This window comes from Carassius gibelio, chromosome A19 (genome assembly GCF_023724105.1).
Source record: "Carassius gibelio isolate Cgi1373 ecotype wild population from Czech Republic chromosome A19, carGib1.2-hapl.c, whole genome shotgun sequence".
NCBI lineage: Eukaryota > Metazoa > Chordata > Actinopteri > Cypriniformes > Cyprinidae > Carassius > Carassius gibelio.
In genome coordinates, this window is record NC_068389.1 from 22,402,998 (window position 1) to 22,511,722 (window position 108,725).

Below are 108,725 nucleotides of genomic sequence, written 5' to 3' on the forward strand. Positions count from 1 at the left end.
TGCAGCTCATCTCCAATCACTACACCTGGCCTCACTCCTCATTCCCACGCCTCTCGGCCCCGCCCCACTCGCCACATTCTCTAAATGTACATTCTAAGGAGAACACGATGAGTTGCATTATCATCACTTCAAAGTTTGATAATACAACTTACAATTTCTCTATTACTTTTAATTACATTTAAAAACAAAAAGACTTTTAACTGGATTATAGAAATAACTGTTATGTACCATCTGATTCTGATCACACTGAACAAAAGTTGTTTTCTCCCTCATTATTTTTGTCTTGCTTTCAGTGAATATTAAATAAATAAATACATCAAAATGCAAAAATGACACTGTGGCGAGTGGGGCGGGGCCGAGAGGCGTGGGAACGAGGAGTGAGGCCAGGTGTAGTGATTGGAGATGAGCTGCACCTGCGCCCCACCGCCAGTATCGAGTCCCACGTAGGAGATGGAAGGATATAAAACTGGAGCGACGACCGTTCCCGCCTCCTTATTCCGGATGATTAGGAAGTTCATATCGTTACAGTGGTGCCGAAACCCGGAAGAAGGAGGCGGGAACCGGCGCACAATCAAAAGACACTTTAATATTCAAAAATAAACAAAACAGCACGTCAGCCCCTCATGGCGACTGACGCGCACAAATAAAAGCCAAAACATAAAATAATGTCCCAGGCCTGGTCCTCTCTCGTCCTTCACTATAGTCGCTCCAGTTTTATATCCTTCCATCTACTACGTGGGACTAGATACTGGCGGTGGGGCGCAGGTGTAGCTCATCTCCAATCACTACACCTGGCCTCACTCCTCGTTCCCACGCCTCTCGGCCCCGCCCCACTCGCCACAGACACATCATATGCCTTGTGGTCGAATCAAGCAAATTTATGATTAAAAAGGTCAAATATAAACAGATATTTGTTTTTGTTTCAAACATAAACTCAATTTTATTCAGATTCAAGACTTCATATGTCTACTGTGCATCTCAATTAAATATATTTTGATTTAAGGATGCTTAGGTATATTTGTACTGGAAGAAAAGACCAAAGGACTGACAAACTGACAAAGATATTATTATTTTGTATTTTTTTTTGCAGTGCATGCCACATTTACTACTAAGACTTTATGAATTTAAGATTTTCTACTCTAATTTAAGACCTTTTAATTTGTGGAAGGGCAAATGAAGACATTTAAAGAGCCACAGAAACCCTGCTGTCATGATAAAAAGAAAAAAGACGTTACACAAGATGTGGCATTTGCACATCTTTGTTGAGAGTTGTATACACTTTGACAAGTCATACAGTGAGGCCTAAAATGTATGATCAGACAGAACACCTGGAAATGAAAAAAATAAATAGTTATTAATTTTGAAAAATATATAAATTTTTAATCTCCAGAGTTCACATTTCTTTGTTAGTTTGTCCATTATAGCCAAACTTTAGTACTTCCCTAAATACGCCCTACACCATTTGAAAAGAAGTTATCTGTACACATGCTACTGTGACCTGTGACATTGGTAAACGATCAAACATGACAGGCAGGTTGAGGTGATTTGAATCATGTCAACCATAACAGCAGTTCAGCATAAAAGGATCTCTAATGTTCCAGTAAGGAATCTTTATTGACTGCCAGACAACCGTAACAGTCTCTGAACACAACCTACCCAGGACTGTATCCACCTTATAGCCTGCCCCACATCCTGCCAACACTACGTGCTCACCATGTGCACAAAAAATGTCCCGTGGGACTAATTTCACCAGCTATTTTGTCTACATCTGGCTTTTTTCACCACCACAGCCATCAAAGGATGTCCTTCATGTTCAAGTCAGAAGGAACAATGTTCTCTCTCTCTCTCTCTCTCTCTCACACACACACACACACACACACACGCAACTGGTTTTGTTTGCCTCTTCAAAGTCACAGTCACTCTCTCTCTTCATTTGGAACAGTAATGAAAGTGCTAAATTGGGATAAAATTTTTGAATTTCATCCACAGAACAGTCTGTGATGTCGTTGTCCAGGGCACACGCGGCAGGGCGTCTCTCCGGGATGCAAACTAATGACTGTCTTACTGCAATCAATTAAACCGCTGCTTTACCTAAAAGCTCCAGGGGTGCCGGCCCGATTGTAGTTAGCCAGAAAATTTCCTGAACATCTCCAGCCCTCAAGGATAAGAATTACACTGCCTGTGACTCTCTGTGTGTGTGCTAGGATGAGGGCTGGGGAGTTACTAACCAAAAACAACAACGTTACTAACTTAAAGGGACAGTCAACCCAGTAAATAATATTCTGTTATGGTTTACTCGCCTTCATGTAATTCCAAACTTGTATGCCTTTCTTGATAATATAGCGATGTATGAAGCACAGCTCACACAGACACAGCTTTCTGTTGGTCTTTCAAGAACAAATTTTGTGCTCCAGTTACAGAAAACACTGAGGAAATCAATTCTAGATTGTGAATATTGTTCAGTTTTTTTGCACAGACCAATTGTTTTACTTCATAAGACCTCAAAACATCATAAGGAACCATGGGTATTTTTGTTTTGTTTTGTTTTATGCATTTTATGAATCACCAAGGACCACGGTTTCAGCAAAAAATATTAACAGCAAATGTACATTTTTGGGTGAACTATGAACAGGGTAGGACAAAATATTTCTAATTGCTGAAATATATTTTTATTTGTTTTAATTTATTATCATAATCATAAACATTGGCTTGCAGCACAATCTTTTGTTGTTTGTTATTATCTATAGCAGCTAATGAATGGGGAGTCTCGCACATAAAAACAGAAAGAAAAAAAAACAGAAAAAAGCTTACTACCACGTTGCAAAATGAGGTGGATATTTTCGGTAGTTTTTCTAAATGTCAATGCAACTATACTTTAAATGATGACTATATTTTAGCTTGACAAGCTGCAGTTTTGAAGTAGCTCCCCAACACTGGTTCGCATGTGTGCTTAGAGAGCAAAATGTGGACACAACATGTTTACAGGGGTATGTGGGTTTCCAGAGGCTTGTGTGTGTGTGTGTTCACTGGGGTGTGTTCATGTTTGTGTGTTTACAGCGGTGTGTGTGAGCATGTGGGTGTGTTCATGTTTGTGTGTTTACAGCGGTGTGTGTGAGCGTGTGGGTGTGGATCTTTGTGTAAATTCAGCCCCGGCTGAGCGCAGTACAGATGCAGAAACGAAAATAGCAGATTACAACTAAATATAGGGTAAAAGATGGAGAGAGAGAAGGAGAGCAGGGTGAAAGCAGAATAGAAGAGGGATGGAGAGGGAAGAAGGGATGACTAAAAAAGAACAAGACACTGAAGAATGGTAACATTAGGAAACCCAAAGGGATGAAAAGGATTAACAGCAGAACGAGGATTAACAGACATTAAAGGGATAGAAAATGAAGAAGAATGACAAGATGAAATGAGACAGAAAGGGTCAAATGAATTCTTAAGTAAAAAACAAACAAAATGGGCATTAACATTTACTGAGAAGGACCGTCAGATTAAGAGAGTGATGACAAGCACTAAAAAAGATCGAAGTTTACAAGAGGCAGTGCAGTGCAAGAGCGTCCTTTTGATGGATTTTTTTCTGAGTGTGCAAGAGATGTTACTTTTAAAAAACTAATTTGTCACGAATCAAAACCTGATATAATGTTTTAGAATCTTATTCTTTTAAAAATGCATGCTTTGTGGAGCAAGTGGAGGTGTTGAGTAGACTGGTGTTGAACTTCTCTCTAATTTAAGGCCACATGACAATGTATAGTGCAAAGATTATGGCCTGTATAATGAACATATAGCTTAGGAACCACTGCCCTTTATAATTTTTTTTTTTTACAAACCTCATATACTTGTGTATTTTTGGCTCAAGGAAACCAAATCCTATTTAAAGCTTCTGTAAACAGAACTGGGACTGGGGTACAACTGCAAAAATATGTATATATATCTCTAATTTTTTTTTTTTTTTTTGACATTTTCTGAAGAAATTGTACTGTAAGAGCTGCCCTTATAACTGATTTTAAAGGGGGGGGGGGGGAAATGCTATTTCATGCATACTGAGTTTTTTACACTGTTAAAGAGTTGGATTCCCATGATAAACATGGACAAAGTTTCAAAAATTAAGTTGTACGTTTGAAGGAGTATTTCTGTTCCAAAAATACTCCTTCCGGTTTGTCACAAGTTTCGGAAAGTTTTTTTCGAGTATGGCTCTGTGTGACGTTAGATGGAGCGGAATTTCCTTATATGGGTGCTAAGGGCGCGTCTGCCGGAAGAGCGCGCGCTCCCGTATAGCAGAGCAGAGAGAGGCTGTGCACAGACAATCACTCATCACAGCGAGAGCGTCGCGAAATGTCACAAAAGGAGTGTGTTTTTGGTTGCCAGGGCAAGACAACCCTGCACAGATTACCAAAAGAGAAACAGCATTAAGGGACCAGTGGATGGAGTTTATTTTTACAGAGCATCAACGGAGCTGTGCAAGTGTTTGTGTTTGTTCCCCTGCATTTCGAAGATGCTTGTTTTACAAACAAGGCCCAGGTTGACGCTGGATTTGCACATCGTTTATTTCTTAAGGATAATGCAATCCCAACGAAAAAGGGTCACGATCGTGTGTTGGAACCGCAGGCGGTGAGTAAAACTGCTTCAAATATCTCTGTGTTATTAACTTAGCTATCAGCACGTAAGCACATCAAGTAAACAACATGCGATGTTGTTATCAAACTGCACGAGTAAAACTGCTTCAAATATCTCTGTGTTGTTTACTTAGCTATCAGCGCGTAAGCACATCAAGTAAACAACATGCGATGTTGTTATCAAACTGCCCTTTCCACATGTACAGCTTAAAAAAAAAAAAAAAAAGACGACAAAGTGGAACTTAGTCATTTTCCAAAACCGCTAAGCAAATATATACAGTTTCAGTACATACCACATAGAGAAGCCTTTGCTGATGCTGCTCTTGTTAAATTTCAGCCTCTGGATCTGTGTCACAGCTTCCAGACGCGCTCAACACAAAATCCTACTGGTGCTCGTGATTCTTTAGCTCCGCCCACACGTCACGCCTCTAGGCGCTCGTGTTTTTCCGGGAAAAATCGGTACAGACTATCTTTCTCTTATGAATATAATAAAACTAAAGACTTTTTGGAGTTATGAAGGATGCAGTACTACTCTATAGGTACTCAAGATTAACAGGATATTGAGTGAAAACGAGCATTTCACCCCCCCTTTAATGAAACCTCTGTCTCTCCTTATAAAAAATCAAAGTAATCAAAGCTTTAAAGGTAAAAGATTTTGGAAAATGAAACCATATGAATGAATCAGTTTAAATATGGTAAACACAGAAGCTCAAATGTTTGCAGCATATATGATGTGCTTTATATGTAATGCGTGCCAATCATCATTAATATCTGAATAAAAAGCTAAATTAAATTGCTTATTGTATAAAATGAACAATTCTCTTTACAAGACTTAGGGTTTATTTACATGACCATGATGTGCTACAAAACAGAAAAGATTTACTTGTTGTGTGATCAGAATGACTTTAAGTTTAGTAGTGTATGATTCCCAGTTGTTTAGTGTATGGTGGCCAGTTTTTCCTCTGTGACTACTCACAAAGTCAGTAGTGTATAATGTCCAGCGTTTTAAAATCTGTTCAGACTTTAAAAGTCCAAAAGTTGTAAATAGAAGATTCGCTGCCTTTTTCTTGCTGTAAATTTAGCTCAGTCTCTCATCATAAGAGGTTATTTCTTTTGTTTCTCATGGTTGTCAGCTTGCTGGGCCATGCGATTCACAGGGGCCTGGCTTGGCCTCAAATTAGCGCTTGCTGAAAAACCCTTGAGGAACCAGGAGCTTCATGCTACTCCCGCTCATGCACGCTGACACTTTCCCCACCTCCAGCCATGCCGCTTTTCAAAAACAAAGACTCTAATTGTGGGATGCATTCTGACCCGTTTGTGTGCCAGCATCAAATCAACCTCATACTGGCCAGCAGCGATTCTGGACTTTGTGACTTGAATTGATGCAGTTTGCGGTATGGCCAAGAAACTGAGGAGTACCCTAAATAAGTCAGAACCGAGTTCCGCCTCAGATAAAGTTTTGGATCATGTTTAATCTGTTTAGTTTATGAGGACTATGTGCACGAACAGTCCAGGAAATAAATACATATGCACAGCTTCCAAAAGTATGAGACCACCAATGAATGTCATTTTTGCAAAAGCTGATGATTATGTTCTCCATCATGATTTGAGAATGATCCAAAAACATCTGCAAGTGTCTGCAAAAGAGGGTTAATTTCTTGTTCATTGTCACATTTTTTCTGTTTTTCTTCAAAATCCTTAAAACAAATCATAGATTTTTAAATTGGTCTCACTGTGATCACACTACTACGTAATATCATTAGAAGTGAAATACTAAAGCCCCTTTCACACTGCACATCGGACCCGTCATATTGCCGGAACATTGCCGGGTCGCCTTCTGTGTGAAAACAACCACGTCCCGGGATTTATTCCCTCGGGGACCTAGTAACATTGCGGGGTTCGACCCGGGACGAGCGCTGTGTGAACAAAAGCCAGATCTAATTCCGTGTCTAAGTGATGACGCGCGTTATCGCGCAACTCTTTTACCGGCTGTTTTGAAGGAAGATCAACGAAACGAAAAAATATGTGCAAACTGTAATGAAAGCAGAGATCAGTTAGTTCCTCACTTTCCGCGCTGACGCAGAGATTGTTTTCTTGCTTCAGTGAAAGTATAACGTGCCTAACGTTTTCGACTCGTACATTACACGTCACGCCCTGATGTCACGTGTCGTTACGGGACCTTTACGGGTTGTGTGTGAAAGCACGCACATATCCCGGGTCATCACTGGCAGTGTGAAAGTGCAAAATAAGCAACCCGGCAACAATTGCAGGAACACTTTACCCCTGTATTTGCCGGAATGGCAGTGTGAAAGGGGCTAAAGTGTAAAAAAAATATTCTTCAGAGAAAGTTCCAGTAAGATTATCTCACATGCTCAATGTTATTTGTCCTTTTAGACCTTTTGTTATATGCCTTTATTATCCAACACCCTGACTGTCTGACTGATCTTGCAACACAGGCCCAAACCTGCTGGCCAGAAACGATTCTCTGAGTGTGTGTTCAGTTCAGTCTTAACTGCACTGCGACACTTTCCTGATAAGCCTTTGTGTTTTTATCCTGCCAGTCGGCTCTGGTTTGGCATTTCTTTTCTTTTGTTAACTTACTTTATAAGAATCGCTAAGTAGTTCATGCTACTGAATGGGAGATATTTCACCTTCCAGAATAGAAGACATCGTAATCCCTTTCTCAGTTTCACTCTGGTCACATAATCATGATGGAAAGAAAGCTTCCCATGAGCCATCTGAAATATGACAACAACAAAGAAAGAATAAGGTTCCTCTTCACTTAAAATATTCATGGGTCTGCATCTCTCACCTCTGAGCTGTGGGGGAAGGTGAAGATGCACAAATAGATGAAAATAATGACAGATATTTAATCACTTTGTATATAGGAACAGTTTGTGATATTCGGTGTCCAACAGTTTCAAACAATACCTATTCAAAAAAATAGTATATATATATATATATAGAGAGAGAGAGAGAGAGAGAGAGAGAGTGAGAGAGAGAGAGAGAGAGAGAGAGAGAGAGAGAGAGAGAGAGAGATTTTCAGTGTGGTCTCAGACTTTTGGATGCCACTGTATATTTGACATTGTGTCTGTGAATGCTTACCAAGTATGAAATATATGTCAATAACCAACTTACATAAATGTAAAGAAGATTTTTGCGGTGGGTCACGCAGTCATCTGCTATCTACAGCAAATAGATACATGGAAATTGTATCAAGCAGCTGATGCTTGTTGAGTTGGTGTGTACTCTTAAGCTTATTGCGTAATACACATTACTGATAAGCATTTGAACAGCGGTTTATATAACAGCTGTTACCAAAGGCCTTTGAGTAGGATGGCATATGATATGGCGCCCCCTGTGGGCAAAAAACTGACCTGTGATTTAAGCAGTAAACACACTGGGAACATAACGCACCACTGAAACACACCAGCTCTGCCTCAGTATTACGTGTTAAAACATTTGATACAATAGATTATTGTACAGAAACCACATACGTTAACCTATTTGAAAGTTTAATCTCAACTTTGAAAGTCAGAAACTCTCATATCCTTTAAGAAATAGCTTCCCTCCCAATAACATAAGCCTAATAAAGAATTAATCTGCATGGATTTTTCCACAGGAGAATGTGGGAGGAATTTTATGACCAACTCTTTCAAGAACATCAATGTTCGTACTGTATAATACAGATCTATTCCACCACACTTGGGCTTAAATGGTAGATTTCACCAGAACATTTGCATTTAAAGGTGCACCCATTCATTATTTCCTAATTTTTATATGAAAGAAATCCTAAAAGCAAAAATGCATGGTGCCGAACAAGACAATTGCCATAATGGCCTTTGCTAGAGCGATGGATGTTGAATGGTGTTACATACAGGTTAAGACACATATTCTCATACGATCCTCATTCAATGGAAGAATTTGAGTTGTTGTTTTTTTTGTCTCTTTTATCATCTGATAGAAGCAAATCACAGTATCAGATTAAGTCAGATTAAGTAATAGCTCACATCTTCGACAAACTGCTGAGTTTGAAAAAAACCTCAGGTGACCTAAACTACTCCTAACGAGAAGATCACGAGAAATCACTACACATGATTGAGCTTTAACAAATAGCAAGTCTACTGTATGATCAATTTATGATAAGTTTGTTGCTGAAATGTTTGCTGATTAAACTGGAAAATAAATGTAGCTAGATCTAAATTTCGAAAATGTAAATTTATAAATGATCATTTGAAATTATTTGCATTACGAAGAGTGCTGTACATATACATTTGACCTGACTTCTATTAATTTCCAGATTTAAAGCCTGGGAGCTCAAAAAGAGCACAATTTTAACAGAATTCACCTTTTTAATCTCATCATAGACATTTACTTTGAAAGCCAAAAAGAACTTACAAGACTCGTTCAACATAATGTTGCACCTAAGACTCATTCCTCAAATCACCCATCATCACACTTCCAGTAAAAAAAAAAAAAAAATACAGATTGTTTTTACAAGGAAACATCTGAGTGTAATTTGATGACCTGAATACATTTCTATGAAGTTCTGAGGAAACGAGAGAGAGAGAGAAAATAAAGGAAACAGCAGGAGGGTGATAAAAAAGATTTCGAGTTGATGAGAAAAAGAAGACAAACGGATCAGGATGCAACAGAGGGAAGGAAAGAGATAGAGAGATGTAGAGAGACAGATCATGAGATCCGGCAAGCTTTTGGGCTGCATCTGTATCTCTGATGAGGAATCACACACACACACACAAACACACAAGTTTGTTTTAGTGAAAACCCATAGGTGTAATGGTTTTTATACTGTAGATTCTATCGCTCTTCACCAACCCTACACCTAACCCTCACAGGAAACTTTGTGCATTTTTACTTTCTCAAAAAAACTCATTCTGCATGATTTATAAGTGTTTTGAAAAATGGGGACATGGGTTATGTCCTCATAAGTCACCCTCTCCTTGTAATACCTGTGTCATACCCATGTCATTATACAGAGTTGTGTCCTGATATGTCACAAAAACAAGAGCACACACACACACACACACACACAAAATAGAAATAAGCTGAAATAAGGCATTTCTTTACATTTTCATATAAAAAAAACAAACATATTTATAATATTGATCAAATAACTAAAATAATTATAATAATAAAAAAACTTTTAAGAACGTTGACTAAATATCTTTTATGATTATTCCATATGACAAATTATCATAATTCTAGAACTAATTAAAAAGCACCACCACTTTGGTCCATATGACTGAAATACTATATTCCAAGTGTTCTGAAGTTATGATAACTTTGTTCAAATAATCAATTGATTGAAAATCTTTCCATCCGTAGAAACTTTTTAGAATATTTTGGGTGACTTGTTTCTTTAAGGATGATTTGATTTACAAGATGATCACAACTTCTACCAGACAGACCACAAATCAGACCAGTACCGTAGCGTAACTCTAGAAGTGGTCCACATTGTGTTCCTCAAGTGGTGCTCTCAGGCATTGATCTGGGAGGGGTGTCATCTTTAAGCTTATAATGACTGAGGCAGGGAGGAGCACTGGAACACCTGATCCTGATCTGTGGTTTGGAGCCAAGTGTCAGCCCGAGGGAATTTAATACTGACACTTTCAGACAGAGTGATCTAGGAGAGACAGAATGGGGTTTATCTTCACCTCAGGAACATGCCATTCAAACAGATTTACACCTTACATCTTCAATAAGTGATTTCTATTCTCACAAAGAACTATCAGAAAATGTGTTCAGTATAAATGCCTTCATGAGTTTACTAGTCATTAGCATGCAATATGAACACTTTGATACTTGTGGTAACCTCTTGCTACAAAAAATGAGACCAGACACGATTAGCTAAGACTCTGAGTCAGGCTTAGCTCTTTCTGATTACAACAATAGGACAATAATGGAGGGAAACAGCTGTGAAAAAACAACTAACAGGCTGCCTTTAAGGACAACTCTTGTAGCAATAATCAAACAACGATACAGATCAACCCTTTGTTCCCTAAACCTTGTCTGACTGAAAATGGCAAAGCAAAATTAGCATTATGGATTCGTCTTAGTTAACTACAAATTAGTGCCCATATTGCGCACTATCATTGTGGTACCATGTCATTAGCATTTAACATGAACTGACAAACACAGCATTGCCAAAATCCATATGGACAAAATCTGGCAGCTATTTTAGTGTAATTAGGGCTGCTGCTCCAAACTGGAACTTAATCCATATCTAAATGAACAACAGGATCCATTGGTGGTTGCACCATCTGCCCAAGTGATACATTCTGCAGCAAGCAATGTAATGGTGATATTGTCCCATTAAATGTCAGACATAAGTAGTATTATTGCTGTTAATAGTACAAGATAATTTGAAGTTGAAGGCCGCAGATGAACCTGACACCCTCTGGTGGTGCATCACGGACTAATGAAGCTCTCTGAGCCCGGGACAGATGTCCGGCCAAAGACTGAGATCATCAACTCATTCACGGCTGCTGATTACACAACCAGACTTTAGTTTCAGGAGCGAAGTTTTGAAGGGTATTGAAATCCATTATTGAAAGTTAATAGTAAACCAAACTGAAAGGCTCAAAAAACTAAAATTCTGTCACTATTGACTTATTATTGACCCTCATGTTGTTCCAGAGCCATTTGCTGTTGTTCCTGTGGACCAAGAAATGAGAATTTAGAAGAATCTTCACACAGTTCTTTAAAAAAATAAAAAATAAAAATAAAATAAAAAAATAAAAAAATAAAAAAGCTGCAAACAGCGATGACGGGCACCCTGGTGGCATCAAGACAACAGTGCATGCATTTACAGTAACCCTTTAGTTTTAAGGGGTACAGAAATGAAAGGGTTACAGTATAACATGTTACACTGGCACACACTTATAAAAATAATTGTAGAAAAATTTGGTAATTTTCATGTTAACATTAATTACATTAGTTAACATGGACAGTATAACATTTATTAATGTAAGGGTGTATTCACACCAGGAAAGTGTAAAAAAAATAAAATAAAACACAAAAAAAGAAAGAAAGAAACAAATAAAGAAAGAGAGAAAGAAAACACAACCAAAGTGGTCCACCATATTAATGAGTCAAAGTGATTTGAAGTCATGAAGTACAGACTGAAATTTAGTCTGGGAAAATCATTCCCTCTTCAACTTATCCTTTCATATATTGTTACTTTTTATTATTTTCTGTTTAATGAATTCCTGTTAACTCTGCAAGACAAACATCGACAGAGATGACACCACATTCTGGGAGGTGGAGGAGTAGCATATGTGTCACCTGAAGGAAGTCAGCTGTGAGCTCCTTTTTTTAGACGTGTTGCCTAAGGCAGATCCACACTGATTGTGAATACACAACATTCTACACACTTTTGTGTAAGTATTTTACCTACTGTATCAATAATAATGCAGTACTCCTCACCTTAACACATTTTACCATGATTTCACCTCAACCTCGGCGCCAAGTAATGCTATCACACAGATTCTGTCTGGTCATGCCAGTGGCGAGGCCAGACATTTTAAACTGAATGGACCTGGGAAAAACCTATTTTCGACTATTGTAGCACTTATTGTAATGCATGCAGGATTTTTCTTCTTTCCTCATTTAATTGGGTGGGGCCAGCCATCAATCTGAGCCAGTGCCACCCTAGTCCTTATGTAGCCTTGCCACTGAGTCATGCTTACAGGCCTCAGAATAGCATCTCATTACCATTACAGCTGTTACTGTGATGGACAAATTGGATCATCCACACAAATACAAAGCCAATAATGTTTTTTATGAAATGTGCAACCATGTTATTAGTTAGAATGGTTAATTGCACAATTACTATATGCAGTTAAGTTGAATTGAATCAAAACTGGCATGTTTGATGTGAGATTTAATCTGGCTTACCCTTGATCACCCTTGAATCCCGAGGGCATTGATTATCATTGCTTGTACGTGGAGTGTCCTTGGAACTAAACAACACTCAAGAGACAGAGCAAGACATAACGAAAAAAGAAGGAATAAAAGACAGACAGATGTGTGCAAACACGTTTTGCTGTGAGGCATTTTCTCCTTTAGATTTTCGAAATTGAGAAGAACGACTGCATCTTCCCAGGACTGTCAATGGAGTGTTTTATGTTGTGTTTGTGAATATGTGTGTATGAGTATGTGTGTATTCTATAATGATGGGCACCTTGAAGGTTTTGATATGCGTGTTATAAGAGAAGAAGTGTACATAGGTGCAGGAGTTTCTGAGGTCATATTCTCATCACTGCAGGAACATTTTACCTGAGGAGACAGACGTGTGTTTGGTCTAGCTGAATGTGAATGAGTACGTCATCCACGGGTGTGAAACAGAGCAGATAAAACAACAGAGACGAACACAGAAGCGCAGAACACAGATGGAGAGACAGATGTACCTTCTAGAAACAGACTCAGTCATGAGGACTACATATGTACATGCTACATAATTACTTTGAACATTATATATATATATATATATATATAATGTTCAAATGTTTATATTTATATTTATATTTATACACACACACACATACACACAGAGCCCTACAGTATATATTATATTATATCATACTGGTAACACTTTACAATAAGGTTCCATTAGTTCATTGTTAATGCACTAACATTAACTAACAATGAGCAGTACATTGGTTAAAGTATTTACCAACATCTGTTAATGTCAATTAATAAAAATACAACTGCTTATTGTAAACACATAACAGCATGTTACCTCAGGTACATTAAATAATATTCACGTATACAACCTTTGATTTTTAAGTATTAATAAATGTTTAAATTTAAATTTACAAAGATTAATAAATGCTTTAGAATTTAGTATTTTTCATTGTTTGTTCGTGTTAACTAATGGAACCTTATTGTAAAGTGTTACACCATTATATTACAGCTAAATATATAACATTTTTATGTTATTAGAATATCTTATAGCAGTCGCTATAAAACTGTGCATTATATATTTTCAGAGTACTGTGGAAAAAAAGGAGTGGCTATAAACAGCATTGCAAAAAATCTCTAAAAGCACAAACAAAATATTTGTTCTTCACATGGATGAGTCAGTGCAAACTCATTTACACAAAACATTATGAGAATCATGTCATGGCGATTATGATTCTGAAGTTCTATGAAGGCAACCTGCAGACAATAAAAATAACAGTAAGACTGTTTAAATAAGAATGGTTTATTCAGTTTCATTCTGGTAATTGTCGTTCAGGGTTCGTTTACATGTTTGTTATCACTGTAAGGTAAACACGATTGGTACTGTTGTTTCCAACAATGATAAATGCTTTCGTTCCTGCCCGCCCTATTCCTACAAATGTGTATCTAAATGCATATGAAAATGCCAAAACGCGCACTTTCATATGATCCCCTGTAAAGTGCACACTCATAAGACACAAACGCAGAAACATTTAGATAGACATTCACTCTTGATATTGTCTGCAGCGGTCTGAGGAATGCTTATTCATCAAACTCATTCATTACTGCACTGAAGCCCCGCCCTTTCAAGAAACCCCTCCCTAAAAGCCATCCCATCCCCGCCCACCAATATAGATTACAACAATCTCACACTGTCCTATAATAATGACTCTCCTTATGAAGATAATGCACCTATTTCAACTTAGACCAATGGATGAGATGCCCCTTACCTTTTGTTTTGTATTCTATTCTATTAAAAAAAAAAAAAAAACCTAGCTATGTGTACTGTGCTAGAATAACTGAGACTTGTCATGGCACTTGTATACTGCTGTTGTTCTCTCGTTGGTCGGATTGCTTCTATTGTTCTCATTTGTAATTCGCTTTGGATAAAAGCGTCTGCTAAATAATTACATTTAAATGTAAATTAAAGATTTTTTCTGCAACTATGAGTTGTGACTCAATTTGCTGGCACATAAACAGAAATAAAAGCAAACAAAAACAAACTAAATAATTTGGCATGAGCAAAGATGAGGAAAGATCCCTCAAAAAAGCCGACAAAACTCACAAAGTTTCAAAAAAGGATCAAATGATCAATAAATAAGTCAATAAATTAAGTATATAAAGTAACATACTCAAAGAGCAGTTAAATATCTATCGTACAGTAAAAACAAATTCTGCATTGCAATTCTTCGATATAAAACAGCGAATTGCAGTTTATGACTCGACTGCTCTTACAAAAATGGCCACTATGCTAATCAGTGGCACAGGCCAATCCAGTACCTTCTCATGATTGCACGTACATACTATAGCAAATAAAAGTCTATTAGCTACCCTTATCTGGTCCGTCTCGATTCTCTTTTGTTATGTGCACTGCTATGATGACCATACACTTTTGGTTACACAATGAACAAAAGTGATGGTTTCTGAACCATAATCTTCCTCTAGTTTCCCATTACAGCTCACAAATGAGACTCCATCCCAGCAACTAGCAGAAACATCAGCTGTGCCTTTCAGTGAACGATTCATAAGCCTAACACCTGAACTTAGTGACTGGCAAATGAGTTTTACTGATTTCTGCTGCAACACTATCAATGACTGACACATGTTGCAGTCACATAGGTGTGGGTTGTGACAGAATGTTAAGACAGGATCAAAGGTCTCCAAAACTCTTCAAGTCCCTCAACTGAGGTCCAGCGGTCAAATCACTGAGCACAATCATGCTTGTCATATCCATTTGAGCTCATGTCAATCTCAAAATGTCCACCTCGAGAGCTGCCCCAGTCTGGACGGGTTCACTGAAGATGAGAACAGACGTACCTAGAGGTAGAGACCTCACTGTCAAACCGGATTTGTTTTTGTTTTTCTCTGCAAGTATGTTTGAGGAGAGTGGACCTTCCATCACAAAGGCAAATACGATGCATTTCATCCTTAATCGTAAGGTCCAAAATTGTGGAGACAAAGGCCACTATTTGGGTGCGGTAGATCTACATTTAGCTCCCACGTTCAGGGCTCAACTAGTGGTTAATCTGTTCTGATTGGATAGTCTCCCACACAGGTTGAACAAAAGGCGATCTTTTTTCGGAGAGCTCGGGACTACTGGCTCAGAAATGTCAGAGAGAGGGAGAGACGGTTGCTAGGACACGAGGAGAGCAGCGAGGAGAAGCGTCGCCACAGTGATTAACAGTCGGTCTCCAGACGGACTGCTGCCACTGACGCTCTTCTCCAGTTTAGGGATCTCAGGGTTAAACTCGTCTGAGAGAGAGAAAGAGAGATCAAAGAAAGAAGGAAAGAAGTTAGTGAGCATCTAAAGACTGAATAAAAAGTATGATGGTTTTCACCAAAACATGAAGCATTGATAATAAGGAGAAATGTTTCTTGAGCATCAAGTCAGCAGATTAGACTGATTTCTTAAGGATCGTGTGACATTGAACTCTGGACTCCAAATTTTTGAACACTAGTATATAAAATATACTAATAAAATATACTGATTTTATTTCTTATTTAAAACTTTCTCATAATTACTGCTTATAAAACTGAAACTGACAGCATTCCATTGTTTGATAAGACTACAGAAATATATAACACAAAATGTCCAAACACTGTGACATCATATAGATGTATATACCCATATAAATTCTCCCTGAGCTAACTTAAGCTTTTTATTTCTGTTTCTGTCACGTTAGGCTAATCCTATCAGCAGGGTATTCAAGAAAAGGATTGTAAATTATTGAAAAAAGAGAGGGGGGATGAGAATGTGATAGGAAAATTACACTAGACTGGAGCTGAACCTGCACACCTCACATAAGCACCATGGTTCAGTGTCAAGAACAAATGCATTTACCATTAAGCAACTGCAACCAAACTAAAGTTAGACTTAAAGTTAGATGCTTATATAGACACTAAATTATCACCTACTAAACATCAGCAAATGACAAAAGGTACATCAACTGTAATGGTTTTCCCACAGCCTTCTCCAAATATAAGGAAGATTAAACCATCCATTCATTTGCTGTATTATTACTGGCCCCAAAGCTCTATAACATTCTACAAGGGTTATTGATGATGGAAATAATCACTTAGAAAGAGAGAGAGAGACAGGGGAAAGGGGAAATAAAGGCAGCAGAGAGGAGGAGAGATAGCGAGAGAGAAATCTTGTCTAAAACAGGAGATATAATTGTAGAGAGAAGATTGGGAAGGATATCAGACAGAATTAAACAAAGAAAATGTGATATTTCTTATCTGTAGCAGCCACGCTGTATGTTGATAAAAAACGTTTGTTGGGTTAGAGGTTAAACACACTTCTGTGATAGCAGACGTGATTGAACATACACACAGCTCAAAGGATGTTTCAGGAGAGCCGTGTCAACACATCATGCAAAAGTCTGGAATTTGTTATTATTGATGCTCACAGGTAAAAATCCAACAGGACTGGTTCTGCTCTCTGTGTGACAAAGTAGGAAGTGTTCCTGGATCAACATCTTTTGTTGAGCCTGGAATAACATTACTGTCAAACAAATATAGTCTTATACCTTAGTGACTCTAAATTAGTTTTGCTTAAGGACACAGATTTGACTTTGGACAACAAGTGCTGATCCAGCACTGTACCAGAATTGTCTAGAGTGAATGGTGCCCCTATATAAAGGAATGTCCTGGCCAGGATTGCTAAAATGTCTAAAAAGTCTGATTTTGACTGTTTTCCTATTGCTTTTATACTTACTAAAGGTAATGACTGAAAAGTACTTAAAATAGCATTGGCATTGTACATGATAAAGGCATGCAAGAAGGTGGGATCTAAAGAGAACGGTCACAGCAATGCAAACACATAGACTGTAGAGTGCACGTCAATAGGGAAACAAAACCAAAACCCAGACATTTTGGGCAATTTAGAAATCCTGACCAGGATTTATCCAGGAAAAAGAGGCTATATGGTCAACCAACAATTGGCCAATCATTTGTAAATATGTCTACAGTAGCCTATTAGTCAAATGAAGAGGGAAAAAGTCAAATATTGCTTTAGCTTTCAGCTGTTTTTTTTTTTTTGGGGGGGGGGGGGGGCTTAAATATATATATATATTTTTTTAACTAGCCTACAAAAAATTCTTATGCGTTGCAATCCTTTCATTTGTAATATTTGGCATTTTTGTGTGCTGCTGTGCATCCCTGTGTTTAATAAGCAGCGTGTACGTGCGTTGTGGACCCGCCTATACTAACACACTCTTTAAATAACAAAGAAAAAACATTGCACCAGACCTTAGTCCAGGTCTATGGGCAGTCTATTTTCAGCTCCTTAAAATAGCAATGCGCCAGCAATGCGCCTGAACACACCTCTATTTTAAAACAGCATGTCCATGGGCGCACAAATGAGCGCAAATGCATTTGCTAATTAAACAACATGGCTCTGGACGGGAAAATGCGAATGCCGCCGGACTGAAACTAGCAAACACACTTGCGCTGCACCTTACATCGCATTGCACAGAGTGCATTACAGGGCCCCTAATGTGTACTAGTATGCACAGACCTAAACAGAACGAATGTTTTAATGCAGCATCAGCACAAATGATGGTATTATGGAGCTGTTGACATAAAATAAAATAAAACGTACTTTTCAAGACAGCTGCACTTGGATTGACATGTTAGCAATGTGTTTTTTTATTGAATATGGTTTGGGAAAGCTAACTGGATGCTGACAGCTTTAGAAGTAGGAGGATCTGGGTACAAATAGAGGGTTCATTTGTTCATGTGGTGTATGAGTGTCATAAATGGATACAAGAATCAGTTTCCATTTTACTGCCATCTACTCACACACACACACACGCACAAATACACAAACAGACCTACTGCTGGAGTGCTTTTGGATGCCGAGGGCGGTGTAAAGTGCCAGCTATTTGTTTTGTTATGTGTTTTAGCAAGGGCACGTGGGTGATCCTTCCTGTGATCCTGATGTGAACTTGGGTTTCTGGGTATTTGCTGGACATTCGTTTCAGATGCATTTACAGCTCGATTTCTCAGAATAAAACTAACATTTGAGTGAGCATGAGAAGGCAAAAATAGAGAGAATGAATAAATGCATTCATTTGTTTGTTTTAGGCCGTCCCCTGGTTACAGGACATTCCTATCTGGCCAAATGGTTATTCTGGTTTCATGAGGAATTTCAGATGCTTACGAGACAGATTAAAATGGGAAACAGATATATTTCTGAGAGCAGATAAACATTTGTGTTACATACTTTTATAAAGCCAATGTGTGTGCAGGTTTCCCGTGTTTATGAGTGTATGTGTTCACTCACCAATGTCATGCAGTTTGGGTCTGGCAGTGTAGTCAGGTGGACTCTGGTCTGAGTCATCATCTGCATTAGAGACTGTAGAAGAGAAAACACAAGATCTTTCAGCATACAGTGGCCCCAAAAGACTATTCGTACACTTAAAGCATAGTACACCCAAAAATGAAAATTAGATGAATTTTGCACAAAAAAAAAAAAAAAAAAAAAAACAGCATGTCAAAAGCTGATTTTGTGTAATAAATAAATACAATTCAATGATTATGAACATTTGCGAAACTCATATAGGAAAAATAAGGGTAAATAATAATTTTCAACTTTAAGTCTATACATTCTTTGCATTTATAGTATTTTTATACTATATATATATATATATATATATATATATAAATGCTGCTATGGAATAGCATGCTTATGTTTATTGCAAAAATGCATATATTTATTAGTTTAATATAGAGTTTATATTAGCTCAATTGGTAGATCATTGCATAGCAAGTGCAATGTTGGGGGTTCGATTCCCCGGGAACACGATAGGTAAAAATTGATAGCCTGAATGCACTGTAAGTCACTATGGATAAAAGCGTCTGCTAAATGCATAAATAAATTAAATGAATAAAATTGAATTTCTTGCTATCCCTTATTTAAACACAACGCGTTCAAACTTAAAAAGATAGTTATGTACAGTATGTTTACAAAGCATTTACAAAAATATACACACATATATAACTGAGATATATCAGTGATTAATGCAATTAAAGAGCTGCGTAAGTTACGCTATCAAAGAAAGAGAAAGCAAAGAGAAGAGACAAGAGAAAGTGAAAGAGAGAGCAGGGGATGAGAGGACCTCTCCACACATGGCTCTGATCAAAGAGGCCACAGAACGTGTTCAAGCATTCATAGTTTGCTCCCACACAAACACACATTAAACCTATCATCATGACCTCTTCTTGTGGTTTGCATGCTTTTTGTGTGTGTGTGATGATGCTCACCTGTAGAACAGCAGACAAACACCCGCAGTCTTAAACAGCTGTGTCCATGGTGATGGATTGGTGTAGCTGCAATAACACATGACAGCACAAACATTAACCTACTGCCACCTACTGGACAATAACACGCACTGACATCACTTTAAGGATCTTAATGTGATGCTCCTTTACTACTTCAATGAACACTATGCATCATATACAGTTTGCAAACTGCTTATTAGTTCTCAATAGTGTGAAACAGTGGATTATACAATATTAATAATTAAAAAATAGTTTTTTTTTTTTTGTTGTAAAAACAGCTTAACAAGCACGTAGCATTGTGGGATACAGTAAAATTGTCTGTGCAGTTATAATACATTGTTTTTAAATTAAGATAAAACCATCACAAAATAAATAACATTGATCAAAACAGATACGGTGAACGTTTACTAAATTATCAATTTCTACAAGCTGCAGATACCATTTGCGATTGATGAACCGGCCCTAAATGAACTCCCCTGAGCTCAGACACAGATAACGTTTCTTGTTTTCAGGTTGATAAACATATGGGCCACGATGTCATAGAAATGTTTGAGTGTGATGCCATTTTTCAATACCAAATAGTTGTCATACTATCGCTAATAACCTGCCTACAGACTGCACTAATGAAGACGACTATTAGCATTAGCTGGGACATGCATCAGAAAATCATCATTAGCAGTGCTCTATTAACACTCGGTTTACAGCCTGCATTAAAAAGTTTTCAATCAAAATGGGTGCGCTCTAATTGGTAGTGATTGACCCGAATGCCAGAGAGACTGATGATCGGCGGCCGCCCGTAACGTCCATATCTCAATAACAAGCTCCTTTGGATGGTGAAGCTGTCACTATTTGACCAAACAAGGCAGTTTTGAGAGCAAATGGACTGCTGGGAAACATGCATTTGAGCCTGTCCTTGGGAGCTTTCTTTTATTCTCAGCTGTGATTTGGAAAAATGAATGAAACATGGTTGTATTTGAAATAACTTGCTGCCTTGCTTTTAAACTACCGCTTCATAACAATAAAGCCCTTTAAAGATGACCATCGCTTTTGCAAATTGTTTTCTTCACAAGTTTCTTGTGTGTTAACCGCATCTGTATGACTTATCTGTAACCCTCATGCCGAAAGTTCTCACTCTTTTTATTTCCTACTTTAAAAACTCAGGAAGGGTCATGATTGGCTCACCAGTACAATCGCCATATCACGAAAGGGAGGATCCTGCCAAGGCACTTCTGTTAACAATGTCTGCTTGAACAAAGCACTAAACCTCCATCTGCTCACCAGTATGCCTTTCTCTGTGTAATAACCTTTTCTGTCAGTGGAGTTTAGATAAAGTTAGCTTACTGCAACCTGGAACTTGCCAGCTAAAGAGCACTTTAAAGGAGTGTTATGTTAAATGCAAGTTGGACAGAATCAGTGGCATGCTGGCATGCTGTCAATAACCACAGACATAGTTTTGACTTGCACCTGAGTTTGTTGACAGAAATCCATTTGTAATTGTGCAACGTTTGCCCCAGATACTTCCATTGCTAGCTTGTTTTTACAAACTGAGGAGCATTTTCTGAGGTAGTGTGCCGCCAGCTTTTCTATTCACATGTTCTTATGCAAATATTGCAATGCTGCATTAGAAGTTGTGACTTGAAACATTAAGATTCGATTCTATCAGCAGAATTTGAACACAAATGTACACACTAAGTTGAGTATAATGTTTATTTAGTGAGATAACAATACTCATAAACTACAACTGAAACACAATTACTGAATAAATTAAAGAATGTGTGTCAATAACTAAAGTGTGACTTTGATTTAGTCATGTGACTGATTAATTCACTCAGATAAGTATTACTGTATAATTCACTTAGGCTAGAATCACCTTCCAGAATGTTCTAGCACGTTATTATTTAAGGCATTAAGCATCTGCCAAAAGATTGCTAGCAAAAATGTAATTCTTCAAAGCATGGTTTATTATGTTTAATGAAGTGGTTTCCCCACTGGCTCCAATTTACATTTCTATTTTGAGGTAATTTCCCCAAAAGGGAATTTTTTTCTTCTCTTGAAGGCAATGGATAAGCTAATTGGAAAAATGTTTGTTTTGCAAAATTTCCTTTCTTTTTCTTTTTTTAGCACAAATTCAGTTTTTGCCTTGGATGGACAGATAGGTACTAATATTTTTAATTGAGCTCAATTTGAATTTGAAGTAACTAAAACTAAAGCCATAATAATATTTTTGTTTCTCAAAAACAAAAACAAACAACAACAACAACAACAAAACATTAACTGAAATAAACTAAAACAAAATTACTTTTACTTCACTTATTTATTTTACTTCAGCTACTTGTCAAAGCAACATTCATGTCAATCTACCATAACAATAATGAACAAAGTTACTAAATGTTTATTAAATGTTTATCAAATTAAAATAAAAACAGAAAGTACAAAAATAGAAACTAATTCTAAATAAATAAATATATATATATATTTATTTATATATATTTATTCTAAATAAATATATATATATATATATATATATATATATATATATATATAAACTATAAAAGTAAAAGTGTAAGATAACACATACCAGCCTCTATGAGTCAACCCATTTCATGTCAAATAAAAGCTTTTATTTGGTAACTGATGTATGTTTTAAATATTGTTTTAATTGTTATTGTTATTATTATTCCCCTTCCTAATCAATATAACTTTAATACATCAGTGTACTTACAATTTTTGAGGTTTGTGATTCTGATGCTTTATAGATAAAACCAAACAACTAAACAGATGAAAAGAAAATAACAAAATAACAAAAATATCATTAGAAAGCAACCAATACTCACATATATAGTAGTACTCATGACCCACGTTGAATTCATAGCCCAGCGAGAAGGCGCTGTAACGCTGGAATTTCTCTGAGAACTTAATGGGAGCGTGGGGGGCGTGCGGCCGGTTGCACTCCCAGCGTTTGAAGCCCATCTGTGGGTCACAGGTGCGGTAGCCTCGGTAACTGACCATGTAGAGAACGTACTGCTCGGCCACACCGCGCTCTAGCGCCCCCCGCTGGCTCTGGTTGTAGTGTGGACAGTAAATGTCCAGGTAGTCGTTGACACTGACCTGTACAGTGTAGCCCTCTCTCCGCAAGCTGAAAGAAAGACAGAGGAAGGAATGGGAAAAAGAGAAACAAACAAAATATTATTATAAGATTACAGTGTTTTTGTTTATCGGATGGCATCAGTGTCATATGCTTTAGATTTCCCTATGGGCAGACAGGAAAAAGGAAGAAAAATGGAAGATCTCATTGACCTTTTAAAACGTGTAAGTCCTGCTTGAACGGAAAAGCAGTTATATTTCAATGCTTTTCCACAGCACATTAAACCAGATCATTTTTCATGCTTAATGCGTGTGAGACACTGATCAAACAACAGGGGGCAGTATATCATTTTACAGCAGCTCTTCTAATTTGACTGTCTCAACACAAGCTCTAACAGAAGAAAAAAAAACGTACTAATACACACACTTGCACGCTTCTAGGTCAGGTCCCACAGGAGATTATTATTCAATTACAAAATGAGGATCAGAAATGTCACCCATTCCTCTTCCGCTAACCCTTCTCCTCAGTTTCTGTCTTTCTTCACACTTCATTTCTCTTTTCTACACACTTTCTGTACTACTACATATGCAAGCTGTTTTTGTTATTTTTTGCTTTCTAAAATGCGCATCAGTCACGTGTCCGCTTTACAGCTTCACTCCTCCTTTTTTACTCACCGTATCTGCTTTTTTTTTTTTTGCTACAGCTTTTTTCCTGTATTTTAATCAGTGTCTTTCTTAGCCTTTTATTAATACACAACAGATGGCAATCACATCTTTGATTAGGGCTTTCTCTCTCTCTCTCTCGCTCACACACATGCAGACTGAATGAAAGATTTTTGTTATGCAGTGTGTTTTGTGGAGGGACGCTTCAAAGCTGCTATATTTAGGGAGAGGGAGATGGAGCAGGCAAGGAGAGGAAAAGAGAAAGATAAAGGGAGAAGATGAAAGAGTGAGGAAAGATGAAATGAAAGTGCAGGAAAACAAAGGATGATATGGGTACAGATAGGCACAGAATTGGGACGCTGATGTACTTGACACTGCTGAAGATGATGATTTTGAGGGGTGTGAGTTTGTTGTCAGGTTTTTACACTGCAGGGACCAAAATGTCCCCAAAAGATGAGTAAAAACTAAAATAACTAAAATAAGAATTAAGCAATACAAAGCATGACATATTGCATACAAATCAGCGCGAGAGCTTTCCAATATGCACGCCATATATCCAAGAGAGCACCTGTCAATCAAAAGCTCACTATCCAATCAGAGCAGATCATTGTTAACCCCGCCCCCACGAGAGGTTTGTGTCAAAACACCAAACGAAAAAACTGCGAAACATAAGAGAAATCTGTGGCAATGCATTCAGAATCCACGATTAGCGCGAAAACAAATCTTTGAAGAACATTAACAAAGAATGAAGCATATTTGAAAAGCCTGTTGAATTTGTGCGACTGAGTTCATTTTTCTTCTTTTGTAATGGCATAGTTTTGATAGTTTCTGAAAAAGTTACGTTCAGTTTTATAGTTAAGTTCATTTTTTTAAGCAAATATAATTCCATAGGTGAGCAGATTTCTGGGTGAACTATCCCTTGAAATGTGTTTGTGATGTAGCATTCACTACATTAAAAGTAACCTACAGTAATGTGCATGTGTCTTCCTGAACAAGTGCAATATGTTACAGTATTTTTGTGTCACATCACCATGTGTTTATGCTCTTTAGTGTACATGCTCTATAGATAAAGTGTTACGCAACTGTGTCTGCCCCATGACACCCACAGACGAGAGAGAGAGAGAGAGAGAGAGAGAGAGAGAGAGAGAGAGAGAGAGAGAGAGAGATGGAGCGCTCCCCAGGGACGTGCACATGTATTGAAGTGTGAAAACGGAGTAATGGTTTTCCCTCTTCTTCTCTTTTCTCACTTTCCCATTTTGCTGTCTCATCATCATTCTCTTTTCAGTGGGAAGGAAAACCTTGTTAGAAGGCAAAGCAGGAGGGAGGGAGAGATAGAGAAAGTGATATGAATTAAAGTGATAGATAGAAGCAACATTTCCAGCTAATAATCATTTCAGAATACAATGAACAGCCTTCAGGGCCAAAGTCTTCACACTAACCATTAAAGAAAATCTTCAATTCACACACTTTATTCACTGAGACATGTATCTGATATATTCCAGTGATACCACTATCTTTTTTTTCATCCATCCATGTTTTATCCTTTTTTAAAATAATTTTACTTTTCGTTGTTTTCCGACATATTCCTTTTGATAAAATGAAATAAAAATTCCTGATCTTTTTTTCTCTCCCTCTCTCTTTTTTATTTATTTAAAAGATGACATACAGACATGCGTAGAAGTACAAATCTGGTCCCTTATTGTTGATATTTTTTACTCAGCTGTCTGTTAGTTAAATTACACTGCAGTACACTTGCCTGACAAACAAGTACCACATACTATTACATGCTATACAGCTATCAATTCCAGTACATACATATTTCATACAGCTGAATGATTAGCACCTTCCCAACCTTTAAAAATGCATTCACCACATCTAACAGCCTTTTAACAGCTCTATAAAAGTTGATAACGCCCAGATATCCATCCTGAACTATTTTGTTTAGTCCACGCCAGGCTCCACGCGTCATTATATGTTTTTATCACACAACTGCAGCTCTGTGAACAGTTTGCTTCTGAGCTTTAAACATTGCTAAAATGGTATCTGACGCAGTCTTGGCTGGCTATTATTGTGATGGATTCCCAGTAAAAGGTTAAAGCTATAACACAGAAAATTCACTCCCGGGGGCAATCCGCGAATGATTCACATGGGTAGATAGAGAGACAACGTGAGAGAGACAGTGAGATAGAGAACGAGAGGGAGATTCTCAAGTATCTACTGTACATAATCTAAAGAATCCAAAAAAAGACACCTCTTCAGTGATAATGGTTGAAACTTGAGAACTGCCTGCTAAAATGCTTTGGGTATAAAGCCAAACACTCTGTTCAAATTTACTTTAAACTGCACCTAAATGTGTTTCAAAGTGTTGGCGTTCACACCTACAGCGATTTGCAGCAACAAAGTGGCCCTTGGTCATTCATTTTCAATGAGAGCTGGTGATTTGAAAGATAAAAGCATTGTCAATTCAGTGTGGCTGAGTATAACTGAACAGTGTTTAAGTAGTGATGCTATACAGTTACTACCAATGGCAAAAAAATACTTCAGCATCAATAGCCGTGTTTCCACTATCGAGCTAGGACCGGGCGTGCTAGTGCGTGCCAGGGCCAGTCGCGTTTCCACTGTCACTTCCGGGGCTTGATCGTGCCTCGCCGGGGCTTCCTCGGGGCCAACGGCCAGGTTTTTTCGGCCCGACAAAATCCTTGGGCCAAAGCGGGCCAGCTGGGGCTAGAGGAGGGATTACGAACAAAGGCGGAGTTTCTCCGTGTCTGGAGAGCGTCAGCGCGGATCATTTCAGAAAGATAACAACTTTAACACCAGCATTAAAGACTTTTTAAAATCAGTTGAGCTCAAAACTCACTCTTAGTCAGCAGCGAGTGTTTGAAATAACTTGATCCGATGTGGATTATAATCACTAAACAAGGCAGAAATATTTATAAGCGATGTAAAAGACTATGCACGATAAACATTAACATTACCATGGTAAATATGACCGCTTGGAGAAATCAGACGTCAGCTTCTTATTCTCTATCACAATTGTGTATTTATTAAGTAACATTTTATCTGTCGTCTTGTTTCGTGAGTTTAGCTCCACGTTACATATCATCAAAATATAATAATGATTTTTGTTCGGGAGCTTTTATAAAAATAGAGAGTATGTGCTGTGGATCATTTCAGAAAGATAGCCGCGATAACGCCAGCATTAAACGCTTTATTTAAATAAGTTGAGCTCAAAACTCACTTTCAGTCAGCACCGAGTGTTTGAAATAACTTGATCCAATGTGGATTATAATCACCATACAGGGCAGAAATATTTATAAGCGATGTAAAAGACTATGCACGCTGGGCATTAACATTAAACATGGTAAATATGACCGCTTGAAGAAATCAGACGTCAGCTTCTTATTCTCTATCACAATCGTGTATTTATTTAGTAACTTATATTATCTAGGCCTATCACAAGCCTCGTCTCGAGAGTTTAGCTCATGTTGCCTATTATAAAAATATAATAATGTTTTTGTTCGGGATCCTTTATAAAAATAAAGATATAATTCATTCTTAATGTGACGTATAGGCCACTGTGACTACAAATGAACAGAAACAGACTCACTGAATAAGCAGGCTATTTTCATAAGCGTTAAAAATAAATAAATAAAATAGAAAGTGTATTTATGTGTGATTAATTTTGAGTCTTGATAAATTAAATCAATATGATCACTGTATCACTTATTCTATAGTTAAAACATACATGCTTTTGAATTTGAATATATAACAAAGCATGCAAACAAATGGCCGCTTTTATCATGTTCGTTTTGTGATCGCGCATGTTCCAGTGACTTATTTCTTAGTTTTCTGATAACTTCTCTAGTGAAATAATGAGGTTGCATGACGTTGTTCTGAGAGGCGTGTTTTAGTGACGAGCAGCGGAGCTTCAAGCTCCCCTGTGGAAACCCTGCGCTACTCTGGCCTCGGTGCTACTGGCCCCGCCCGGCCCGCTTTAAGCCCTGGCTCGCACTGGCCCGACAGTGGAAATGCGGCTAATGGGAGACCAATGCACAAAGGTACATCAGAAAAAGTAGTTGAGTGTAGACAAAAATTGAGACATTAAACGTAATTCCGAGCAATTAGACAACCAATATTTGTATCAATATTTACAGTTTTCTACTAAATCAGTTCTTTAATATCAGGTCTACCAATATATGGCACCTTCTGGTGGGTCTCTGAAGAACAGTGTCTAATAATGCCATAAAACAGATGAGCATTCAACAGGAAACAATAGAAAGAAGGTAAAGTTTATTTAATACATTTTAATTTCATATATTGTTTGCATAGTCAAGCTAAAGCTAACACCGTTCCGGCTCTCTTTACCCAGCATTTTCCTCGCTAATGTGCGGTCACTGGTGAACAAAAGGGATCAGTTACGACTCCGCATCACCCACAGTAAGAGACTTCTGGACTGCAATGTCATGGTTTTCACAGAAACATGGTTACACAGCGACGTACCCAACAATGCTATTGAGCTAGCCGGATGCTACACGTTCCGGGCAGATAGAACAGCAGATGACTCCGGCAAGACAAGAGGTGGTGGATTGTGCATTCATGTCAACAAAGCTTGGTGTACGAACACTGTCATTGACAGTGCTCAGCTAACCTAGAGTTTCTCATGGTTAAATGTAGACCTTTTTATCTGCCATTGGAGTTCACTTCCACCATAATAACCGCAGTCTATATTCCACCGGATGCTAATGCCAAGCTTGCTTTGAACGAACTTCATGCAACCATTAGTAAACAACTGACTGCTTACCTGGGGGCTGCTTTTATTGTCGCGGGTGATTTTAATCACTGCAAATTAAAAACAGTACTCCCCAAATTTCACCAGCATGTTTCCTGCCACACCCAAGAGGGTCTGGCTGCAGACTTGCACTTGCACTCTCAGACTTGCATTCTCAGACTTGCACTCTCAGACACTTGCACTTCCGCTAGTGACGTCACTTGCACTTTTTTTTTTTTTTTACTTTTTGTTTGAATTTCCCAACATTTTATAACAGTAGCCAGGTGGCGAAGACAAGAAAAAAATAAACAAATTTACAATGTCACTTGCAATCGCTACTTGCACTCTCTGCTACCTTGCAATTGACACAAATCTTGCTTGTTGCCAATGGAGACAAGAAGCTGTGGTGGTAAATAAACGTAACGCGCAAAGTTTCGCGCTAAGCATTTTTCCATATAGAATAAACTGTCTACAACTTGTTTATATCACTGTCTTTGTCCATTAAGCTACATTATGTGTTTTATTTATAATGCTTTTCTATAGGAGGAAAACGTTTAATGTACAATTTAATGCACTGCGTTCTGTACTCGTCTGCTTGCCTGTACGGAGCTGATCCTTTTAAAATCACTTAATGCATTTCATAATGCACGTTCATATTTGCTGGTCTGTATATACGTTGAGTCAACAACAAGACATATAGGCTATGCATGCTGAATTGTCTTTATCATCTTAGTCAATTATTAGGCCACATTAAGCATTCGCATTGTGTTCATAGCCATCTGCTTGCCTTGTTGTACATTAAATAATAACTATATATCGAATTTCCCAACATTCCTATATACATATGTGTATATCGAATTTGGTCTTTTAATTGAACTTAACGTATCCTAATATATTATGCCATATTAAGTGTTTGTTTTTTTCTACAGGAGGAAAACGCTTAACAAAAGACTTTGTGTATAGTTGTGCAAGTAGCGATTGCAAGTGACATTGCAATTTAGTTTCTTTTTTCTTTTCTTCACCACCTGGCTACTGTTGTAAAATGTTGAAAGATTCAAACAAAAAGTTATCAATTATTAGAAAAAAAAATAATAATAAAGACTGCAAGTGACGTCGCTAGAGTGTCTGAGAGTGCAAGTCTGAGAATGTAAGTCTGAAATTGCAAGTGCAAGTCTGCAGCCAGACCCTTCTCGCCACACCAGAGGAGACAAAACTTTGGATCATGTTTATACAAACATTAATTGAGCTTACATCGCGACCCCCCTCCCCCACCTCAGACAGTCTGATCATCTTTCTTTGTTTCTCACCCCTAAGTATTCACCCCTCATCAACTGTGTGAAGCCATCAGTGCGGACCATCAAAGTGTGACCAACTGGAGCAGACTCTTTACTTCAAGACAGGTTTCAACACACTGACTGGAGTATGTTTGCTTCACAGGCTGCCTGTGGCTCTCACACGAAGATTGATATCTACACCTCCTCTGTACTGGATCACAGCAACTCTACCATTGACAGTGTAACAACAGAAAAACAGATAACAACATACCCTAATCAGAAGCCATGGATGAACAAGGAGGTGCGACTTCTGCTGAAAGCCCACAACACTGCCTTCAGGTCAGACGACGCTCAGGCCTACAGTAAATCCAGGGCTAACCTGAAAAGGGGCATCAAAAAGGCCAAGTACTGCCACAAGCTGAAGGTAGAGGAACACTTTTCCAACTCTGACCCCCGACGCATGTGGCAGGGCCTCCAGATCATCAGTGACTACAAGTCAAGCAACTCCACTCCAAGAGTCACGGACGTCTCCTTCCTTAACGAGCTAAATGACTTTTATGCTCGCTTCAACAGCGACAGCAAGGAGACGGCCACCAAAATCTCAGCCTCAGCTGACCACCAACCTCTAAAACTCACCTCCACAGATGTCCACACTGCACTGAGCCGGATCAACGCACGCAAGGCTGCTGGCCCTGATCGCATTCCTGGACGTGTGCTTAGGGGATGTGCAGAACAGCTTGCAGGGGTCTTCACAGACATTTTCAACCTGTCCCTCACCCAAGCAACTGTGCCAACATGTTTTAAGTCCACATCCATTGTGCCAGTACCGTAACACTCCTCCCCAACGTGCTTCAATGACTACCGCCCCGTAGCACTCACACCCATCATTATGAAGTGCTTCGAGCGACTGGTCCTAGCACACCTCAAAGACTGCCTCCCACCCACACTGGACCCACACCAATTTGCCTACTGCAGAAATATGAGCACAGAGGATGCAGTATGCACAGTGCTGCACTCTGCAATCACACACCTGGACCATAACAACACGTATGTTAGGATGTTGTTTGTTGACTTCAGTTCAGCATTTAACACCATCATTCCCTCCAAGCTGACCACAAAACTTGGAGACCTGGACATTAACACCTCCCTCTGCAACTGGATTATGGACTTTCTGACCAACAGGCCTCAGCATGTTCGGTCAGACCACACCCACTCCACCACCATCACACTTAACACTGGCGTACCACAGGGCTGTGTGCTGAGCCCATTCCTTTATTCCCTTTACACCCACGACTGGAAGCCTGTGCATGGATCCAACTCCATCATTAAGTTTGCAGACGACACCACGGTGATTGGCCTCATCACAGACAACGATGAGACTGCCTACAGGGAAGAGGTACAGCACCTGGCCACATAGTGCGCTGACAATAATCTGCTCCTTAACACCAATAAGACCAAGGACCTCATTGTGGACTTCAGGAAGAAGAAAGGAAGCACTCCTGACCCCATCCACAATAACGGGATGGTTGTTGAAAGTGTCTCCAGCTTCAAGTTCCTGGGAACCATCATCTCGGAGGACCTGTCCTGGGCCACAAACACCTCCAGCCAGGTCAAGAAGGCTCAGCAGCGCCTTTTCTTCCTCAGGACACTGAAGAAGAACCAGCTGTCTTGAACCATCCTGGTGAACTTTTACCGGTGTGCGATCGAGAGCATCCTGACCAGTTGCATCACAGTCTGGTATGGGAACTTTTCAGTGGTTGACCGCAAGGCACTGCAGAGGGTGGTGAAAACTGCCCAACGAATCACAGGGACACCACTTCCTGCTCTTCCAGAGGACATCCAGAGGAAACGCTGTCTACGTCGAGCTCGCAGCATTCTCAAGGACTCCTCTCACCCTGACCATGGACTGTTTAACCTCCTGCCCTCCGGGAGGCGCTTCAGGAGCCTCCGGACAAAGACAACAAGATTCAGGAACAGCTTTTTCCCTAAAGCTGTCTCCTTGCTGAACTCTGCCCTCTGACACCCCTCACACCACACACATAGACTCCTCCCCCTCTTCAACACTCTGACTGATTTATTTATTTATTCACAACAAGCAAAAAACAGTAACTTGTTATTACTTGCAGTACTGTATGTTCATCCAGGAACACTGCATAATCCATTTGCACACTGAAATATTTTTGATGCACTTTACTGTCCATTGCAATACTGTAAATTATGTTCATAGTTCTGCCTATAGTCTACATACACTTTTACATGGCCCATCTGTATAGTATGTTCATAGTACACCTATCTGTATATCGTGCTTATAGTATTTAATATCTGTAAATTATGTCCATAATACTTACCTGTATAGTTATTGTACATATTATAGACCTTTATTCTGTACTTACTGCTTATTGCACTTCTGGTTAGATGCTAACTGCATTTCGTTGCCTTGTACCTACATGTGCAGTGACAATAAAGTTGAATCTAATCTAATCTAATCTAATAATTACTCATTTTTATAGCCTTTCATTTTCAAGTGAGAGATCCACTGCATTTCAAGATTAATAGTAAAAAAAGACAGAAAAAACAAGACAACAATAAAGCTTTCTCATGATAAAGTCACTATCATTGGGAATGGCACTCTCATTGTCTGAACATTGTCAGATTGGCATACAAGGATATTATTTTATTCTACATTGAATCCTTCAAAACCGCATTAACAATGCTCCACTTTAGCAGGTTAGGGTACGTTCACACTTAGTTCAGTTCTCTTGGTTCTGGCCAAAAAATGAAAACAAAACATTTGGTCCTGGTCTGCTGAGCATTCACACAGGCATTTTTTACAGTGAAACTAAAGATACAGAAACTAAAGGCTTATTGATACATTCAAAACCAAATTGGTCAGGTTGCATGATGTATATTTCACGACTGGACTCATCGAACACGTCAAATCATGTTGCATATCTTCGCATCTTGCCATTACTTCCTGTTTTTGGTTCGTTTATAAGTATTTGGTCCATGTTGCGTTTATATTTCATTCGAATCGCACCAGAGTTCGTTTGGTGCACACCAGGGTTCGGATGGCAGCGTCCACACTTACTCAAATGAAACAAACTAACAGAGCAATCCCACCAAACAGGACACGTGTGAACAAGCCCTTAAAGAATGTCTGTGGCCACTAAATCTAGACTGCATTCATACATTATTCAGAAGACGGGGCTTTAGAGAACTGAAATAGAAGCTCGTACTAGTGCTCACATTGGCCACTTAAATAAGTGAATAAGCATAGTTCTCTGATAACACCACCCACTGAACAGACTGAAAGTGTATGTATGTGACCTTTTCATATTTGTTTGTGTGGACGATAACTCAGGCTTCTAATCTCAACATGTTTTGAATCTTAAGAAATGGATGCAGAGCTTTTCATCTCCAACCCTCAACCTCTTCTCTTTTTTTCCTCTTAGTGAGACTGAAGAGATCTGCGTGACCCTAGACAGCTTTTCAATAGGATGCATTTCAATTTATATCCAGATGATTTTGTATCTCGTATTTATTTAGCAAAAGAATATAAAGCATCTTATGCTGAACAGTGGATTTCTATGAAAAATGGAAAAATAAATCTTGTATAAGCACATATATATAAATAATACAATTCAATTCAATTCAATAACAAACAAACTTCTCATGCAGCAATAAATAAATATAATACCAATTCATGTAGACTAGAGATGTCATTATGAGAACAATTACATGCTAATCAATTGTATCAAACATTTATAAGTTTCTAAATTATTTATGCTTGAGAGATGTCTCATCCCCAGCTGAGCTCTTACAGTAGCACACATACACGCGTCGCTCTCCAAGAGCTTTATTTGGCAGACAAATTACAGTAGACCCACTTGTGTCTGTTCAAAGAGCATAGAGTGAGCAGCGCTGTCTTTGAAGTGAACAATGCGATGGGGAGCCGCCACTCTCTTCAGGAAGTCTGACACACACTGTTAGCTCTCCTCTCCTCTCCTCCTCTTTTAGAATGAGACCGGTGGGGATAGAGGGACAGAGAGACTGCCTGATTTGCATATGTTAAAGACAAGGCGTTATGATGATTCTAACCTCTTGTCCCTGAACAATGTGATTGTTAGGAATGCACTCAAATAGAAATATTGTTTTCATGCTACATTCAAATTGTATTTTGCTAAAGTAAAAAAAAACACACACACACACACAAACACACAAAAACATTTAAAATGCTACATTTTTTATTATTATAAAGTATGAAAATCAGATATTAATTTAGAAATTTACTGAAATCACATTAAATTGTTAGTAGTTTCAAAAATGATAGATTTAGAGATTTAAAGTTTATGTGAGCGTTAGATGAAGGGAAAATTAAAAAGCATAATTAAAAAGTCAATATAGACTGATATATATCAATATACTGTAGATCTCTAATATTAGCAGATAACCATTATCATATCAATATATTGTGCATCCCTATTGACTGTCAAAGTCACACTGGAGGTTGTTGCCATATTTTACTCCAAATGAAAAATAATTCTCATATAAATACATGCATTAAAGGAATTAATAAAGAAATGTAATAAACAAACGAATGCATGAACAAGGAAATGAGAAAATGTACATAATTTTCCATTACAATAAAGTCACAATAGACAATATAATCTCTTTTTTTTTTTACTTCTAATTATGTGGTGTGGTTATTTTTATTTTTATTTTTTTGGTGTGTGTGCATGTGATTCACCTATAAATAAAAATTGAATTTCACACTCATTTACAGCCATGGCCTATTGATCGACACATCCTCATGAAAAATGAGGTCTTGGTGGTCACATGGGAGAAGCTGGTTCTATATCTTCAAACATTGTTTCCATATCTTCACTTCTTTAAATCAATAAGAGGGGAAAAACCCAAAAACCTGTTTAAAGTTTCAGCTTAATGATACCAGCAGCGCAGAAATTACACACTTGACCTTTAAGGGAGAGTTTAAAACTACAGATGAACATGATTTAAACTAATGCAAAGTAATTCACAAATATCTAATGTGCTTATCCATGGTAAATGACTTTGTTCATGCACACACACACACACACACACACACACACACACTCTTCCACAAATGGGTGCGTCATTGTAAGGCCTCTTCCATCCATTAATATTTGATTGTATCATAAAAATAACCAACCTTTTAAAATAACTGTTCAAACACCCCTGAGCTAGAGCAGCCAGCCAGAAAGCTTGAGTAATTATTTACACTTCGTACACAATAACACGGGCGCATGCGTATGTGCACACACGTGTCTGATGATGCTCTGGTGCCGGAGTATGAGTGCATGAGGGCAGGACACAGCGGCTGCCGCTGCACCAAATAAATAAAAAATGTACAACCATCTCCTACTCGCTCTCTTCACCTCCCTCTCTCTCAGCTCCAGAGAGAATGTACATCTAACTTATATAACTCCCATTACTTCAACCTGTCTCCCACAGGCATTCTGGGAATAGAGGTGGGATCTGTCTGCTGGAAATATGGTGCTATCAGGTTCACATCAAATAAGGCGCCCATCATAAGGTCAGTGACTTCAAGCGAGCGGAGACGGGTAGAGGCTATTTGTTTTAATGACTCTTCAGAGGTACGAAATGTCAGAGGGTGCAACTGTTCCTCTTAGTTCCCAGCTAAACTGGTAATGGCACTGTAAATTAGCCAGGGTTTGAAAGCTAGACACCCACGACTTTGAAATTACGGGGTGTTTTTGGCCACTTTGCAACTAGGACGGCTTGAGATGCGAGGCTTCTGAAGACCCTGTGAAATCAAATGAGAGTATCCTAGCTTGATTGCAGTGTTGCAGTTAAATGCGAATCCTGTCCTATTATCGTAGATTTCTTTGGACGTATTGGGACACCATCCAGGGATACTTTGTTCTACATATCCCTGAGGATTCGTTTGCTCTCTCTGCATGCTAACTAAGCCCTGGTTTTATGCCAAACATCAAGGGTGTGTTAGAAAATACCATGGAGAGACAAATGCAGTTAGCATGTGTGCTTTAGATTTAAAAGATCAAATTTAGATTTTAAATTAACTTTGTCTTGTAATTACAACTGTATATCTCACAAATGCAATTTTATTTCTCAAAATTAAGACATTCAGATAGTTTCATCTTTCGCAATGTAACTGTATATACAATTATTTATGCAGTACCATTCACAAGTTTGAAGTCACAAGATTTGTTTTTATGTTTTTGAAAGAAGGCTCTTCTCAACAAGGCATTTATTTGATCAAAAATATTCTAAAAACAGAAACACTGTGAAATACAGTTACAATTTAAAATACTTAAATACTTCATATTTTAATATATTTCAAACCTGTAATTTATTACTGTTATGACAAAGCTGAATTTTCAGCATCATTGCTCCAGTCTTCAGTGTCACACGATCCTTCAGTAATCTTTATAATACGCTGATTTGATGCACAAGAAACATTTCTAAATGGTTGTGCTGCTTAATATTTTTGTGGAAAAAGTGATCCCTATCTTTTGAAAGGTAGTGTATATACATAATATTTTTACTTCACAATTGCAACTTTTAAATTGAATTTAATTATAATCATGATTGGCTGAAATGTTTTGACTTCTCCACAACTTTACCTCGACAGCCTGTACCTTTTCTCTAAATTGTGACTATATATGTATATACAGTATGTTACACAATGTGAATATTTTAGATTTTAAACTTTCTCTCACAATTACTATTATTTTATTCACTCTGAAGGTATTCGTACTCTTCCATAGTTTCCTCTCTATTCATTAAAAGAGATAAGATTTTAGAATAAAACTCTTCTGCAAGAATTTGCATTTAACAAGCAAGCCTCATTTCTGCAAGAGCAAAACTGAAGAAACACAAGAAAACAGAAGACTGGCGGAATCCCTTCGAATTACATTTGTGATGATGAATGTAACCAACTGTTTTCCTGAGTCAATGTGTGTGAGTGGGAGTCGACAGTGAATCCTCGTCTGGTGTGCTGTCATCCACCCACACCCTAAGGGGAACCTCAGGGGCCGGAGCGTTACTTACCAGGAGCATTAGCACTAGGAATTTGTAATAAATCAAGCCACTAAACCATAAATGGCCCATAAATTCAGTGACTACTGAAAGCAAACCTCGTTGCTCGCATGGGCCGTTATATACGAGCAGCTGCTGCAATGCGCAATATGTTTGTTTGCTAGTGGCAAATGACTGCCGCCCCCTGAGCACATACGTTCACATCAAACAGCAGCCTCGGTGCACAATGGGCAGTTGGGATATATTTTGATGACAATTAGACTTTGAGAAAGTGTGTGTGCTCCTATGTGTACAGACATTTATATATATACACACACCATAGAATCCAGCAAATGGGTTATTAGTTCAGGAGCCAATAGAAACCCCACAGCAATTCGATTTCAGTCTCTGCTCAAGGGCTAATCAGAGGGTAACTCCAGTAGCAAAAGCCTTGCTAGAGACCCCTGAGAAGCACATGAGTGGTCCCTGCCAGTTTAAATGAAGAACTGTGAGCCGCAGGGTTATAATCACACAGGTGACATTCCACACAGAAACACATGTAATCTGGCTGCTTTGTGTGTGTGTGGCTAGCTCTGAAGCACTGTATCAGACAGGAAGACATAAATCAATGTACTAGTGGGTTGTTCAGTTAGTGTTGTGCTTGGCTTGGTGTCTTCAAAAAAACTAGCAAACAAACAAACAAAAAAAAAAAACCTCATCTGTCTGCTCAGCTCCACTGTCGGGATGTAGCTTTGGGTGTCTCTGCAAGTCTAACATCATCTGCTTGCATAAGAGATAATTACTCAAAAAAAAGCATTCTGTAATCATTTACTCACCCTCTTGTGGTCCCAAACATGTATGATTTTTGTTCTTTTTTGGAAAGTCAGAGGCAGCAGACAAGCAAAAACGTGTGCTCTAAGAAGTAAAATCATACAGGTTTGGAAACCAATGAGGGTGAGAACATGATCAAAATATTCATTTTTGGGCAAACTATACCTTTAAGAAATACATTCATTACTTTATGAAAACTACAAACACACAAAGAAATGAAAAGAAAAAAAATGAAATAAAAATGACTAAAAGATTTTTATATATGGTGAACAATTCACTTCCTGCTAGTTTCTCTGTTTTCCCTGGCACAGCTGTTTCTTAACCCCTTTTCACTTTCACAAAAAATAAACGATAATCCTCACATGCTACACACACACACAATGTGTGAAAGCGTCTTTAGCTCATCTAATCAGTGTTAATTACTCTACTTCCCAATAGTCCCACCTGTCGAACAATAGTCTTGTTCCAAACCTAATGAGCTGCCTACCTATACAACATCATAGAGCTCACAACATTAAGACTGTTCCAAAAGCTTTTTCAATGGCACAACCTAAGACAGTGCTACTCAACTGGTTTTGACATCCGAAATAGTTAATGGCATTCAGGTTCAGTTCCTTTCCTCATCCAGTTACTATTACTTTGTCTCTAGTGTCCTGTCCAATGTACTTAGGGCAGAATTATAACAGATATTTTTTCATAAAAAAGGTGCAGAAAATATGGTGGCTGATGTTCTTTTTCAACTTAATTAATCTGCTTTGCTGGTATGTGTGTTTTCTTTCTTTCTTTTCTTTCTTGTCACTGCACCCATTAACCAAGACGTTTTAGAGCACTTTATGCTTCCTTCTGCAACTTTTATCAGGGCCTACTTATGAGATTTCATTTTAGTTAGATGCTTCCTTAAAAGACAGCTGCCTATGTACTGTAGATGGGAGACTGCAAAGTAGCTCACTAGGTTTTGGAACAGAGCTAATGAGACCAAGCCAAAGAAAGACTCCTTCTGTGAGAGGGGTGCTGTGTTTGCCTCTGGCTACACTGATATATATATACACATAGGTGTTTGTTCCAGCCACAGGAAGCAGTTTTTTTCTTGAGTGTTTGTATATTTCTGTGAGTTGGCATGAAGGTTAACCTTTCCCAATCTCTCACTTTATGCATGTGTGTGAGCCTCGATGCTCAATCTGTGGGACCTGCAAAATGTGAAATAGTAATCTAAAAATACCCTGACTACCCAGTGTGCACTGAGGCTACTATGGTTTGATGTGCCTAATCTCCCTTTCCTAACTTCACTATCCTGTTTCTCAAAGAGAGAGATAGAGAGAGAGGCACTGACCCGGTCCAACATGGCCATCTCATTACACCGGGGAATACGGGACACAGTGAAGGGACAAGGTGAGAGAGAGAGAGAGAGAGAGAGAGAGAGAGAGAGAGAGAGGATGAGAGAGATACAGGAACACAGGGAAACAGCAACAGGGAAAAGACAGAAGGGGGAAGATGAAGGGATTCAGGGATAAGCCCAGAGATGGATGGAAATGAGGAAGTCAGGGGTAAAACGAAATAGCTGTGTGTGTCCAGATATGGACAAAACAAATGCAAAGTTGAGGAAAACTGGAAGAGAGAAAAGTTAAAGATAACTGTCCTGTGTTTAAACACAGCAAAGCTGGAGGAAAGGGAATTACAGATAAGGTTCACCAGCCTTTACTCCATGACCAAAGCTAACATTTTATTAAACATAGACGCAAAAATTTATGAATTCAAGATATTAAAAATTTTCTTTGCACAGAACACGTTTTGATGAATTTGATGAAATAAAAAATAAAAAGTTTAATAATATAGGTTTAATTTAAATCTATAAAAAAAGAACACGTGAAAATGTTTTGAATCAGCAAGATTGTTTTGAACAAAGTCTCATACTCACCAAGTTTGTATTTTTTTCTTTTTTTTTCTTTTTTTTACAAAAATACAGTCAAAACTAATATTAGGAAATACTGTTGCAATTTAAAACAACAGTGTTTCATTTCAATATACAGTAAAACATCAATTATTCCTGTGATGAAGTTGACTTTTCAGCAGCCATTACTCAAGTCAGTGTCACATGCTCCTTCAGAAATCTAATATGCTGATTTAATACTCAAGGACATTTTTAATTTATACAAGAAATATATAATTATCAATGTTGATTTTTGTATTTTTTTTTCAATATGCCAAAAAAAATTTTTTCCCACTATTCATCGCAGAATAAAAAGTTTAAAGTTTAAAGTCTGACTTGTAATTGTAACATTTATAACACTTATCACAAAATATTTTTTGAGTTCTGTGAACTTATCAGCACTGTAAACCCTGATAAGTTCACAGAACTCAAAAAATATTTTGTAACAGATTACACAAAAACATTTAAGTGATGTTTTTAAATGTTTTAAGTTTACATAAACTTAAAATATTTAATTCCAGTTGCCTTAAATTATCTCAGAGTTATCTTAAATAATTATATTTCTGAACTTATAATTAGGGAGTAATTCACTCATAATTTTATCTATTTTTCAACTCCTATAATGTGGGAAATACACTCAAAATTAGGCTTTTGCAGTCCATCCTCAATCTAACCACAGGCTCTACTCTTCACCACAACGGTAACACTACAAATCCAACATAACATAAACCTTTGTAAAATCTAATATAACACAACATTTATGTATTAACTTATGTCCCTCTATGTTAATCTTGTGTAAAAACACACAAAATAACACTTAATTTCTAAATTTATTTTCCTTGTTTTCTGATGCAAAGCATGCTGGGAACTAGAAAACACAATCATTTTAAGTTCACCTCACTACAACAAATTTTTGAGTTAACAGAACTTATTTAAATTAAGTCCAATGAACTTTCGTTATTATTTGAGTGCAATTAACTAATTTCATTTGATTAATTTCACTGTTCGGTTTTACAGTGTATTCATTGTTATACCTTTAGAAAATACAATGCATTATTAAAGCACAAGACGAACAAACCTTCAAACATTATAATGCATTTTTACTTCGGTTACAATAATTTATGAAAAGACATAACAGCATCACAATGTACATTATGAATTCCTATACATAAAGGCTTTAAGGAAAATATTACAGAAAGTTCAAAAGAACAGTATTTATTTGAAATAGTATAAATGTAAAGCACCCCTCTTCCTTAAAAGTATTTAAGTATTGAACGGTAACCAGAGAAAATGCCATGTAAGAGAAGTCAATGCCTCTGTCAAAAGTTCAGCTCTCGACGATGTTCAGAATTGGTTCACAAAACAGCTCGGCCATACAGGTGGGATTGCTTGGACTAAACGCTTTAAGAATTGAGAACTCATTCACTCAGACATCATCGCTTTCACCCACAATTCAGTATAAACCAAAAGCCTGTCAGAGAGCCGGTTTCGAAGGTGAACACCCTTTCTTGTAAACAAAAGCTGAATCTCTCCTGTCAGGGAGCAGGTTTACAACGACCATTTTGCTTGTATAAATGCTGCATCGGCATATCAATTGTCTGTTGGGCATGGAGTGATAGCTGTTTTAAGTTAGAAGGGACAACAAAAGAGATAGACGGTCCAGAAGAATGAAGTGAGAAAGGATGAGAACCGAAAACACGAAGACAGAGAGAGCGAGAGTGAGGAGGTGAATGTTGATAATGAACGTGTACTATGTAATAGCCATGACCTTCACAAAGATGAGAGTCTGAGAGGTCCTACCAGCATCTTCACTGCTGGTGTATGTGATTAGTATTGCAGAGAGGGAGAGAGGAATGGAAGTAGCGAGAGGCAAAGAAACCAGATCTACTCCTGTATGCAGGAGGGTGTATGAAGTCTAAAGGCACTGATGCATGCAGAATCACCCCCTGTTTGAGGTTACGTGTCTTATGCTAGATAACACCCATTCATTTTAGTGCATGTGAGGGAGGGAAGGAGAGCTCAGAGCCTGTAAATTGAAACATTAAAACTGAAACGCAGTGAAATGTAGCACACTAAATGCTGCGAGCTGGACAGCATGTAATTTCTCTCCAGTGTCACGCTATTTTCCTGCTTACAGACTTAAATGGTCAAGATCAGCATTATGACACTTCATGTTTCAAATTGGTGCTGCTTCAAAAAGTCAAACTCGATGAGCATCAAACGTGAATGGAAATCAGCTTCGGCGAATAAATAAAGCAATTTCCAGCCAGCAGGAATATTAATATAATGGTTTATTTATAACTTTTTTTAATCTTAGATCAAGTTGACAAATCACAACAAAGATAAAAAATAAAAAAAAAGTAAACTAACACATTTTATAATAGTTTAGCAAAGTACAGAAAAAGTTATTTTGGCATGTTCACAAAAGGTCAATGTGTTTAATAAACTGCATATTTTCCAAAGGCATACTACTACTACTACTAATAATAATAATAATTAAGCCCTTTTTTTACCCCAAAATGCAAATAACAAATGCCTTTATTTCAACTTATCATAACTCTAACTTATCCTTGTATTAGTGTATATATATATATATATATATATTTGACAACACTAAAAACGGCATGGCCTGAGCTCACAGTGCTCACACTCTCCCTCTTGTTCACTGTCGTTGTCAACAGTTCTGTCTAATACGGTTAGAAGTCTGTCTAATCAGACAGAATAGTTTAAACCAGTGGTTCCCAACCTTTTTCAACTCGTGGCCCACACAACCAAACACATATGTTTGCGCGGCCCACTGCAAAAAAATTTACTGACCCCTGTTGTGTTAATAACTTAGTACTCAGAAGCTAGATTGTTAACTGTATTTATTGAATGAACTAGGGCTCTGTGATATGGACAAAACAAAACAAACAAACAAAAAAACCTTTAGCGATTTCTTTGATAAATTTTGCGATTTCGATTTTAATCATGATTTTGACACACACAGACATGCTTTACAGTCATAAATGCATTCAGGATGAATTTGAAACATATTTCCAAAAGAAAACCCATTAGAGCTTTATCAAAAAGTTGTAACGTCTCTAGAACAGACATAAGTCAAAATAATCACTATAGTAAATGTGTAACAAACTTTATAGGCTTATGGCAAAAAAAATATAAATAAATATATCCCATGTCCACAGACTTTTTTTTACTATTTTGCTATGCATTGTTCATATATATATATTTATACACACACACACACACACACACACACACACACATACATATATATATATATATATATACACATGCTACGTATCTGTCCTGAGAAACATTCACTGGATTAAAAGTGTGACAACTTATCCCAGCTTCCCCATAAAGGACAACTGGAGGTTAAATGATTCAAAAACACTTTTATAAAATCAGAAAAGGTGTGATTTGGACGGATATGGTGGCGATCTGGAGTCCATGCTGTGCTAACTGTCCTCTGTTTTGGCCGACCTCACTCAAACCTAGTTCTTACTTCCAAGTCAGTCAGAGGATTAAAAAAAAAAAAAAAAAAAGAAAGAAAGAACAGGATCCATGATGGGAAGTGATGGCAATTTGCATTTTCCAGGTGTGCAGATATGTTGGGAAATGATTTTTTTGCTAATTTAGATGAGGAAAACAATGGTTTAACATCTGGCGCTGTTTGTGATAAGCTGAGTGAACGGAAGCAGCTGCCCAGCTGAGTGGACGGCGTCTGTGCCAGCAGACACGCTAACGCCAGGTTTTTACAGAGCTTCATGAGCGTGTGATTGTGAGGACAGAACACTGAAAGTCACTACCATTTTAGAAAGATCGTATTCAAGTGCATATGACCATTTATGTACCAAAATGGCATTCCATTTGGTACATAATAAAGCGATTCATATGAATAGTTACAAAAGCGTAATTGTGATTTATCGATTGGCCTCATCAGTACCTCTTCTTCCAAACTCTCATTATATTCACACATCAAGCAGTGGAACAGTGCACTAATACTGAGATATGCTTCTTATTCCCTAATGTACCATAATACATGTCACAGAGGGTATATGTTTGTTATTGTTTTCATCAACTGTGAATGGCTTTTTAATACAACATTTTTTTTTCTGCACTTCAAGCCTTATTACGGAGTATTACCTCTACAGAAAAACAGGCATCACGTAACTTATTAAGGTGAGTGGCCCTCTTTTCTGAAACAAATTGAGAGTAATGTAAACCAGCGCTTTATTTAATTGCTTTGTGCTGGGTGCCAGTATCTGTATTTGAGCTCCATCGACCGCAAGAAAATTACTAGAATGTTTCTTTATTATTATTTTTAAAGCAATAGTTCACCCTAAATGGAAAATTCAACCAGTATGTACTCACCTTTATGTTATTCCAAAACTATATGATTTTCCTCTGCAGAATAAAAATGAGATAATCTGAAGAACCTAAACGCAGGTCTTTTCAGTATACAACAATTCATAGCTATAATGGCTGTTAATTAAAAAAAAAAATATTTAAATCACCCATTAAGAACCATAAATGTACTGAATATGACAATATTATATTCCTATAGTACCATTTGAAGTCATGAGGAAAATACTTTACTTGAACTAATTATTTCAACAAGGTCAACAGGTTCAGTGAAAACAACTGGCTCAAAAGAATGATTCACTCACTGATTCAGTTCTTGAGTTCGACTCTTTGACTCAGTTACTGTGGTATGTATTTACTAGGTCACAATTTTACTCTGTTCCTCACACAAAGACTTCTATTGTAGAGCATGAGTCTTACTGACCACTGTTATGGTGCTATGGTATAGTGTCTTGTCATTATGCTGCATTGTTATTCAAAAAAAAAGTATCCTATGTTGATACATAGAAAAAAAAACTGATAGGTTTTGAACAACATGTGAGTAATCATCACTGAATCTTACCTATTTTTTTCTTTTTGGTAAACTATTCCTTTACACATGGCACTTACACGTGGTGGTAAAAGACACCCACACTCTCTCTTAGCACCTTATTAATTGGTCATTGCTGGCTCAGTGTTTGACAGCTGTCACCTTTCCCTTCAGGTGCATCATAATGCACCAGAGGACGAGAGAAAGAGAGAATGAATGACAGGGATATGGGAAAGGAAGGATGCAGAGAGTTGTGCATGTGCAGCTGGAGGGATGAAGATAGAGGAGAGGAGGTAGAGAGAGGAGAGATCCCAGGCCTCTCTGTCACTCCATGCGATCATCTTTTCTTCATCCTTCCATCCTGTGCCAGTAACCTTCACCAGGAGGCCACAGCAGAAATGATGAATGGAATCAGAGACAGGAGAGAGGACAAAGTTTAGGGTGAGAGAGACAGATGAAAAATGACAAACACATGGGGAGAAAAACAGAAAGAGAAAGAGCAGGAGAAAGCTAAACATAGGACCCGAAATAAACAGTTTTATAAAAACTAAATGATTTAAAAATATTAACATATAAATACACACACACATATATAGATGTATATTTTTGTATATTTCACACACACACACACACACACTTATATAAACAGGTACATATTATGTATATATATATATATATATATATATAGAGAGAGAGAGAGAGAGAGAGAGAGAGAGTGAAGGTGAATGTATGACAGTGAAGGGTGATTCTCCATGAACCTGGTGGACAGGTGATCATGACCAACACAAGATAATAAGACTCTCACACACAGCATGCCTTCTGTGCTTCTGCTTCCTCATACAAAGAACAATTCTGGTTTTAAAGGAATAGTTCACCTCAAAATGAAATCTCTGTCGATTGAAACCCACACGACTTTCTTCTGTGGAACCCAAAAGATGATATTAAAGAGAATATTCATGCAACTCTCTTTCATACAATAAAAAGTGAGCCAAGACACAGTCGAATGACAAAAAAAAGCACGATTCCATTTTCCACACTCTAGATATTATTGGCATCCCCACTGTCTTTCAAGGGTCATATTTCACAAAGACCATTCAGATTTTATTTTCATAAAAAAATGTGCATTCTCTTAACTACAATGCAATGCAATGCAATAAGTGTTGATGTGTAAATGTGGGCAGTATGTTAATGTGATTACGACTGTGATGCCAATATCTGAATGAGTCATTTCTTTACACATTCATCAAGCTTATGTACGAACCCTATGCACAAAGGGCACATATTAAAGTGTTGTTGTTCTGCCAGCTTTAGTTCATTATAAAAATCTGTATGCATGAGTTCTTCATAGAGCTGTCAACTTTAATCTCACACATTTAACTTTTGTATAGTTATTTTGCAGTAACAGTATATAGTAGAACTCTTGCAATTAAACAAAAACTGCATGCCAAAGTAGTAAACTTCATATCCCCAACAGCAATGGCCACAATGGCGGTTATCAAATTCACTCCATTACGAGAAAACTGCACGTCTAAATAATTCTGAAACCAAAGGGCCGTGCCTTTAGTCGTCCATCCCCTTCTCTTGCTCTGCACAGATGAGTGGAATGACAGACAGAGGAAGGCAGCAGTCCTCCTCCACAGAGAGAGTGAACGCATTCATCCGTACTGATCTTCTCCCTCTCCTTTTCACCCCTCGCTTCTTTCCTCCTTCCCTTGACAACACCCTCTTCCCTTCTCTCTTACATGATTTGCTCGCCCTCCATGAGTTTTTCTTTTTCTCCCCACAAGCCAGTGTATCACCCGTGTCTTTCTCCTCATGTTCCACTCCTTGTTTCATTTCATTCTCTTCATCCATGCCGACTTGTATTCCGTGCCATTTCCTCCCTCCACCAATCCTTTCCAGCTGCTTCTCTGGATTTCTGATAAGCTCTTCCTGCTGTCCTCTCACCTTGGATCAATTGTTGGTCTTCTAAATGTTACCGGATTTCATAAACTATTAAATTGTCCTGTATAAATCCCAAAGGGCTCGTACATAACTACACATCTTTATTATGCAAACAATATGAGGTCAATACTAACTTTTTGTCATACAGTTCTAATCAGATATTTAATGCTGGCTATAAAATTCTATTTCGCACCATTTCATTAAAACATTTTGGTTACAGTGACAATGAAATTGTTCAGCTGCTTCTCCCAGTGAATCTTAGAATGCCTGTCAAGAACTTGTCAGTCATTTCACCCCCAAAAATTGTTTAAATGAGCCCATTTTTAAGGCCATTCAGATTTGATCATGAGAAAAGTCATTATTGCAATGCAATAAATTAAAATACAAAATAATGAATGAATGATTCTGTAAAAACTGTTTTATATGTAGTACTTTAATATAGGATTCATTAAAAATTAGCAAGTTTTTTGTTCTACAACCTAATTAGAATAATTGTTGAGAAAAATGAGACCATTTAAGACAATTTGTTCAAAATATAAATGTGCTTTCAATTGACCATGGCATATTCTTGACCAGTTACTCTGGAAACACTGCATGTCTTCGTCATTCAAGGCAGCATGCATTGATTTCTCACCACCTGTTATAAAACACTGACAATTATCTTTATTTCATTCCTCATGTCTTCATTATGTTAGAAATGAGTTCTGCAATTATGAAATTTAAAAATGCATATCCTAGTTACATTTATGATGGCTACATTTTCAGCTGAGGTAAAAGTCGCTGAACTTCAGTTCTTTTTTAAAATTTTTATTGGGATTTAAAGCCTACATTATGCTGGATCCTTGTATTGCTGCCAGTTGCTGCTAAATAGTACTTATTCACATAATAACAAAAACTGCCTCCTTTGCCTTTGATAACAACTCCCATGCTTGCTGGCATTGTTTATGTACTTTTTGACTAATTGGGAATCTGAATAAATAAAAAAAACACTATTAAGCGCTTGACAATTTTTTTCTGCCTTTCACAGATCACAGCAATAATTATATTATAGCATTAGAAATAGCTTACAACTTTTACTAAAAAGCTTACGCATATTGGAGGTCTAACCAATAGTATGCAACAAGGTGCAGCAGTGGCACAACCAAAAGCAGCAGTGGCACAAACCTTACAAAACTGGTTAAAAACCTTACATTAATTTTGTTTAATAATTGTGTTAATCACTGTGGGCTATATTGTTAATATAGTTTAAATCTCTAGGTCAAAAATGAAAACAAAAAAGATAATAAAGGTGAATAAAATCACACTAATGCTCTGCAGGAACATGCGTCCCGTGCATTTTGATCACAGTCACTCTCCTCTTACTGTCATTTCTTCATCCTGTAAAAACGTCTGATATTTATGTTCAGACAATTACACGCTGCTGTACCATCACAGCTCATACTCTCATAGATTACTTGGACTGCATGTTGACTTTTTAAATATAAATGTTCAACAACAGATATTTCAGCACAAAGAATGTTTTCTCTGTGTTCCTCTGTTTAACACGCGCTCCCGCCACGCCGGCGCTCTTTCAGTAAAGACTTCAACTTAACGCAGACAGGGCCTTTATGCAAAAATAGAAAGGCTTGCGTGAATTTGTGACATTTGTGACATTTACAGATAAGGATATGACTGTTAACTAAAAGTTTTTTGCGCCGATGACGCACACATCTGTAAAAGAGATTGGCAGTCAAGCCATTATTACGCTGATGCAGCAGCTTGAAGCTTAAGATATACATTTATCATGTTTTGGGCAGCTTGGATCACGTACTTTTTTGCAGGAGCTCATTCGGTTTCTTCCAATATTTGTAAATTCTTTTGGCTTTAGAAATGTGTTATTTAGTGCTAGGGTTGGGAACTTAGAACCGGTTCTTATTCAGAACCGGTTCTGTTTCTTTTTTAATAACCATGAGCAATTTCTAAGTTTCGGTTGCAAAAACGGTTCTGGTGCGACACGTGACCAAGCACTGTGAGCAGCCGTAAAGGAAAGAAAATTGCATTATATTTTTCCCATATTGTCATTAATATACATACTGACTTCAACTTGGACCACTAAATAAATAGACTGCTATTGTTATAGAAGTATGTGGATTAGATTATTTAGTGTACAGGTAATTTCAAAAGTGATGAAAATATTTATTTTCATGCATTTTAAATGTTTAAAAATGTGGAAATCACTCATTGCATCACACCATCTCCTGACTGCATTATTATTTGTAAAATAGAGGCTTTATGAAGTGTGTGTATACTTGGTTATAAGTATAACAGTTTATATTTCATAAATTTAGGGAAATGATGAGTGTCTTAGCCCTCAAGGGACTATTTGGCCAACCAGCTTATTCCTGCTTGGAGAGCAAAATGTTACTGATCTTGTAAAAAACATCAACTTTGAAGCACCTGCTGACTGATGGACTAGCATTACTCAACATTACTTACTATCATTTAAATGGAACCGGAATCAGTACATGAAAATTTGCATATATTTGTATGAATTTGTTGAATTTTGACATTGCCAAACTTTAAATTAAATTGACAAGTTGATTGATTGAGTATTGTGCATGTTTCCTTGCCACTATTTTTTAAATAGTTGTTTAATTATTTTAATGGAACCAGAACCGGAACTGGAAAATTTCTAACGATTCCCAACCCTATTCAGTGCTGTAATTTGATGCGACCGGATGCAGTTGTATGTGCACCGTGGGCAGACCAGATTAATCAATAATGAGAATCCTTTTAAGTAATCGATTTTATCGATTAGTTGTTGCAGGACTAATTTTTACTATTAAAAATGGTTAACATTCAACAAGTAAAAACTGGTTTTAGTATGTTATCTTCAGATTGAACATTTGTATATTCAACATTTAGAATAAAATGTGAACAAACGGCAGTAAGCAAGAATTTTATGAAATAACTTTTTGGTCTACATGAAACTGTGGCTGTGTGTCTGATACAGAATGTTCATGCACGGCAAGAGAGAATATTTAAGTCTGCAAAGTCTTAATATTATTTAAAGTTTATAATAAACTTCTCTTTTCTATCTGGTCCCCTTTGTGGATTGTCTTACAGTGCTCTCTTCTTATCAGTCTCTATAATTCATTTGGGAAATTTTCAAAAGTCACATCTATTTTTAACATACAAAACAAGAAGGAACTAAATTAAGAGGGGCTTTTAGTAGTTTAAGTCCATGGCCAGAATTAACTAGAAATGGTAAGAAAAGAAAACATAACAGAAAAATAAGCAAATTCACACATTAAAACATGCCCATGGGCCAATATAGAGGAGAATGATCCATGCTGAAAGCTATAAAAATGAGCCCAGATAAACTACAAAAAGCAATCAGAAGATTAAGAGATTGAACCGGAGGTGGCGAAGGAGGAAGTGCACATCTGCATGCTCCGGGTCTGCTGAAGATGAACAAAAGATTAGCTCATTTACATGAGCAACCCCATGGATTTAGAGACCACAGAGTTTGAAGTTTTCAAAACAAGTAAGCAAATTGAGCAGCTGTGAGGTTTTGCAGTCACCATCTATGTGAGAATTTGGAGGTGACACAGGCAAGACGTGATTGATGTGAAAGCAGACAGGTTTGTGCCACTGGTCTTTCTGAATATTTAATTAAAAGCCCACCTACAAAAGCAAGATGATGTGAAAGGTGCACTTCTGTTTTAGGCTTCCTTTGAACCCCGTTTGGTTTGCCAGTTCTCTCTTTATACTTCTTAAACTTCACTCCATAGCCCTCCCTCCCCTGTCTTTTGCTTTTTTCTCTACCGATTTCTCTCTGATCAGACTCAATCAGCGGCCAGCATGCTCCGCGCTGGTTGTTATTGTAGCTCACAGGTGCTATGGAACCCCTGCTCAGTGGGCCTGACCTCCTCTGCGTTTCTCCTCCACTTTTCTAAAGCCAAAAAAAAGACATTTTCTTTACTTCTCTCCTCATCTGCTCTCATGCTTTCACTCTCTCCAGCCCTTCCAACATCAGACAACCATGTCACGTCGCTAACATGCTGTGGACAAGACAAGACTGTGGACAAGCGTAAAGTAAAATACTTCTTTTTTTATTTTTTATATATACAATAGCAGATAATTAATGTTTTAAATTCCTGTTCATTATTGTGATAATTCCAAAATGGTACATAAAAACAAACCATCTTTAGTTGGTCACTTTACATGTTTATTTTCTAAGTGGCCTGTTCTTGGACAGAGTAAGCTAAAATGAAGAGCAGACTGTATGCCGTTGGTCAAAAGACTAATTTCCATCCATAGTAAGTACACTTCAAAGGGTTGCTCCTCAGGTATTTTAAACCTTCTACCCTGCAGTGATCCATGAATTGTAAAATCTCAGCCTTATCCTTTCGAATTTTGGCTTGTTCCTCAGAGTCGCTCCACTGAACATGACTGACATAAACCACAAAGACTGTAGGAAGGAGACAAGCAGGAGAGAGAGAGAGAGAGACAGAACAAGCAAGACCTGAGATATTAAATGCTGTAGTTGTGAAAGAGAGCTAAAGCAGAGGTTGTGTAATTTATGATCAATAGCATTCCTCAAATTCCATTCTAATTAGAGCTATATTGATTCTTGCTGCTGTATGAGTGAAATATGCAATAAACAACACACAGGTCATTACAACTGCACACAGACACACACCTCATTGACTAAGAGATACTAGATACTAGATACAGACACTGAGCAAGATAAATATAGATTGAGGAAGAGACAGATGGAATGATAGAAAGAATAACAGACAGAACGATACAAAAATGGATAGACAAATCATTCAACCGACAAGACAGAACGATACATAGAATGACAGAAAGACAAAGAGATTGACAGAACTAGAGAATGACAAAAGGATAGGTAGAATGATAGACAGAATGATCAACAGAAGAACGACAGATAGAAAGAGAGAACTATAAAAATAGCGATAGAATCATTGATAGAACAACAGTAGGACATGATGATAACAACATATTGATATATAGACATAAATGGATTGACAGATGGATAGACAGAACGAGAGAACGATTAAGGACAGAAAAATAATATGACATTGACTGAATGATAGAAAGAATAAAAGATTGACAGAACAATAGACAGGCAGAATGATAGAACGATAGAAAAGAATGATAGATAGACAGAACAATAAATGCCCAACACCTACTCGCAGTCTTTCGTGGCAAGGTCAGATTATGTCAGGGTTTGTTGTCATTTGTTGGAAAATCAAAACACACTGCTCAGACATTCCATGACCCAGCTAACGCTGACTGAACATGTTCAGTCGGGTTAAAACAAATTCCAATCAACGGCAACAGACGCCAACAGGGGTAACACACGGATCCGACAAACTCAGACAGACTTGTCTGTTGTTGTTTTTTGCCGTTTGTCTGTGCAGTGTGAATTAGCCTTAAGAGAATGACAACTAGAGACAAATATATATTTGAAAGAAGAACAGAATGAGAGAAAGACAGAACAATAATATGTCAGAACGTCTCGTTACGTATGGTAACCCTTGTTCCCTGAAGGAGGGAATGGAGACGTCACGTCAGTGACCAACAAATTAGGACATCGCTTCGACATCTACTTCGAGTGTAAACTAAATGAACCAATGCACATTGGCATGCAATTATTGCATCCAGCTGCCGCTGATCACAGCATGAGTATAATAAGGCAGCAGGTGCATGCATACCAGCTTTTCACTGAGGAGCCGAGCCGGTGACCCGAATTTAGATCCCTACCAAAGCGTCATCGGTGCTGCCCCTTCCAGTGCCCTGAGCGAGCCGCCTGCGCCCCTAAGCACTACCCACACTAAAGCCCCTTTCACATTGCACGTCGGACCAGCAATATTTCCGGAACATTGCCGGGTCGCCTTCTGTGTGAAAGCAACCATGTCCCGGGACTGATTATCGTATTGAACCCGGGTTGGGGACCTAGTAACATTGCGGGGTTCGACCCAGGACGAGCGCTGTGTGAACAAAAGCCAGATCTAATTCTGTGTCGAAGTTATGACGCGCGTAACTTCAAACTCCATGGTCTCTAAATCCATGGGGTTGCTCATGTAAATTAGCTAATCTATATGCCATCCACAATCCAGTGGGCCATCCTCTGCATAGAGATGGCATTCCCCTTCTGCAGGCCTCCGTGACAGTCAAAGAGCTGATCTGAGGTCCTGAAGCTTTGTGTCCGGTCTACGTAGCATCTTAATGCTCGAATGGGACAGAGCAAAGCCAGGGCTGGGTCTGCCTCCTCTGGGGGAAGCGCTTGCAGGTCCACCACTTGGTCTTTGAAGGGAGTTGTGGGAACCTTTTGTACATAGCCGGGCCATGGCCTCAGGACTACCTGGCCTAGAGAGCGAACAGCACAAAGTGACCTCAGAACCTTCTGACTCCAAAGAAGGAGTTGGCAGGCGAGTTGCGACATGTGACGAGAGCACAGACCACCTTGTCGGTTGATGTACACAACGGTCGCTGTGTTGTCCGTTCGGACCAGCACGTGCTTGCTTCATAAGCGCCCTCTGAGATGGTTCAAGACAAGGCCTACTGCTAACAACTCTAGGCAAATGATGTGCCATTGCAGCTGCAGACCTGAACAAACCCCTGAGACTGCATGCCCATTTTACGTGGCCCCCCCAGCCTGTGTAAACCACAGCATGCCTGGAGATCTGTTCTAGGGGCATCCCTGCCCAGAGGAACATAAGATCTGACAAAGGGGTGTGGGTTTGGTGACAAGCTGGTGTAATTTGGACCCGGTGAGTGCAGCGCTTCCACACCTGCCTCGGGACGCGGCCATAAAGCCAGTGCTGGAGCAGTCCAATATTTAACAGGCCGAGTGGTATAAGTGCCAGTGTGGCTGCAACCAACTTGACACAGGAACGCTGAACCACGGGTGAAGTGCCATACCGCCAACACCAAAAGCTTCCAAGATGGTGTGCATGCGTGTGTGTGTGTGTGTGTGTGTGTGTGTGAGAGAGAGAGAGAGAGAGAGAGAGAGACAGAGTAATGGTGTCCACCTTGTCATTGCTGCAGTGTAAGTTTATTACAGTAAGATTAAAAGCAGTTCAGGAGGCTAATGCCTGCTAATACATCAGCACTGTTTTTGCCCAACCCAACACTCTCCCAGTCAATACAGAGCCTGAGAAATGGAGAGAGGGCAGCCAACCACAACCACAGACACAGGCAAAGGAGAAAGAAAGGTGTGAGAGTGCTAGGACAAATTAAGTATAGTACAGAGTATTATGGCACAGTACAAAAGTGTATAGAAGCTGATTGTCAAGCTCCAAAAAACACAATAAATATAAAAATACAACATGCTATACTATTTCTACAGCCATATGATGCTTTAGTCAACAGTCAACCACATTATTTCTTATGCTTCCCCATTAAAATCTAGTTCATTAATTATACAGGGCAGAACATTTTTGTTTACATAAGCAAAGCACATTGATCGTTCTAGACACTATATAAGTAGAAGAAGAGACAAAGAACTTGTAGGTTTGAATGTGAAAAACTGAAAGAGATTTAAAAATGAATTGGGCATTCAAAGAGATACCACAATTTCTTATGAACATATCTGATACATGACTGTGTATTATACCCCAGTATAGCATAAACTAGGGATGTAACGATACGAACATTTCTTATCAAGATTATAGTGACCAAAATTATCATGGTTTTAGGGCTGGGCGATATATTGAATATTAGCAATAATATCTGAAAGATTTTGGCGACAATGTAAAATTAGAAAATATCGCGAACCAAATTGTGCCCACAAAATGACTACAAATACAATTTCCAAGGTGAAGGTTTTAAAAACGGCCATGAATCAAGTACACCTTGTTGCATACTAATAAGAAATTAATAGAGTTTCTTCATTTCCACAGTGCAAACCCTGTAGAGTGGTGTATTGAATCTGGATAGGAAATGGAAACCAGTTTTAACTGGATGGACACAGTGGAGTTCAGTATTGATTTTCAGGGGGAGTCTGAAGCCCTCAGACACCCTGCACAGTAATCCTGGCTCAGGAAAGCATCTAGCATCAGTGGTCCACTGAAGTGTGTGTGTGTGTGTGCACGGGCCCATGGGATCTCTGACCGCAAACATGGGGAGCTCACTCACCATCTGCATGAGTTGCTGGGAAGATTTCTCTGCTTTCTGTCAAAAATGATCCACACAAATTGAATAGTCCAGTAACAATGTTTTCCTCTCTGCTCCCTGGATACTGGAAAGCAAGCACTAAGATTCATTCAGCCAAAAGCTCTATTCGGATGGGAAACATTTTCAGGACACATGTCTGTAAAGCAATAGTTACTGTTGACATATGCTTAATGTCAATTCATCAGGAAGGTTTCTTCAAGCGTCTTGGAGATACGACAACAGTTCTTCTGGATTTAGTTTGTCTCAGTTTCATCTGTTTCTTCATGTAATCACAGACAGATTTGATGATGGTGAGACCACATCTACATGTGGAGCACTGGCTGTTTTAAGACTGCTTGTTCATTCAAAAATCTCACTAGATTATTATTAAAATGTATTATTAAATTATAATTTATTAAATTATAATTTATTATTAAAATACATTTGTGTACAGTTTACGGAGCTTAATATTATAGCCCCACTAAAAAAGCCTAGCGACGCCTGTGCTTCTTGTGTACATTTTGGAAAACCAGGACAAACATTTAAATCAATTGCTCAGTCATTTAAGAGGCACTGAAATGATGCATTGAAATCTGCATTCTGATTCGGTTCGGTTCATACCGGTTCCATAGGTACTAGTGTTGTCACGGTACCAAAATTTCAGTATTCGGTACCGATACCAGTGAAAATCACAGTTCTCGGTTCCAATTTCGGTACCAAAGCAAAACACAAAAACATGCTAATTATTATAATAACACATAATAATGTTTTTTATTATACTTTTATTTAATCCAAACTATGTACATATAGAATTAAGGGCTTTTGAATTTTAAAGCTAAGAATAACAACTTAGTTGGCCAGAACTGCTTTTCTGACTGATATGTCACAAACAATGTTGTACATTCTCTAGGTTTCTCTGGTAACGGCTGTAATCAAATAAGCCCTGAGCCTGCACTCACAAACGCTGCTCAGGCATTACTGGCAAAATGAAATGAAAATGACATCCATAATTTTCTGTAAACAGTTGGATTCCTTCAGAAATAGTGATATAAAAACACCCGCGCCACTTTTTCGACTTTGACACATGCAGTGCTCATGTTTATTCAACAAAGTCAAAGCCTTTTAGAAAATCTATTTGTGGTGCTGAGTCTTGATATTGTGGCGGGCGCCACAAATAAATAAATGTATGGGAAACACAATAAAACTAACTTGCAAGAACTCTTTCATTTGATTTGGGTGTCTGTCTTTAAAGTATTTTGTTGGTAGATGTGTTTCCTCCTGTTGATGTTGCCACGTCTCGGTGCTTTTATGGAGAGAGCGCATTTAACGTTATGCACCTTTAGGATAGCACATCAAGAACCCGGTTAGACCAGGTACTCGGTACCGCCTGGTACCATAACATTTTTCTTTTTTTTTGTACCGACTTGGTACAGAAGTACCGGGTCATTTGACAACACTAATAGGTACCGGTGCCATATTGGCCCAACCCTATTCACAATGAATGGTGTTGTGACATTTATTTGGCTAAATTTGTAAAAAAAAAAAAAAAAAAAAAAAAGTACATACCACTAATAGTGCCCATGTCTTTTCTAAATTGGTGTCACTCTTTGATCTGCTATTGGTCATATGCCATAAAACAACACAATTTCAAAGTAAATGTATTTTTTTCTAGTTCAACAACTCTTAAATCAACTTAAGTTCTAATTTATACACAATACATTATTTCTTCAATAAAGTGCACTGAGCAACTGCACAAAAACATTTCAATCCTTTATGGGATAGTTAATTTAAAAATGAAAATTCTGTCAATTTTATGGTGTTCCAAACCTGTGTCAAACACAAAATATATTTTAGAAAAGAAGTTTAAGCTGTTCTGGAACAACATTGATCAACATTGGAACACACTTTTATTTTATGGACAGAAATCATTGAGAAATTCTTCTAAATATCTGCTTTTGTTTCCTGATGTTTTGGAATGACATGAGGGAAATTTCATTTTTGGGTGTACTTTCCCTTTAAGTCCAAATGAGAAAGAAAGCATTCTCTCATTTTTCCAATTTCTGGTGTCAGTTCAGATATGACTACTTTTAAAGAAGGACAAAAAAATCACTCTCATGGTCAATTTGACCAGAAAAGCTCAGATAATTACTGCATTACCACATGTTCTATAAAACTAATCCAGTCCGAATAAGACTGAAGATCTTTTTCAGCTTAAATTTAGCTAAATCATTAAAATGATCAAGAGCTGGCTGAGATGATGACAGACATGACCTGTGAAAGGATTGACAAGAAATAAAAGAACAAACGTAGAAACGTTTTTTTTCTTAACCACAATCATCATTGCATCACTGAGTTAGCAAACCGAAAGAAGTGGGTCACTTTTATGTACTTTATCAAGAATTCTTTCCCTCTCTATTTTCTGCAGCTGATTTAAAACATCTGTTTTATTTGAAAGCACGACTACTTAATATCAATGATCATTAAGGTAAAGCAAAGAACACACCTTTGTGTGTTGCTAATATGAAGCAGTGTGAATAGAGAAGGCCTTTTTTTTTCCTCAGAGAGAGCGCAGCCCAGTACAATTTTGGTTTTATCTCTATGTAAAGATACGCAGTAGACCCAAAGAGCACAAAATAAAATTCTTCCAAGAGGAGCCCTGCGGGGACACTTTCTCAACATATAGTTCAAACACATGTATCTGCCAAGGTTTTTTTTTTTTAATCTCTCAACATCATAATTGCACTGTACTATTTCTGCACTGGTTAGGCTTACTTCCCACACATTCTCACACTTAATTTGTTTCAGGGGTCTGAGAGAAGTTTTCGCATTAATTTTGGCTTATATATTGAAAGCTGGAGCTTCTTAGAAATTTTTTTATATAAAACAAAAATAAAAAAACTTAAGAGTATAGTTTTATCTAACGTTATGACTTTGAATAATGAGCCCTGTGATCAAATCCCAGGTTTAAAAAAAAAAAAAAAAGAAGACATAAAATAGAGAGAAAAAGAGATGGGTAAAAATAGGTTAAAAGGCCAAATACACAAGAGGCACAGTTAAATTAAATAAAAATGCAATTCTATTAATTTGATTAACTTGACCTCAATTTGATTAACTTGACCTCTGCTACATGGCACAGTTAAATTAAATAAAAACTGCAATTCTGTTTATTTGATTAACTTGACCTCTGCTACATGGCACAATTAACATTACCATACATTTCTTCTTTTGGTTTCAGAATTGCACAGAAATAGGACATTTTGTGTTCAGCAATTTATCACGAATTAAAAAATAATAATAATACAACTACTACTCATTGTTAAATCATATGACTAACATCCTGGGAAAAAATGTATGCATCAATTAAATATACTGAATAAAGCTGATTTTGTCATTATCTTCACTATTATAAAAACTATTTGGGGATGTTACAAATCTATTATTTGTATATTTAATTTTTTTGGACACCCGGTTTGTCTTATTGAATTTTTTAAAATGACATATGTAGATTTAGATTCACAGAATTTAGGGTGTTTGTTATTCCTTTGTAGTCTATCAGTCTTCATTCACCAATTGTTTCAATTTTCCGCTTCTTTAGTTTAAGATCACCCCCTACAGTCTAAATTAAATCGATTTCATTTGAATCCAAATTGTTTCATTTGGCATGACAATGAATTTCTTTCTATTCGTCGGCAAGCTGTGAATGCAAACAAACAAATTGAGCAAGGAAACAATGAATAAGAACAATAAGTGGTAATTATGGAAAATAATTACGCAGCTAATCCGATGAATAAGTGTATGACAATTAGAGAGGGGAGATGAATGGTTGAACTGTATTAGAGTCATGCGGCCCTGCTGCGAGGTAGGTCGTGACAGGTGGCTGGTGAAACAGGCCTGTCATTACAACACACCTCCATACCTCTCTCAGGAGGGGGCAGATTACCGGTAAAACCACACATTTGTTCGCAGTGTGAAAACAGCTAGCAGCGAACAGGTTAGCTGAGCTTCAGTCTGGGAATGCGTGACTGAGCACAGAAAAAAGCAGGTTTTCGTGCATGTTAATGATGAGGGTATCCACTTCCAGCCAAGAGAGATCCACATCAATATGGATGATCCATATGGTTCCAACTATATCAACATCAACATGACAACATAACTTCATTTCTGAAAATAACTACTGACAACAAGGCTTATTTCATTAAACTATCAGTGTCAGTGCCGGTTTTTGCTGTACAACGAAGCCACAAAAACAGTCAAGGTGTGATATTCAGGGAAATATCAACATAACTACACCACAAAAGACATAAAATCTCACCGAACGCCCACTGTCTCCTGTAAACAAATGAGTGATTTTATTGCACACTCTGCCAAAGACAAATTAAATAAAACAATGCTTGCCATGGGAAAAGACAGCTAACTTCCCTGTTGGAAAAAAAACGGTATTTGCTGGTTAGGTATTTTTTGAAGCATGACTAATGGTTCTTATTCTCGAAAAGCCAGTGAACTTTAGCTATCTTACTCAGGGCTAGAATCTTGGCGCGGGATTGCACAATATTCTACTGATTCCTGCAGCTTCTGTGCTTTTAACAAAGGAGTGGGAATCAAAGGGTAAATCACGATACGATACGAGTCATGATACATGGCTCAAGTTTGTTATTTTAAATGTAGATTTAAATGCGCCACCACAAGTCTGGAGGTTTCAGTGTGGAAAAAAAAAACCCTATAAGAACCACCTAAAGGGGGAATACCCCCCCCCCCCCTCATTTTCCAAAATGAAATTCAGGCCTGTTACTAGTCTCAAGGGACTCTGGTGTAGTTTAACCACTGTTAACCATTCACATACACAAGTCTCAAATTAACCATAAAAATTCATTTTTGTTGTTAATGATAACATTTTTATGCTATATCTTGTGTCCTGTATAGATGTAGGGCAAATGCAAGCAGGAACATAAAATGTTGCCGCTTCCCCTGCCATCCTGAGCACAAACAGATCTATGTTTCCTTTAGTGCCTCTGAAAAGGCAAGAGGCAGCGCTCCAGTAGGTTGGCAGACATTTGTGTTGTGTCAGCCAATGAGGGTGAGATGCAAAATGCTATAGGTGACTAGATTTTTGCCATAGCTAGGGGTTGACAATTGCATGCAATGATTGTGCCAACAGGGAAAACCCTGTATTCCCTGTAGTCAGATCAGTGTCAGAAATGCAAAATAAAGGATATCCATTTGGCATTAGATAAATGTTGCCTCCTTTGAAGTTGCTGCTTAAGAGTTTGGAAATTGTTTACAATGTTCAAGAGACTAATAAATACTGCCAACATGACTTATTTCATTATACCACAGTTCTGTCATGACAACTGTTAGAGAGTTTAGCATGGTAATATACATGACAAAGTTCATTTGATTGGTCTTGGTGGGATAGATCTGCTATGCTTCTACTGCAGCAGATCAAACCGAAACCTGCTGCTGCCAATGAATCCACACATATGCTGCTGTGAGCATGTAGAAATACTGCTGCTGCAGATATAATATATAGGAAATAACCCCCATGTATAACATATATGAAATTTACCCCATAGCAGATCTATGCAGGTGGAGCTGGGGAAGGCGGAGGCTTTCTGAAGCATACTACAACTGCTACAGCAACCACTAGCCAAGTGTCTGGATGTTGAGCGCATGCTCATTGTATGCTGATGTGAAAAACCAATCAGCAGCACCATATAGTTTCATGACAAAACTCTGTATTATCTGTGTCTCTATTCTATGACTAAAAATAAAAATAGAATCATAGTTCAATGTGGACTGTCCCCGTATAACCAGATGGAAGATGCTTAAAACATCATACAAGTTTGAGTTGATGTTGCAGACGAAATAATGTCATTCATTCACACAGAGACACATAGAAGATACAGACTTATTAGTCACATGTACTGATTGGCTGTTTATTTCTGCTTTGGTAGGCTGATAGATTAATTAATATTAATTCATACAGAGTGAAAATTTCCAGAGCTTATCAACACTAATTGTGATTCTACTTTACTTAAAGCTGTCAATACTTGTCTTTAAACTAAACCAGACTTTTATTTTGACGGGTTATCAAACCTTTACAGTTCTGTGTATGTGATACTTCAGTCTATGATGTGATATATGATGCTAGTTTTACTCAAATCAAACAGTCAAATGCTCATGAGGTGACTCTCAGTGCAGTTCTGGAGATGTTGTTCATGTGTTCATGTCCTCATTTAGTGAGAGGAAAGATGCTGAAATCACTGCGAGCGTCATGCGCATTTCCGTGTGTGTAATGTTAATGAATATAGCCACACTTCTGCGCCATTCATTAACACAGACACTCAGAACATGCAGGATTCATATTTAAATAGACTTTTCGGGCTTAATATTTACAAATATTAGTCCATATCGCAATTTGATGTGAGTGCAATGACTTACTTTTGATTCATTAATTCAAAATTTGACAAATTCGGTGACATTCCGCATTAAACTGTAAATTCCATTTTTAGGACTGGATATATATTAACATATTATAAATATTATATAATGGTCGAAGTCTTCAGTAATGCAATGCACCGTAACACTGTTACTGCTTGAGTAATGTCAGTGTACAAACATTTCAGTTCAGTGTTCAAACATTTTCACGTGTAGCGTGCCAGGGTTGACTGGTTTTCTCAACAAAACCCATGCAATAGCTACTCAAAACTAGCCCAACCACGTTTCGATGGTGGTCCACCTGTATTTCAGGAGGTAAAGTACATGTTTTATAGAGGGGTTCCCTAAACCGCAAACTTGGCAACACTGTAGCATGCCGATTTGAGGCTTCCTCTGAACACTGCTTAGATGTGTTTGACTTGAAGCAGCGCTAATTAGACCGATTGCTGGGTTTCATCAAAGTATTGTGAGAGCTATGAGAGAGCAGACGTCTCCTTTTGCTTTCTCTCACCGTACTTTGATGTCCTACACCGATCGAGTTTTTTTATATCGCGCAATTATCACAAATGCAATTAATCGTTCAGCCCTATTAAATAGTCCATTATAACATCTTTTAGGGCACTGACACCAGATTGAGCAGACTGAGACAAGCAAGATCATCTATCTAAGTGAGCAGCTTCAGACTGCATTGTTTTCTTGCGCTCCGTCATCTAACAATGTAGAAGTAAATAAATAAATATATAAAAAATAAATTAAAAATTTAATTTATGCATTTAGCAGACGCTTTTATCCAAAGCGACTTACAGTGCATTCAGGCTATCAATTTTACATATCATGTGTTCCCGGGAAATCTAACCCCCAACCTTGCGCTTGCTTGCTTGCTAGCGCAGTGCTCTACCAGTTGAGCTACAGGAACACTCGACTCTACCGTGCGACTCCACCGGGCAGGGACACCGGCGGGGGATATAAGTATTGTTTTGATTAATCTTTTTCCTTTTCCTTGTTTCATTTCTGTTTCAGTTGTTTTTTGTTTATAACCAAATCTTACTATGTGTTTTATTTATATTAAATATATAAATAAAAACTTTGCATGCAGTAGTTTACACAGGACTGGCGGGAAACACATAGTGATGGCGCGCGAGTGGTGAGCCTTGCATCTTCACTAAACTTTGCCAGATGTATTTGACATTCAAGCGATTAGACGATCGGATGTGTATTATTATATTGAGCTACCATGCTCTTGCAGCTGCATTGTGGCACGAACACTCATAAACAGTAGCTGTGAAGATCGTGCACACAGAGGAATGCAGAAAATAGCTGTCAGCGCTGTCCTGTGATTTATCACTAAAGTAGCTTAGAATTTAAAAACGTATTATAGCATATTTTTGTGATGGATTTTCCCAGATTGCATCACACACACACACACACACACACACACACACACACACAAAGGTTAACAGGGTTAATTGGTCCTACTGCATCCGTCAAGCTACTTTTATTTTGCGTGTCAGTCTAGTTTGAGCTTGTGATGCCGTTTTCTGCGCGTCTCGCTTTGTGGCACTGTTTGATGTGGGGTGGAGCCAAGGGACGGGGGCATGTACAACATGCCTCCCTGGAAGTGACATCATCGGTTCGAGACGTAGCTCACTGATCCAGGTACTGTCATGAGCATAGGCTTGCGAGTTGATCATTTCTTTTTATTCAGTAGCATTAAAACATGCATGTTTTCGTTTTATTTACTTTATTAACAAATGTATATGTGTATTAGCAGTGTTTGCTCAACTTAAAGAAGTTACTAAAGAAGCAGACTCAGTCACCCTGAACATCTGCTATTTATTTGTCTCGATGTACACACTTTTATAGCATTAAAATGTGTATTGTTTAATTTGGTAAACTGCATGTTAACAGTGTTTGTTTAAAATCTCTTAACTTGTGGAGGACGCCAACACACAGAAGCGTTCTTTGTTCACATTAGTTCAGAGTTACTGCTTTCAAATGTGCTATGCTCTACCAGAGTGTGTAATTAGGGGAAGCGCTTCAGTCCACAGATTTTTCTTTCCTAGATGCAAAGCGAGCTGCTCAGCATGTTTTTGGTTTATTCAGGAATCGAGCAAGACTGTCTTTTATACTACCCCTTGCTTTGCCTTGTTCTCTGCATGGACATGCATTACAATTCTAGCTTCTAACCTCCTCCTTCCTCTGCCGCTATGGCAATGATTCTTTGATTGCTGAACAGCACCATGATGGGTAGATTTCACAGCTGGCTCTATTCTTAATTCTGCCATAATTCTTTCAGTAATGTTGTTGTTTTGGTTGATCAGTCCTCTCTGGGGTTTCTCTAATAAGCAGCCAATAGACTGTCTTGAAATACAGATTATCTTAAACTAGCATGAAAAAGAAACTGCTTTAATACAAATATCATCATGGATCATCGGCACACATTAAGTCTCATTCGCTATGTTAATGCACTTGGGTGCAAAATGTGAGCAAATGTTTTTAAACAATTCATCAGTTTTAATTTAAATATTTTGTTCAAAATTTAGAGGCTACTCAAACCACATGTACACAAAAATCTGAGAGATTTGGTGGTCTTAGAAACGTACTGTTTTTATATACATTCAATAATACATGTTGAATAAATTTTATAAATAAACACACATACTGTACACACACACATAATATCATAATATAAATCCAGACTAATCAACATTAGAATGACAGTAAGAACCATTTCAGGTAAAAAAAAATTTATGTACACCACTTACAAATGTGTCAGTTTATCTGAGAATTTTTTTGAGTACAGAAGTTAGAGCACCTGTACACACTTATTATTGAATGAGACCCAATGGCTTTATGATTTCTTAATTTCCCCTTAAGTTTCAACTACCGTAGCAAACACGGGAAGGTGCTAATTAGAAGGTTGACTGTCTGAATCCCCAGCAACACTTGACCTTTGAACACCCCAGGTCACACCAAAAGGACTGTAATAAGGGCATGGTAAGTCACTTTGGATACAATTCATCTATTAGACACAGTCTACTTAACTCTGCATACGCTAAACCAAGTCAACTACTGTTCTTAAAGATGTCAAAAGGTACCAGTACTTAAAGATCCACCAAAGTAACTTGAAACACACAGCATTATTCTATGTGTTGACATAATTTCAACTGAAACAGGAAGATTTTTTAATTGTTAGCCAATATGGACTCAATAGCCAATGCAGGACCAAAATATACAAATGTAAAAACCTTTTATAGACAGAGCCCTCCCCTAGTGGCCCATCATTGTGACTCCAAGCGAGGTAAGAATTTATGTGAGGAGAATAAAATAATGGGGGGTTCTGATGAATATAAATCAAAATATACACATTGAAGGTATAAGAGTTTGTTTGCTTGCTTCCATGGCTGCATTATGCTGTGTTTCCCACCAACAGGCAACCCGGACTGTCTAAATTATATTGGATGAGGAGATACCCCCTGACAATGTAAAGCGCTTTGAGTGCTTAGAAAAAGTGCTATATAAATGTAAGGAATTATTATTATTATTAAACTGTCAGCGGGCAGAATCACACAGACCAAAACAAAAACAGACATTCTGACACGGAATAATCATTTTCAAAGTAGAATTGTAGCATTGTTTTTTGGAGAAATAAGTATGTGAACTTAACATGTTTCCTAAATGGAGCATAGCATTAGTTCTGGCAGGTCAAGTTAGTCAAGCTCACATCAGCTGACACTCACCTGATCCACGTATATCTATAGGGATATGACACCCATCATAATTCCCCTTATAAGGTTCTTTCAGTCATTATTCAGCAGCTATCGCTTTCCTCAGGAGCTAATCACCCACCTCCATCCCCAACTCCTCCTCTCGTCCAGTCAGGATTGGCATTGGATATTTCTTCTTGAGTCAGACCACTGAATTATGTTGATATATAAAATAATCACTTAGAGCATTAATGATATCTGCTGCATTAATCTTTAATGTTGGTTCTGTTCTGCTACCCTAGGGGGGTTATTTATGCTCTCCCTGCTCCTATCCATGCAGGCTGCATGGATGGGCACGGAGTGTTGCCCAGAACAGAACCATACCCCCAACCTAAAGTGTATGCTAATTGTAAGTTGTTTGTGAAGCTGGTGGTCCTGACAGAACTAACTGCAAATGTATTATGGTGTTTTTATTTTTTAGTGCAGCTATGCATTTGGCAGAAACATTTTGTATGGAAACCGAATCCTTGACCTTGCCATCCAACGCATAGGAGTCAACTTCTTCAACATGAACTTGTAATAAAGTTATAATAGTGAATATGGATGATGATACGTTCCAACAGTAAATATTTCAGATCCCCTCGGCTCACATTTCCTTACTTTGTGTGCAGTCTAGGCATTTTGCGGGAGCTAGAGTAGGGAAAATGAATGTAATTACAGTTAAACTGCGGCACCCCACTATTCCAAAAGCACCACGAGCAGCCAAAATTATTTCAGGCAGCCTGAAGTGTCGCAGACGCTGCAGCGTGAGTTATTGTTGCAGTGTCACTCAGGCCTGTGGAACGCCTATGGGATCGCAGGGGTGATCACTCTTATTCAAGCGAGCTCCGTCTGCTCTCTGCTCATGTCCGCCTTTGAGTCATGAAGAAAGCCACCCCGCCCCCACCTGACGTCCTCCCATCAGTAATTCCGGCCACTTTTCCTCACACAGTAAGAGCCTTGGCTTTATTAGCATGGCAATGGTGCCCCTGAGCCCTGGCGCTTTTAGAGAAACGGTGGGCAGCGCTAATTAAATTCCGCTCCATTCAGCACTAATAGCTGCCACTGTTTGGAAGGAGTTGAAGAATATGAGGGAGGGAGAGAGATTATTATAGCATGCCAGATAATGTGCCTTGTACTTTTACAGCTACAAACTCACCTTTCATTCTCCCGGCTTGACTGTGACACTATCAGTTTCCATCTGAGAAACTGTAATTGTTCTTTATTCACTAAATGTTATATATATATTCCTTTAGCGGCCGCATCACTCTCGCTGCACCCGTTTACACGGCTGACAGGCCAGTTTGCCGGGCTGTCCATCCCCTGCGAGCGCCCCGGCCAACGAGAGTGATGCGGGGAGTGTGTGCGGCTGCCGAATTCCGCCCCTTACCTGGACCCTTCCTCCATGAACACTGCCTGACCCACACGAACCCCGCAGCACGACGAGGACACCAGATTCCCCGTTGTTTTGGACACTCTTCCCCTTTGGCCACCTTTATCCCCCTTTTTTTTGATCTTCTGTTAATAAAGTTAATAAATATAAAGGCCTGACGCCACGCCCACTGTGTCTGTCGTGCGCTCCTCCCGTCATAATATATATATATATATATATATATATATATATATATATATATATATATATATATATATATATATACACACACAGTACGGACCAAAAGTTTGGACACACCTTCTCATTCAAAGAGTTTTCTTTATTTTCATCACTATGAAAATTGTAGATTCACACTGAAGGCATCAAAACTATGAATTAACACATGTGGAATTATATATGGAATTATATAGATAACAAAAAGTGTGAAACAACTGAAAATATGTCATATTCTAGGTTCTTCAAAGTAGCCACCTTTTGCTTTGATTACTGCTTTGCTCACTCTTGGCATTCTCTTGATGAGCTTCAAGAGGTAGTCACCTGAAATGGTCTTCCAACAGTCTTGAAGGAGTTCCCCGAGAGATGCTTAGCACTTGTTGGCCCTTTTGTCTTCAGTCTGTGGTCCAGCTCACCCCTAAACCATCTCGATTGGGTTCAGGTCCAGTGACTGTGGAGGCCAGGTCATCTGGCGCAGCACCCCATCACTCTCCTTCTTGGTCAAATAGCGCTTGATCCCTTCAGTGTGACTCTACAATTTTCATAGTCATGAAAATAAAGAAAACTCTTTGAATGAGAAGGTGTGTCCAAACTTTAGGTCTGTACTGTATATATAAATCACCATTTTGCTTTATAATGCTTTCAAGTGAGCTGCTTGGTTTAGAGATGATACATTTTAATAAAACTAGTCATTATCATCAAGTTTTAAGTGCAGAGTACCATCTACAGAGTATTTCTTGGAGGTGGATTCAGCTTTATTGTGCAAAGGCGGTGAGGGATATTACAGTGCATAATATAGTGCATTTGTTATGCTAGATGCAATGTTCTTCCCTTTATTATGAGAGAGCTCTAAAATGGCTTTCTTATGGGCAGGGTTCTAAATTAACACCCGCCAACCCGCCTAATGCGGGTTAAAATTCATTTTGGCGGGTGTTAATTAAAACTTACTAGCCAGTTTGGCTGGAGATGCATGACATGAGGCTCTGTTCTCGGTCATTTATCCCCCTGGCAACACTTCCTACATTTCCCATGAACACTATGCTGTAATCCTACGTGATGACGTTTCATATGCCCATTGGCTCCACGCAGTTTGCAGTGAAACCAGCGCGAAAAAACAAGGAATAGAGCTTCCATCAGAAAACACAAGGAAGAAGAACAAATGGAGCCAGAGCATGGACCATAGACTGAAAGAGGAGGGAGTAAGCTATTAAAGAAAAAAATTAAGATTAAACTAAATGCGGCTGTGATTGGGACGGATTTCTGGGGGCGAAAAGAGGAACGAGGCAGGGGATGAGGATATTACAGAGCCCCGCACGTCACCTGTAGGAGAAAAAAAAATCAATCCGTACCCACAGTTTATAAACCGTACTCACGAATTCATAAACTTTTCCCTTGGTTAAACAAACCGTACCCACGAATTCCCAATCCGTGCGCTCAGATTTTGTAAACCGTACTGTCAGTTTTTGAATCCGTACACACGAATTCATAATCCGTGCACATGCTTTCGCAATCCGTTCCCTCGGATTTGTAAACTGACGCGCATTTGTAGCTCCGCCCCCACCTGCAGATTAATTTCTGTTTATTAAACATTATTTTTCATAGTATCCAATGAGTCTTTGAGCGTTTATTTTACATTAATCACCAATAGGATAAGACACAGCCGCCTGTGTTTTATGGCCAAAAAAATAAACGCTAAAAAGAAGAAGAAAATAAGGGTAAAAAGCAAAACAAAACAAATAATTTGCCGGTTATGTTTTCATTCCTTTTCTCTCTAACTGAATGCAATGTTATTTTTGGCCTCATTATTTAATAATAACATTAACAGTGAAACTTGCATCTAACTCAGGCAGGTGGGGTGGGTGGAGCTTAGTTTAATAAAATCACAAAAATAAGTCTTCATGTATATTAAGAAAGAATTGTACACAAGCATTTACAAAACTGTCAAAGTTTATTTAAAAATAAAGCAATTAATGAATTATTTTCTTGTACTCATTTATTTAGCCTACAAATTAAAATTATAAAAATAACTTTATTTTTATTTTTATCATTATTAAATATTATTATATAGGTTATGCATAAGAATCTTTAATCCAAAACAATTTACAACCAAGGAAATAATTACTCCAGAGTTAGTAATAATGGCAGGTTTATTGTACAATAATAATCAAGTGCTATTATAAGATTATTCCTTTATTATTATTAAACCTATTCCACATAATAATATTCAATAAAACTGTATGTTAACAGGAACTTGCTGCATGAATCCGTGAGTACGGTTTACAGATCCGTGGGAACTGATTGCGAAAGCGTGCGCATGGATTATGAATTTGTGAGTACGGATTCAAAAACTGAGGGTACGGTTTACAAAATCTGTGCGCACGGATTGTAAATTCAGTGGCACTCATCATTTGTTATTTTTACCGAAAAAAAAATGGCTAGTGGAAATTCTGATTGGCTGGTAACTTTAGAAAGTTACCAGCCACATTGGCTGGTCATCAAAAAAGTTAATTTAGAACCCTGCTTATGGGCAGGGAGGCTTTTAAAACATTAATCAAAAAGCATCAAGCATAAGGTTAGGATAAAGTCACATTGGAAGGCAGGAGCATTAAAGTGTTACGATTAGCTTTGCAAATGTCTCGTCTGTTCAGTTAAGTATTTTGGCTCTTCTCTCTTCCTCAGTCATAAATGAGTGGATTTTGTCAATCATCAAAATGTTCCCACTCTCAATCACTAACTTTATCCTTTATTGTTTCCAAATGTTCTTAACCCTGTAAAGATTGGCATATGAAATAACACAGAGAATACACAAACACACACACGCACACACACACAGCAACAGTGGTATTAAATGAAATTGTAACCATGTAGGTTATCAGTGAAGTTACGTTTGCTAGTAATACGTACAGTGCTTAATTTGTAAATTGCGAGGTAACGGAACAAAGCGGGGCAACGGATCTGGCACGTGATAACAGAAGGAAGAGGTAACGGAGCACTCGCGCAATCACATTGGTGCATCAGTTGCTTTTATAGGGTCTGTAAGGTCATGAATAACATGGAAATACCATGCGATTTTAAAACAACAATTTCCAGGCCTAAAAACGTTTCTGAGGGGGACTTTGTGTCGCATGGTTTCAATAAATCTCGCAGCTTTCAAGTTTAGAATGAGGGAAATTCCTGCATTTATTCATTATAGCTTGCAGGTTTGAATAATAAAATAAATCCACACAAAGTCTAAGATTAAATCAGTCATTTGAATCCATGAACTCTCTCAGAACACGCTTCTCATCAGTGCATCAGTGACCTGCACCCTGCGATACAAGTCTCACTCACATTTCGATCGGGACAGCTGACAGAACTGAAACTTGACTAATCGGGTCATTGTTGCATTGTCAAAAAAAATGTATATTAATTTGCACATCTTTTTAAGAATTTTAAGCCATTTGGTACTCATGTGCTCCAAAGGCTGTATTATGTGTCCTCACAGTCACATCCAAAGCTTGTGCGTATAAAGCTGACTCGCGAGTATTATATAAGAGTTATATTCCGTAGTTTGTTGAGTTTAAGCAACCAGATACAAACAATATGATGTCTGATGGGTGTTTCATGGAACACTCTACTAAAATACAAGGGGAGGGGGGGGGGGGGCAACAAATCTAAGATTACATAACACTGCATCGTCAGTGTTGGTGTTGTATCAGACACTTGCAATTAACATCAGGCTATATGAAAAACAAGCTCAAATGGAGTTAACAAGGTCTTTTTTTTATACACTTGGCCAAATTCTCATGGTATAAACGATTAAGCACTTATGCACAGAATATTTTAAACGTACAAAAGTATATTGCTAGATGGCAAAAAAACTACTTCTCCAGTCTTCAAACACAAAAAAGCAATAGCCTTTACAGACATAGTGTTTGAGTAAAGAAATGCTGTACTATTCAAAGTTATTTGTTTACCCTTGCTTTGCAAATAAGCGGAGATCTGTCACCTCCAGGCTGCGCGCGGCGCTAAATCTGAATGTAAGTGACGAGGTTTTGCGAGAGCTTGAGGATCCAATGGCGTTACAAAGTTTTACAAGCTACTTTAAATACTTATCATTGGTTAAATATTTCTAAAACCCTGTGATTTAAAATAATAATAATGAATTATAATAGAGTATTCACCATGGAAGAGGTGAATTCACCGCCAAAATGAGGTGCCGGATCGGATTTTGGAGGTGCCGGTCCGGATCCTGGGTTTATTAGACCGCTTAATTTTCTTCATCAACTGCGCACTTGCCTTACGTAACATAACGTAACAACGACTCAAGAGGGCACCCCCAACATATTTGTCACCCTAGGCAACCGTCTAGTTCGCCTATAGCAATCGCCGGCCCTGCACACACACACACACACACATATATATATTAGGGCTGTCACTTTTTATTCGATATTCGAATATGTACTTCATAGATTGATAACCTGCTGTTTCAAACATTAAGGAAAAAAAAAATAATAATCCAGATCGTTCTGTTTATGAATCACTGTTAATACATTTGTGATTGAATCTCCATTAGGCTACGGTGTTTTTTTTTTTTTTTATGCGCAGGGGGCAGGCGCGTAGATATGATGATATCCGTTGATATTGCATGATATTTGATATCCGTTCTAATTATATTTCTCTTGAGATGCACCTGTAAACACCTCAGTTAAAACAGTGGTGCGATCATCCCTTCCTATTTATTAAGGGTGTCGAAATTAATTGTTTCTTCGATGCATTGCGATGCAGACAAGGACGATTCAGTATTGGTTCAGTGATATGCCATAACTGATTATAACATACTGATGCTTTTCTGAACTCCGCCATACCCGTTCCCAAGCCTGGTTGAAAAAGGAGGAGGGTTGTATATACACACACACATGTATATGTATATTGCAGTGTTTTCCACAGCCTTACACTCTATTTGTGGCAGAACTCTCCCACCCCATATATAAATATATACAGTGCTGACCTCACAAATGCTGCTTTAATCGCAAAAAATGCAAGATTAAATGAAAATGACATTGAAAATTTTCTGAAGACAGTCGGTTTCCTTCTGAAATACGCAGTTATTTTCATCTCTGAGTCCAATCACCTTTGTTTGGCCTTCCCAGGGGCACTGTAATTGGAGATTAATGGTTACAATTTACGTTTAACTCGGTTCCCGAAAATTATAATCCACATGTAAATCTATGTGCAGCACATTTTGCTGACGACAGCTTCCTCAATCAGTTTAATGCCGGATTTGCACAAAGATTATTCTTGAAAGATGGAGCAGTTCTCTTTGTCTGGAGAAGGCGTTGTTTATGGAGTACATCTCTTAACAGTTTTCAAAACAAATCCTGCCCACTTGCTTCTCAAAACTAGCCCAATCGCGTTTGCAGGAGGGTAGCTGGTGTCGAATCACAACACAGGAACCGCTGGAACGCTTACATATTTCTGAAGGAGGGACTTTATAGAACAAGGAAGTCATCCGCCCCTGTTTTTATGACAGTGAAAACAGCGGTATACAGATAGGTGAATTGTGTGAAAAATACTGTGTTTTTTTACACGCGAAACATGAACACGTTATATTGCACACTGTAAACACAATCAAATCTTCAAAAAAAGGACGAAAAACGGGACCTTTAACTTTTTGCAAAGTTTTGATTGAAGTAGCCTATTATTAAAATTATTCCGATATTCCGATATTTTGATAATTTTGATATATCCTGCAGCCCTAATACACACAAACACACACAGATAGACATCAGCATCCCCATCGACTGACAAAAAACAATATTAGTCAACCACTATTTATCGTCCAAAAATTATTTATTTTTCTTTTTATTTCTTTATTTTACTTATTTATTCTGCAGTCTCAGGTCATTCAAAAGCTGTATGGCATTCTTCTTGAAAAAAAAAAATGAAAGTGAGAAGATTTTCACACATGGATGAACTAAGTTTTGGAAAACCTCTGAATTTTCATGATAGAGGAGCTACAAGTCTCTATCTCATTACGAGATCTTGTCAAATCAGAAAGTTTTTTTCTGATTAGTGTCTAAGTGTGGTCAGGCATGTGGTCATCTTGCTGCCTTCAAGTCTTCAGACTTGTGAAGTTGTCAGTGTTGGCAGCTAGCATGCTGTGTTATTACTGTCTTCTCTTCCATCACTGTGTCCCCATCAACCCTCATTACTACACTACCTCGATTTCTAGGACAGATGTCATGTTTACTGGAGGTTGCCAGGTGTACGCTAGATGTCATCTTCCCTATCCTCTTCAGCTTCATGTTGCACCTTTTTATGCTTCCTCTTTTTTGACATCTCTCATGTCCAATGAGAACAGATTATGGTTTGGATTGCAGTTTAACTCTTTTTAAGATTGTTAAAGACTACAAAAGTACTAGCCTATTTATGTCCCTGCAGTTAAGAAGCTTTTATTCAAGGCAGCTTTCGACCCATATACAGAGTAAATGAATTATGCAATAATGCTGTTAGGATTATTTTTACCTCTCAATTCCATCTGAAAGGCACAGCAACTTCACAGACCAGAGAAGAAAAGTTTAGAAATGCAAATAAAGAAAGAGCAGCATTCTGCAAATGACCTGTACTGAGACAAACAGCAAATGTCTAATCCAATCAATTAATTAACTAATCCTCTTAATCTTATTATTCTTGTTTATGCTCTCACGGCCCATTGACTTTCAGGCAGATAAATAAATGCAGCGCAGTTCAACCGGGATTTAATTTTCCTATTCCTCTGTTTATCAAGGAAAGTCAATCTGGCTAGTCTACAGTATAATATTGAGCAAATCTCACCCCATGACATTATACACTCTTCTTCCATTGATAATTATGTTTTCTCATGTGTCTGCACTGGTGGAGATAAATTCATTAATTCTGCATGATTTCTACATACATGATAATGAATCAATAACGGCAACACACCCTTTCTCGAGATACTGAGCGCTGGCCTTCACCACTCTTCGTCTACTTAACAACCTGTACATCAAATCTCCATCAAGGTCTCGGCTCACACTTCCTCACACTTACTGTACATTCGGCCAGGCATTCTTTAGGTTTTGGTATCCCAAAATGAATTCAAGTAGCCCGAATGAAAAAAGACATTGGCTGAACCTGTGGACCAAGCGGCATTATCAGCAAAAACTTTTAGCAAATAGCGATAAAATTCACGATACAGATTACACAATACAATTTTCTTTTTTTACAAAATGAGATTTAAGACAAATTATAAACAAAAAGGTGTCCTTTTATTATTTCTCAGACAAAATGCAGCACAATTTTGTTAAATTAAAATTTTAAATAAATAAAAAATTACTTGAAATTTTACAACTAGTCTCAAATCAAAGAAAAAAATTATAAAACTAAAAAAAATCTCTTCATATAAACAGAGGCTTTGCCTGTGCTCTATTTAAACTCAGGGGCAACCACTGCATTTTAATAACTATCCAAGAAAGATGCTAAATACATGTTATTTGGGTGTACATTTTCAAAATTTGAAGCAAAATCAGAATGGCCTGATTTTAGCTTTTTGAATGAGACGCAAATGTCACTCTCTGACAGCCGGTGGCACTAATGAAACAGCAGATATTTATAGGCTGCTGCCACTTTAAGACTGCAGGCATGGTTGAAAGTCTGAAATGGGGCTCACTATGCGTGCTTTAAATGAGTGCGCACAGAAACCAGCACACTAGCTCAGAATGCACGTGAACATTTTAAAACGCTTGAATGTTTAAATCGGCAAGATTTAGTGAAAAGTGAAAACAATCAATCCGTTTCACCCCTACAAGAGAGCGAACAACGCAAACCAAGTTTGGAATTGTATATCACTATTCAAGATAGCCCGTCGGGCAGGGCGGTGATACATTTTGGTAGCCCAACTAGAAAACACAATAGCCCCTGGACGTGGGGCTAGCCATTTTGCAAGCCCTTTAGCACATACTCCTCTTCAGATAGTTTGCATAAAGACCAGCACAGAGCACAACCAATCAATCTATGGACCACTGGATTTGGCCAATTTGTGACATCATGTGCAGATGGCACAATAATATGCCCCAGCCAGATGAGGCTGTTTTGGGATGAGGACCCTCCTTTAGTACTTATCCTCCCCGTCACAGCAAAAGTGGCCGTTCGTGTCTGTGCCTGACTGTAATTTGGAATTAATGGGATGGTACAACTTTTAATTCAAAAGCGCCGCCTGGGGGACAAAAGCATTTGCATATAATGAACACAATTTCCTGTTTGTTCCATATGCAAATGCAGGAAAGGAGATGTTTAACGAGCATGGGAGTGTGTTTATGTATGTGAGGGGGGCGGTGCTTGGCAGCTCAGGCTGAGCAGCATGTGAACGCTCCACTAGACGCCCAACCGAGCACTTCAAAAATCAAAAAGAAAGCGAGTTTGAGCTATCAGACCGGGACAGGAGGTGAGCTAAGCTCATCCCTGAAGAGATGCGGATCCTAGGGGAGAACGTTTTACCAATGACCTTTACTTCCGCTGCTCACACCTGAAAACAACAGGAGGGAAGGCTGTTTGTGCTTCCATCCCCTCTTGAATACAATTATAGGCCATGACTCTGGGGTGACGATGGTGCCAAACCAAGGGTAGCGGATGCAGTGTCAAATTGTTCTATAAGAAATCAAAACATTTAGCAGCAGCATTAATATTCCTGTATCATTAGCAGTTTGGTGTTGAAGTTTGCCCTTCTCTAAGCATTTGTGGGTCTGTCCTCCTTCCAACAACAGAAAACTGCAATGAAATCAATCACAAGCTACTCTTCCTTCAATAGACAGGGTTTACAAAAACTATAATTAGTCAGTAATGAGTCTAGCAGTAAACAAAATATAAATAAATAAATAAAATATTGAAATGCAGGCAGCCTTGGTGAGCATAAGAGACTTTTTAGGGGTGGAATGGTTTCACAAATCTTGGTTCAGTTCGGTACGGTAATTGGTTACATCATAATGTTGGAAATATTTCTGTTTTAAACCATGAAGGCAAATGGAAATAACACAAGCAACGTGCAAACTGTGTGCAAAAGTTATGAGGTGAACGTCTTAATCTCAGTCAGTTTGCTATACAGAAAGTGAAAGTTAAAATGGAATGACCGACTTATGCAGAGCTTTCGGTATGTAATGCTGCATATTCTCTCAGAGGCGACGAGATAGATGAATCTACTTCAACATACTGATAATGGTACATAGTTAACTGTTATTTTTATTACCTTAACATTTCTCTTTTCGCCCGTAACTTAGATAGTGAGAAAAAAAAAGACAAGAAACAAGTGTTAAACACGTTGATTTTTTATATAGGCTAAAGCTTTTTATTCATAGATTTGTATTAATGACTGCTGAGTTATTTTTTTAATTATAGGTCTATAATTCGTTGTGTACACACCTGCTTTATTTTTATATTTTAATTGGAGAGCATATAGCCTAATCTTTTGTTATCCTTGCAGCGCGTCAGTTATGTGGTAAATTTGTGGGGCAAATTTTAATTTTAATTTAATAATAAAAGTAACTTCATAATAATAATATGCCTAATAAAAATAAGAATGTAACAGGCCTACATTAATTGGAAATGGCAAATCCTCTTAGTATTGCCAATAATTGATGTTTTTGAAAATATCTTTGGCTATCATCGAAATAAGATCATCATCTTTCAACGCACCCCAGCAAAGGGAGGTTATCGCAGCACTGTTATAGAGAACACTATATTTCACACACTTTATTTTTAATGGGATTAGTCAAACGAATCTTTCAGTTTGTAATGTGTTCCAAACCGAAAGCCTCGTACGAATACGAATATCTGTATTGTTACACCCCTATATATATATATATTTGGGATGCACCAAAATGAAAATTCTGGGCCGAAACTGAAAATTCTGAAACTGGAAAACACAATCTGAAACTGTTTTGCAATTATCATTTACCATTTCATTAAATAATATAAAGTCATTTTTAAATAATTGTAAAGACATTTTAATTCAACTAATTTAATTAAATGTAAATTAAATTTACATTTAATTATACTTTTTATGATACTGAATAAAAAAAAAACTTATATAACCACACTTTTATTAAAAGTAACACAGAAAATATATTAATTTTAAATATCAATATATTATCCTTTTTTTTTTTGACATCCAAATAATTTAAAGTCCTACAAAGCTATTATTATCAGAGCATGTGAGCAGAGCATAGCGTCACGGGAGGATAGTGTAATTTTTGGAGCCCTACCAATATAGGTTTTTGGGGGCTAATACCCCCAAAATGCTGATACCGATATATTGGCCGATATTCTTTGTGTATATTATAGTACAATATCAAAACTCACCACCACAAATAGATTTTCCAAAAAGCTTTGACTTCATTGAATAAACATGATCACTGCACCTGTCACAGTCGAAACCTGGTGCAGGTGTATTTATATCATTGTATTTCTGAAGGAAACCGACTGTCTTCAGAAAGTTATGGATGTCATTTTTATTTAATCTTGCCTGTAATGCCTGAGCAGCGTTTGTGATCACAGGCTCAGCACTTATTTGATTACAGACGTTAATGGGGAAACCTCTCTCTCTCTCATGCTCTACAAGTGCTTCCTCCTGACAAAGAATGAATTTGCATATATGAAACGACAAATAGAGTGCAATGTTGTGGGAAACACTAGCCTGATTATGTCAGACTTCGTACTTCCACTCAATTTCAGTTCGCTTTTGTACTCATTCTGAGATAGCAAACCATCTCCCATATTTCCTCCGGCTCCGCAACAGCCGTCCAATCAACAAATGGAGGTGTTGTTGTGGCCCTACTCCTGACAGGTTTTGGGAACAGTTACACTTATCAACTTTTACCGATCGGTTTGTTTTTGCAGCATTCCTGTGTTTACAGTGGAAGTTTGAGCGGCTGAGCATGCACATAACCCACATCATAACCAAATGTTTTGTGATTGGCTTACGGGTGATTTTAAACACGCACCCCCCCCCCCCCCCCCCCCCATGAGAAAGTAAATGCTTGTCAGTTATGCTCTTCAAGACTCTGTCTACAAAGCAAAATTAAGTAACAGAGTTTGGTATTACCAGGCTAGGGAAACACCACTTCTGTTATGAATATTATTTAATATTTTTATTTCATTTGAAATGTGACCTTTTTTTATTTAGCTAACTTTGTTGTTGTTCTTGGCTTTAAAATTCAAAAGCCCTTTAAAATTAAATATGTACACAGTTTGGATTAAATGAAAGTGTTTTTGTCTTTTGCTTTGGTACCGAAATTGGTACCAAGAACCATGGATTTTCACTGGTTTTGGTACCTAATACTGAAATTTTGGTACCGTGACAACACTGGATTGGATTATTGAGCGGGCTGTCACACTGCGCAGTGAGGACTGCTAGAAGGATAGTAGAATCTGCACACTGAACACTGCTAGGTGGCATGCCATATATTTTTGCCCATTTTTCTCTTTCGGCCAAAAACCTGATAATTTTTAGCGGCCGAAATTTCAGTGCATTCCTAATATAGATATATATATATATTGAAATATTTTAAAAACATTTATTAAAGTCACAAACAAAATATTAAAGTATTAAAGTTAAAGATTGAGCCCTTAACTTTAAAATACATGGAAGGGCACTGACTTTGGAGTAAAATTAATACTTGATTTCCGACAGAAGGGCACAGACCCAATTAAAGGGGGGGGGGGGGGTTAAATGCTATTTCATGCATACTGAGTTTTTTACACTGTTAAAGAGTTGGATTCCCATGCTAAACATGGACAAAGTTTCAAGAATTAAGTTGTACGTTTGAAGGAGTATTTTTGTTCCAAAAATACTCCTTCCGGGGATGTCACAAGTTTCGGAAAGTTTTTTTCGAGTATGGCTCTGTGTGACGTCAGATGGAGCGCAATTTCCTTATATGGGTCCTGAGGGCACTTCTCCCGGAAGAGCGCGCGCTCCCGTATAGCAGAGCACTGAGAGCACAGACATTCACTGATCAGAGCTAGAGAGCAAAATGTCACAAAAGAAGTGTGTTTTTGGTTGCCAGGGCAAGACAACCCTGCACAGATTACCAAAAAAAAACAGCATTAAGGGACCAGTGGATGGAGTTTATTTTTACAGAGCATCAACAGAGTTGTGCAAGTGTTTTTGTTTGTTACCTGCATTTCGAAGATGCTTGTTTTACAAACAAGGCCCAGTTTGATGCCGGATTTGAATATCGTTTATTTCTTAAGGATAATGCAGTCCCAACGAAAAAGGGTCACAATCGTGTGTTGGAACCGCAGGCGGTGAGTAAAACTGCTCAACTCAAATATCTCTGTGTTGTTAACTTAACTATCGGCTCTAAGCACATCAAGTAAACAACATGCGATGTTGGCATCAAACTGGACTTCCCACATAGTACACCTTTAAAAAAAACTACGACATAAAGTGGAACTTAGTCATTGTCCAAAACCGCTAAGCAAATATATACAGTTTCAATACATACTACATAGAGACGTCCTGCTGTAGTCGTTGCTGCTGCTGCTCTTGTTCAATTTCAGCCTCGGGATCTGATTCGGGATCATAAATATACGGCTGAATCTGACTGTTACCCATGGTTTGTTTTGGATAATGGTTTTTTCCTCACGGTAATGTCACAGCTTCCAGACGCTCTCAACGCAAAAGCCTACTCGCGCTCGTGATTCTTTAGCTCCGCCCAAACGTCACGCCTCCAGCCGCTCGTGTTTTTCCGGAAAAAAAAAACGGTACAGACTATATTTCTCTTATAAATATAATAAAACTAAAGACGTTTTGGAGTTATGAAGGATGCAGTACTACTCTATAGGTACTCAAGATTAACAGGATATTGAGTGAAAATGATCATTTCACCCCCCCTTTAAGTATCTACAGATACACAGTAAACAAGAGCTAAAGGTTTCACCAAACTATTGCCTTTTTTAAAGTTTTCCCTCAAACGCCATACAATTTGCAAGATTCATTACATTTCGTTCAACAAATCATGTCATCTTTCCATTGTTTTGAGCTCTGCTTTAAGACTACATAAAGTCCATACTACATCCATAAATACAGATGGCACTAAAAAAAGAACTCACTAAACTGCTTACACCCAAATCGCAGATGCTCTAAGTCCAGTGTGGTTACATTGGTCTGTCATGATTCATTATCTTACAGAATTGAGGAAGAACCGAAAAATGATCTTAACATTCAACCATTTAAAGGAACAGTTCAGCCAGAAATCCTTTACTCATCCTCACATCGTGTTAAACCCATATGAATCCTACTGCCCAATTTATATTTTATGGTTGACCGAAGAAAATCATAGTTAGAGAGTGAGAAAACACAAACAACTTTTATTTTAGGGTGAAATAATCACTCAACCTTCATTAATGAGACATCCAGAATCCATAAAGGTGACGCTGCACTTTTAGTAGAGACAGAAAACAAGGGAAAGATGTGCCACCAGGGAGCCATATTTCAAACAGCGATGCAGTTTCTCCTTTGAGAAGCTCACAGACCCTCCGTAACTTGCCACAACTGTTAGCAGTACCTCACACACATTTCTGTGCTCAATTACAAAGGCTTGTATTCACCGCCTATAATGAAAGATGAGCCGCTCCTTTGTCTTCTCGCTGCCAGTTTGGCCGATAATTCAATCGTTTCATTATTTAAATCGAGTATTTGTGTCAACATAGAAATCGTGCTCGTCTCTCTCTTTTTGCATAATCACCCGCTGTGTTTAGATGTGCTAACTCAGGCAAAGAGAGTCAGGCGATAACAATGCTTTATCATTCCCATGCCCCTCTCTACAAAATTAAAGGGTTAGCACAGGGTTTTTTTTTTTTTTTTGCTGGAGTAGAGAAAGTGGGAGATTGGATATTGCTTGCTAAATGAATTAGGCTAATTTCCTCTCAGAACTAAAAAAGAGAAAATTAGGGAGGTCATTTCCTGGCTGCTCCAGCCATTCAACATTTCAATCATAAAACCCATAATGTTTTCATCCTCCTCTCAGTCTACTACCGCATTCATCAGTGTAAATCAAAATTTATACTGTTTACTTTGTTAGCACAAATTGCTATCCTGGAAGTGAACAATTAATCCATGCAGGTTAATCCACTGAAAAATGACTGTTTGTCTTGGTAATTTTTTTTATCAAATTCTGAAGATTTGCTTCCATTCTGAAATGGCGTTGATGACATCAGTTTGACAGCTTGGATCATCAGTAAACCAGGACACGGCGCGCTTACACTTGGCAGCATTGAGTCACTTTTCTACCAGGATAACTGATCGGATCTCTCTTTCCCCACGCAATATTTATATAAGTCTTACATCGTGTCTACACCGGATAATGCGACATGAGGCAACAAAATACTATAGAACCCATTATAATTAGTGATGCTGTCTACACTGGATGTGGTGTGGTGCAACACAACAAATCCCAGACAGTAAACTGTTGCCTCGTTCTATTTATGACATACTGACACAAAGCTCAAATGATTTGCAATGGCAGCTTTATTGCGTCCAGTGTAGACAGCCTCAAAATGTTGCGGCGTTGCGCGACAACTGTCAGTTTGGTGTAGACACAGTGTTAAATGTATAAGTCTTACTAGTGCTCCATGGCCTCCATCTTTCTTCTTACAGTTTGGGAGAGGGGGGCAGGGTTTTGCATAACATCCACCTGTGAATGCTGACATGATACACTGAGATTCAATCACAATGCATCATCGAATACGTCTGGACCATGACACGCTGATCAGATAACATTCCGATCAGAAGCGTTTATACTTGTCTTTTCAATGTGTATGTGGACAACATCTGGATACAGGTCACATGTTAATGCCAACTATAAATGCAGCCTTAGTTTGCTGTGAGCGAGAGATGAAGAGGAGGAGCACTATAGCAAAACTCTGCCCTCTACTTATTATAACGTTTCAGTTCAGCAACTTCCGGTTCACACATGGACTTTAAATTAGAAAAAGACGCTTAAAGTCTCAGAGTATACTTTGATCTGACTGAGATAAAAACCGCTAAACAGAACTATGTTTGACAAATCCATCAAATTCATCATACTGTATACAAAATCTGTTATAAGTAAATATGTTGTACTTTTAATAATTGATTTTTTAAAAGGGCATTTGTCAAAATATTGTCAAAAACTGTTTAAAAAAAAAAACGGTAGAAACAAACAGTGACAGAATCACACACCAACCAGTAATCTCAGCCAGTCGGCGTGGAAAACTGAGCCGGAAAGTCCATGCGGAGGAGTCTGGGGTTACCGTGCAGATCACATTGCGCATTCACCTCCTGAAACACAAGACCTGATTAAATCTATACTTAATTGGATCAAATCTAGTCGTGATTGAGTATTCCCCCTTGCGTTTAACCTGCAGTCATCGGTCAAGTAAGTCTGAGGAATTAAGAGCTGGAAATAAATACCAATGATGGCTAATGCTAATCACCTCACTTTATAGGTCAGGACCACACGTGCCAGATCTAGGTAAAGAAGTGCAAGGAGAAAGAACTGCAGAGGTCCTTCTGGATTTACACTTACTCATGTATTAGTATATTGCGAGGTACATGCACCTCTTACAATCTGCTTGCAATATGCTATCTGCAGGGAGAGATGATGCAGGTTGATGAAATTCTCAAGCTATGAGTTGTAATTCTTCACCTCAGTGTTCTGCTGCAGGTGCAGAAGGCTTATGTAAAAGTATGTGTAGAGTTGAGCTGTGGCCAAGACATTAGCGCACATGCTCGCATACACTGGAGGCACAGATATGAGTGTGACTTGGACTTCTCCTGTTTCCCCGTCCTGTGCTCACGTTACTGTCCACGTTGTCAATAAAGAGGAGTATATAAAAAAAATTATTTGCGAATTTAGTTGCATTTCAATTAATCGTGCAGATTCTTTATTTTAATTTAAATTTTACATTGAATTGAATTAATTATTAGCTTTTCTTCAAGTCGCGAACCCCCATTTGGGAAACCCTGCTTTAAGGAATCAACCTACAAATTAAGTTGCCCCTGCATATAACATTTTTTCATGCAAAGTATTGTATTATTTACATGCACAACCCATTAATTCGTCCCAAAATTTTAATTCTGTCATCATTTAAATTTTAAAAGTAGGCCTACATTTTATTTTATTTTATTTAGTAGTTGTCTACTTTCACTTTCTTTGACTGTAAAAGAGTAGTGTAAATATTTTGCCTTGTGTGTTCCAGTGAATGAAAGAAAAAAAAAATCATGGGTGAATAAAACATAACAAAATTAAAACTTTTTAATTGAACTAAAACCTTAATTGCAAGAATTAGGGCTACTTCTTAACTGTACAACCGTTTTAGCACTGTACAGCCGACAGTAACACAAAACCATCTTTGGTACCAGAGCTGTGTGGGTTAGCAGAGCATTGTGGTTTGTTGGTATCCAGTCTCCTATTCCTGACATTGATCCACTTAGCCAAACACCAGTCTATCCAGACACTCTCAAAAGGAATGCAATGATTAAAGGCGTGATTGTTAACAGGGTTACCCTGTGGGTCAGTGGAAAGCTGGATAAATAGCTGGATAAATCATTTAGTAACCTGGCAGCTTAGTAAATCTTGCTCAAGGTTGTTTAGAAACATGCACCTTGGAGCCATCAAGCACCTGAGACTAAACCTTGTTGTTATCTATTGGGATTGACTATTTTCTAAATGGAACTGTTGCTCTGGGCTGTAAAATCAGAGCAGACAATGAGCTAATGCCAACCTCCCTTGTGTGGCGAGAGAGCTAAAGAACAAACCTGCGCTGCCTGCAAAATTAACCAAAACGCCACGCTCATAAATTATCCATGAGACGACTGACTGCTGATGAGATGTCTAATGAGGGCAGAGGGTGGGGCTGCTGACAACAGTTCATTTCGTGTTGGGTTTAAAAAGTGAGACTACGCAGGCAATCTGTGCAATGGGAATGCTAATATCTCTCCATCGCTCATACTGCACTTTGTCATTACCCACATGCTAAAAATCAGGTGAAAATAATGCAATTCTGACACTTTTCTGCAAACTCCAGTCATTCAGAAGTAATCTACACTATTTACAGCCAAATGTGAGCCAATTAGAGCTGCAACTAACAATTATTTTTTCTGTCGCCTAATCTCACTATTATTTTTCCGATTAGTCGACTACTCTAACGATTATTTTTATTACAATAAATAATAAATCTAATGTTTTTTTTTGATTAGCTAATGAATCCTTTGGATAACTTTACAAAAAAATATAAGTACAACTTCTAATATAATATTTAAACCTTTATTCATTTTCAACCCATGTGGTTGAAGTTTTTACAGTATACAAAAATAAAGAGGCAAAGAAAATTATTTTACTATGGTAAATATGAGTTTACTATAGCGCTTATAATTAAACCACAGTAGCCACAAATTTACAGTTGTCTGAGACGTAATGAAATGTTCTTTAGCATCAAAAACCACAAAATGTAGTCAGGGTTCTGCTATGGTTTAGCATGGTTTCCAGAGATCTGGAGCTGATTCGGGGTAGCTCTGTGGTCTGTGACGGTTGTCTTGCGACGCACAGTCTTTTAAGGAGCCGTTCACATATTGCATCTTTTGCGCGCTCAAGTTCGTTATTTCCTATGTAGGCGCGCGGTATGCGCGCTCATAATGGAAGCGACGGGGTCGCGACGTGCACGTGAAAACAGCCGCGTCCGCATCGAGTTAAAAACATCTAAACTTTTCAGAATGCCGCAAGCGCACTGCGGGTCATGTGCCAAGAACTAACCAATCAGCTTCATTCTTTCCCGTAACAACGTTGAAAGCTCAGCTAAGATGAAGGAACAGCTGATCATAGATATCATATATATATATATCAATAACAAGCACCTTGTAGTTTTACAGCATTAAGCACAAGGCTTGTAATGACAGATAAAACCATCAACCCTGTTAGCTTTCTGATGGCAAAATTGTGTCCCAAGATTAATTGAAATTTATGAGATGGAACAATGTTATTTCGAAACAGTTAACAACCCTCTATATTGAGAGTAAACAGTTTGCATATGCGACTAAATCTTACTCTGGGCCACTAAATAATGTCTATCGTTAGCCACTGGCTAATTAATTATTCGATTTTACTAGTATGTGTGTAAGAAGCTAATTATAAGTTTAGCATATACATATTTTCAATCGCTGAACATCGACTGCGTGATTTAGTTTCACTCTCAGTCAAGCGATCTGTGCTATTTTTCAGTTCATCTCAATGGTTGTGCAGCATACCTGGGTCATTATACGAAAACGTGCCATTTCCCACTTTTAATGTTTGATTTTCAAATTTCTGTTTTGAAAATCTTTAAGCCCCTTTTTGGATTAAGTAGATCCTTACCTCTCAGGAAAATGTGCCGTGCCATCTCAGGCTATCTTATTTTTTTCATTTTTTTCATTTAACTAATTTAAATGTGTGTTTTTGGTCAACCCTGTTACCAACATATTAATTACTTTTTGAAAAGGTTTTAAATACATGTATAGAACAAATCTGATATACTGTGGAAGATATACTCCCCCTTGTTACATTAAGAGTGTTTGTGAATTGAGAATATTGAAAGTTTTATTTTTTTAAGGGGATGAATACGTTCATTTCCAAATTACACTCTCCCAGCATCTTCTGTTTTAAGAAAAATGTATGGAAACAAAAATTAAACACCTCAATTCAATTTTGAGTGGATTATTAGCCTCTCTTACTAAACATTTACAATTAATTGATTACATTTTTATTTACATTTTTTAAGTTATATTAGAATATTATACAAGTAACAGGGTTGACACATCAGTTACAGGGTTGACAACAGCTACCGTATTGATTATACTGCTTGTTTGAGTTACAATTATGGTTGTAATGGAGTCTTAATTGGACATTCATAAACCTTTAATTCAACATGACTAATCAGCATATTATGTAGACGGCTCTATTGAGATATTTTAGCATAAAAATGATGAAAAACCGAAACTTATCTGTTTGCATGAACTTTAACTTTAAAATGTTTTAAACTGTTGCCCCGCCTTCTACTTCTCAAACCTTATACTTTCTATGATATTGTGCTGAGAAAACACAGATTTACCCATTCTGTGTTGGTAGTGGCGTGTACCACAGTTTGCTTTGCCAATTGAGAAACTTGATTGGTAAACGGTTTGCCAGAATATACCCTGACCCAGATCTATCCCGTTAGTGAAGCACTGGTTTCCACACTGGTTTCATTAAATAAATAAATAAAGGAAATTATTATTTTAAAAGATTCACGAATAAGAATCATCTGTTCACGAATTGGATCGTGAACTTGCATTACCGAGCCAAAGATGATACTGAACATTTCGAATGAATAAAGAAGTTCATCTGTAAACCACATAAAGCTATTGTTTGACTTCATAAACCTTTATTTTATGCATGCTTCGTATGGATCTGTTGACTGAATGCATAGTGTGATTTCTAGGAGAATGTTTGTGTCGTTATGTGCTTGTAACGGGAAAAAATCAGTCGCGGTATTGTTTGAAATCCCCAAACTTAAATATTAAATTAATAAATTACATCAAAATAAAAGTAATCACTGGTAATCTAAAATAGTTTTCAGATGTTACTGTAATCTGATTACCCCTTATTTAAAATGTAATTTTAACGAAATACAGTTACTCATATTTTGTATTTTACATACGTAACGCTGTTACATGTATTTCGTTACACCCCAGCCCTGATTATTTATGATTGTGTAGCATACTGTAAATGTAAGTAGTTCACATGCCATCAGATAATCATACAAGTCACACAAGCTTGATTTATTTTTTGACAAGAAAACTTTTTCAAACTATTTGGATGGAGTGCATGTATGGAGAGTATCCCAAATGCAAACTGAAAAGCTTGTTAATTTATTGACTTCTCATAATAAAAAAAATAATGACTTTTGATTTATAAAGCACATTTATAAAACCCAATGCACTTGTGTGTATCAGTATAGATCAGTAACCTCAACATATTTTAGCCTATCTATCAGTAGAATAAATAAAAAAACATGATTTTTAGGGATAAAAACTGTAAAAACATGTATATTATGTATACTATTTGTAAGAAAAGTATGTCTGTTAAAATTCTCAGTCATCCAGGTCATAGTTATCCAAGAAGGGTTGGCTCAGGGGTGACAACCCCACAGAGGTTAAATGCCTGGCACTCCCCATCAGTCATTTAGAAATGAAGAAACCCCTTGGATGAGAGGCAATAGCTTCAAATATGGACGTACCTAGTCCAGTTGCCCTTGATTTAACCCTTCTTGTGTATACAACATGGGTAAGACACACAAAAGCGTACTTGGGTCAACCCTCTTACCCTGGAATGGTTACAGGGTTGACGGTAACAGGGTTGACGAAAAAGGTTATTGCCGGCCATTACTAGCCATGAGGTATAGGTAATGACACTACATTACGTGCCTTAATGAGAGGCTTAAATATTATCATATATGTAAATTTTTAAATATGTACAAAAAACTTTTTAACATATGCTTTTCTGGTAACAGGGCTGACACAATGAGCGTGTCCCTGTCTTTCAGACATTACATAACATCAAAGAAAATTCATTAAAAAGAAGAGAACACTTACTTGTCTTCTACCATCAACTTCATGAAAGTCAGATAATGTCACTTCCTGGAACTGATGCAACTTTTGGAACAGTCCATTATCTTTAAAGAGGTGTTTTTATAAAAAGTAACAGGGTTGACGAGAACCTAGGGACCCGACTAAATTGTGTGTTTTTTTATTTTATTTGACACGTTAAGAATAAAATCCATTTATGACTAATGAACTGACACTTAAGGCTTTATACAAGTATATGTTTTTTTATGATAGTTTGACTTTTTTGGCCTCGATAGCAAGTAGAAGTAGAAAAATCTTACTGAGGGACAGGCCATTTTCAACATTTCTTCAAGATGCTTTGTACAAAAATGTGATTAAAATCCTTTAAAAACCAAAGAAACAGAAAATAATTTATTCTTATATTATGAGACATTATGGAAACTAAAATATAAAATATTCTATTTCTTTTATGTTTTATTAAGATTTACAGAGCTTTTTTTTCCTGAGGGACACAAAATGGCACGTTTTCGTATAATGACCCACCTGTATTTGACATGCCATAAATTCTAGTGTGAAGGTGCATGACTCACTGTTGCTTTGCTGAGAGTGCTGCGTTTCTCAAACTCAAAGAAAGAGATAGAGTCTTACATACCACACCAAAATGACTCGCTACATGTAAACCACATTCTTTGTTGTATTTTACTGTCAAAATAACAGAGTTCATGTGGAATTGCTCAGCTTTTAAGAGAAGTAGAACATAAACACATTTAAAATCTTCCCAGTCAAAATTGATCAGCCTTTTAAAATGTGCATGTACAGTACAGACCAAAAGTTTGGACACACCTTCTCATTCAAAGAGTTTTCTTTATTTTCATCACTATGAAAATTGTAGATTCACACTGAAGGCATCAAAACTATGAATTAACACATGTGGAATTATATATGGAATTATATACATAACAAAAAAGTGTGAAACAACTGAAAATATGTCATATTCTAGGTTCTTGAAAGTAGCCACCTTTTGCTTTGATTACTGCTTTGCTCACTCTTGGCATTCTCTTGATGAGCTTCAAGAGGTAGTCACCTGAAATGGTCTTCCAACAGTCTTGAAGGAGTTCCCCGAGAGATGCTTAGCACTTGTTGGCCCTTTTGCCTTCTGTCTGCGGTCCAGCTTACCCCTAAACCATCTCCATTGGGTTCAGGTCCGGTGACTGTGGAGGTCAGGTCATCTGGCGCAGCACCCCATCACTCTCCTTCTTGGTCAAATAGCCCTTGATCCCTTCAGTGTGAGTCTACAATTTTCATAGTCATGAAAATAAAGAAAACTCTTTGAATGAGAAGGTGTGTCCAAACTTTTGGTCTGTACTGTATATCTTATTATTTCATCACCAAATCTGGTTTTGTTTTTGTGATCTTGTTTTCTTTCAGTTGGCACAGGTTTTGAATTTCTTTTTGAAACTGACTAATCACAGGCATCACTGAACTGAGCTCATGCACTTTAGTTTTTGAGTAAAAAAAAAAAGATTTGTGGGTAATTTTAGCAATGATTACTCAAAAAGGTGAATAAGTTCAGATCAATGATGCCTATGATAAAGTAGTTCAGTGTTTTCCACAGACTTACACTATGTGTGGCGACACTTCTCCTGGGAGAAAAATAGGCTAAATATAAAACAGCAGATGGCTGATTGTTTGAAAATGCAAAATAATTTTCTGTCAGCAGGAGGCGCTTTTGGAGCTGCAGAAATTGTGGTTTCCCCAGTAATGACTGTAATCAAAGCAGGGCTCTGCTCAAACACTACTTTATCGGGCATTATAGGAAAGATTAAATGAAAATGGCATTGAACTTTTCTAAAGACAGTCTGTTCCTTTCAAAGATACATTCATATAAAAACACCCGCGCTTGCAGTGCTCATGTTCATTCAACAAAGCCTTTGACAGAGGACCTGACTTTTGGAAAATCTATTTGTGGCAGTCAGTTTCAATATTGTGGCTGGCCACCACAAATAAATCAATGTATGGGAAACACTGTAGTTCAAAGAAACAACAAGTTGATAAAAAGACTGAATCCAATGTTTGGAATGGGGGGGGGGGGGGGGGGGGGCTTATACGCTGTGATACCCTGTGTGAGCAAAGTCATTAAGTTTTAATCCAATACAATAACACTAACTAGGATTTTCAGGAAGAAATTCTTCTCCGGTCAAATATCTGGAAAAAGGCATGTTTTCCATAATACCCCAAAGATCTGTGGAACGTCCTGCTGAATTGTAAAATAATTCAATCCATGTATGCCTACTGATGATTCATAGCATAAGGTAATATTGACGTTTTATTGTTGGGACCTTCTCACTATTCTTTCCAACAGTCTGTTTGTTTTGTTTTTAAGTGTAGTATTCCCCAAGAAGTGATATCCACATTATTCTATATTTGCTTTATTCCCCTCTCCTCTATGGATATAACCTTAGGTGTCATTGTCCATTCACACAGCTTTACATTATATGAACAATTTTTTTATATGAATCCTTTTTCTTATCCTCCTCTTTCTTTCTCTCTCGCCTCCTATTTCTCCTGCTTGTCTTCTTTATTCTGTCTGTAAGCTGAATGTGCCCAGTGACAGGTCTTGTCAGAGAATTCACAATCTTGACATAGCATTAACTTTGAAAGCACTTGTAAGAATGATGTAAGATTATGACGATTATTATGCATTTATTCATTTCACGAAATTATTAATGTACAAAGTCACATGAAAACTTTTATTGCTGCCTTTTGAAACAGAAATAACACAGTAACCAGTAAATAATACAGAACAAAATAATAATGATAAAAGACAAACAAAAGTCCATCTCTCCAACTGGAATTACAAAGGCGACCCCTGCTCTGTAAACATCCTTTATTTCAGTATTTCCCTTTTGAAAATAACTAATGAAAATAGACCACAAAAGTATTTAGTGTTTTCAGTTTGTTCAGCACACATACAAACATCCAGGAGGATACAAACTTGTTGTGAACCCTGCCCTGCGACTTTTATTAATAAAATAGCTTTTGATTCTGAATTGTTACATTATACATTATATTATTCATCAGCAACGAGTGGGAAAAATCACTGTTTATGTAATTTAACACACGCTTGTAGAGAGAAGAGCAGATGCAGGTTCACACACACACACACACACACACACACACACACACACACACACACACACACTTCTCTCGCTCTCGCTTTTTCTCTCTCCCGATTGAATAATTAGAGTAGCTAAATGTTATATAATCAATTAATTCAAATAAATGTGATCTAACCGCACTATTTAATCTCTGTCTGATCTGAATCGGACAGAATGTAGTTTCGCGTCAGTCTTGTCTTCACGTTGCGCATTAAAATAGTTTAAGCCATGTATTCTCTCTTTCGCAGCCGTTTTTACGGCAATATTTAAATGTCATTCTTGGTGAACCCAAAATAGTCCCATACTATCAACTTCAGTCATTTCTCTGGTGGAAATAAAGGATCACTGTTTGGTTCCTCTGTCATAGTTAATCTAGTGTGTGTAGCCTCTGTGTCTCTGATAAGAACAGCATTTTAAGCTGGTGCACCGCTAGTGTAACTTTGTTTTCATTTTGCCCAAGTTGCAACTGTTTATTTCCATGCAACAGAAACACTCTGTGTAGCGGAGCCTTTACGATTAATTAACTGTGCTGTTGTAAATCACTGCATCCCTAACGACCATCAAGGCTTGATTACAATGATCCACAATCAGTGAAGGGCAGCCAGAGTTGTAGATGCAGTTGAATTCAGATTGAAGACTAATGTGGTGGTGATGCAACTTAAATATTTCAAAATTGACCATTAGGCAGATTATGCATTACATTTAAATGTGTGTGTGTGTGTGTGTGTGTGTGTGTGTGTGTGTGTTTGTGTTTGTGTGTGTGCAGTTTATTCTACAATCTGAATCCTGCAGGTCTGTCTCTGAATGCAGGTGGATAGGTGGCCCTTGTTGTCTGAGTACCTCACAGTGTGTCTCTATGTGTGTGTGTTGTGGATGTCTTAAGGGAGAAATGCTTGTGGTCTATGAAGAATCTCAACTGTCTGACACAGCATTAATATTCTCACTGCCTGCATTGTCTCTTTCCCTCCCAGCTCTGTCTGTCTCTCCATCAATCTTTGTATCTCCCCTTTATCCCTCTTATCGGAAATCCTACCACCTCCTGTCTCTCATTATTTAAAAAAAATGTTTTTATACCCTTTTGTATTCTTTCTCTCAATTTCTCTTTCCCCCTACTTTTATTTATGTTATTCTGTCTCCCTCACTCCCCCTCTCTCAGGAAGTTGGTTTGAATATTTAAATTGCTGTAAAAGCAAATCTATGCATCATAACCATGCTCCCCTGCATTTCTGAAATGCTTTTAAATGCACTGGGTTTGGAATGCCACACACCCTACTATTTTTGAAAGCAGGTACTAATATGCAATATGCATACTGTGCATGGTATGTAAATGATCTGTATGCATGCAATACCCTGAAGAATTAATACGTTCCCCAAAATGTTTAGTATTCAACCTGGGAACACTGCATTGCTTACTGAGATATGCAAAGATGTCTTCAATACCAAGAGAAAGCCATCTGATAGCATTCCCATTCTCATCGCAATTTATAAATCCAGAATCTAATGAATACAAAATTCTGACATTTCAACTTTTTTGAATGGCTGTAAATTAAGAAAGATAGTATTTGCTCACAGAATGATGCATGGCAGTTACGAATGGATCAAGCTTACTTGCTTTGACTGCGAAAAGCTATTACTAATTTGATAACTATAATAAAATCTAAAATTCAGAGAAGATATCAGATGATTTTAACATATAAACAGTAAGGTCATGTGACAATGTAGCGTTGTTTGAAATGTTTTTCCTTGCATATGGTTTCACATCTAATAAAAGTAGACAGGAAAAGAAGAATTCAGTAAGCAGTAGTATAACATTCTGCATGCATGGAAAAGCCAGATTACTTATTTACTAAAACTTACAGGTCTACAAACGAAGCAAACTATGTGGGTTAGTTAGGACCCTATGATTTCAGTGATGCGGAAAACGCAGACAGAATCGTGGAATCCAGTCATGAAAACGGAATTCAAAGTTTAACATAGAATGTCACGGAATTTTAAAACATTTTGAATGAATTAATCAAAAGAAGGTCATTACACTTACATCAAATAGTGATATGGACTAGTATCTGTAACTATTAAGCAGTAAAAGTGTATTTAAATATGAATCCTGAATGTTCTGCGTGCCTCTGTTAATGAATGGCGCAGACACAAGGTTTCATTTATTACACATATACTGAAGAGAACGTGACGCTCACTTTGATTTCAGCTTCTGAAATAAACACATGAACAACATCTCCAGGACTCTGAGAGCCTTCATGAGTATCTTAATGTTTGATTTGAGTAAAACTAGCGTCATATCACATGCACAGAACTGTAAATGTATTCACGGCAAGTACATACCCATTGTTTGCCAAAAAAAGTTTGCTTAATTTTCAGTAATTAAAAGATAAATTAAATGAATGTTTCATGCCTTGATTTGATAAGAAGAATGTAAATACACAACACAGAATTTTTGAGGGGGAAACAAATCATAAAGCTTCTTTAAGAAAAAAAAAAAAGTAAATTAGGTTGTTTTATGCATTCAAATAATAAGAAATGCTAAAACACAGAATTTGGTAACAATAAAAAATATGGTGAGATAAAAATAAAACATTTCATAGGGCCCTAAATGTATATTTATTTATTTTGTTTACTTTTATTAAATTAATGCGAAAATGTTTTCATGGTTTATTTTTTTTTTATCTACAAAATTAAATCAAAAGGCAAAATATTTGTATTAATTAACTGAAATAATTTCCTGAATTATACATTAATCATGTTGAAGCAACATGCAACACATCATGAACCATAGCACACTACAGTCTAAAGCCTTTACTGTTGCATATTTTTCAGAAATAGTGCACAGAAGGACAATGATCAAGCATTTCAAACAGTAGTATGCCATACAGTACTTGTTACACTGAAACCGCTAATATTTAATTCCAAACATAGCCTTTGTATTGGCCATTAAAGTCAATTCCCCACACACAAACACTCATAAAATGCACACAACCCACATCCATGCCCTTTCCACTGGGACATTCCATTGACGCAGGGCTTCAGCTGTACTATTCTAAAAGGCTGCATAAACCACTTCCTGTCTCTCATACCCACACAGAATTGCTGGTGTCCAGTTTTAAGTGTGTATTTTTTAAATAGGAAACACTCACACATATTTATCTGTGGGCAGCGGACGACTACAAAGACCAAGAGCTCAATGACTCCCTGACATTGCGTACAATCTAACTCACCCACACTGTTTACTGCAAACACTCAACTTGGTGATGCATCCACCTACTCGCACACCAACACACATCCTGCGTGAGGTACGTACATGGTCTGCGCCTCAATGTGCTTCAAAAATCCACAATAAGCAATAAAATAAACAACAAACCCATGTATGCTGCTAAAACAATGAAACTGCATATGCTACCTATGTGTGAGAATACACAAACACCAACGGACACGCACATGTTCCGCTTGCTTTCAGTGGCGGATGAGAAGAGAGCACAGCAGGACATTGATATTCAGAACACCCACACACAGCGTGGTGAGGATCTGAGATCTGGACTCTCCGAGAGTTTCCTAGTTAACACACACACACCACAGTCCTCTGCAGTATCATCATTAAGCAGACTCACTCGTAAAGTACACAAATTTACTCAAGCGCACACAGCATTATTCCCAACCAAACTGCTCTGTGCATTGTAAATACAAACAGGTTTCGCTCCCCCCAGAAAATATTGGGATAAACCCATGAACGATGCTCTATTATGCACCAATTTTGGACCAAACAACCAATTTTTCTGCCATCCACACTGAGATACGCTGTATGCATGCAGCAAGGAATACAAGCTAAATGACTGGTCAGACACGTATGGCAAAGGCGGCATCAATGGAAATAGCAGAGATTAAACCTTGTGAATGTTTGTAAAGGGTAGACAGATGATGCCTAGCCTCATGTATTAACCATAAAGAAATTTACACATCAAGGCAGCCAAATGGATTTCTGATGCAAGCATACACGAGACAAGAGTAAATGATGAAGCTGAAATGTGCAGGGAGCATCGACCGCAACAATCCTGAGCTGCCCATGTCGATGTCGGGAGGGGGGTAGTATCGATCCCCATTTGTGCTTTCTAGTCCAAGTTTAGCCGTGAAATGGGGCAACACTGAGAGATTCAATGCAGCTTGAGCTTAATCAATGGAGATGAAGGTTTCGTTTCCCATTTCGCTCGCTCAAGGATGACACATTGAGGATAATTGCAGTCTTGTTTTTCAATCACCGAACAAATGTATGGCGATAAGAGCGATGAAGTGAGCCCTGATGAAGGCTCCTTAGACCTAAGAAATTAAGTAGGCATTAGTTCCACCAACTTGTCTTTGAGACTTCCTACTCTGTTGCCCTTCAGTAGTAACGTTGTATGTAATTTCCTATGTAATGACGTCCCGTCCACACCACTTAATCTGAGGGTCTGCAATCGAACTATATTGAGCCTCATGCCATAATGAAACAGATTCGCTTCACTTGGAAGTTTCCACTGATTTTAACTTTCCTGCATGTTTGAAGTAGTTGCATTTAACTTCTGATCGCACCCGACTACCACTGAAGGGAAGTCGAATTACATTTTTGCATGAGAGAATGTGCAGAACACTGGAAAGAGATTTCAATTTCCCTTTGATGTTCTCATTACTGTGCTGATGGCAGCCAAAGGGTCTGAGATCTTATAATTACTGCATCAATAGGCAAATTCTCAATTATAACAGAATAACTAATTATTATGTCCAGATTCAAAATAGCCTTTTCTTGATGAATTGTCTGAAGTGCTTCATTTTAACTGCCCTCAAGGGAGAGTCAGAGGTGGTTGTCTCTTTATTAAAATCAAACATTTTAGACTTCAGGAGAAAGAAAATCTCAGACATGACACCTAGTGGAATAGTTGTAAAAGTCAAGCTCTGATGATGCAAAAAGATACTCGAGCATGTGAAAGCTCTATATTACAGATATGCCCAAAAAGCTGATGCCTCACATGCTCCTGATTGAATAGTCACAATATATTTTCAATGATTTTGCTGGTGATGCACAGTAAAGAAAAGAAAAGTGATTCTAAATGTACATTTTATTTACCTGTCAAGGATATTTCATAATCTTGTGTCGTCTAACGTTAAATCAGAGCTCTCAAAGAAAATATATAAATATAAGGGATAATATTACAATTCGTTCTGATAGCGATTTCAAGTTATCACTAAAAACTAAAATCTATTTTAAATGCTACAAGTGAAATTAGGCATTAGACCTACATTATAATAAAAAAAAAATAGATATTCACTTTCAGATTAAAAGTTTACACCTATAATTTAATAACACTGTTACACGGATATTACATTGTGTTTTACTCAAGTAAACCTAATCAATTAGACTCCATGTACCGGTCACTTCCATCACATTACAGTGTATGAACATTTGCATCTTGAGAACAAAAGCAATTTATCTAGCCAGTGAAAATACTAGGTACCTCTTCAGTGTCGCAGACATACTGTACAACAATGCAATGGGACTTGAAGTTGGGGTGGCTCTCCACCACAGCATTTGCATTCAAATCATTGAGTCTGGAATTGGCTTTAACTGTGAGGAGTGGGAAACTCATCTCTACAGGATTTGGTGCTTTGGTTAAGTGAACACTCCATAACCTTGGAGCTGATGGAATACTACTGGCTTGTGATGGTGAATGGAGTCAAATGCGCATTTGTGTGCACACTCGCTTGCCTGTTCTAGAGAGACACTGCGTTGATATTCTTCCACCATTAACATACAATGGCACATCCGTGTCAGACTTATGAGACTTTTAAGTTGTTCCGATCACAACAAACTCAGAAACATGTGCCAAATGAAAACAATGAAATCAATGTGTCCTAAAATCAGCTCAACATGTCAGATATGTTTGATATCCTCCGACTGAATGGAATCATGACCATCATACACAATGCGATTTTCTAAGGAATTTGTCAACTCCAATCTGCAGACTGACTCTGACTTTATCCCGACTGTAAATCAGTGGAAAATCGGGGCAAACGGCAATTTGTATGGCTAATTTGTTATTTTGTGGTCACCATGGTAACTGCATACAGATCACCTGACCTTGTGGCAAGTTCAATGATTTGTTCAGAGTGCTGACAGTGACTCTGCAGGTAGGCAATCAGGTGGACTCAAGTGAGTGATGTCACACACACGGGTATCTTTCATTCAACCAACAGAGTCCACTGGAACATGTTTTTCTCTTTTACATGACACACCTGGATTGAAGCAAAAGACATGACTCAAAACAATCCTTAAAAACAGTGCAAAGGTCATTTAAATAAGACCCCAGGTGGAAATCTAAAAAAAAAGAGATAAAACTTTTAACTTTTAGTGTTGTCACAGTACCAAAATTTCAGTATTCGGTACCGATACCAGTGAAAATCCACGGTTCTCTGTACCAATTTCGGTACCAAAGCAAAACACAAAAATATGCTAATAAAAAAATTAAAAACTTTTTATCATTAAAATAAAACCAATACCATTCTTTATACTTATTTACAATTTTGTTTTAAGTTTTTCTACAAGTCAGGCTCCAAACAAAAAAATCGAGTAAGGAGCCATTGGCTCCTATAAGAAAAAAACTTAGATGCCAAATGATTTTTTTAGGTGCCACAGAATAAACGTGTTTTATGTGTTTTATTTAAATTATTTATTTTACATTTTAACTTTTTAATCATACTGACGTGTTTATGTCTCATCTTTTGTTGACTTTATCAGCATTTTAATCCATCTTGTAGATGACCTTGGAATGAAGGTTCACTTAAAGTGGGAGCTAATTGTATTTTCCAACTTGAAATATACAGTCATGCGTTGTTTATTACACAGAATCTGTACCAATATCATGGACCATAAGCAACACTAGTTTGGGGTCCTCCTCAATGCATCCTGTAAATGTTGTCATACTCTCTTAAAAATAAAGGTGCTTCATGATACCATAGAAGAACCTTTTTTTTCCTGTCTAAATGGTTTCATAAAGAACCTTTAACATTTGAAGACAACAGATTATGAAAAGGTCAGAAAGAGATTGTTCTGCCAAGAGCCTTTGACTGAATGGTTCTTTGTGGAACCAAAATTGTTCTGTAAAGAAACTTTTAAGCTCCTTTATTTTTAAGAGTGCATGTATTTCACATTTTCAGTCTGTTTTTCTTAATTAGTAAAATGTAATTTTATAGGAGGAGTTGAATCATGTACAACAGGTTAAGTAAAAATATTAAAATTCAATAGCTCATAAATATAGCAAAATGCTCCTCTTTATAGTTATTTTTCGCTCGTTTTTTTCCAGGCGCGCCCGCAGCTCATCGAGTTAAAAACATCTCAACTTTTCAGAATCCCGCAAGCGCACCGCAGGTCATGTGACAAGAACTAACCAATCAGCTTCATCCTTTCCAGTACCAACGTTGAAAGCTCAGCCAAGAAGAAGGAACAGCTAATCATAGATGTATATGGATAGCCAGTTTTAAATAAATTTAGTAACAGAGCTACTGCAAGCGATTTTTAGTGCTGCAAATCCATTTATCCTTTGCTGAAATTTACGCGTCTTCATGGAGAGGTTGCTTAGCAATGGCAGACCCCTCAGGAGCGCAAGAGCCCGAAGGCTTATGAAATTATGAAAATCAGTAAACAAGTTTCACCCAAATTTAATTTGTCTTTTAATTAATGAAATTTAAACACATTTTATTTTTTGGTAAATAAAGGGGATTTGCTATTAAAATTAAAACATGGAAGAAGTTTTACAGTTCAAACAACTTGTAAAAGTGCATGTAGCATCTGATGACCCCTTTAACACTTTTAGAGTAAATGTAAATGTTTAATTGAGCTAATTATCCTATAGCCAGGTAAATGATACATCAGTAAATGATAAAGAAATACCTTCAATAATGACGTAAAAATCCTTACAAAATACCAAAACTATGTCTTAAACATTTGTTTTCTTGCCCTAAAATGGAATGTGAAGCAAAAAAAAATAAAATAAAAAAATAAAATAAAAATCATAATCAGAAAAAAATCACAATCTGGTACACAGTACTACAACATAATGCATTTCTATCCCTCACAGCCTAGATTTTGTTCACAAAATTCAGTAGGCCTTTGCCTTCTACTCCGACTAAGGACCATAACACAGTTTGTAAAGAGGTATACAAGTACTGGGGCACTAGAGCAGCATAAATACAGCAAAATATTGCAGACAACAAAATACTGGCTATGAGCCACCAACCACCAATTGTTTGATTACCAGCAATCTTCAAAATATCCTTTATGTTCAACATAAGAAAGCAACTCGTACAGGTTTGGAACAATGCAAGGGTGAGTAAATGATGACATAATTTTCATTTTTGGGTGAACTACCCCTAAAAATTCACTCTGTGTGTTACGTGTGTTAACAAAGTGGATAGCTACAGTGATTATATTAAATGGACTTACACAACTAGCCGAAAGCAGCCCTTGAAGTGCTGTGAGGCAAATAAGTCAGGGATGGGCTGCTCCAGTCCTGGAGGGTGTTGATTATGTTTTATTAGGGATGGAGCTAAACTCTGCAGGACAGTGATGCTCCAGGACTGAAGCTGCCCACCCCTGATTTAAAGGGGGGGTGAAATGCTATTTCATGCATACTGAGTTTTTTACACTGTTAAAGAGTTGGATTCCCATGCTAAACATGGACAAAGTTTCAAAAATTAAGTTGTACGTTTGAAGGAGTATTTATGTTCCCAAAATACTCCTTCCGGTTTGTCACAAGTTTCGAAAAGTTTTTTTCGAGTATGGCTCTGTGTGACGTTAGATGGAGCGGAATTTCCTTATATGGGTCCTAAGGCACTTCTGCCGGAAGAGCGCGCGCTCCCGTATAGCGAGGCAGAGCACAGACATTTCACTGATCAGAGCGATTCACTGATCAGAGCGAGAGCGTCGCGAAAAAAGTCACAAAAGGAGTGTGTTTTTGGTTGCCAGGGCAAGACAACCCTGCAAAGATTACCAAAAAAAAAAAAAACAGCATTAAGGGACCAGTGGATGGAGTTTATTTTTACAGAGCATCAACGGAGTTGTGCAAGTGTTTTTGTTTGTTCCCTGCATTTCGAAGATCCTTGTTCACAAGGCCCAGTTTGACGACGGATTTGCGTATCGTTTATTTCTTAAGGATGATGCAATCCCAAGGAAAAAGGGTCACGATCGTGTGTTGGAACCGCAGGCGGTGAGTAAAACTGCTTCAAATATCTCTGCCTCCTTGTTAGTGCGTCCCCTCCCATGCCAGAGACCCAGGTTCGAACCTCCGGTCGTAGCGAGTCGTTGCTGCTGCTGCTATCGTTCAGTTTCAGCCTCTGGATCTGATTCTGGATCATAAATAAACGGCTGAATCTGACTGTAAGCCATGGTTTGTTTTGGATGATGGGTTTTCCCTCACGGTAATGTCAGAGCCTTTAATATGTTATTCAACGGCTCTGGGTAATGTCACAGCTTCCACATGCTCTCAACGCAAAAGCCTATTCGCGCTCGTGATTCTTTAGCTCCGCCCACACGTCACGCCTCCAGCCGGTCGTGTTTTTCCGGGAAAAATCGGTACAGACTATCTTTCTCTTATGAATATAATAAAACTAAATACTTTTTGGATTTATGAAGGATGCAGTACTACTCTATATGTACTCAAGATTAACAGGATATTGAGTGAAAACGAGCATTTCACCCCCCCTTTAAGCACTACAGAAATCCATAGGCACTTAAAGGGTTCGTTCATCAAAAAATCTAAATTATGTAATTACCAACTCACCCTCATGTCTCCAACCGTGAGTTTATTTTTGGAACACTGTTTAAGATATTTTAGATTTAGTCCGAGAGCTCTCAGTCCCTCTATTGAAGCTGTGTGTACGGTCTACTGTCCAAGATAAATGGAGGTCTTACTGGTTTCGAACGACATGAGGGTGAGTTATTAATGACATAATTTAGATTTTTGGGTAAACTATCCCTTTAAGATGCATCATAAGTCCGGTCAAACTTTTCACACATCAGCAACTGAAATAAGGCTTTGAATTTACTGGTTTAGACGCTTGCTCAAATCCTTAACCTTAAGTATGAGTAATAGTGATGCTTGACTGGGCAAACAGTCATAATAAACGAAAACAAAGCCTTCATAAAACCTTATACTTTCAGTACTCCTTGAACAAATATTCCACCCCTCCAATGAATTCCATTTGACCATCATTTTCAGCTATCCATCTCTCATGCATTCTCACTTTCTGTTCCTTAGGTGTCTGAAGGAGGTGACCTCAGGGTGGGGAGTTTGAGAGAGCCAAGCCTTACACCCCCTTCTCTCAAATTCAAATCAATGCCTCCTCTCTTCCCACTCTGCTCTCAATTCGAAGTAGTATTTCTAACACTGTGTCACATTCAAGCAAAAATGAATTTGCACATTGATTATCACAAGGCCTGAAATCGACCATTCTTCAGGCACCGAAGGCCTTGTATTTAATGGTTATATATTTATTTGGAGGCTAGAGGCCTGGATCGATCACCTTCCCTTTCCTCAATCTGACTTTCCCAAAGGAACACAGAGAAATTACCCAGCCAGCCATTGGTTTTACTTGGCAAAGGCTGTAGGAATGAGTCACACTGTGGCAGGGAATTCACCCCGGGCCTAACAGACTGTCATTCTCCATGCCGAAAATAAAGAAAAGGAACAGGTCGGACAGATACATCCACCGAAGCGCTCTGCGTATGCTCTTTCAGACAGCAGAGGCATTCTTTCTTTTTATGGATGCAGCAGGCACAGGACTAGGGGGATGTTAAGCACAGATGTGTCAGTTCTATAGGAATGATCCAGCCTTGTTGGGAGCAACGGGAAAACAGGTTATCGTGCTTCCAGCTCATTAAAGATCCACTCAAGTACATCACACATTGATCAGAGTTGCAACGGATTGGGCGTTTTTAGGAATTTTGATAGTGAGTAGGGCTGCACGATAAATCGCATACAATGTTTAATGCACATCTTGTAAGTAAAGCCGGTTCTGTAATCAGTGGTAAATCTACACCTGCGTGATTTCACATTGAGCAGCATTAAAACTACACAGAGCCGCTCTTCACTGACAAGCTGCTCCAAACCACAATCATATTTTGCGCATGTTTTGTGCAGCTTGTCTGTGAGAAAACATAATTTGTGCACATACAAATCATTTTAAAAATAGCCATTTCCTACTTCCTCTGTATCTGTAGTAATTCTTTGGCAGTGAATGACTGAATACTGAATGCTGGAATAAGGTTCAGTTGATATGCAGAATCAGAGAGACTTTGCCATCATGCCAGGCCAGATGGACAGCCTTGCATGTAATTAGCAGGCAAATCCACTTGTCTTTTTCTTTTCTTGAGAGCATAGCCATCGCATAACGGTGACAGACTAGCACAGCACATGTTCGCTTTCCTCAGTGTACCAATCCACATGACTAAAACCATGTGGTACAATAGCTATCTTCAATTTAAACTTCTTTTCCAGGGGTAAAATACCTCTAAACTTCATTCTACAGACCCTGTTTCCAATTAATTTTCTAATCTCCACTGTTGCTCCTAATTTGTCTGTGTTAATTAATTTGCCAGTCTCTCTTTCTTTTAACAGCTTTTCAATAATTCCTTGCTCCAATAATATTTTTTATTGCATGGTCTGTTCCATATAAAACTGACTTTCCACTTGTTCTTGGGCAAAAAAAAAAAATATGCTCAAAGACTGAAATAGATTTTATCTACCTGCACAAATTAAGTCCCTTGGCATGAGGACTGACTTGGGGAGCCCAGGTTTGAATTCATTACATTTTTTTTATATTCAGTAAGACATTTGAGGGCATAAGAATACACATACATTCTTTTTTGAAATTGCGTATGTTAAATCAAAGTTGCATCATCCAAAACAGCAGTATTCAACAACAAAAGCAATAATTTACACAGATCATAAAAGCACAAATGCTCACATTTTTGGAAGTGACAATGATCAGCCATGAAAATACAATAATTGCACAACTTCATAACATTTCCTTATTAATTTTGGGATTGATTATGTTGCCATTATGCGTGACACTCTGCAGTTTGACTGGTCACAGCTACAGTACATCAACACTCTCTACATGGTGACTTTCAGTCTGGGACAGTCACAGCTCTAAAGACTCAATTTATGAGTACTTCTGAAGTAACTGAAGTAACTGAAGTAAAACTGATTAAATGGAAGGCATGCCTCGGTCTTGAGACAAACTTTTAAAACTGAACCATTTTAACTTGATACAGTGTCTTTAATATGTAACACCCCTGGTGTAAGAATCTAAGCCTTCATTTGACGCAAATCTACATTGACCAACAATACATAAATAGCAGAACAGGCAGAACTTGCTCTTTTGCCCAACCTCCCACTGCAGCCGATGTATCTGTACAGAAACCAAGCAGTCAAAATTACTAAAGTGAACATCCCTAAAATCATTTTTGTACTCTTCCTCTAAACTATAATTAATCTATCCTCGGCCCATGTCTGAGGGTATTGAAAAGGAAAGCATTCAACAAATATTGACATCTCAAATGAATACTTAAGCATCCAAATGACTCAAGAAACGTATTAACCAAAGCCATAGTTAGAATACACAAGTGCTCCTATACATTGCATACCAGAGCGAACATTTTTAGATGTCAGTAACTGTACTCTGCATGTGACCTTGTTTTTCTTTATGAGTTTTGTCTGTGTTTTTTTTTTTCATTAATAGGATATATGTGACTGTAATGAGCTGCAGGAGGAAGATTCCTGCTCGGCTGGTCATTGATCACTCCACCCCATGCCTCCATTTCCCAGGAAAGCCATTTGTCAAGATGATAATTTGCTCTGTAGCACAGAAGATTGTGCACTAAATATAAAAACTTTCCTAGTCTTTCCCACTGGTTTTCCCAATGCCTAGTCCTGTTTCATCTACTACAAAAGAAGAAATCATTTGGACTTGTCTAGCATAAAAGAAACAATCCATAATGGCAGTATCATCGCAGTGTCACCTGAACAAAATAAATCAAAGCTTTATGTCTGGAATCATACCACCATTACAGAAAAACATGAGAGCAATGTGGTCGCTCAAATACATCAACTGCCAATAGAGTCATCAAGTCTCACAGCTACTTTAAGGGTAAACAATAACAAGAGTAAAAATTTAATTTAGCAACATACCACAGATAAGTATAAATTCATTACAGGCAAGTTTCAAATTCATTTGACAGAGCTCTTAAAGGTAGCAATGTGTTTTAGCCTGTATGTTAAGTCTTTCAGGGCACATTTACATTTCATATTGTGTTTCTTCTAAGGTAAATCTCCCCTTACATAAGCCCTTCACTGTTGCCTAGAGCTCTGAGAGCAGGGCTCCCTTTTGTTATCATCATGTTGACAGAGGCTGACCAATTAAAGGGCCCTGCTCTGATACTGGGCCGTGACACCAACCTGGTGCGGGGTGTAGGAGGCCACAGTGCCACAGGAAATGTAGGCCACCTTGCTCAGCTACACACGTTCCACATCAAACTTTGCTAATTAGCAGAGAATCTGGGGGCAGCAATGATGTGTGTGTGTGTGTGTGTGTGTGTGTGTGTGTGTGTGTGTGTGTGTGTGTGTGTGTAAAAAGGTTGGATTTTTCCTGTCACATGTGTGCATGATTGTTCTTCTCATTCTGCTTACAAGTCAGCTGATCCACATAAAGTACATTAGTATGCATACTTGTTTGCGAGAGGCTTTGCATGTGCGTTGGACAGAACGCAACTAAATGACTTTGTGTGTGAGTGTGTGTTCCATTAGCTGGGACAGCTGTAATGAGCTTGGGTTGCAGAGCCAGTGCCAGCAGAAGCTGAGAGCATTGCTTCCTAATGGGGCTGTGCAGATGCAATCAAAGCACAGCCGTGTGCTACTGACTCATCCTCGCCATCTGAATCAGCACCCCATACGTGTTCATTTTGGTTGTTTATACATATCTCAAGACCTCCATGTGAATTTCAGTCGTATTACATTGGGAGTCACATTCTTCCTGACTTCAGATTTGGCATTTTCCCCAGACGCATCATCTCACATGATTGATGATCCTTTATTCACTTGACTTTACAGTGAAATTTCAAACAGACTCGATGAGCAAGGTTTTCTCACAGCATCCATGAACGCACTTTTATCAGTCTGTGCTTTTATCAGTCTCAGCAATGTGAGCATCAGAATTCGGCGTGTGAATGAGCCTCGTTACGTTAGCCCACATAAATATCGCAGTCTACTTCAGCTGGACCAAGTGCTAGACTCCCAGATAGAGCAAAAGAAGGGTCTCACCTAGAACTGTGACAACCCACTGGGCCATAAACTCTCTCATGCCCTTGAGGGGCTCATGGGAACTGGTTGGTTGGAGATAGTTGCTCCAGTTTGTACCATGTCTGCATGCGCTTCTGAGTAGTGTGTGGCCCGAAGCTTTAAGCCTCTCAGGACTGATCTGGGATCAGCATTCATGCTGGAAGGCCTCAGAGAGTTCCTCGGCTACCTGCAATCTGGGTCAGTTTACGCATTATTTTACAGATCTTCTCCCAGTGTGGGAGTAGAAAAAGACTCTGTACTAACAAAGACATACAGGAAAAAACGCTCTGACACTCTGAACAAGGACAACTCTTAGAAACATTCATACAACAATAACAGAAAAACAAAAACAGCACTAGTTCTCATAAATATTACTATTTAAGGCCCATTTCCAAACGGAGACGCGTTTCGCTGTATACACATTCATTTTGTATCGTATAGGAATTTCATCCACACAGATTGAGCGTTTTGGGAGAGTGAAACCTTATTTTTTTAACCGGGTCCCAGAGTGGATAAATTTGAAAATGCCACCTTTGCGTTTTCATGTGGACAGTGAATTTGTATATTTTCTGAAACGATGACATCATGAGCCCACGTCTCACCCATAGTCAGACACCACTACGTCACGTAACAGCAACAAAAACATGAATACATGCTGAACGATTGTCTTTTTATTAAGTAACATTAACACAGATTAATAAATGTATTGTTCCATGTTAGTTTGTATACTGCGCGCAAGGTTTAGGCGCATAGTCCAAGTCTTCTTCTTCCATTTTCTCCAACTCTTTGGCAGAATTACAGTGCCAAATGCTGGTCTGACATGTATACTACATCAAAACCACATAACAGTTTTGTGGTTTCATGTGGACGCAGATATTTCTTGAGACAAGGGGAAAATTTCTTGAGACAAAGGGAAAAGACTGGATAGGGAAAGCTCTGGCTTCATGTGGCCGTAGCCTAAAAAAAAAAGAAAGAAAAAAAGTAAAGAAAAAAAAAACTTGCACCTGTGAAGTTTCAGGAGTGACAACTGCATTTCAAAACAGGAGGGAATCCCATGTTATGGAACACAACTCACACCTGAAATTGCCAAATACTCATTATGTTCAGTGATTTTAACCAAATCACCATCAACACGGTTGTTGCATTTTGTTTGTTTTCAAATATTTGCTTCACGGAGCATGTTCTTGCACTTTTGCCACATCTGCTTTTACTTTTCCAATTTTTAAGTAGCCATATGTTAACATGTCTTTTGATATGCACCTTTGAGTCTGAAACAAAGTAAAGTGTATCTTTAAGTGTACATGTACAAATGTCTTTGAGCTTGGCTCATAAAGTGATCCAGCTCATGGAGTTGTTAAATTGGGTAGGTTTGGTCTTACTTCCAACATAAAGCATTTGGATTTATTGTGGGCTTTTTCTTGCTTGTAGTTTTTTTTTCTTTTTTAAAAAAAAAGACCTGGCAACACAAATGAGTCAAGGCTTGAACCTTGCTCCGTCACTGTGATTTTCTTGCAAGAAGCGAGACATCTCTGATATGTACTTGAAATGGCATTCCGGTTCCATCTACAACTGCAGAGAATTTCTGTAAATGCGGTTGTCATTACCTACATTTTTCGGGACTTAACTTAATTCAGTTGTAGAATGCAGTTTCCACCCCTAAATTACTGAACTCTGTACAGAACAGGATTATGCACTAAATGGTGAATTGACACCCAGATTCAGCTGCAGTGTACATGTCTTTAAACAGAAAAAGTAAATTTAGCTATTTTTCATTTATACATGCACAAACCTTTCACTATTTTCCACTTTATATATCATGAACCAAACAATCACCACCACTGTAACACAATGGATGAGTTATCTATACAGCCTACTTTTTATCCTGCTGTATAACATCTGTAGACATCGAACCGAAACCTGTGTTCAAACACAAAGGATAATTAAAGGTAATAGATAACAGATAAACAGAATGTGACATGCAGGAAACGTGTGACTGCTGTGCACTTTGAAGATGCTGTGGTTAAGATAACAAGGACCTGGGTATTAATGAGGCTCTATTCTCATCTTTTCTACACACAAACCCCCCCACACACAAACTCTTTTACACACTTAATTGCTGCTGCAGCTGGTCCATAGTTTGCTCCAAAGGCTTTTGAGGAATGCTTAAGCCATGTTTGAACTGTAATGCTCGCTGACATTCATGTCACATACTCTGACCCTCAGTTTGAATATGAGTAACATTTCCCTACTATTTCCAACACATGCAGTGATGCATATCAATTGCAAGATGAAAGAGGGAAATACAGCAAAAAAAGGACCACTGAAAGCGATTCAGAGAGGAGAACGGGTAAGCAGAATATAGCCAGGAGATAAGTGGATGAGATGAATACAAATAGTCGAGAGTGAGGGAGAAGGGAGGAGTTGCTCACCCTCCCTTTTATCAGAGGAGAGATAAATGTGATTAATCTTAAGATAATAACACTAAAGGCACAAAGCTTCTCATTCATCACCACTACAGTTCATGTAATTACAGACAAAAGAAATTAAACTGAAGACAGGCAACAGTATAGAAGCTCTTCTAGACAAGAGAACAGGGCAGCAGAGGAGGAGGAGAAAAACAACAACATGCACCGTGTGGCGAGATATATAAAAAAAGTGAAGAAAAGCACACAGATTTTCCTCACAGGTTATTCAGCTATCCAGTCTGGTCTGTCAAGTAATGTGAATTATCACCTGCCCATACACAATCAAGTCACGTGACAGCAAAAGAAATAAATCAGTCTGGATGCTGAAGCAAACATGTCTCAATCAGGAGCCACTTCATCAACTTCTTCCTCAGAGTCGAAATGTGCAGCACGTGACCAGACAATTGGCCCCTAAATCAAAACTCTCCGGTGAATCCAGCTGTCAATAACGTTTTATTTTTATCGTGAAAAATAATGGTGTGAAAACGTGCAATTTACGTCAGAATCTGAGATGAAAATTGCTTAATTGCCATTAAAATAATATAACACAAAATCCTAAATGTGCTTAAAAAGCTTTGAGAAAAATACAAAACAAAATTTCATTTTTTTAAATTGAATTATGGCACGGACATGTATCCGTGAGATTCACCGGTCTTTTCTCTCTCGTTCTCTACGCGTTAACCGTCGTACAGGAGCTAAATTCTCCACATATCCGCAGTAGAAAACTTATGCACCCACTTACTGGATGTTTGAGCTGTTCCAGTACACGGCGTGACGGTTGTTCCCGTGGACCGGGCGCAAGTTCGTCCAGGCGAGCGCGAGGAGGTAGAGGGAAACCGCCGCGAGAGCCATTATAATATTCCTGCGTTCACGCGCACCTGCTGTGGTGGTCTCTTCGCCTTCTTCGACTCTCAGTCCCCCAGCCCCACGCGACACTCGCGGCTTTTACAACATTCCTGCGACTCAGCAAGTGGACAAACAGCCGCAAAGCGTTTATTCCGCGAAGCCGTGCCGCAGTACGGCTAGTTTGTTCAGTCACAGAGCTTCGCGCTTTCCCGAATGCAACTCCATGGCTGGCAGACAGACGCGCATCCAGGGCATCCTGAGCAGGTCTGTTGGAATTTGCTGAAACAAGTTACTGAATAATTCCTTTCTGAGAAGAAAGAAGACAAATGGTACGAATGGTACTGTTGATGGAGGCTAGAGATTACAAAAAAAGACAGAGTAGCCTGCGTCGTCGGCGGCAGGTGTCTCTTTGGTTTGGTGACTGGCGTCGACTCGACTAGAGGAAAAAAAAACACCGACTCAATAAATGTAAAAGACGATTTTTTCAGTTTACACAGATTATATATTGCGGTCAGTGAACTTCTGTGAGCTCCTCTATGCGTTAACTGTGGTTTTGTCCAAACGCACACACGATGTCAAACAGTAATATGAAAAGTAAGGCAACCATAGGCGTCCTCACTCACACTCGTTTCTGCTCCCGCCACAGAATATGATTGACAGGTTGCTGCCCGAGTAGTGGCCACGTCCCCACCGTCCACTAACCTAATAAGACACGTATATATGTAATAAATGTACATACTTCTGGTTTGTTTAACCTGTTTGGTAGAGCTGTTTTCAATATTATGAATTAATGTTGCCAATTTTTTTTTTTTTTTTACTTTTCTCCTCAACTACATTTCTAGTCAGAGTGTGGATGTGGGTGAATAACAAATGATGATCTGAGATGATAAAAAGGATGAATCTTTGAAAAATCTGGTTAAAAGAGTGCCAATTTCTTAAAAATGTCATATTTGTATCCATAATAGTTTAATACATTATTTACCATTTTCTACAAATACTTGATTTGGTTACATGACACATTTTCAAATACTGTAAATA

The 108,725-nt window shown here is 38.0% G+C and overlaps 1 protein-coding gene across 1 annotated transcript; it reads right to left on the reverse strand.

Moving 5' to 3' along the window:
• Nucleotides 1–13,829: 13,829 nt before the first annotated feature.
• Nucleotides 13,830–108,478, reverse strand: LOC127935329 (ephrin-A3-like). The gene is made up of 5 exons (XM_052533111.1): nt 107,584–108,478; nt 22,694–22,995; nt 19,842–19,907; nt 18,862–18,933; nt 13,830–15,827 (listed from the first exon to the last, which is right to left on the reverse strand). The coding sequence occupies exons 1-5, from the start codon at nt 107,691–107,693 to the stop codon at nt 15,709–15,711; spliced, it is 669 nt and encodes a 222-aa protein (XP_052389071.1). The 5' UTR covers nt 107,694–108,478; the 3' UTR covers nt 13,830–15,708.
• Between the last annotated feature and the right edge of the window lie 247 nt (nt 108,479–108,725).

What these genes read in the sequence shown, in the direction of transcription:
- LOC127935329 (XM_052533111.1), bottom strand. Translation starts at nt 107,693, where the DNA reads ATGGCTCTCGCGGCGGTTTCCCTCTACCTCCTCGCGCTCGCCTGGACG. An exon ending in GTTTGTCTGCTGTTCTACAG is followed by an intron (nt 18,934 to 19,841) that starts GTGAGCATCATC and finishes TCTCTTCTACAG; the next exon opens with TCTCTAATGCAGATGATGAC. An exon ending in ACCCAAACTGCATGACATTG is followed by an intron (nt 15,828 to 18,861) that starts GTGAGTGAACAC and finishes TCTCTCTCTCAG; the next exon opens with ACGAGTTTAACCCTGAGATC.